Source organism: Manis javanica, chromosome 1 (genome assembly GCF_040802235.1).
Source record: "Manis javanica isolate MJ-LG chromosome 1, MJ_LKY, whole genome shotgun sequence".
Classification (NCBI taxonomy): domain Eukaryota; kingdom Metazoa; phylum Chordata; class Mammalia; order Pholidota; family Manidae; genus Manis; species Manis javanica.
The window spans coordinates 163,323,563-163,467,741 of NC_133156.1; the positions used below are offsets into that span (position 1 = coordinate 163,323,563).

General features: G+C 36.3%; 1 protein-coding gene across 1 annotated transcript; it reads left to right on the forward strand.

The window, feature by feature from the left end:
* Positions 1 to 25,665: 25,665 nt before the first annotated feature.
* Positions 25,666 to 117,710, forward strand: LOC108403646 (girdin-like). The gene is given in 28 exon segments (XM_073240052.1): positions 25,666 to 26,268; positions 28,168 to 28,247; positions 29,594 to 29,676; positions 32,921 to 33,011; positions 33,013 to 33,042; positions 33,140 to 33,231; positions 48,585 to 48,593; positions 55,627 to 55,735; positions 58,943 to 59,012; positions 60,483 to 60,541; positions 68,461 to 68,544; positions 69,783 to 69,923; positions 71,246 to 71,406; positions 90,723 to 90,801; positions 92,750 to 92,912; positions 96,569 to 96,711; positions 97,300 to 97,387; positions 97,390 to 97,443; positions 100,266 to 100,450; positions 104,077 to 104,811; positions 104,813 to 105,145; positions 108,301 to 108,446; positions 109,447 to 109,539; positions 109,654 to 109,868; positions 112,887 to 112,968; positions 114,704 to 114,775; positions 115,704 to 117,050; positions 117,586 to 117,710. Coding segments are annotated over 26 exon segments (3,411 nt in total). The 5' UTR covers positions 25,666 to 26,198; the 3' UTR covers positions 114,720 to 114,775; positions 115,704 to 117,050; positions 117,586 to 117,710.
* Positions 117,711 to 144,179: the final 26,469 nt, after the last annotated feature.

The following is a 144,179-nucleotide window of genomic DNA, read 5'->3' on the forward strand; positions in this document are numbered from 1 at the left end:
ACGGTTTGATTTCTACAGTGTACTTTGTGATTTCGTGTTTATCTTATGGGGGGGGTGTTCATTGAGCTTCTTCTTAGATCTGCGGGTTAGTATTTTTTCATCACTAATGTCAGATTTCAGTCCATTATGTCTTGAAGTGTTCCCCCTCTGCTTCAGTTCCTGTCGCCTTGTCGAGGGGAATCCAGCTGCATGTACTTCAGTGGCTTGATTGTCTCCCAGGTCACTGAGACTGTGGCACCTGCCCACTCCCCAGCTCTGCTTCTGTTTCAATAATTTCTTTCTATTGCTCTTTCTTTACGTTTATTGATCTTTTATTTTAAGCCTACCTAGTGAATTTTTCTCCCACTTTCTGTTATTTTGTTACAGAATTTCAATTTAGTTCTTTTTTAAGTCTGTAGTTCTCTACCGAGATTCTCTGTTTGCACACTCATTATGTCCATTTTTTCTTGTACATACTTAGGAATATTTTAATAGCTATTTACATTTCTATGTGAATATTTGCCAATACAACATTTACATTATTTCTTTGTTTATATTGACCGTTTTTTCTTATTTATGCTCATATTTTCTTTTGCATCAAGTAGTTTTTAAAAATTTTATACTGGTTTGTCATGAAGGTGGTGTTTTGTTATGGCAGTCAGATAATTGGCTGGGAAATTATCTTGACCTTTTCAAGTATTGATTTTAAAGTTAGGGTGGGTCTAGAGGTATCAGCTGACTTTTTCTTTAAATGAAGGAATATTTCTTCAAAGGTAGTAAATATTTTAGACAAAGGGAAAGGGACTGGGGACAATGGATGGGAAGGGAGGAATAAGGGTGGGGAAAAAGAAAGAGGGCATTACAATTAGCATGTATAGTGTGTGGGGGACACGGAAGGGCTGTGCAACACAGAGAAGACTAGTGATTTTACAGCATCTTACTACGCAGATGGACAGTGACTGTGAAGGGGTATGTGGGGGGACCTTGGTGAAGGGGGGAACCTAGTAAACATAATGTTCTTTCTGTAATTGTAGATTAATGATACCAAAATAAAAAAAATATTTTAGGGTCATATCAGTTCTGCCTTAACTCCTTATCTTTGCCCTTTTAAGAAAGAAGTAGCCATGGACAGTAGGTCACATGAATGGATGTGGCTATCTTCTAATACAATTTTGCTGACTCTTCTTCTGTTTTGGATGTACCTTTTCTGGGGTCTCATTTTTATACTTGAGTGTTCAGTGGGATCTCTACACTTGGCTGGTCAAAATTTTAGGTCAGGTCTTTCAGCACAGTCTGACTTATAAAATATTCTTTCAGCTCACAGCTCTATCATAGGTTTCTCTGCTGTGCCTGCTGTGCATTGGTAAGTCCTGTGCTGTATATGTGCAGCATAGTCTTCAGCCAAAGATTTAAAAGGAGCTCCTATCCAGATTCCTGGAGCTCCTTTTCAGTGTTCCTTTTCTGTGTACGTTATGCTGGCCCACAAATTCCAGACAACTCAGCCACTTCCTCAGCTTGAGCACAGTTGGGTGTTCTTGGGTCTTGTCTTCCCTGTGCTGTAGACAGAAAGCGCCTTCAGGCAGAAAGCCAGGGCGCTCTTCTGATGTGCTTCCCTCATCTCGGGAATCCCACTCCTGTACTGTCTGTTGTTCAGGGTCTCAAGACAGTCACATTGTATATTTTGCCCAGTTTTACAGTTGCTTGTGTTGGAAAGATTAGACTGATATAATTACTCTCATAGCTAGAAGCTAAAGTTCATTTCTGATTTTAAAATCCACTTATTTTTCTTGTTTTATAAATTAGATATGATTTTACTGACCAGTTATACTTTTAGTTGATAAACAGGTTTTGAAATGAACATGTCAAGGAAAATACCGAGTATTAGAGTTTGTGAACATTGGTGAGATTATAATAGCACAATTTTTTAAATTAACCAATAATAAAAATACATGCCACTTTCACTTTTTAAAAAAGTGATTGACTTAAAAAAATTCTTCAGTGAACATTAATTTTGAAACTGATCTTTCTGTAATGGAAATGGTTAGCATTCAAAGTATGTAGCTGAGAGGCAGTGGGTCTAAATTTGCACTCTCGGTTTGGCTTAGGTAAGGAAATGAATCTGGCATTAGGGCCAAGTGAAGAGGAATAGATAATTTGGAAAAAGGTGTTTTGTGAATAGTGCACATTTTTCATACTGTCATTTTAAGTAGTTTAGTGATTGTGTTCACTGAGGGTGATAGGAAATAAATGTGTATCTGATTATAGTGACAGTTAAATTATAATTTTCTAGCTTTGTCAGCTATGTGACTTTCAATAAATTACTTAATTCGCTGAGCTTAGGTAACTGGAAATGTGGTAGAAGATGAACAAAATAAGAGAAGGATGAATAGGTTTTAGAAAGAAAGTAGTAAGGCTGAATATCGTGAATTTGAGCTTTTCTGGATGTCAACATTCAGATATACAGGAGAGGGAAGTATGGGCTTAGTTAGGAAGAATTGTATTTGGTTAACAGATGACATGTGAGGAGCTACTGAAATTAGATGGTTAAGTTGGGACCATATGGTGCAGGGCCTTTCTTATCTGAAAGTTTTGGGTATAATTCAGTGGATAGCAGGGACTTTTTCAATATTTTGGGGCAAGAAAATATATAGAATGTCCTTTTGGAAGTAATTATTTGTTGGCAGTAGAGTGGAGACAGTAGGAAAGTTCTGGCTTCCTTTTTGCCTGTTACTTAGTGAAAACCTTTTTTTTTTAATATGCCTCTATGGTTTTACTTACTTATGGTTTTACTTTACATGTAATTATATAGGACTGCTTTTAAGTAAGACTGGGAGATGTCATTTAGTGCCCTCTGAGCCAGGAACTCACCTCCAATTCCTTGGCTAACCAGCACAAGTGTCAATGAAAGGCGCAGCAACAGGAAAAAGCTAGGCATCTCGCAGCAGTGGAAAGTAATTGCTGATTCAGGCCACCAGATGGCAGACCACAGGAGAAATAGAAAGGAGAAGAAATCTACCCCCGCTTCAAGACTGACCAGAGGTTTTAGGGAACTTGGTTTCCCGTTAGTATTGGGGATTAGACCGAAGAGTAGTCAAAGGCATCGATTGCTTTATACCACAGTAATGTATTTAATTCTCTGATAGTAATGTAGCTTATTATCTGATGTATTTTATTATCAGATAAAATATCTCTTATGTTTGCTTTTTCATTTTTTCCTATGAATTTTATTATCATTCTAAAGGTCCCTCAAAATAGTGCTTTAATTGGAATTGCATCAAACCTATAAGTTACTTTAACAGAAATCAATGTCCTGATATTTATTTTTCCTATGGAAAAATAATGTTCCCATGATGCTTTCCCCCATTAATTTAAGTCTCCATTTCTATCTCTCAATAAGGATTGCAGTTTTCCTTATAAAGATCATGCACATTGCTCATTAAGAATTTTACTTGGGAACAGGTTTATTGTACTTGTATTCTAACTGGATTTTGATGATTTTCAGTGATTTTTGCAGAGTTAATGTTTAATTTGCACTTTTTTTTAAGAAATAGCATTCATTTTAGTTTCTTGCTATGCAGTTATATCATCTGAAAAATACAAAATTTTTGTGTTTGACTTTCCACTGTTTACTTCTGTTATTTCTGTTTTATAGTTCATTACATTGGCTAAAAATGATATAAAAATAAAAAATATATAATAATAATCATAAATATGTGTCTTTACTACATATAATTGACTTTATTTGGAATACTCATGCTTATTTACTTTTATATAGTAATATGTTTTTATTAAGAATACAAATGGATGACCCATATGTTTATTGCAGCACTATTTACAATAGCCAAGATGTGGAAGCAACCTAAGTGTCCATCAGTAGATGAATGGATAAAGAAGATGTGGTACATATACACAATGGAATATTATTCAGCCATAAGAAGAAAACAAATCCTACCATCTGCAGCAACATGGGTGGAGCTAGAGGGTATTATGCTCAGTGAAACAAGCCAGGTGGAGAAAGACAAATAGCGAATGACTTCACTAATTTGTGGAGTATAAAAACAAAGCAAAACTGAAGGAACAAAACACTCATTCTGAGAATGGCACACTGCCACACTGAGAAGGGACTAGCAGTTACCAAAGACAAGGAGTTGGGGAGGGTGGGTGGGAAAGGAGAAAGGGATTAAGGGGCATTATAACTTGCAATCACAATATAGGAAGGTCACGGGAAAGGCAGTACAGCATGGAGAAGACAGTTAATGACTCTAAGATCTTACCATGCTGCTAGACAGTGACCGTAAGAGAGGGGGTGCAGACTTGATGATTTGGGTGAATATTGAAATCACTGTGTTGTTCATGTGAAACCATCATAAGATTGTATATCAATGACACTTTAATTAAAAAAAAGAGAGAATATAAATGGGTGAAGAATTTCATCTAGTGGTCTTTCAGCATCTACTGAGAGGGTCATAGGATTTTTCTTACTCAACTGATTTGATTGTTTTATTAATAAACTTAAATATAAACTTACATTGTCAGTTTCTCAGTCCGAGTTAAATTCTCCTTGCCCTAATGTGTTAAAGTTTTAATATTTTAGTATTTTAAACTAAATTTGCTAGCATTTTATTTGTTTTGTATTTAACATTCGTAAGTAAATTTGTAAATTTTTTTTGGTGTTTTTTGTTTGTTGGATTATAGTGTCAGAGCTATGTTTAGCTCATAAAACAATTGGATAATATCCAGTCATTTTCTGTTTTATGTTCCAAGATAAACATGTAATGATTTTTATCTATTTTATTATGTTCCTAAGGCAGTTCCAAAAAGAATGCTATTTTTAGAATTAAAAAGTGAAAATAAATCAATGCTTGTATTACAGTATACACATTTTATAATTCAAAACCTTAAAGAATTGAATAAATTTTATTTTTCCCACATCAGCATATTAAAGAAATGCCTGCCAAGCCCACTATAAAATATTTTCTTTGGGTGTGCATAGTTTATACTATTATATACAGCAGACAAAATCCTTTATTTTTCTTAGCTATTCTGCTCAATCATGAAGAGAATAAAATTATGCCTAGTGATTCAGCATTTGAAATGTTATACCAAATCAAAAGCTGCTGCCTACATTTTTCACAATAAGCTATGGCATTTTTTTAGGTGCTAGTAAATAATAATATTTCAAGGAAGTCTTTCTTGGGTGAAAAAAAAATGCTATAAAGAGTTTGACCCTAGTTTTATCTACTTGTATATCTTGACTCTAGAAATAACTCATGGCTTGGATAATAAAAAAGTAGTTGTGATAAATTTCTAGATGAATAATACTGTGAAAGCTTTATTATGACTGTTCTCATGATGGATCACAACATTGTTCAACAGAAATTTCTGCCTTGATGGAAATGTTCTATTTCTATGTGCCCAATGTGTCCCTGTGTCCACTATGGCTTTGAGGACTTGACATGTGGCTAGTGCAAATGAGGAACTGAATTTTTGTTTGTATTAAAATTTTAATTCTAATTTAGCCTCCTGTAGTTAGTGGCTACCATATTGGACAACGCAGCTTCAAAGTATGATATTTAAATTTAATCAGTGTGGATACATTAAAAGCCAGAATGTTTTCCCCACTAAAAATTTCCTTATTATAAATACATTTTACTTGCCATTACTTTGAAAGCTGAAAATCAGTTTCAGTCTCCACTTTCTTCTCCAAAATTGTTTATATGTGCGTTTTGAAAACTTGGTTTAACATTTATTTTCTGCCTGAGCCACCTTCTTTTGCCATTCTGAGAAGTACTTGTTTTTCCTGTCCTTGTTATTTTGCTATTGTTATTCCTCTGTTTACATGCTGTTAGCTCTGCCCTTATGTGTCTTTGTAATTTTGCATCCAAATTAACTGTTTTTGTTGAGTTCCTCAAAAAAAGTGTTTTGGTTTAAGTATTGGATATGAACATGGACATGCCATGTATAAGGATGGATAATTATATCAATGAAATGGTCATGGGTAAAAAATGATCAAGAAGAGTTTGAAAAAAATTTAAGAAGAACTTACAAGAATAGAATTGGCACCTTAGTATGGAAATTGCAGCTATATCATTGAAGTACTTTTCAAAAATGAAGCCATTTACTGAGTCAATTGCTGTAATTTCACTTTAATCTTGCTAAAAATATGCACTTCAGTATACACTGTAAGAATAGAAATAGGTTAGCATAAGCATAGCCATCTTAAAGGCCTAGAAGCCATTTTCTGAGTATGTGACTTAGAAAGAAAAACTGGAACTGGGTAAGGCCTTGAAAAACAAGTTAATCATGAACACCAGGTGGTGGACAGCTGGCCTTTAGTCAGCTAGCCTTGGTCAGCTAATCTTACATACCAAGCTTATCGTGCAGAACCTCCCTGACAATTGAGGAGTGGTCTTATCTTGCTCCTGCCTAACCCCAGGATGTATGTCTTGCAAGAATAATGTGCAGCTGTGGAAAATTACTATGAGTTAAGTGTTTTGAAAATGCTATATAAACCCTTGGCTTTGAGTGCTCGGGGTCCTTGTTGAAACCCACTGCGTCCGGCTGACACTTGGACCCCAGCTAGCTGGTTCCTGAATGAAGTCCTCTTGCTTGTTGCATCAAGAGACGTCTTCCGTGAGTGAATTGGGGTGGCGTTCTCATTTAGGCAGATCCAACAACACCAGTTTTACAAGTAGTCTCCACATCCAGTTCTATTATTACTGTAATTTTAAGATTTGGTATAAACATTGTTGTAACAATACTATATATGCTGCTGACTGTATTTCTGTAGGAGCAATTCGAATGTATTCTTGAAGTTTTATGGTTTCAGTGACCTAATGGTATCGAAGAATTATTTCGATTAATTGTGTTTTGATTAACAGATTGCAAAGTACTATTTTTAGAGAGGTTGAAATAACCACTCATTTGAAGCTAAAGCTTCATCATTTAATACATTAGTTCATCATTCAAGTCATAATCTTCAGTAGCTGAGGATAATGGTAGCTGCCTAAATACAAGAAACCAAAAGCTGATTTTAACTGAAATTGTATGTGACTAGAATCTAGATATTGAAATATTGGACTGTCTGGATACTTAAAAGAAGAGCTCAAGTTTCCTTAAAGATGCTGAGTCTGGTGGTAGAGGCCATTCTAATAGGGGTGAGAGAGGTTGACTCACAAACTCTTCAGGAAGGAGTAGTAACTGAGATTAGTCTAGCATCATGATAAAATACAATCTTATTACCTTGGTCCCCACCAACTTACAATTTATGACATAAAATTTAAGTTTGCATTGTTTCTTAAGAAAACATTTTGTTAACAAAGTAATAGTGTGAAGCAGGAAATAATATACAATATGAGACAATCCTTTTTTAAATCTATTTTTGTATGATAACCTCATTTTAAAAATTAATGTAAGATCATTTTTTTTGATGGCTAAGAATGTTAGCTATCCTATTCTTTCAGGCAAATTTCAGAATTATCAAGTTCTTGTAAAAGTATTTTTGGGATTTTCACAAATTGTTTTAAGTATATCAATTAATTGGTTGGAGAATGACATTACTAAAATATTAGTCTTTAAAATATGACAGCACTTGTCTTGTGCTTTATCTTTCAGGAAAATCTACTTTTCTTCATATTGATGATATATTTCTCATTAAAGATCATTAACATATATTCATATCTGCTGCTATTATAACAGGATTAATATTTAATTACATTTCAAACAGTATTGTTGGCATATATGAATGTTCTACTTAACTTACTTATTTACCTTATTTCTAAGCATTTTACTAAATTCTTTGAGGTAGTCTATATTCCTCTCCACAAAACTGAAGTGTCTTTTGTGGTCTACTTTCTTAATAAAAGTAATACCTATTTATTTCACACGTTATGTTCATAAACTCTGAGACTCACTGGGTTGAGAGCACTGGGCTACCATGTATAGATTAAGGCGCTTGCCAGCAGAGGTAGGATAACAAACAAGTCTCACTCTAGAATATCTGTAAATCAATTTAGAAATAGCAGTTTCTGCTTAAGCATTCAAGATGCATAGGGAAGATTTTGTTAGAGGAAAAGTCACCTTAAGAGTGTTGTCATAAATTTGTGAACTTTGAAGAGGTTATTGTTATGTTGGTGTGTTAGCAATAAAATACGCATTTAATGTTAATTGACTTAATGAATATATGTAGCACTTTGCTGTGTGACCTTAGGGTATAGTGATGAGCAAAAAAGAGACTGCAAGGGGAGACAGACATGAATAAAGATTCACCCAGATAAATGCATCAGGTAGTCCTGGAGTGGAGAATTTGAGGCACCCAGAGAATTTGAGGAATTCATGGCAGCCACAGGAACTCCTGCCAATGTGACCTTAGCACCCACAAGAAATCTCGCCCTAACTAATACCATTCCCTCTGGGGTTTCCCATCCCAGATCTCTGATCTGTGAATCAAAGTCTGGAAGTAGACTGAGAAGGTCCTACTGGGCACATTTGCCAAACAGATGAACTAGGTGGGACAGCACTTAAACCCCACTCCATCTTCAGTTAGGTGCCTAAACCTATTGCCTGACCAATTTTCTTCCCTACTTGTAAATTACTGAATATTCTCAAAGAATTTTCAAGGAATCACTAGAACCTGAGACTTCAGTCTGGGGTATCTCTGAACAATAGATAAACCCAGCATTTTGTATTGCCCATAGGCCAAGGACTTTGACTATTGCCCATAGCCATGTTCAGGGTATCCAGACAACACACTGGTATTCCATTTGTACCCCTGAAATAAACCTCACTCAAATTCTGTGCTTCATTGCATTTGGGGGGAGCCTCATGTGCTTAAGACTAAGAATTGCATAAAACTTGCCTGATAGTAGTTTGGGAGGAGTGTTTTCCAGAGAAGTGTTATCCTATTTTCACTTACAAACATCTCTGTTTATAACTACAGCCTTGGTAGTTTAGGGAAAAGCTTGGTCTTAAATCAGTACAGTAAGTCCAGACAGGAAAACAAAAACCACTGTATAGTACATAATTCAAATAGAAAGGGATTTAATCCTAGGAAATGTTTACAAAGATGTTGGAAGGGCTAGAAAAGAAAGGGGAAGAAAAGAAGGAATGGCCCTCAGAGATGAGAAAGCTGCTGCTACCATTCTCAGGCTAGTGCTCTCCTGCTTGCATTTGCTGCCAGACGTTTACTATGTGGCCAGTGCAGGAACTCTGCCTTCACAGAAGGGGCACCATGTGGCCACGGCAGAATATGCTATTGAGACATCTCTAGACTGTTACCAGACAAGAATGCTTTCTTCTTTTCTCCTACCAGTGACTCCCATTGGCCAAACCTGACCAGAAGCCAGTTGGTCCAGGATTCTGGGGAATGGAGTTATAGGCTTCCAGCCCCTGAAATTATAGAGTACAGAAAGGAGAGTATGGCATTGTTCCAACAGAAAAAAATACCTGACACAGTACTATTATCTATTAAGTAGGTGTTAATCATTTTTAATTACATTTGATAGAATAGTATTTCTGATTGGATTGGATAAGTGAATAGCACTAATCACTTTCTTTGCTATCATTTCTTAGGAAATCTTGCTTTTGAAACTTACTAAGATGGCAGTGGCAAGACTGAATTAGGGAGCCAAGGATGACTGAGAAAGGGGAGAATAGATAGGGCAGAACAGTTCCATTCCAGGGACAGACGCATGAATAATTAACATGGATTTTGAAAATGACTCCATCTTTCCAATTAGAAAATACTTTGTTTCTAAAATTGAGGGTGGAAATTGTGGAATAGTAAATAAAAACCTTTCCTTTTGTCTGAGGAGCAAGAGCTGATGAATTTCATTAAGAAGAAAAATAATGTAGCTGACTAATTATATGTAGTCTCCTTTATAATGAAAGAAAATTGAGTCACTAAAAATACAAAAGCTACATAAATTCACATACTTCAGTGTCTATAAACAACCAAGTGAAAGAGCAGTAAAAAAGTTATGTCATCCCCAAATTAGCTTTCTTTCATATTCCACCCAGCCATATCCACTAGCATTTGTAAAAGGCTCACATTACCATCAGTTGATACCTGATAGGGGCTTTTTTTTTTTTTTTTAGATAATTATTTTTTATTGAAGGGTAGTTGACACACAGTATTACATTAGTTTCAGGTATACAACACAGTGATTCAACATTTATATACATGATAATTCTAGGTACCAGCTATCACCATACCAAGTTGTTACAATATTTTGACTATATTCCTTATGCTATACATTATATCCCGGTTACTTATTTATTTTACAATTGGAAGTGTGTATATTTTTTTTTTGTGAGGGCAACTCTCATATTTATTGATCAAATGGTTGTTAACAACAATAAAATTCTGTATAGGGGGGTCAATGCTCAATGTACAATCATTAATCCACCCCAAGCCTAATTTTCGTCAGTTTCTATTCTTCTGAAGCATAACGAACAAGTTCTTACATGGAGAACAAATTCTTACATAGTGAATAAGTTACATGGTGAACAGTACAAGGGCAGTCATCACTGCTTTCGGTTTTGCTTATGCATTATGAACTATAAACAGTCAGTTCAAATATGAATACTCATTTGATTTTTATACTTGATTTATATGTGGATACCACATTTCTCTCTTTATTATTATTATTTTTAATAAAATGCTGAAGTGGTAGGTAGATACAAGATAAAGGTAGAAAACATAGTTTAGAGTTGTAAGAGAGAAAATGTAGATGATCAGGTGTGTGCCTGTAGACTAGTGTTAATCCAAGCTAGACAAGGGCAATAAAACATCCACGTATGCAGAAGATTTCTCTCAGAACGGGGGGCTGGGGGGTGGGGGAGGTTCTAAGCCTCACCTCTGTTGATCCTGATAGGGGCTTTTTTTAACTGCTTTATGTTTCTGCCACCCTTACTCTGATTCACAAAATGCTAGAGTTCACTGGGGTTTTGTGGCTTATGACTCAAAAATGAGTTAATTCCTACTTTGTTAGTTGGCATAAAAAATATTCACTGAGCAGTGCTGAGCAGGATGATTACTTTATGGGTAAACATGTATAGATAATTTCAAGATTGTTTTGAAAATTCTCTACAGAACATTACATTTAATTTTAATCTTATGAACTTAAAACAGGAGCTTTAAAAATGCACTTTGTCCAATCCTTGCCAGGGTGTGTATATATATACATATGTGTGTATAAACTTAAGTTTATGACTATGTTTTGTGGGTGTCAGTCTGAAATGCTCTTCTAGAGACTTCTCTCACAATTGTGGAATGTTTTAGAATTATGAAAGTTGGAATGGCTTTCTGGAACTTCATTTTTAAAGCTGCCACTTGCTGTCATCACAAAATGCATACTATATAACCAATGAAAATTAATATAAAAATAATAAAATAAATTCATATGCATCTAAAGTTTTGAAATGTGATAAAAGGAAGAGTATTCCTTTCAGTACTTTTCTTAAATTTGTGCACACTTTTCTCCCAGTTCTTCTGTGTTGCAGGTCAATAATCCATTTCATAGTTACTCCTTCTAGGAAAATACTGGAGAGGTGAAAGCAGTGGATTAAATTGAACTGGTTTGTGTAGCTTAAACTTCCCCCTTTCCTCCTGGAGGTAATAGGGTAAAAATTTAAGACAAATTCACAGAGTACTGCATAGAGATTCCAAAGGGGTTATTTCATAGACAAAGCTGTTTCTTTGCCTGCGTGCCCTTGACTTTCTGTGATCCTTTGCCCTGGCTGTTGACTGGTTCACTGGTAAGTGACAGAGAAGGCAAGCCAGGCTAAGTGAGGCCACCATCTTCACCAGCCCTCAGACCCAGAGGAGCACTTGTGTTCTGGCCTAGCTCAGCTTTGTACATGGAGAGAAAATTAGACATATACTTCTTCACAATATATAATAATGAATTCCAGACAGATTAACTATCTAAATGTGCAATTCAAAATTTTAAAACAACTGGAAGTAAGTATGCAATATTTTATCATTTTTGGGGAAGCTGATTTCTTTACAAAGACTAGAAATCACTAGAGATAATACTGATATATATTATCATAAAAATGTTAAATGCTTATATAATATGCTATCAACTAAGTTTAAAAACAAACCACACACACAGAGAACATATCTATAACAGAACAGATGAGGAATTTATATCCAGATACAAAATAATACATATGCTATGAATTAATAATAGTTAACAATTATACAATGCTTAGTATAATCTGGACACCGTTTTAAACACAAACAAAAGCACTTTACCCTAGTAATCACCCTATAGTTATAAATTAATCCTATTACATATTTTTCATTCCTAAGACAACAAAATTTAGAGACAAAATATTTAGATAACTTGCTCAATATTACACAGCTGGTAATGCCCTGAGCCAGGACTCAGGAAGGGATATGAGCAAGCAATTTAGAGGAGAAATGTAATGACCAGTAGATTAGCATTATAGAGGTAGAAATGAAAACAATTAAGTACTATTAAAACAATTAATTACACACATCAGACTGGCAAAAGTCAAAAAGTCTGACTATATTGTGTGTGGCAAAGAAGTGGTGGGTGAGTAAATTAGTACAACCCCTTTGCAATTAATTTGGGAATATCTAATAAAGCTGAGAAGGCATACCTCCTATGTGACCTCATACTACTTGCAGGTATGCACTCTAGAGAGATTCACATGTACACAAGATATGTGCAAGGATGTTCAATGAAGCTCTATTACAACAAAATGTTTGAAACAATATTAATGTCCATCATTAGGGGAATAGGTCAATAATGGAGGTTTGGCTATGCAATTGAATACTATACAGGACTTATTAGATAAATGAATTCACTGTAAATATATCATCATAAGTAGATCTAAAAACACAATGCTGAGTGAAATAGGAAGATATGCCTTCTTCCAGAGAGATGGAACAGAGGTATTTTTCCTACTTTTTGCACCATGTACAACAGCAAAAAGACACTGAACATAACACATAAAATATAAGAAGACTCTGAAAGGTAGCAAGGAAAAGGCAGAATTACCAGAGACTCAGGACCCAAAGAACAACATAGTAGTGAGTTCTCTGGGTTTTCCTTTTGCCTCAGATATCTCAGACTGGGTGCTGGAGAAGCCAGCAATCCAGAAACACCAATGAGCTCAGAACAAAAAAGCTCCCACAAAAGCCTGCTCTCTATACCCAGAGAACTTCAGAAGGGTCAGCCTAGAAAGACAGAAAATGTGTAGAAAATAATTACTCTACTGCAGCAAAACACTACTGGAAACATTACTGCCCCATTGCAAGCCCTGGAAGCCAAGGCTGAGTGGGAGCCTGCACTTTACCCTGGCCAGGCTGTAAGATGCCCAGCCCTACTGCTGTGGTGACGTCAGACACGACTAAGTAGGGAGCCAAGATTTTCATCTCCACTGGGTGGTAAAAAACACCCTCCTCTGGTGTCAGAGGAGACTGTGTGAGGAGCCTGGGCTTCCACTCCATCTGGCGGAAATGAGGCCCTCCTCCCATTCCTCACTTAGGGGGTGTCAGAGGAGGCCTAGGGGAGAGTTATCACCACCTCATTGTGTGGTGTCAGCGGAGGCCACATGAAGGGCAGTAACAAAGTGCTCCTGACTCACCAGCCGGGGCAGGACCAGCTGAAAGCCAGAACTCCTACCCTACCCAGCAGAAATGAAGAGCCACCCTTACTGGGATGTCAGTGGAGGCCAAGTAGTGAGCCTGGACTTCTCCCACCTAGTGGTAACTGTAATGCTACCACTTCTCCCACCAGAGTAAGGTCAGAGAAGCCAGCTAAAATGAAAGGTTTAAGAAGATCCAGAGATTTACAATGATTTTTTAAATGTTCAGGTTTCAACTGAAAGTCACTCAGTATGCCAAGAACTAGGAAGACCTCAGCTGAATGAAAGGAAAAGGCGAGCAGTAAATACAACACCAAGATGACAAAGGTGTTAGAATGATCATACAAGGATTTTAAAGCAGCTATCATAAAAAGGCTTTAACAAGCAGTTTCAAACACATCTGAAACAAATGAAAAAAAAAAAAAGAATCTCAAGAAAGAAATACAAAGTCTCAGAAAGGAAATTTTAGAACTTAATAATGTGATAACCAAAATTTAAAACTCAGTGGATCGGCTCAGCAGCAGAATGGAATGGAGAAAGGAAAGAATCAGCGAACTGAAAGGCAGAACAGCAGAAATGAGGCAATCAGAACAACAGGAAGAAAAGAGACTGAGAAAAAGGAACAGAGCCTTAGGGACCTGTGAGATGATAACAAAAGATCTAACCTGTACAAAAACTCTCAAAACTCAATAATAAAAAATCCAGTTAGAAAATGAGCAGGAGACATGAAAAGTCACTTCAATGAAGGGGATATGCAGATGCCAATTTAGCCCATGAAAAGCGTTTAACGCTATTATCCAGGAAGGAAGAACTGAACTATTTATTGAAAACTGGGTGGCAGGTATTGTATTAAGCATTTGTGAGGGATACTTGAATATTGAGACAAGCATCCTGCCCAGGGAATTTACAGTCTATTAGGGCAGAGAAAGTCTTAGATAAATATTACCTCAAGACAGAAAGTGGTAAGTGCCCTAAAGGAGAGAGAATAATGATCTATTTTGTATGACCTATAGTTGGTACCTTGGTATCTATTTAGTATGAAAAGCACATCCTTCGTAACTTTATTCCTGAGGAGCAAACTACATGGACCTTTTTAGGTGCCATTGTAAACTTTGAGAAGAGAGGTACCAAATAAATAGGGTGTAGTGGTTTATACTATATTAACTTAGTTAAGCTTATGGCTAGAATTTCCTTTCTTATGTGGGCACAGGACCCTTGTGTGGGGCTTGACATGCAGCAGCCATGTTTAGTTATACTCAGAAGTATACCTTGACTTTTGGTTGTACCTTTCTACTTGGCTTGTAGAGAGTCACATGTAGTTGTAGGTCATTAGCATTGCTGCAGATCTGCTACCCACCTTGGTGTGAGGCAGTAGCTGGACCCGTAACTCTTTCAGCTCCAGCTGGAGTTCTTGAGCTTCTGGGACTTCCACCTCCTGGCCCAGGTGGACATCAGCTCTGTGACAAGGGCAAGAGTATCTCCCGCATCACTGAAGTCAGAGGCCTGGAGGCAGTGGGACTGGTGGGGGTTTCAGTTCATACGTGTAGGGCCCTGCTTTCTGTTTCATGCACTTCACTTTTTCCTGACTCCTGCCCTATGGACGTCAGGCTCATCTCCAGATGCAGAAACAACCGAATATAAGCTGTTTAACTAGCTCCCACAATTGTGTATGGGCAGATCCCAATAATATTTCCTATATTCTCTATCACTCCTAGTGGTTGTGCTCTGCTGATTTAACTCTGACGAACACGGGGAAATATCCAGGTTTTGCCATCTTTCATAACTATAATCATGGTTAGCACTCTGTTGAATACCTTCTTATGATAGTCTATGCCTACAGAAAGAGTAATTGAAAGCCAATTAGTCACTTTAAAAAATGTATACACAGTAAATAGACTATAGATGAATATATAATTAAAAGGAATTTATAAAGAAATATTGTCACAGTTGTTTCTATAAATTTGTAATTGCTCACTCTATGTGTCTTGGGTAACATGGTGGTAAATTGTCTCAGACTCACTATAGCATATCTTTGTCAATGGTTGAAATGGCTGGCTATCTCCATTTCTACAAAGCTACGAGAAGATGTGATACAAACAAGAAATCTTTAGACATTCTCATAGGAAGTCTCATGTTCCTGGGTAATCTAATGTCTGAGTCATATAATTTTGAAAGTTCAGTTCTTTAAAAATCTCCCTCCAGTTAACACAAATGGGACCATGCTATGTCTACAATTTTATAATGTGAGTCTGTGTTTTACATACACAAGAGATTCATAATCTATTGTTTTCCGGACGCTGTTCAGTATCTTGCATTTTTAACAACAAAGCAGATTCACTGCATTATTTTTTAATGTTTCTTTCACAAGTAAAACATATAGAAAACCACATAAATCAAATGTAGACCTCAGTAAATTATTATAAGGCAAATACTACCCACATTGAGTGGTAGAATTTTGACAGCTACCCTGGAAGCTCTCTCTGTGTCCATCCCAATCACAACCTCCCCACCCCATATAACTTACTAGTATTCTGACTTAAAGGTAGTCACATCTTTGTTTCTTCATAGTTTTGTCACCCAAATGTGTATTCCTAGCTTAAGGTGACAATCAGGGTTTTTAATATAGAAGAAAGGGAATTCAGATGTAATAGGACAAGAATAAGTAAAAGTTCTAGCCTCAAATTAAAACTGGAAGTGTCTGTGTGAAATTATACATTGAAAATTTTTACATATTATAGGTATATATATTTTTTCCTTAGCTCTGCTGAAAAAGGCCAAAAGCAGTGGGCAGCCTCATAGCAAGGAGCATCCGTAGGTTCCCAAACAGTGGTTTCACATTGCTATTCATCACTAAGACCAGAGCTTCTTAGCAAAACGACTCTGGGACAGGAAATGCACAGGATAATCCTGGAATATCTTAACCACCAGATAGCAAGGGAGTGCTCAGACCCCTTGGGACCATGCCCAAGGATGCAGGCGCCAGCCTGCAGGGTGTCCAAGGCTCGCAGATGAGAATGCACAGGCGTCAGTACCAAGAACCGCAAAGCGCTAAACTAATAGGAATTTTCTTCTTTTTCACTTTCTATTTATCTTTCTGTTTATTGTTTATTTACTCTTGTGTTCATTCTAATGTATTCTTCATTTCTGAAATGACTTTTTTCTTTTATTTCTAATTCTTTCCTACATTCTGTCAGCTCAGTTCTGAGTTTTTCTAACTCTGATATTGTTCTTCCATCATATCTCATATCCTTTTCTCAATGCCTTTAGGCCATTCTGAAATAATGGCACGCACTTTTATTCTATTTTGGGGAACAGCTTTATAACATGCTTTCATTGTCTGTGGGGCTGTCACTCTGCTGCTGTTTTTTTTTCCTACAATGACTTTGTATGGGATTTGACCTTGATCCTATTTTGTGGCTCCTTATTAGGAGGAGTTAAGTTTTTCTGAATTTTAGAATGGCAGAAGGATTCAGGAAAGCCTTTCTAACTCCATAATTGGCCCTCTTTCTGTTTTTCTGTTTTTTTGTTTATGTATGTGTATGTTCTAAAACAGGGCAATTTAACTTGGTGCAGCCCTGTGGAAAACAGTATGACGGAGGTTCCTCAAAAAATTAAAAATAGAACTACCACATCAATCCAGCAGTTCCACTTCTGGATATTCCTCTTAAGAAAACAAAAGCACTAGCTTGAAAAGTTGTATGCATCCCCCTGTTTATTGCAGCATTATTCACAATAGCCAAGATATGGAAACAACCTAAGTCTATCAATGGCTGAATGGATAAAGAAGATGTTTTTTATATATATATATACACACACACATACATACAATGAAATAAAAGAAGGAAATCTTGCCATAAGCAATAACATGGATGGACCTTGAGGGCATTAAGCTAAGTGAAATAAGTGAGACAGAGGAAGACAAATACTGTATGACCTCATTTGTATGTGGAATCCTAAAAAAAAAACCCAAAACTGAGCTCATGGATACAGAGAAAAGATTGGTGGTTGCCAGAGGTGGGTGAAATGGGTGAAGAGAGTCAAAAGGTACAAACTTCCAGCTGTAAGATAAACAAGTCCTGGGGATGTAATGTAAGCATGGTGTCCACAGTTAATTATACTGTATTGTGTATTTGTAAGTCGCTAAGAGAGTAGATCTTAAAAGTTCTCATCACAAGAAAAACATCTTGGAACTACGTCTGGCGGTGGATGTTAACTAAACTTATTATAGTGATCATTTCTCAATATTTACAAATATAGAATCATTATGTTGCATACCTGAAACCAATATAATACTATATGTCAACTATATCTCCATAAAAACAAAAAAACACAGAGCAGCTGGCTTTCTGATGTTTCTTGGCTCTGTTCTCCTCCCCACTGGGGTTGGAGCTCCCTCTTTCTTGCATCCTCGTCATGCCTATCTGGTTCAATTTTGACTCCACAACCAACAATTTCTCTTAAGAGTGGGGCCCCATCCTAGAAGGGAACCCCAGCAAGTCAGTTTTGAAGGTTGTTGAGGGCTACTCCGTGCCATCCCTTTAATTCTTACTGTTTTTCACAGTGGCTGTGCCAATTTAAACTGCCCCGTTTTGGAACATACACAAAAACACCAGGAAATGGGTGAATTACAGAGTTAGAAAGATTTTCCTGAATCTTTTCATCATTCCCTAAGTCCAGAAAAAATAACTCTTCATAATAAGGAGCCACAGAAAAGGATCAAGGTCAAATCCCATACAAAGTTATTATAGGAGAAAAAAGAGAATAGGAGCAGAGCGACAGCCCTGCAGAGAATGAAAGGATGCATGTGACTGCTGCCCAAGCCTTGGTCATCCCCATTCAGGGAGGGTTTGGGGAAGCAAGATGTACATCCAGAAGATGCAGAGGAAAAACAAAAACCAAGCTACCTGATGTTAGATGTCTGGAAATTCTCATACCAAGGGTCTGTATTCATTCCTCGTGGTTGCTCTAAAGCAATAGCTTTATAATGCAATAGCTTCTATTTTCCAATATTACAAATATAAGGCATGGATATTTTGAGTAGTTATTTTAAACTGCAGATAGCCAAAAGAAAATAAAATCACCTATTATCTCCATTCCAAGAAATAACCACTGTTACATTTGGTATTTATTCCTTCTGGTATTTTATTAATGTACTCAATATATAATAATATACCATATGCCTTTTTTAAAAAATTAAAATTGAATTGTCATACATAATATTTCTAAACTTTATAGTATGAATGTTTTCTGTCATGAAGTATGCATCATCACCATCTCTTTATTTTTTGCTCTATCATATCCCAATATAATAAACTTATATTAACTAATTGAATACACTTAGGCTTTCTGCAGGTTTTACAGAATTCTAAGCAACATTATAATGGACATCTTTGTAGTTAAACCTTCACACATGCAGGTGGTTATTTCCTTAGAACAAACCTGTTGAGGTGGAGTTGCTGAATCAAGGGATCGCAAAATGTTAACGCTTCTGAAGCAAATGTTCAGGCTTCCAACAACCAAGAAAATGTCCTTCCCCTTCCTGAAAACCTGGTACTGCAATTAACAAGGCCAGATTTTATCCCATTGTGTGCCATATGTCAATGAGTGCATCAGGAGGTAAAATCATTTTTAAGGCATATTCCATACATGAGAAAATGATTCAGAATTGCAGAGGCAAAACCTTATCAGCCCCCACAGACCATTTGTTAGTAATTCTATTTGGCCCCGTTCTGGTAAGTTCTGAGTCTCTTGGACCTGCCCTTTCCTCTCAGTGCTGATTGAATTCCAGTTAGCCTTGAGGCTGCGCGCCCTTCTTAACAGTAGGTGAAAGACATCTCAGGAAGAAAGGATTTTGTTTTTCTCCATCCTCTGGGAGAACAGATTGTTTATCATAATAAAGCTGTTCTTGCAAATGTAACTGGACTTCAGAAATTGTTACTGTGAAAGTAAATTTTTGTATCTAAGTAGTCTATAATTCTAATTGGTTGTCTTAACAGTGTGTTGCCCCAGTTATAATATTTAGCATCTCCATTTTCTGGAAAGCTTAACACTTTGAGTTTTATTAGGACAAAAGAGCATCATCATCATAACATCCTTATTTGCCCCAATACAAGGAGGTTAAGAACAAGCAACACTTAATAGCTAATGCTTTTAAAAGAGTTTGAGATGCTATTTCTCATACATTTTATATAAGCAGGGAAAAACCAAAATAATGCTCTCCAGATCAGAACCCTTTCAAAAGACTCAATGCCAAAAGATGTCTCCTTAGATGTATTTTAAGTTAAATTGATCTGAGAAGTTATATGAATATTGCTCTGGATGGTCACAAAATTTGGCTGCTACAGTTCCCCAAAATGAAAAAGAAACACTGTGCATTGACAGAAAAAATCAAGTCAAAATAATGAGAATAAGCATTGAGTTATGACCTGGAATACTTACACATCACAATTTATGGGATTCAGCCAAAGAAGTACTTACAGGGAAATTTATAGCTTTAAATGTAAATATTAGAAAAGAAAGATTGAAAGTAAATGATCTAAGTTTCCATCTTAAAAAGAACAACACATAAATAAAAAGATGAGGAAGGAAATAATAAAGATAGGAGCAGAAATTAGTAAAAAAGAAAGCAGACCTGCAACAGAGAAAATCAATAAAATCAAAAGTTGTTTTTTGAAAAATATTAATAGATTAAGAACATTAGCAAGACTGGGCAAGAAAAAAGGAGGAAAAACACAAATGACCAATATAAAGAATGAAAAGGGAGACATTAATGCAGATTCCACAGATATGAAAAAAGAGATATTATGAACAACTTTATACATATTTGAAAACTTAAATGGAAAATCCCCTCCCAAAACACAACTAACCCAAACTTACATGAAAGAAAATTAAAATTCTTAATAGCCTTATCTGTTGAAAAAAATTGAATCCATAATTCAACACTATCTCACAAAGAAAACTAGCAACAGACTGCCCTAGTGAAGTCTTCAAAACACTTGAAGAGCTAATAACAACCTAACAAAATCTCTCCCTACCTCGTAAGATCGTCATGAAGATTAAATAAATTTATATATGTAATCCTTTGGATTTTCTATACATACAATCACTTCATTTGGGAATGAAGATAATTTTACTTCTTCTTCTCTTAACTCAGCCCCCCAGAACGATGTTGAATAGGAACAGTGCTAGTGTATGCCTTTGCCTTGTAACCCTAGTCAGGGTGGCACTGACTACAAGATTTTTGTGTATTTGCTTTTGGTCCTGTTTTTGTTTTTGTTTGCAGATTTCCTTAATCATATTATAGAAATTCTCTTCTATGTCTACTTTGCTGACAATTTTATAAAGAGTAGGTATTAAGTTTTATTATATGTCTTCTCTGTATCTATTGAGATGATGTCTTATTTTTTCCTTTATTCCATTAATATATTGAACTATTATTAGTTCCTTTTCAAATATTATATCCACTTGCATTTCCAGAATAAATTCCACTTTGTCAGAATGCATTATCTTTTTTATAGATTGCTGTACTCAATTTACTATTATTTTACTTAGGCTATTTCTGTGCTTGGGGGAAATACTGATCTATAATTTTACTTTCTTACAATATGTGTGAGATGCACTGGCTTGAGAAGAGTTAAAACTGTGAAAAATGCATATTAATACTTCTTATAATAATGTTCTAGATCAGTAGTTCTAAAACTATTTGGCCAAAACAATAGGAAATACATTTTATATTATGACCCAGTGCATATAGAGGTGTGAGTGTATCCATGTATGAAATAAAAGTTTTATGAAACAATTTTTATCCTTAGTAGGAGGGAAGCATGCTATTATTGCTATTATTTCAATTTTCTTCTAGTCTATAAAATGATGGCTGTGAAGTACTAAACTGATATCATGAGCCACTGAGTTTGCTATCTGCAGTTTGCAAAACATTGCTTGCATATAGTAGTTACTAGGTAAATGTTTGCTATTATTGCTTAATATATTATATTAATACATTAATTATATATAAATTACTATAATATATAGCTTATGCATGATATATAATATATAGCCTATATGATACATAAAATGTTTAATATATGACATTCAGAAATTATTTAATAATAGCTTAATATAAATTATTGCTGTTACTATTCATTTAAGGATCCTCAGCACTTATACAATACCTAGCATGCAGTAAGCACTTGGTAAATGTCTATGAATGAATGAATATGGCCTATCAGTGGCCTTTAAGAAAGTGGTTTCAAGATAGAGAGTTGGGAGTAGTACCCGCTCTTAAGACATTCTTTGTTTTTTTTTTTTTTGTTCAGATTCCTTTAGTTTTCATCTAATAATTTTTTTTTTTTTTTGAGAGGGCATCTCTCATATTTATTGATCAAATGGTTGTTAACAACAATAAAATTCAGTATAGGGGGGTCAACGCTCAATGTACAATCATTAATCCATCTCAAGCCTAATTCTCGTCAGTCTCCAATCTTCTGAAGCATAACGAACAAGTTCTTACATGGTGAATGAATTCTTACATAGTGAATAAATTCTTACATGGTGAACAGTACAAGGGCAGTCATCACAGAAACTTTCGGTTTTGATCATGCAATATGACCTATAAACAATCAGGTCAAATATGAATATTCGTTTGATTTTTGTACTTGATTTATATGTTGATCCCACATTTCTCCTATTATTATTATTATTTTTATTTTTAATAAAATGCTGAAGTGGTAGGTAGATGCAAGATAAAGGTAGAAAACATAGTTTGGTGCTGTAAGAGGGCAAATGTAGATGATCAGATGATCAGGTGTGTGCCTATGGACCAAGTTTTAATCCAGGCTAGACAAGGGCAGCAAGACATCCACGGATGCAGAAGATTTCTCTCAAAGCAGGGGGGGTGAGGTTCTGAGCCTCACCTCTGTTGATCCCCAAATTCTCACCTGATGGCCCCCCTGCGACTGTGCCTGTCTTAGGTTGTTCCTCCCTTGAGGAATCTTACCCGTCTCTGGCTAACCAGTCATCTTCCGGGGCCATACAGGGAAAAGGACATTCTTTGTTTTGACTCTGATTAGAACTAGAGTATCACCTAGACCCATGTTTGCCTCTTACAGTTGACAGCAAAGGCACCTTGCCAGCCACCAGAGGAAGACAGGCTGTTCTGTAGTTGTCACTGGCTGTGCATGTCCAAACTTGCTCCTGCAGGCAATGCATCTGTTAACTACCGTGCCACCTTAGTAAGGTAAATTACTTTGGTGGCCCCAAATATGACTGAATTTTAATTTTAATTTGGATTCTTAATTTTTGTCAACAAAGACAAGGTTTGCAACTATGACATAGCATTGAAACAGGGTCTTTGGGTATGTAAAGAAAGTCAGTTAATGACAGGAAGAGTTAGCAAACTTCTCACGTCGCAGAATTTCCAAAGCTAGGAGTTATTCTAACTAACAGATATTTTACAAGTCTATTTCGTTGCACTGAACTACTCTCTGCCAAAACCCCTGGCCAACTTTGAAGAAGAGCTTTTAGACATCCAGCCATAAGTGATTCAATTAAGGGAAGAAGGAGGAACAAAACAGATTTTGACCAAATGAAGATACAAATAAAACACTAATATTCTTTGATATGGTTTAGAATCACCCAGTCCCAGGAATTTGCAAGCAATTAACATCATGTGCACAAGTTAATAATGTCAGCTTGCTTCCACAATGCCAAGCAACATTGCCAGAGAATCTTTAGGCTCTAGAAACAAAAAGGATTTAGGCTAAAACTTTGAATGTGGTAACGAAAAAGAAAGAGTAAGTAATTGTATGGATACATGATTGCTATTTTCACTTAGTAGAAAGAGTATCAGCACAATTAATACAGTTTCTCTGCTCTGTCCCCACAAAACTGTTGTTCCTAAATTAACACAGTATCTTACAGTCAGTGGCATCTGAGTATACTAAAGATATTCAGTAATTCAAGACCTGATTAGACCAGTGATCCCCAACCTGGGTGCTCACTGGAATCATCTGGAGAGATTTTAAAAATTAGGGTCACCAGGCTTCACCAGAAACTCTAGGAGACAGACCCATGGATCCACATTTTCTTTACACATTCTCCTGATGATCAGCCAGGTTTGAGAATCAATAGTAGATTGCAACCAATTGGTTCCTTCCTGGTCTGAAGAATCAATGCACCACTCTTGCCACTAACATTACAAGGGAAAGATTTGGATGGTAAAGAAAATAGAAACCACGCATAGTCAATTTCCAACTTTCCACTTGATTTAGAGCTTTCTGATTACAATCCTAAACAATGTTTAGCAATAAGATAGGAGTTTGTTACTCGCTGACACTGTCTGTTCATGCCCTATTATTCATAGGTCTTATCTGAGAAGGATACATTTTTCCATGCTTTGTGAATTCAGTATTAGAAGAGATTTAAGAGCAATTTTCAAAGTGGCAACGTAGCATTACATTACCTTATCATAAGGAAAGGTCCCACTCCTGCCTTCTGAGCAGCATACCCTGTATGAAAAAAGGTAACAGTAACTGTAATTGGCATTCTCCTTATCACAAGAGACATAAAAACAAGTTCCATTCTTCCATGATTGCCTAGAAAATAGTAATTATATATTCAACCAATTGTTTGGGTAGTTAATTATCTTACTACATGCCATATACATGAGAAAAATCTACTTACTCATTTTTGTTTTACTTACTGCTCCTCCTTATTTTTTTCTTTTTAGATAAATTCTTGCAACTTCAGGGGGAAAATATGCTCCCAGCCCAGGACAAATAAACCTTTGAAGCCAAAATCAGTCAAAGGGAGAAATAAAGTGGGAGAAACCTGTGTATTGCTTACAATATTATTCTTTAGCACCAAACTCTGAGATGAGCACCATATAATATCCCCACCCCACCCCATCCCCATTTCATAGATAAGAAAACTAGGGTGCAGAGAGATAAAGGAATTTAACAGGGTCACAAGCTGTATGTGGTGAAAGAATGATTTGAACCCACCAGGTGTAATGCTTAGAGCCTAGATCTGTAGCCCTCCATGATATTTTAGATCTCATCTAAACTCCAACTATACTCTTTGTGCTTCTCCAAGGTATGAGTTTACATTCGAATCCTCAAGCAGAAAGCAAATGTCCCATGTCAACCATATCGCCCAAAGAAAGGGCTTAATAAATATCTGAGTGACCAACAGACCAAGTAAACACCTTGCTATTTTTAAGCCATGACAGTCAGTAATCAGGTTAAAAGTGAGATTCTGAAATAGTGAACCCCATCAATATTACATTGAACTCATTAAGAGCAAACCATCAGGGTAGAGAGGGAATAAAGCTGGCTCCTTGAAAACTTGACAAAAATTGTATGTGTGCATGTGTATGTGTGTGTTCACACATATTTATTGACACCCCGTTTGCTAAATAGATATAGATATAGGTAGGTGGTTAACAAACATGTAGGTTTGATCAAAACAAACTAGTTTACCTTTTCCAGGGCAATAAATCCCTCACACCTTTGGGGTTGACTTCTCTCCCAGGCTCTAAAATCCTAATGCTTTACCTGCTTCTGCAGGTTAAATGGTTACACCTCTATAGGGCTGTTAACCCTTCCCGCCTTTATCAGTTATTTATTGACCAAAAGTCACATCCTGCAGACTGTCAGCTGAGGAGCCGTGTAAACAATAGAAAGTCCTGCTGTTCCTAAGTAGAATGGGTAGAAAATAGGAGGAGGTATCCCAAACTGGAGAATTTTCCTGTTTCTAACTTAGGATTTTTTCGTTTTCAAACACTCAACCTGTTTTCGGGATGGAGACAGATCTGGCGGGCTTTGCTTTCGCCGCTCCTCTCCGCAATTTCCTGGGATGTAATTTGTTCTCGGCGGAGGAGGAGAGGCGCAAGGTCGGGCCTCGGCGCCGGGCGCGGCGGCAGAGCGAACCGGGACGACAGTCCGGGGGTCTCCCGGCGCGCCTCTTCGCCCCACCCCGCGGCCCCGGCGGCGCGCACGGGGGGGGCGGGGCGCGCACGGCCAGTCAGGCGGCGCGCGCGAGTGGGGGCGGGGCTCACGGCCGGTCGGCCGGGGGCGCGCAGGGCCGTGGCAGCTTCTCTCGGGAGGGGACTTCATGCGCGCGGCTTCCTTCTTCCGGCGCGCGGCCGCCCCATCCCAGGCCCGCAGGGGCGGCGCGCAGGCCTCCGGGCGGGGCGGGCCTCCCGCGGTCTTGGACGCCGGGACCCCATGCTCTTTGCCCACCCGCCCGCGAGGCCCTAGCCGAGCTTCGCCCTCGGAGCCGCGGCAGGGCCCGAAGACCCCGGCCAGCCCCGACTCCATGGAGGGTGAGCTCAGGGAAGGGCGGCGGGGTGGGGGGCTCACAAACCTCCGGGCCCGACCCCCACCCCATGCCGGGAAAATCTTGGTGAACTGCTTTCCCTGAGCGCAGCAGCCCTGGGTTTTGGCGACTTGAGGACCTCGGATTAATGGGAAGAACCTTCATCCCGTTAACCGTGCAGTGAGACGGTGTCCTTGCTGCGGGGTGCTGGATGGGTGGAATTACTAATAGTCGGTGATCTACAATTTACTTATTTCATCCTTGGCTAATAATTTGCATTTGTAATGGGGGTGCGGAAAGAGGAAGAAAATGTTTCCTCCGGTGCGAGGCGCACGCCGAGAGAGGGCAGAGAAGGTACGTTGCAGCCTTTCCTAAGCGCACAATTAAGGACGCCTTCGGCGGCAGAGCGAGGGAGGGATGGTTGGGATGCGCGTTTCCTGCCAGTCAGGCTCCTGAGTGCACTCAGCCCTGGTTTTGACCATCTAGAAGCCTGTCAGAAGTTGGAGGTTGGGGCCTAAATTTCTTCACTTCTGACTGGGAAGATGAACCAGGTTTTCCAAAAGCAGCGTTGTTACGTTCCAAGTCCGCTATGGCAGGAAACGGCCGGGCAGTGAGGAGAAAGCAGCAATGCCAGGTTGTGGTAACTGGACGGGCGGGCTGTCGTTAAGGGGTCTCTGTCTGGAACATCCAGAGTCTGGCTTTGAGCCTTAAAGGATGGGTATTGGTCAGTTTTAACTGGCAGAATGAGAATAGTATTAGACATTCTTAAAATGAGGCAGCCCAGTTTAGCCCTGGCTTGCTAATCTCCAACACCTATTTATTCACTTTTTTTCAGTAACTGGGTTGAAAAGACAGAATGAGAGAAATCTTCTCCCTTTCCCCCATTATAATTGGGGCAGCATCTCTCCATCTTTGCCTTAGACCCTGAAAAACAGAATCTCAAAGATAGACTTGAGAGGAAAATTCTTTCCTTCCCTGGAATGAAAACTGGAGTGCTTGCCATGCTTGCCAAACTGACAAAGAAAGGAAAGAATTAACAAATGTCTTAGGCAATTTGCAGTTTATTCAGTTCCTTGTTCAAATGCTTGAGCTTATACAATAAAAAGGTGGGAGAGAGCCCGAAATAGAAGCAGGGGAGAGAAGTAAATGCAAGATACAGAGATTGCAGAAACCAAGAGATGCAGGAGTCCAGCTCCAGCCTAGGGGTGGAATGCCCGAAGGTGCAGGTCGGAGTTGGCGCACGGAGAGACAGGACACGGAGTCAGATGGAGGTGGTCTCTCGACAAAGTGCCGATGACAGCTTTATTTATACTATTTTGCACAAGGATATGATTATTTTTTATTATTTTGATGATTAACTGGAATACACAGTTGGTTAATAAGTATAGGCAAGCTTTTTTCTTTCTTTTACTTTCTAATCTATTCATGGTTGGTCAAGCGTTAGACAGGTGATTGTTTTTCTGTTCTTTGACCAAAACTTTTCTCATTAACATGTACTCTATTGTGTTTTACGTTTCTATGCAACACAGTTTCTAAGAAGTGCGTGTGACCACAGGAGCGTGCAGTATGTAGCAGCGACTATGGAGTCTATCAGCTCAGGGTGTAATACAGGTCACCTAGTGCTACAGTTAGCTAGGATTCTTTCCCACAAAAATATTCTTAAAAGCTTTAATAAATTTATAAGCAATCTAAAATCATAAACTCACATTTTCACTTTATACTTCTTTATAGGGCACAGTAGGCAGCAAACTAAATTTCCCCTTCTTATCTACATTTTTCTTTCTTCTGTGTGGATACCAAAATCTCCTTGACATATGCTACACAGCTCTCCATGACTCCACTACTGCAGGGACTAAACAAGTTCTTACATGGTGAACAATGCAAGGGCATTCATATCATAGAAACTGTTTCTGTTTTAACTACAAACTTTAAACTATAAACAATCACGTCAAATATAATGTATGATTATTCATTTGATTTTTATATTTTATATGTGAATCTAATAAAATGTTAATGTAGTAGGTAAATGCAAGATATAGATAGAAAGCATGATTTAGAACTGTAAGAAGGCAGGTGAAGATGATCAGGTTTGTGCCAACAGACTAGGTCTTAATCCAAGCTGAACAAGGGCAACAGAACATCCACAGGTGTAGAAGATTTCTCTCAAAACTGTGGGGTGTGAGGTTCTAAGCCTCACCTCTGTTGGCCCCCTTTTTCTCACCTGATGGCCCCCTGTGACTGTGCCTGTCTTAGGTTGTTCCTCCCTTGAGGAATCTTACCCGTCTCTGGCTAACCAGTCATCTTACGGGGCCATACAGGGAGATGTAAAGCTGGTAAGTGAGAGAGAAGTAATATTCTTTGAAAAGGTTAGTTTTTCACTTCTTTGCAGATTTATGCTCTGTGACTTCTATGCCCAGCACTTGTTTTGAGGTATCTTTACTTCCTGGAAAATCATGGTGCTTGGTAATTTCACGTATGAGGCACAAATTCTAGTAAAGGGCTGTGATTAGGAAAGAAGAAAAACAAACTATAGAAGTAGTAGAGGGAAGAAAACATGAGATGATTAATTGTCAACAGGGTTATTCTATTCAATATTCTTTCATAACTTGATTTCTAGAAAACTTTCCATCACTAGTTTCACTAGCATAAACAAGGGGGGCGTTCTCAGTGGAAATGGGGTGGTCAATGTTTGACTAACAGCAGGTTTCAGTACTTTATGCCAAGATCGCCATTTGGCCCCTGCGTGTTCTATTCTTCAGGAGCACTGTCCTGAAAAGCTTTTGGAAAGTTTATGTTCTCATCTTTTCCGTGCTGCTTAGCAAAGGTTAGCTTAGTCTTTGGCAACAATGCAAGTAAAAACAAAGCCAACAGTATAATGGAAAATAACAAAATCAAGGTGGGTAATAGAGGTAGCCAACTGCGAAGACCCCTGATTTGTGGGGGTCTTCTTCCAGCCTGAGCTTTGCTACACAGCTTGAGTAGCATGGCTCCCAGCAAAGAGAGTCTGTTTTCTACTGATACAGGTATGGAAGAATCTAGATGTGAGTACAGAACGTGTAATCTTTTGATCTACATAACATGAAAATGCTTTTAATTTTAACACTGAATTCTTCAGAGTAGAGGGAAGCATAGCTAGCTAGGCTGGGCTACATGCATCCCAGTCAGTTTGGACAGTATTGTGTGTTCAGTGAGTTATATGTTTATTTTGCCAGCTAACTCTATTAATAATCTGTAATCTCTAAATCCATGAGTTTGGCTTGTTTCCAGTAATTCCTTCATGATAGGACATTTGGCTAGAATTTGTCAGGGTGTTAAAACTTGAAGAAATGCAAAACCCAGAGAACATTTTGCATTGGAAGATGTGATCATTTCATAACGGGAAATCTTCTACCAAATTGAAACCTATGAAACAGGCATAATAGGATTTGACTAATTTTCCTACAAAACACTTCATTTTTCACACTGAGTTACAAGGAAGAGTCATTTAAACAAGTAACTCTTTTGGTACCTTTAGAATATTTATTCATTTACCAAGAAATCCTAATATAACCCACCTAAGAGACCTGTTGTACAAAATATGCTTAAATAATCAAAGTGGTTAGCTATTTCCCAATTACAAACCAAGGTGTGTTAAATAAGTCCATCCTATAACTTTCAGAGGTATTTATTGTCTTTTCAGTTATCCTGCACAGTGACAGGAGGAACCAAGAACTTTAGGCAAAGCAGCTACTGCAAGGAAATGTGGACCCCAGGCCTCAGAAGGTATGTGAAGGAGGGTGTGAGCTCACTGGTTATTTGAGTTCCATGTCATTTTGTAGGCTTACTGCCTGCTTTCTTACCCGTATGAAGATTTTAGGAAACTTCGAAGTGTTAGAAATGTTTTCTTAAGTATAACAACAGGAGCACCCTCTCAGGCTGGGCCTTAGGTGAGTTTAATACCTGCTAAGAGCAGTGCCTGACATGCAGCAAGTCCCACACAGGTATTTACTGTTCATTATTTTTACTCATGAGAACCCTACTTAACTGCAAATATGTTCTTCAGCTGGACAGAGTTAGGAGTGGGTTTTCATTCTGGTGATTAAGGATGATCAATCATTCTGAGATAGTAAATTGTAAACATGAAAGTCAAGTAGGCAAAGAACATTTCTGAACTTGGATCGGGAAAAACCCTTACTATGAATTTAAAAATCACAGTGACTGTAATGGGACTTTATATGTATTAGGAATTCATATGCAATATTTTATTTTATAAAGTTGTACTTTAATAATTGTACTGATTAGGGAATGCATTTTAGTTCAAAATCAAAAGGTATAAAAGGGCTGATTGTGGAATGCCCCCTGCCCAGCTGTCTACCTTCCTGTTCCCTGTTAGTCTTCCCAGGTTAACCAGTTCTGGTGCATTATCAGATTTTTTTTCTTGATGTTTCTTTTGGTGTCTGGATAGGTTTTGAATGAGTGTTTTAAAAACAGAACCCTGAACATGTGATCCTTTTCCCCGGGTGCATGTGCAATGGGGGTGGGACGATTCCAAACCCACCAGGACCCTTCCAGACGATTCCATCTAAGTAAAGGGCTGGCCATTGACAAGATTCTTCATCTGGGCCACTTCCTTGCCCCCCTGCTCCCTTTGCATGAGGGAAACTGGCCTCCTTGCTGCTTTTGGGATTCTGCTATGCAAGTTCTTGGCCCAGGAAGCTGCATCATTTTGACTCCATTCTGCCTTTTCTCAACATCAATCACCCCCTGCCCAGGACCCTTCTTTGTTATTAGACCTGGGACTTGGTGCCTACCTCTTGTGATTGTGTGTGTTTCTGGCTCTATTTATTTATGGCCTGTCTGCCTCTATTAGAACCAAACACCCTGAGAGCAGGGAGTGTGTGTTCCCCTGTCCCCAAGGGCCCAAATCCCAGAATGACAACTGGCCCAGAGTGGGCACTTGGTAAATATTGCTGAGTGAATGAATGGTATTTGGAATAAAGCTGTTTTAAATAGAGTTAAATGGGCATATTTTCCACAGAGCTTTTCAGAACTTTGAATAAGCAAGTTGCATAGCATAAGTAGAACAAGGCAGGTGGAGTTAAGCTCCTCGGTACAAAGTCAAGAAAGACTTTGTGCTTTTCGATGACAATTCAAACAGAAAAAGCCACTGGTAGGAATGTTATTGGCAGCCGAACTAAATGGATTTACAAGCATCTTCTTGATAATCAGGGGAGGGAGAATTTACACCCAAAGGTATTGATAGTACCAAACCCATTGTGAGTAATTACAGATATGTAAAATGTGTGCTTGCTTTTAGTTGAGAGAGAGAGAGAGAAGCAGATTCAGATTTTCTGTATGGTCTCACTTCCCTGATCCTCTTTCCCCCGTAAGAGGGGAAACCACATTAGCCACCAGTTCTGACTGGGTTTTCAGAGTTCAACTCTCTGGCTTGGCCTCAGATTCTGCCATCATGAAGTGGAAATCCCATTTCCTCGCCAGACCCAAGAAGGCTCTGAAGGTGGATGCTGACTCTTGGGGGCTGGAGGGCTCTGCCCAGGCAGCACACCTGATACAGCAGGCCTAGAGTTCCCTCGGGTTTGCTATTAGCTGCAAGAGGCAACTGGGGAGTTGTCTTGGCTCCTTTAACAAAGGAGCATTAATTACAGAAAATGTCAGGCTTTTTAAAGGCTATTTGTTACCAGGCTGCAGGGACAGCAGTGACTCTTGGCAGGGCCGTGGAGAAAGGACTGTTGGTGTCAGGCCCCGTCTCTCTGCAGACAGAAATAGTGAGTCTTGAGGGTGTCATCCTTGGACAGGTGGCAAACCCCATGGGGAATTTTTATATTCAAGGAAACAGTGCAGACAGTGGGGCAGTCTTACCAGAGCTGGACTTAAAGGAATTTGGGATGCCTTTTTTTTTTATTAAAAAAAATTGGGGCAAGTAATTATGATTTGTCAATGTCAGGTCAAATACTAATTCTTTTTTCCAAAGGCCAAATAGTTAAACAATATCGAATCATGTTTGCTCCAGTAGGGAATAGCAACACATTGAAAGACAGCTTTGGTTATTTAAAACCCTTCTACATTCACTTGCAACTTGAGGAGCATTCATACTTTAGTGGACTAGATTGTAACACAGAGTAGGAAAAAGAAAAAAAAAACGAGTTTGGAGCTCAAGTCCCTCCTTTGCTATGTGCTGCAGTGAGTTTTCCAATTCCCGTTTTGCTGGGGAAAGCACGGTTAGATCAAATCAAACTGTCTGAAAAAGGCTGTCTGCATCTCTCATGTTTAAAAGAGAGGAGTTTTTTTCCCTTTCCTTCACACATCAAAGAGGGCATTCGGGGAGGAAGTAAATCATAATTAGGTAGGAGCGAGTAAGCAGACAGACCCCTTCCTCTGCCTTCCCCATCTCCGCCTCCTAAGCCCTGGCAATCATCCTGGGCACTAGCTAGGGGCCGGGCACCGCAGCAGCTGCAGCGAGCGCGCGCCCGCCGCCAAGATGTGGATGGCGGCGGAGCCGGCCCGGAGATGCACTCGCTCGGGAGCACGCTCATATAGCGGTTTTCTTACGTCACAATCCAGAGGCTTCGGCGCGGGAGGGGCGGAGAGTCGGAGGAGGGAGCAGCGCGCTCTCATTGACCGCGGTCTCCCGCTATTGGTTGGTCGGCGAGGAGCGGGGTGTCCTTCGGTTCTGCGGTTCTGAGAGCGTTTCTCCAGCCACTCCAGAGGGCGGAGGAGGAGGAGGCTAGAGTGCAGCGGTGATTTTTGTGCCAGGGCTTTACAGAGGCGCACTGAAAAGGCTGGCGGGGCTCAAGAAACTGAGGGGTTAGGAACACACGTTCAAGACCCCTCCCCTCGGGGAGGGGTCGAGCCCTGCCTGTCGTTGGTAAGGGGCTGCGGGCCGGGAAGGCTCCGCGGGTCGAAGCGGTGTCATGCCCACTGGTGGCTGGAACATTTTGAGCATGGGGGCCGCTTTGAATCCTTAGCGTGGTATCTAACGTATTTAATTGATTTCCTCCTACTTTAGCGTTGACCAATTCCCTAGGCGTATTTTTGTGATAGTTCCTTTCCCAAATATCCGTAAAATGGAGAACGAGAGTTTTACGCCCCTTGTGGAAGCAGTTCATGACCAGCCCCTTGGTCACTTGGGTAAGTGGGGTGTTATTTATTATATTATTTTGCTGCATTATTTGTGGCTATAGAGATGGAGGTGGGCGTTCATATCGTGATGATCGTTCTGTTCCAGGTTAAAACGTTTGGACCTCTGGCTGAAGGAAATGGGACCGACCTGGATGAATATGTGGCTTTGGTGGATGGGGTATTCTTAAACCAGGTCATGTTCCAAAATGTAAGTGTCTTTTTCTTTTCTAGATAACTTGTTTTATTGAAAAATTGCATACTGTAAACTTAGAATTTATGTTTTAAGCTCCTGATTTGGTTCTTTGGCCAGAAAAATTCAAGTGGCTCAAGAATTGGACCTTGAAAGGAGCAGTAGTCTTACATGCCCAGCCCATTTATCACACCCCAGTACTTAATACTTGTTAAAATTGTGAAGCTTAACTTTTTCATTCTGCAAAGCAAGTATTGTCATTTATTAAATTCAGTGCTGAAATCCAAACCACACTGTAACCACTTTGATTATTGGTAAAATGAGAGAAATGAGAATAGTTTCCTAAGGGGAAAAAAACCTTTACTGTGAAGTTTTGCATATTTGATGCAGAAATGTTTCTCATTAACCTCTGTGTCTAAAAGTAAATGGCTCAAATTTTGAAACTGGTGAAGTAATATAACACATTTTAGAAGAGAAAATTTCAAACAGTTCTGATTGATGAGGACTTTTGCTGCAGCAAATAATTTAAATGTGTAAAATGACCGAAGTCTGATTAGATGACCTATCATGTGATTTATTAGATTAATATTTGTGGGATTATTTTAAGGTACTCTTAGAGCTAATTTTGAAGTGCAGGTTACTGAAATCTTGATGACAACTAGATAATGATTTAGTAGGAAAATCTACTTTTATGCTTACGATATTGGGTTCATATTAAGTAGGAATGTGTTTTCGAGATGGTAATTGAATATCAAAATCATACTGGTAGCTGGACCAGTGAAATAAAACTCCATTTTATCATTTTAGGTAGTGTAGCATACATGCATTCTTAATACATCACTATAGGTTATCAAGGTGAATATTACAGTCATGTTCCAAATAACATGTATTTAGCTTTATTTCTTTTGAATAATACTGATAGCAAGAGTAGTGTAGAGCTTTCAATTTCAGGAGATTCTTATCTTTTATATATGTGGGAATTTAATGCATTGTTAATACTTAATTGTTACTAGAGAATAAGTCTAATAGACTACGACCCTAACAAAATATAAATTCTGTCTTTTATTGGAAATTCTTTTTTAAATTTCTTTATTTAAAAGTGGGTAGAAGTCAAATCCATAAATAATTATTTCAGAGGCAACTTCTCAGTCTGTGCTCAAAGAGATTTGTGTTATTTTTCATGTATGTGTCAATCCTACAAGGATGTCTTATACTACTATATGTTCTCCAAAAGTGTATAGGCAGCCAAAGAAATATATTCTTTGTCTAAATGTGTGTATATATTTTTTCTTAGAAAAAAGGAATGTGGACATTAATTATTTACGAGGATAGTGAATATTTTTTGGCACCTCTCCTACTGTAACTATTTTTTATCTTTGCAATATCCCGCTATTCCCTCAACAAAAATGATAGAATAATTTAATTGATTTCTGTTTTAGGTCATGCATTTCAGGAAGGGTAGCCATTACAGTAGATACTCAGATCTTGTTCCTCTATGTCTTTTATTTTTAGACAAAAAAGTTTTAATTTGTGTGCTGAACCCTAAAAAAGCAGATGTGTTTACAAAAACAGGAAAACAATTTTCCACTTTAATGTTTTTTATTTGAATGATTCTTTTTCCAAGAAATCTTTAGGTTTTTTTGAGTCCTGAATAGTTACGTAGGTGCTAAAAACTGACACTTTAGCTTGTTTCCACTTTGAGTACAGTTCTATTTTTTTTTTAAATGTATATGTATATTTTGAAAGTAATGGTGTTCCAAAATAGTAGTGGTCAAGTTGTTTTTTGAGAGGACTAGCTCTATTCCAAACCTCAAATCTGCTTCTATTTTCAGTTTCACCTCCCAGTTTCTTTAGAAGTTTTTTCGGTGTCCTAATTCTGTTCTCAATGACCTATATAAATTAAAGGAAAAAAGTAAGAAGTATGCTTTAGCTTTAAAAAAATTTTTTGCTAAAGTATGATCAACACAAATTTATTTTAACCAATTATTTATCTAGTGAAGCAGCAACTTATACTTTATTTTAAAAGCTGTATTTTGCTAGTTTTGAAGTCATTAAGATTTCGGTTAAATACTCTACTCAAATTAATGTTTGATTTAATGTACTCTGTTGAATGGTCAGTTGAAACTGCACCCAGTAACTTAATCTGAAAGTTAGCCTTAGTCTAAGTAATTTCTAGATTACATTTGGTTAGTTATTTTGTGAGTTTTCTTCATGTTTCTTGTGCTTGGATTGTTGAGCTTCTTGGGTCTGTGAATTTGTAGTTTATATCAAATTTTGGAAATTTTTTACCATTTATTTAAGTACATTAAGAATATGTGTAATGTATTAACATATATTTAATATATATTTATATAAGAATATATAAATGTGTGTGTATCTGTGTGTGTGTGTGTGTGTGTGTGTGTGTGTTGACCCCCTTCTCCCTTTTGGAAGTCCAGTTAACTGTATATCAGGCTGTTTGATGTTTATTGATGTTCTGTTCAAAGTTTTTTTTTTTCAGTCTTTTCTGCTCTGTGTCATTTTGGATAATCTTGTTATGTGTCTAAATTAATTTGTATTTTTCTCAGTAATGTTTAATCTGCTGTTAATCCCATCCACCATATTTTTCGTTTCAGACATTCTAGTTTCATCTCTAGAAATTCAGTCTTTTTTTTTGTATCTTCCAGTTCCATAGCTTTCATGCTCTGTCCTTTCCCTAGTTCTTGCACTTGTATAATACAGTTACAACTGTATTAGTGTTCATGTCCACAAATTCTGTCTGTGTCATTTCTGGGTTGGCTTTGATTTCTCTTCATTATGGATTAACTTTTCTTGCTTTTGCATACCTGGTATGTTTTGATTGGATGCCAGACATTTTTAATTTTACCTTGTTGGGTGCTAGATATTTTATATTTCATTAAATATTGAACTTTATTCTGGACAAACTCAAGTTCCTTGGAAAGAATTTAATCTTTTAAGTACTTGCTTCTAAATTGTGTTAGGCAGTACCATCTTGTCCCACTATAGTGGCAAAACCTTTCTGAGTACACTGGCTTATGGGAACAGGAACTGTACCTGGACCTGTGTGAGCTCTGGGTGGTCTTCCCTCTCATCCTGTTTGGTGGTGCTGTTCTGCCCTATATACTGGTAAGTATTCAGTTGAAGACTTGTTGGATACCTTCTGCAGGTCTCAGGATCTTCTGTGCGACTCTCTCCTCGAAGGCACTCTGCCTGATATATGACAGTCACCTTGCTGTCTCTAGAGTAGAGTCTCTAGCATCTTCTTAACTCACACCTCGCTTCTCTTCCTGGGTTCCCTATCCCTGTTTTGTGGCCTAGAAATTCTTCCAAGGCAATAAGCTGGGGCAACTGTAGGACTCATCTTGTGTGTTTCTGTCTTACTACAGATCTACTATTCTTTATTGCCTGATGTCCATTTAAAAAATGCTTCATATTTTTTTATTAAGGTATCACTGATATACAGTCTTGTGAAGGTTTCACAGGAGCAACATTGTGGTTACTAGATTCCCCCCATTATTGAGTCACCACCACATAACCCATTACAGTCACTGTCCATCAGCATAGTAAGATGTGATAGAGTCACTACTTGTCTTCTCTGTGCTGTACTGCCTTCCCTGTGCCCCCCTACATAATTTGTGTTAATCATAATGCTTTTTAATCCCCTTCTCCCTCCCTACCCTCCCCCTTCCCTTTGGTAACAGCTAGTCTCTTCTTGGAGTCTGTGAGTCTCCTGTTGTTTTGTTCCTTCAGTTTTGCTTCGTTGTTATACTCCACAAATGAGGGAAATCATTTGGTACTTGTCTCTCTACGCCTGGCTTGTTTCACTTAGCATAATACCCTGTAGCTCCATCCATGTTGTTGCAAATGGTAGGATTTGTTTTCTTCTGTGGCTGAATAATATTCCCCTATGTATATGTTACCCATCTTCTTTACCCATTCGTCTACCGATGGACACTTAGTTAGCTTCCACATCTTGGCTATGGTAAATAGTGCTGCGATAAACATAGGGGTGCATATGTATTTTTGAATCTTGGATCTTGTTTTCTTCTGGTAAATTCCTAGACATGGAATTCCTGGGTCAAATGGTATTTCTGCTGTTAGTTTTTTGAGGCAGCTCCATATTGCTTTGCACAATGGTTGGACTAATTTACAGTCCCACCAGCAGTGTAGGAAGGTTCCCCATTCTTTGCACCTTTACTAGCATTTGTTTTTCCTTGTCTTTTGGATGCTGGCCATCCTGACTGGTGTGAGGTGATATTTCATTGTGGTTTTAATTTGCATTTCCCTGATAATTGGTGATGAAAATGCTTCATGTATTTTGTCTTTTATTTTCCAGTTGTTTTAGACAGGGGGGTAAATCTGGCTCCTGTTATTCTATCTTGGCCAGAAGTGGAAATCTGTTTATGTACTTATAATTACATTTTTGCTCTGCCAGTCTTGTGTTCCTGCTTTCAGAAGTAACATAAAGTTTTATTAGAGGAGCCTTACAATAGGATTTTTTTCATTTAAATTGTTAAGAGTCAAGAGTATTTGTTAACTTAGTGACTCTGGATTTGCCTTTTTGGACACAGAATTTCAGAGTAAAGAGTTGATGTCTTCATACCAGTTTACTTTCTCTGCCTTATAATTTTAGAGTCTGTTCACAAGGTGGGACCTGGATTTCACTGAGTAGCTCCTTGAGTCAAAGAATCTCTGTAAGAGCTTGTGACATGACATTAGTCCTCTTTAACTAATGGGAAAGGGAAGCTATTTAGAGATCTGGAATGATGGGCCAGCTCTACTGCATGCTACAGGGCATTTTCCTTCTTCAGTGGAATGAAATCTTTTTTCAGTGCTAGTTATCAGACATAGGGCTTGGGGAGAGGGAAGTACAAGTAATCATCTTGTTTGAGACGTCATGCAGTTCTGTAATCAATTTTGAATACTACTTGCTGTGAGTTTTTTAAGGGACGTGACATTATAGTTAATTTTATAATCCTAGTTTAAAAAGGATGCTATTCATATTACCTAAGCACTGAAAATATGGATGTTAGGGTTTTAAGTACTTATTAAAATTGTTAATGGCATCAGATCAGTATTTGGAATTACTCTCTCTGGTTCAACCCCGTAAGATAGCTATAGAGATCTATACTTGAAATACTTGGTAATTGTGATACTTGTTACGGCTTTTTTTCTTTTAGAATCTTGAGTTTGAAGGGACCTTAGGAGTCACCTTCTATGAAAATAATTTTATTTTTCTATTTTTTTATTTTGGTATCATTAATCTACAATTACAAGAAGGACATTATGTTTACTAGGCTCCCCCCTACACCAAGTCCCCCCAACATCCCCATTCGCAGTCACTGTCCATCAACATAGTAAGATGGTGTAAAATCACTACTTTTCTTCTCTGTGTTACATAGCCCTCCCCATGCTGCCCCACACTATACATGTTAATCGTAATGCCCCCTTTCTTTTATTCCTGCCCTTATCCCTCCCTTCCCACGCATCCTCCCCAGTCCCTTTCCCTTTGGTAACTGTTAGTCCATTCTTGGGTTCTGTGCTTCTGCTGCTGTTTTGTTCCTTCAGTTTTCTTTTGTTCTTATACTCCACATATGAGTGAAATCATTTGGTACTTCTTTTTCTCTGCCTGGCTTATTTCACTGAGCATAATACCCTCTAGCTCCATCCATGTCGTTGCAAATGGTAGGATCTGTTTTTCTCTTATGGCTGAGTAATATTCCATTGTGTATATGTACCACATCTTCTTTATCCATTCATCTACTGATGGACATTTAGGTTGCTTCCATATCTTGGCTTTTGTAAATAGTGCAGCGATAAACATAGGGGTGCATCTGTCTTTTTCAAACTGGGCTGCTGCATTCTTAGGGTAAATTCCTAGAAGTGGAATTCCTGGGTCAAGTGGTATTTCTATTTTGAGCTTTTTGAGGAACCTCCATACTGCTTTCCACAATGGTTGAACTAATTTACATTCCCACCAGCAGTGTAGGAGGGTTCCCCTTTCTCCACAAACTTGCCAACATTTATTGTTGTTTGTCTTTTGGATGGTAGCAATCCTTACTGGTGTGAGATGATATCTCATTGTGGTTTTAATTTGCATTTCTCAGATGACAAGCGATGTGGAACATCTTTTCATGTGTCTGTTGGCCATCTGAATTTCTTCTTTAGAGAAATTTCTATTCAGCTCTGCCCATTTTTTAATTGGATTATTTGCTTTTTGTTTGTTGAGGTGTGTGAGCTCTTTATGTATTTTGGATGTCAGCCCTTTATCAGATCTGTCATTTACGAATATATTCTCCCATACTGTAGGATACCTTTTTGTTCTATTGATGGTGTCCTTTGCTGTACAGAAGCTTTTCAGCTTGATATAGTCCCATTTGTTCATTTTTGCTTTTGTTTCCCTTGCCTGGGGAGATATGTTCAGGGAGAGGTCACTCATGTTTATGTCTAAGAGATTTTTGCCTATGTTTTTTTCTAAGAGTTTTATGGTTTCATGACTTACATTCAAGTCCTTGATCCATTTTGAATTTACTTTTGTGTGTGGGGTTAGACCGTGATCCAGTTTCATTCTCTTACATGTAGCTGTCCAGTTTTGCCAGCACCATCTGTTGAAGAGACTGTCATTTCCCCATTGTATGTCCATGGCCCCTTTATCGAATATTAGTTGACCATATATGTTTAGGTTAATATTTGGAGTCTCTATTCTGTTCCATTGGTCTGTGGCTCTGTTCTTGTGCCAGTACCAAATTGTCTTGATTACTGTGGCTTTGTAGTGGAGCTTGAAGTTGGGGAGTGAGATCCCCCCCACTTTATTCTTCCTTCTCAGGATTGCTTTGGCTATTCAGGGTCTTTGACAGTTCCATATGAATTTTTGAACTATTTCTTCCAGTTCATTGAAGAATGCTGTTGGTAGTTTGATAGGAATTGCATTGAATCTGTATATTGCTTTGGGCAGGATGGCCATTTTGACGATATTAATTCTTCCTAGCCAGAAGCATGGGATGAGTTTCCATTTGTTAGTGACCTCTTTAATTTCTCTTAAGAGTGTCTTATAGTTTTCAGGGTATAGGTCTTTCACTTCCTTGGTTAGGTTTATTCCTAGGTATTTTATTCTTTTTGATGCTATTGTGAATAGAATTATCTTACCTCCAATACTATGTTGAATAACAGTGGGGAGAGTGGGCATCCCGGTCTTGTTCCCGATCACAGAGGAAAAGCTTTCAGCTTCTTGCTGTTCAGTATGATGTTGGCTGTGGGTTTATCATATATGGCCTTTACTATGTTGAGGTACTTGTCCTCTATACTCATTTTGTTGAGAGTTTTTATTATGAATGGATGTTGAATTTTGTCGAATGCTTTTTCAGCATCTATGGAGATGATCATGTGGTTTTTGTCTTTCTTTTTGTTGATGTGGTGGATGATGTTGATGGATTTTCTAATGTTATACCATCCTTGCATCCCTGGGATAAATCCCACTTGGTCATGGTGTATGATCCTTTTGATGTATTTTTGAATTCGGTTTGCTAATATTTTGTTAAGTATTTTTGCATCTACGTTCATCAGGGATATTGATCTGTAGTTTTCTTTTTTGATGGGGTCTTTGCCTGGTTTTGGTATTAGGTTGATGTGGCTTCATAGAATGAGTTTGGGAGTATTCCCTCCTCTTCTACTTTTTGGAAAACTTTAAAGAGAATGGATATTATGTCTTCTCTGTATGTCTGATAAAATTCCGAGGTAAATCCATCTGGCCTGGGGTTTTTGTTCTTGGGTAGTTTTTTGATTACCGATTCAATTTCGTTGCTGGTAATCGGTCTGTTTAGATTTTCTGTTTCTTTCTGGGTCCATCTTGGAAGATTGTATTTTTCTAGGAAGTTGTCCATTTCTCCTAGGTTTCCCAGCTTGTTAGCATATAGGTTTTCATAGTACTCTCTAATAATTCTTTGTATTTCTTTGGGGTCCATCGTGATTTTCCTTTCTCGTTTCTGATTCCGTTGATGTGTGTTGACTCTCTTTTCCTCTTAATAAGTCTGGCTAGAGGTTTATCTATTTTGTTTATTTTCTCAAAAAACCAGCTCTTGGCTTCATTGATTTTTGCTGTTGTTTTATTCTTCTCAATTTTATTTATTTCTTCTCTGATCTTTATTATGTCCCTCCTTCTGCTGACCTTAAGCCTCATTTGTTCTTCTTTTTCCAATTTCGATAATTGTTACAGTAGACCATTCATTTGGGATTGTTCTTCCTTCTTTAAATATGCCTGGATTGCTATATACTTTCCTCTTAAGGCTACTTTTGCTGTATCCCACAGTAGTTGGGGCTTTGTGTTGTTGTTGTCATTTCTTTCCATATATTGCTGGGTCTCCATTTTAATTTGGTCATTGATCCATTGGTTATTTAGGAGCATGTTGTTAAGCCTCCATGTGTTTGTGAGCCTTTTTGCTTTCTTTGTACAATTTATTTCTAGTTTTATGCCTTTGTGGTCTGAAAAGTTGGTTGGTAGGATTTCAATCTTTTGGAATTTACTGAGGCTCTTTTTGTGGTGTAGTATGTGGTCTATTCTGGAGAATGTTCATGTGCACTTGAGAAGAATGTGTACCCTGTTGCTTTTGGATGTAGAGTTCTGTAGATGTCTATTAGGTCCATCTGTTCTAGTGTGTTGTTCAGTGCCTCTGTGTCCTTACTTATTTTCTGTCTGGTGGATCTGTCCTTTGGAGTGAGTGGTGTGTTGAAGTCTCCCAAAATGAATGCATTGCATTCTATTTCCTCCTTTAATTCTGTTAGTGTTTGTTTCACATATGTTGCTGCTCCTGTATTGGGTGCATATATATTTATAATGGTTATATCCTCTTGTTGAACTTAGCCCTTTATCATTATGTAATGTCCTTCTTTATCTTTTGTTACTTTCTTTATTTTGAAGTCTATTTTGTCTGATACTAGTATTGCAGCACCTGCTTTTTTCTCTCTGTTGTTTGCATGAAATATCTTTTTCCATCCTTTGACTTTAAGTCCGTGCATGTCTTTGGGTTTGAGGTGAGTCTCTTGTAAGCAGCATATGGATGGGTCTTGCTTTTTTATCCATTCTATTACTCTGTGTCTTTTGATTGGTGCATTCAGTCCATTTACATTTAGGGAGATTATTGAAAGGTATGTACTCATTGCCATTGCAGGCTTTAAGTTTGTGGTTACCAAAGGTTCAAGGTTAGCTTCTTTACTATCTTACTGTCTAACATAACTCGCTTATTGAGCTATTATAAACACGGTCTGATGATTCTTTATTTCTCTCCCTTCTTATTATTCCTCCTCCCTTCTTCATCTGTTGGGTGTTTTGTTCTGTGCTCTTTTTAGGAGTGCTCCCATCTAGAGCAGTCCCTGTAAGATGCCCTGTAGAGGTGGTTTGTGGGAGGCAAATTCCCTCAACTTTTGCTTGTCTGGGAATTGTTTAATCCCTCCTTCTTATTTAAATGATAATCGTGCTGGATACAGTATTCTTGGATCAAGGCCCTTCTGTTTCATTGCATTAAGTATATCATGCCATTCTCTTCTGGCCTGTAGGGTTTCTGTTGAGAAGTCTGCTGATAGCCTGATGGGTTTTCCTTTGTAGATGACCTTTTTTTCTCTCTGGCTGCCTTTAATACTTTGTCCTTGTCTTTGATCTTTGCCATTTTAATCATTATGTGTCTTGGTATTGCCCCCTTGGAGCCCTTGTCTTGGTAGTTCTGTGTACCTCTGTGATCTGAGAGGCCATTTCCTCCCCTAGTTTGGGGAAGTTTTCAGCAGTTATTTCTTCAAAGACACTTTCTATCTCTTTTTCTCTCTCTTCTTCTTCTGGTAACCCTATAATGCGGATAGTGTTCCGTTTCGATCGGTCACACAGTTCTCTTAAAATTCTTTCATTCCTGGAGATTCTTTTATCTCTCTCTGCATCAGCTTCTGTGTGTTCCTGTTATCTGTTTTCTAGTCCATTAATGGTCTCTTGTATCTTGTCCATTCTGTTTTGAAGTCCTTCCAGAGATTGTTTTATTTCTGTATTCTTCCTCCTTAGTTCTTGCATATTTCTCTGCAAGTCCATCAGCATGGTTATGACTTTTGTTTTAAAGTCTTTTTCAAGAAGATTGGTTAAATCTATTTCCCCAGGTTCCTTCTCAGGGGAAGATGTAGATGTCGAAGCTGTCTGGGTTAGTCTTGTCTGGATCAAATTTTTTTGCCTTTTCATGTTGATAGGTGCAGTGGTGTGCTATTGACTCGTCTGTCAGCTGGGAGAGTCAAGACTTTCCACTTGTTCCTGGCCTTTCTTTACTGGGACAACTGCGACCCCTAGTGGCTTGTGTTGGACAATTGCGTGTAGATTGGGTCTCTGTATCTTGCCGGCCGGTATGGAGGAAGCTCCCTTGCTGTGGGCATGGCCGGCCTCAGGCAGCTACTCTGCTATGGCGGGGCCCCAGAGGGGTAATGGACAGGGGGCTGTTTGGCTGTTTACTTCCATGAGGGGTCTCAGAGCTGTTGCCCAGGGGGTTAGTGTGCCTGGAGTTCCCTGGAATTTCCAGGTGCAGGAGTGTGCCCCGGGATGCTTCCATCCAGCTGTGGGGTCCCTGTCCCTTTAAGACTTTCAAAAAGCACTCGCTTTTCTTTGTCCTAGGGGCGCCAGCTTCAGGACCCACTCACAGGTCTTACTGTCCTGCTTCCCTAGTTTCCAGCACCCCATGCACGGACTGTGTGTCCGCGCTCTGGTGTGGATGGCTAGGGCTGGGTGTTCAGCAGTCCTGGGCTCCTTCTCCCTCCCCGCTCCGACTCCTGTCCTCCCGCTGGGAGCTGGGGTGAGGGGCCTCGGGTCCCCCCAGGCTGCAGCTTGTATCTTACCTCTTTCACCAGGCGCTAGGTTCTCACAGGTGTGGATGTAGTCTGGCTGTTGACCTGTGTCTTCTGGTCTCTCTTTTAGGGATAATTGTATTTGTTGTATTTTCAAAAATATATATGTTTTTGGGAGGAGATTCCCACTGTCCTACTCATGCCGCCATCTTGGCGCCGCCCCTCTATTAAAATAATTTTTAATTAAGCCCTTAACACATGGTTATCCAACTTTTGCTTAAGTATTTCCTGAGAAGGAGCTTCAGAAAGAATACCTAAGGAAGTCATTTATCTAATAGAGGAAGTTGAGAAATGTTCCTTAGTTCTGAGAAATGTTCCTTAGTTCTGTCAGTGCTTAAGCTTAAAAAGTAGATTATGTTAACTTTATGATTGCAAGAACCGATATCTAGGTTATCTTACCAAGTATGGTATTAACTCTGAATGGTCACTCTCAGGTTTTCTCACTGGGCCTGATAGTTTTTGTTTAGTTCTGTTTTTGTTTGCTGCTTCTTTAAATACACACTCATGATGTTGTTATCTTATTACCATTTTTTGTGATTTACTTCCCATATATTTCTTGGATGTGCCCCTGACTCCCTGACTTTGGACTAATGTAGTGTCCCCTGATTGGTTTTCTTACCTTTAGGCTTGCCGCCTTTAAAGCTGTCTTCTCATCTGTGATTGTAAGAAACTTTCTAAAACATTGATTTTATAATGTCACTCCTGTCTTTCAAATGGTTCGATAGCTTTTTTCTGCCTTCAGAATAAAACACATTTAATCATCTAGACTCCTGAAATCTGGCTACTGCCCAAATCCATAGTTTCATCTTTGTGTAGTACCACTCCTCAGTGTATGGCCTAAAATTGAGCAAATTTATAGTTCTCAAATACCAGCTCTATTCTTACATCTCTGTGCTTTTCTACATACTGTTCCTTTCCCTAGAACACTGCTTTCTTTAACCGATTCCTACTTTATCATTGCTTTTCTGCCATTCCCTGTCTCATCCTAGGCTTAGAACTCCTTGTGCATCTATAGGATCTCTGAATACTTTGGTGATAGCATTTATCTCACTGGGTTGCACTTCTTCATATGCTTGACTCTTCTGACTAACTTATACATTTCTTGAACCCACTTTATCTTTCATCTCTCTATTCCTAGAGTAGTGTTTGACATACACTGGTAAGGTCTTGATACACTTCTGTTTTCCTGCATGCATGTCCAAGGTGCTAACTCTTATACTCCCTCTTCTAGATACTGCTCCTTGGCCCACGGGTCTACATGTGTGTAGCATAGTCCATCCTTAGAACAAGTGGCCCATTCAGGCCTTGAAATTGGGTTGGAGGTATTTGGGCAAGAAATTCCAGAGTTGTAAGTGACTGGAGTGTCATTTAGAAGGAGGAGTGTATGGGTACATTGTCTTATTTCCATGGACTTCTTACCCAGTGGTGAGGGGTGTGGCCTGAGGAGGGCCAGTCTGGAACTTAGGGGTGAGCCCTCTTTTGCCAGTATCTTAATATAGTACTTACCGAGAGAAGTGTGAAAGGATGGTTCATCAAAGATCAGTCTAGTCAGTGAATGGTTTCTCAGTGCTTACTGTGTGACTTATTCTATATGACAAACTATCTGCAAGGTGTCAGGCATATGATGCTAAATAAGTAAGGTATGATCCTTGCTCACTGGTAAGGGGAGACAAGCATGTAAACAAATTGTAGTGTGATGTATGTGCTGTATCCTGTAATTGAGTTCTTGATACAGTGTTGCCACAAAGTGATCTGATGAGTTATATGGAGGAAAGGCTTTTTGGAGGAAGGAGCATTTGAACTAGAACATAAAAGTTAAAAATAAGTAGGAGCAATTGGGTGAATAAGAGTTATAACCAGAAGTAGGAGGAAGGACATTTTAAGCAAAGAAAATAGCATGAAAAGTGGCATTAAGGATGTAGACAACAGTGGTGTAATTAAAGAACTCTAGGTTATTTGGTATGGCCAAAGCAGAGATTTATTTTTCTTGCTCATGGGAAATGAGTTTGAAGAGGTGGGGATTGGGAGATTGTCCTTAAATATCATGTTAAGAAGATTGGAATTTTTTTCTGTAGAGATGTGTATTAGTTCAGGTTCTCTCCAAAGAAGCAGAACAAACAAGGTGTGTGTGTGTGTGTGTGTGTGTGTGTGTGTGTGTGTGTGTGTGTGTGTGTGTGTGGAGAAATAGATGTATTTTAAGGAACTGGCTCATGAGATCATGGAAGTGTGTGTGTGTGTGTGTGTGTGTGTAAATAGATGTATTTTAAGGAACTGGCTCATGAGATCATGGAAGTGTGTGTGTGTGTGTGTGTGTGTGTGTGTGTGTGTAAATAGATGTATTTTAAGGAACTGGCTCATGAGATCATGGAAGTTTGACTAGTCCAAAATTTGATGGGGGTAAGCTGGCATGATAGAGTCAGTGAAGAATAGCATTGAATTCCAAGGCAGTTTGCTAGAAAGAGGTCAGTGTTTGTTCCACTAAGGTCTTCAAATGATTAGATGAGGTCCACTCACATTATGGAGGGTAGTTTGCTTTAAAAAGTCCATTGACTTAAATGTAAATCTTATCCCCAAAATGCCTTCACAGAACCTCCAGAAATTATTCAGTATCTGGGTGCTGTGGTCCAGCCAAACTGACACATAAAATTAACCATCACAGCTAGTGTTCCTTAAACTGGGTCCAGAGATATTCTTGGGAATCTGGGAGTATTTTAGGAATTTTAATTTCTGTGTTTTCATTTTAGTAATTTAAATTCTTTTTCAAGAAGTAGTAGTAACAAAATTCTTTCACATGGGTAATTTACAGTTGAAAAAAAATTTTTTTAATACACTAAGACTAGTTTTTTGAACCACTTTCTCACTAGGTCCATGGATCCTTAGAGGTTTCTATGATCAGATCTGCAGAATTCTTGATAATTTTTTTCTTAAAAGTGTTGTTACTGTACTCCAGCTTGAAAAAGCGTAATACAGGCTATAGAAATCATAAAAGGAATTGAAATATTTAAAAAGTTTCCTGAAAAACTGAGATATGCCACAGTATTAGATTTTCTAATATAGAATAACGCTAATATAAAAGTCACAATTACCAGTCTTCTTTCCCCACTACTACATTGTTAATTATAACCCTGTTAAAATTAGCTATTTATTTATATTAGTACATAATTATTCAGTTGGAGGGCTCTAAAACAGTTTATTTCCTTGGGCCATTTGTAGACCATGCTGCAAATTTTCTTAACTTCTCTCTTAATAATTATTTACCTCCCTTTGTGTCTGTGGGCCTTTCCTGTAACTTGGTTTTTAGTTCATCACATCTTTTTCAATACTACACTTGTTCATATATGTGGCTGTTTTTTTCTTTTCTACTTTACTTTTTATTATATTTCTTCTTTTATTTTTGCCCTTTGTAGTGCTTTTTTAATAGGCATCTATTATTTTGTCTTCAGTTGGTGGTCTTATAATGAAGTTAGCTTGTAATCCTTTGAAGTACTTTTTTAAAAATTTTTTGGTATCATTAATATACAATTACATGAGCAACATTATGATTACTAGACTCCCCCAATTATCACGTCCCCACCACATATCCCATTACAGGCACTGTCCATCAATGTAGTAAGATGTTATAGAATCACTACTTGTCTTCTTTGTGTTATACTGCCTTCCTTTGAAGTACTTTTATGATACACTGAAAAGGACAAATTAAACCAATATCATGGTGATATTATTCTGCTCTCAATAGAATTCACATTCTTAGAGTTATCCTATATGGAGACTTTTTGCTTTAATATTAGAAAAACTGATGATGAAAAAGGGTTTTCTTACTGAATTTTGGAACTTCCTACTTGAGGTAAGTTTCTCTGTACATTTCAGTTCATTAATTAAAAGTTATTGTATTTTGGAAAAATACTTAAGGTTTTTCCTCATCTTGGAGGGCCTTATTTCTTCTCAGAAATAACAATGATAGCTGTTACTGATAATTAATCAAGTGAGCTATTTAAATTACTCTAGGAGGATTTATATACTTCAAATTAAGAGTTCTTACTCTATTGAATTGATAGTATGGGAGTGAAAGCCCTACTAGTTATGTCTGACATTGATCAAGGAAAGCACGTAACTACACATCAATCAGCTCAGTTTGAGATTTGTTGAGTCTCTAAGACTGACTAGATCTGGAGCAGATACTACCCCAGAATGCTCATTAAATTAAAACAAATCTGTGTGACCCTATCGTAAGGTTTAAGGACACTGGGTAAAGGTCCCATCACAGATAAGTGATGCCCATTGGTGCTGGAAACGTATTCATTTAAGTTACTGGCCATGTGGTTGGACCACCATATAAATGAAGATTTTGTTACTTTATGAAGTCACTGATTGCATAATATTAAGTCCTCAGGTCTCCATACCAAAACAGGAATTGATTTCCTTAATACAGTTCTCAAAGTGAGGTCAACAGACTTTGAACAAATAATGTATCAAAGCACATTGTAGAGGTAGCTTTAAGAATTCAGATGTCCTGTATTAAGACAAGCATTAAGGAGATGTACAAAGTTGTAAAAGAATGTCACTCCCCATTAAATTTTTTTGTTTTAGGAAAAAATATTTAACATAAAAGTGGTCTTTAGCTTAACATATGAGTTTGTTCTTAGTGGATTAATAAATTATTTTTTAATCCTTAATTTTAATTTATAATATAGTAAATATAGGTAGATACAACTCACATAAACAGAAGCTTTTTAGAGTCCTCAGTAATTTAAGAATGAGAAGGGTGCTCACACCAAAAAGTTAGAAAACTGCTAGTCTAATATTTGAAGGAGTCAAATACTGAAGACTGGCTCATTCTAATAAGTAAAGTGTAGATCTTCAGTCATTTTGTCCAGCTCAGATAAAACCAAAGTTAAGGGTATGTATTAGGTTTGATTTTTATTTTGTTTGTGTCCATTTGCAATTTTTAAATCAGAGCATTGTTTCTCTTGATTTAACACTTTTTTTAAACCACTTATTTCCCTGATTATACTCAAGACTGAGATGCCTTCTTACTTGGATAACCTTAAATGGTGATAATTATTTTTCATAAAGGACTCATCCTGGTATATGCACATTTGAAGTTAGATATGCAAGTTAATTATTTAAAATGTTTCATCATGACATGGAAATATTACAAAATATACCCCAAATTAAAAAGAAAACCCTGTATATACCTACTTGTCAGTTAGAGTGGCATGATCAAAAACGAGTACATGTTGTGAAGCACCAGCACCAAACAGATGGCCCAGGAAGGTACATAACAGGTGTGCAGTCTGGGCAGAAGAACATGAAGCCATTAAAGCTATCAGTTTTCTTTTTTCTGTAGATACTGATCTATGAATAAATAAAGACATAATCCTTGGTTATACAAGGACCAAATTTAGAATATTAGTGTTGCAGAACTGCTAACTATTCCTTTATTTCTTACCCTAATTTAAAAATTAGCTATACACAGTGGTAGATAACACTACTGTTTATTGTAATTAATGCATCTGGTCATAAGTAGATCATTTATAAATGTGAAATTTCTGGAGGCCCTCTTTTATTGTCATGTTATATTTAACTTCCAGCAGGACGGATTTGAGCTGTATTGCTGTAGGCTATTTGCCTCTAAATAAAGCATTTTTCTCTTTTCATCGTGTGAAAGGAAATGGTCAGTCTGAGATAATGTTGGCGTGGAAATAGCTATATAAGATTAGAAAGGTACTTGTTCACAAATCACATGTGTATAACTCCATAGGTTTTCTGTAATTTTAGAAAAACAGGTCTTTCCAAAGATAAGATTTTTTTTAAAGTATGCCATCTAAAAGAGTTTAATCAAAACTTCATTAACTATGATTCTGTCTATTCTGAATTAATCTTTGGTTAGCATTTTAATTATTAAATGTGAAGGAAAGAGAATATTGAGAATACTTGAGAGACTATAGTTTCCTTTTAGAGAATTTTAGACTCCTACTATACCCAGTTTGTTTAAATTACTATACTGTGACTTCTACTCTATAAAGAAACAAACCTTAAAATACATGCAGGAATAGAGTTTTTTCTGTTTTCACACAGTGCATACTTTCTACAAAGAAATTTTTTATACTGTTTTGTTTATGCATAGTCTCTCACACTTGTCTTATTGAATCTCTATCATTGAATCCTACAAATATATAGCCTCATTAAATGTGTTTCAGTTAAATAATAGTCAGATATAATTACTTAAATTTTTCCCTAGAAGTAAAAAAAATGGACAGGCTTCATGAAACATAATTTTTTTGTGGGTATTTTTTCTCCCTTTAGAAAATGTTTACATGGTTAAAAGGATTAGTTAATACCAAAAGGTTTGTAATGAAAAACAGCAGTCCCCTGCCCTAAGTTACTCACATCTCAGTTCTGTAAAGTAAAACCTTTGAATTTTTTTAACAATTTCTTCTATTATTTAGCCCATATATAGTGATAATATGTCTGCCCTAGTATATGTTGATTTATCCCTTTTAGACATTATCTGTTTTCTTTCTGGATAATAGTAAATGGGATGTTATCTTTTTTATGCCCTATCTTCTTCCCCTGTCCTTCTAATGTAGTTATTCCAAGTTTAGTTAAATCAATAATCACTGTATACAACACTGTATAGTTATATAGTATAACTATAATGTTCTCTGCAGTGCCAGATAGTGTACCATTATCACATTTTTCTTATTAAAAAAATACTCTTTTTCTGAAGTTACTTTTTTTCTTGATTTGCATAATTTTCAGTAAATCTATCTTTGAATATTCAACTATTTTTCATGGAAGTGGGGATAGTACTTTTTGGGCAGTTTCACCAAAGAGTGATCCTTCTCCCATAAGGAGATCACATTCTTGGAGTGAAAGGGCCTGTTTTCCATATTCCTAACATGTGTAAGTATGACCATAACTCAAAGTAGACATGAGTCAAGTGAGAAATCCAGCCCTTATAATTGAAAGTTTCTTGCTTATGCCCAGAGTGCTTAGTAGTTATCCTGGTCTCCAAGTCCAGAAAGTTTATAGATAAACTGTAATGTGATATCCTATAATTCTAAGGAAGTAGGAATTTTATATTTCTGTTTGCACACTCTAAATAGGTATAATGTAGAGTAGGAACTGAAACTGAGGCTGTGAGAACCTAGGTATCTGCCTGTTCTACCAAAGATTTCCACTATTACATTGGATTTCCTAATGAGTCAGCCAGTTTATAAAAATACCCTTAAATCCCATGTAATTATTGCAGAGATTTGTAAACACAAAGCACCAGTTTTATAAAAGGATGTAGAAAACTTTCATTCCCCTATCTTTAAGATCCCTGTTGAATATGAGGTCACTTTTAGTTGTTAAAATACTTTTCTGTGAATTTTTCAAAATACTTTCTCTAGCTTCTCTAAATTGCATTTTTTTCTTTTTCCTAGATTACTAAAATAATTTCATCTGATATCTTAATAATTAAAAACTAAACAGTTCCTTTTTTAATATTCAGAATTGTCTTCATTGTTTCAAGCAGTCCTCAAAAGAATGAAAATAAAAAAACATAAAATTTACAAGTATTTTTTTTACAAAAAAATCTTAAAAGATCAAGCAAACCACAGTTCTATTCTTAAGACTCACCAATTCTTAGAAAAACTTCATTCAAAGAAAGAGACTATGGGCCTTTCTGGTAACTGAATAAGTTTTGAAATATCACAAGGAGGAGTGTTAGACATAAATTTAACAAAAAGCTTTGGGAATTTATTTTTTAAAAATCTAAAGAGCATGGGAAACTTGGTAATAACCTGTCAGGGAGAAAGATTATATGTACATTAGTTGTTAAGGTGAGAGTTTTTTAAAGTGGGAATGAAATCACACATGTTTATTAGAATATTATACATCCATCCCAAAGTAAAAATCCAAATTGTTTATTGTCATTCAATAATGGCTTGCATGTAAATTTGTACAGTTTTTATAGTTTATACACATGTTCAGTAGTAACACTGAAATATTTCTTAAGTATTTGTTTTCAGAATTAAATACCTAGATTTATAATAAAAACTACTGTAATAAACAAGAGGTGGGGAGAAAGAAATGAATTTTCATTAGTTTGATTACTTATTGTGAAGACAGAATTAGGGATATGCTCCAAAAACATAGTGAAAACAATGATTTGTTGTGCACATGGATTTTATAGATAAAACACTGCTGAAACTTTTCTGCCTGTCTTTTCTTTGTTTTCCTGAATAATCCTATAAGGGAAAAGCTGAGAAAGAGAAAGGGAAAAAAGTGGTAAAAGCCTATACAAGTTACTACTTTGGACTTTAATTTTCTGATTTATAGTGAAACTAGATAATCTCTAAAGTATTTTTTAGGTTTAAATGTTACCAACATATGAATAGGAGACAGTTGTAGATGAGAGGTATATAAGGGGATTCAAATATAGAGCAAGGAAAATAGAAACAAAGAGATGGAAGAAGACTAGAGAGGAAAAGATTTACGGAGTGCCTAGGATGGATTGCAGATGAAATTTACATAACTATCTAATATTTTTGTTACTGGAGTTGTTCCTACTCTCTTCTCCCAAATACAGAAGTACTTTTCTCCACAATGATAGCTTGACTAAACTAAGCTTTCATACATTAATATAGCCACAGTAAGTACTCAATAAACATTTGTTTAATTTACTGATTTAAAGTATACCAGAGTTAATTATATAAAACAAGTTTCCCTTCAGCTCTCTTTTGAGTTTTTAACCATGACTTCGTGACCATGCTGCTGTTTGTCTGTCTGCCATCACACATGATCTGACATCTGTGATGTAGTTCCCTTGTCTTTGTGACTAATTCAGATTCATGCTTTTACCTAGTTGACCTACTTTTACAGTTATAATCTCTTTTGCCTTGGGCTATTCATTATTTCCCTTGCACTAGGCGTAAATCTGTCAGGGGTCAGATTGGCTTGCCATCTTCCTACTATTCTCCCTTATTTGGTAGATCTCAAATTGTATTTAGGACTCTGTTTTCAACTGATTTTGGAGACATACACATTGGTAGGAAGTATCTGTTCCAGGCTGCCAAGTGAGTTACTAGCTTGGAGAATGTCATCTCATAACTCTTACTAGAAAGCAACAATTTTTAAAATACTATGCTTAGTCTCATATCACTTTTTCTTATCTATTCATATAACATTTGTGTTAGATTATATGGTAATTTTACAGAGATCAAAATGTGAATATGATATGGTCTCTGCTCTCAAGAAGCTTAGTCTAGTGATAACATGACAGGCATAATGGCAGTTATTAGAAAACCTGTGGTAGAATTATATACCAAAAAAAGGGGGTAGTTGTTATACTGTGGGTTTGAGCTGATGGAGTAAATAGTCTAGGATTATGAAAATGATTCAGTACTAGAAGATGTAACATTAATTTACTACATTAACATGTCAAAGGAGAAGGATCAAGTGGGTACAGTTGTAGGAAAAATTGGATAAAATTCAGCACCTATACAGATAATTGAATAGGAATAGGAGGGAACTTAACTTGAAGGAGAGTATCCATTAGGAAATTATAGCATTAGTGGAGAAACATTAGTGGAGAAATATCCCATTAAATTTAAGAACAAGATAGGGTAGCTCCTATCTCCATTATTATTTGTTAATATAATAAGTAGAGAAATAGAAATGACATGTAAGATTGCAAAGGAGGAACTAAACTGATATTTGATGATGATAAGATTTTTTTACCTGGAAAACCTAGAAAAATGAACTAAGTAAACTAAAATTTGAAAGGTGGTTAATCAGAAGTGCAATACACAAAAACTACAGTTTTCCTGTGATACACTGGCAATGATAAAGTAGACAATGAAATAGAAATCATTCATTTCACAAAAACCCAAGTTAAAAAAATTTTTATTTAAATGTGCAACACTTGTGGGGGAAATTTTTACATTTTACTAATGCAAATGTCAGTCTTTATCAAATTAATACTAGTGAAATCCTATTAAATCTCAATGATGTTTTTCATAGAACCTTATAAATGTCTAAAATTCATAGAAAAGAGTGATGTATAGGACCAGTCAGGACAAGTTAGAAAACAAAAACATAAAAGAGGATCTTTCACTAAAAGAATTAAGATAATAATAAAGCTATGGTAATATTAAAAAGGTTTTAATGACACAGAAATAAACATATGGGTTAATGGGACAGAATAGACTACAAAAGTAGACCCACACTTACATAATGGGCATCTAGTATACCATAGAGATCAGTGGGAAATGATAAGCTCCTTAGTAATTGTTGGGATAATTGATGATCAGTATGGGAAGACTATAAATTATATTCAGGGAACCTCAAGGAATATGAAAGGACAACCTATTAAAGTTTAGCAAGATTTCTAAAGATAAGAGTGATGCACAAAAATTGATAGCATTCATATATGAATAATAGCCTATTAACATATAATTTGAAAATACTACATTCACTCTAACAGCAAATACTAGAAGGCATTTAAGCATCTAATAAAAGACCATCATAAAGAATATTATAAAGTGGCTTTGAAAAAAAGCCCAGTGATGGATATGGCCGCAAAAGCAAAATTCATCAAACGAGATTGCATCAAACTAAAAACTTCACCCCACCACAAAGGAAATAATCTACAAAATGAAAAGATAACCTATGGCAGTTATCAAAGTAATTATAGTAATAGACTATGATCAGTTGAGTACTATTTGTACCCATGAATACATACAGATATAAATAAATTAAAGATCAGATATTGACATACTTTCAAAGTTTGTTCCCACAAAATACTGAATACAAAAGAAAAAGAGTAACTCTCTTAGAGAAAACTGGCAGATACCAGTTTAATCAAGTGACAAGGGAATGTCAACAAAAATGGGAGAAATCAAAATCATGTACCACCTCTTAGCATGCATTAAGAACACAAGATCTCTTATCTGTTTTTCTTGTCAATGATGTATAACCTGAACTTGAGTCAGACACAGACTAATCTGACAAATTCAATGGGAGAATGTTCTGTGAAATAACTGGCTTGTAACCTTTTTTTTTGGAGGGGGGTATCATTAATGTAAAATTACATGAGCAACATTATGGTTACTAGACTCCCCCCATTATCAAGTCCCCACCAGGTACCCCATTACAGTCACTGTCCATCACCTTAGTAAGATGCTATAGAATCACCACTTGTCTTCTCTGTGTTGTACTGCTTTCCCCGTGCTTCCCCTCCCCCACATCATGTGTGCTGCATTATGTGGAGAGAAAATGAGAATGAAGGGTAGCATCTTACTGTTTCAGATTTGTTTTGTAGGTTTTAGAACTATCAGGTATATTTATATTACTTAGAAGCACAGAATACATGTCAAAGTAATCATTTGTCCTTTTTTGGATTCTCTGTTAATGCAGCTGAATGCAGAAATTTTAAAAAATGTATTATATGATCATTTTTTGTCATCTATAGGCTGATAGGTGTATGTCAATATAATTGTAGCTTAAAGCATTTAAAAATGTTTCTGAATTTCTTTAAATTCTTGTTTTAGTGATCCTAAATTGGAGAGTCAGAGAGTCAGTAAAAAAGTCAACAATGATGCCTCACTTACAATTCATAATCTATCCATTTTGGTGAGACAGATAAAATTTTATTACCAGGTACGTGGTCCCTTTTTTCAACTGTTAATTTCATAACTGCTTCATATTCATATTTTTGTGATATTTAGCATCAATCACCTAATATATATTAAATTCTTATTATGTACCAGATCTGGTCTTTTTGCTGGAGAGAGCAGGAATAATATAGTTTATTTCTTATGCAATATTAAAAATACAAGCAAGCACTTCATAGTTATCTAATTTCACAAATAATTGATAAATTTTCAAAACCAGTTCCCAGTTTCCTGAGAATTCACATAGTGTAACACTTTGTAGCTTACTTGAATTTGCCTTTGAAAAATGTACTTTCTGTCATCCTTTTTAAAACTTAAGTTAGTTGCATATTTCAGAGTTTAAATATGAGCATTTGTAAGGCTATCAATATGCCTCTTAGAATTGCTATAGCTGCATCACACATTTTGATGTTATATTTTTTGAAGTGTTTATGCATTTTCTAATGTTTGTTATGATTTCTTATTTTACTTACTGTTATTTGGAAATATGCTTTTAGATTCCAAAAATTTGGTATTTTTCAAGCAGTCTTTTTTGGTTTTCAGTTTTGTCAAAGAATATAGTTTGTATGGTACTGATTTTTTGACATTTGTGAATAATTATTTGCCCTGACCTAGTATTTCATCAGTTTTCATTATTGTTTGACATATGCTTGAGAAAGATGTGTACTCACCAATTGTTTGGGTGAGTCAGAGCAAGTTTGTTTGTTAAATATATTATTCAGTCTTTTGCAGCCTGACTAATTTTGTCCCTTGATCTATTACTTAGTGAGAAAGATGACTTGAAATCTCCCATTTTGATAAGTTTTGTCAAATTTTCATTTATACATTTTAAAGCTATGTTATTGGGTACATGAATTTAAAATTGTTTAATTAATCTGCACAATTATACATTTATCAGTTGTTCAGAGATAACTTAAAATGAATACTTGGAAGTAAATTAAAAGGTAGACCTTCCCCCCCACCAGTCTTCATCATAGTAACTTGCTACTTTTGTTTCACTTCCTACTCTTCCCAACAAAAGTCATACACATAATAAGTCATGGAGCTGATTTAAGCCTAGGCATTCTGGTTCTGCTTTACCAGAGTACTCTTTACTAATTCATTCAATTTCATTGCACTAGGGTACATTGTTAGATACAGAGAGGTAAGTTTGAATTTAGCAATTTGCAACAGCAATTTGCATCATCCAAATATAATCGAACTTCATAGTGTAAAGGTCAGCTGTATTAACACATGATGTCATTGCTGGTTCCCTGTGCGGTGAAAGGATACATGAGATTGCTTTCATCTTTGTGGGGAGACTGAGCTAGCATGAGAGTATGGGGTAACAGTAGGCAGGAAGTGGGGAGCCAGCTGAGGAAGAGGGTGGAGGAAAGAGAGTGGACCGTATTGAAGATTCCTAACCACTTTGGACAGTTTCCTCATGAAAGTGTAACAACATAGAAAAATACATAGTAAATCACTTGCAAAATTGCCTTGGAAATGTAAGCTGATATTTTCTAGCTGACTCATCAGTTTTGACTGTTAACCCCAAAATAAGTGGTGTGAATAAGAATTATCTTTTATCTTGGAAGTTGAGATAAAGCTTTTCTTCTGGTAATTCTGGATCTGTTAAAAGTTAAAGCCTCTATGAGAATGAATTTGACTGTTCTTTGTTCAGGCTGAGACTATCTCCACTAAATGGGATATAGACAAAGCACTGATTACTTTTTTATACGTATCTCTTCTTTATGATTTCTTTTAAATATCTACAGTGATAGTCCTGATAATTTTGCTTCCAGGCAATGAAGGTAAAAATTAGAATGAATTAGAAATATATTCCTGTAAGTCCATTTAGCTGCTGCAGACTTAGCTATAGCACATTCCCTCTTGACATAAATTGCTTTTAACTGGAAAATTCATTTATTAAATAGCAAATTCACTATAAATCTTTAGAGTAAGTGATTTTAGCAATTTTTAATACTCTTAATATTCCTAATTATACTTACCTAAATGATGCACGTTCTGAGTATATTTTTCTTTAAATGTATGTATATTTTTGGTGATAGTTTTTTTAAAGAGCTAGTATATATAATGCTGGAGAAAATTTTTTGAAACTTTCTAATACTTATCTATGAATAATTATAGATTAAAGATTAATTCTAATTAGCCACTGGTGTCTTGCCACACACTGGCTATAGGAAAATGCTTTAGTGGATCTAGAATTACACATCTTTCAAAAAACAACACAAATTAACTTTTCATGGTTATTATGCTTCCTCATCATAGTATTAAGAACGATTTGGAAAGAATTGAATACTTTCAAAAACTCATTCCTCAGTAACTAGTTATGTCTGATGATGTATTAGAAGCTAGATTGTAAAGACACTTACAGTTATTTCTGTAATCTTGCAAAGAATCAGTGTCATCTGTAGCCTAATTCATCCCAGATCCTTTGTAGCAAATCATTGTAATGGTTGTAATGACAGACACCATGTGTTCCTTTATTTCCTCAAAGGAAAGGTAGCATAAACAGAAGGTACATACTTGATGTATTTCCTAAAATGAGTAATTTGAAATTATTCAGTTCATTCTGAATCATCCTGTACCATCAAATTGTGCATATATTCTTGTCTAAAAATTTGACAGAAGTCAAAAAAAGTAAAACTTCTCTTGTAGATAGAAAAAAATGATTCACTGAGGAAGAGCACACTTGCAGGAAATGATCATAAGATAGTTTCAGATAAAGTAGCTTTCTTAATTTTATCTATTTATTTATTTATTTTACCTTTCTTAATTTTAATATCAGTTGACATTTTTAGTTCCCTCAGAGAGAAGTAACAAAAAAAAAAGAGAGTACACATGATTGAACTTTTATTGAAGAATGTTATTTAATTATATAACACTTAAAACTTAGATTTCCAAATTATAAATATTAGACCACTTCTACTTGGACACTTTTGTTTTGTGGGCAATTGATATATAATTACTGTAGTCTATCTGATATTATAATTTTAGTTATTTAATTCATTAACTTAAAGGTACAGAAGACTTAAGACCTTGGATATCTTTTTTCACATTTATTTTTTTTAAGCTTCTAAATTGCAGTATAGCATACCTACAGAGAAGTGCACAAAAGTTAAGTCATGGCTTACTGAGTCATTACCTAATCAGTATTACCCATATAACAACCTTTGGGTATCTTTTTTTACAGGAGACTTTGCAGCAGTTGATCATGATGTCATTGCCAAATGTCTTAGTCATTGGCAGAAATCCCTTTTCTGGTAAGTAATAGAATTGGTATAATGTGATAATAGAGCCTTCTCTTTATGCAATACTGTAATGCTTACCAAGATCTTGCTTATTTACATTAGCACACTAGGTCTTTTATGACTTTATAGGGAAAGTTGGAGGTGATAATCTGTTTTATAGAGAGAAAATAAACCCAAAATATTTGTAAGTTGTATATGGGATCAGATACACATTATACATTAAGTCCAGAGTTTTTTTTACTACCAAATTGATACTTTTTTGTGATGATTTTTAGTGTCTCATTATAAACAAAAAATAGAAGATAATGTAGTTACAACCTTAGAAAAGTGATTTTGAAGTAATTTCTAGGTTGCTATGTGTATATATACTATCTACCATTGCCAAATTTGTCTGAATCTAATGTTTTACTGACTGACAGGTTGTAATTTATATTAAACTACTTCTGCATGGAAAGCTAAGAAGCAGTTTCTTGGATCATTTAATTTACTTTTCTGAAACTTTTCTGCTCTTTACCAGATTTTAAATGTTACATGTTCAGAGTTTTAATTTTGAACAGTTGGGGAAATTAGCAGCAACCACAGAGTTTCAACAAAGGACTTACTCTTCCTACGAGCTACATGTAACCCAAATCAAGTATATTTTCCCCAAACCCCACCCCCAACCTCAGTCAAACAAACAAAACTAAACCAGAAGAAATTTTTAAAAATGAAAAAAATATTTATTTGGGGAAGGGTAATTAGTATGTTCAGTGTGGCTAAGAAGGTAGGTTGTTTCATTTAAAAAGATTTTGACTTTATCTTGATCTTTTATAGAGGAATGTTGTTTAATTATTGACCTGTGGTAAAATTTTGGGCCAAAGAAGTTACTTATTTTGTCAGCTGAATGTTCTAAGAAAAATCTGATATGAATGCTGTTGGACAGTGAATGAACTCTCTAGTTCTATTACAGATCATTAACTTTTTCCAGCATTATTTATTTTACCAGTGTCATTGTAACTCACTGCATTTGAGGTTTTGGTCCTCATGAATCTGCACAGTGGAAAGCCATGTAAATTTTATAGATAGATAACTCTGTATATAAGATGTGTTTTAGAAAGAAAACACTAGTAGGCCTAAAAGAAGCCAAACCTGTTAGGAACCATTTTGGCTTTGTGATGTGTCCCTATATAAGCAGCTCTTCATTTGGTATGCTCGTGTGGTATAATTTATGGAGAAGTAGTAGATTTATAGTGACCATACTTTTTTGCACAGAGCCTGGCATTCTATTTTATCTGTACTGCAGCCCTTTAAAAAACTGAGATCCTTGCCCATGTCTTCTGCTATTACTTCATTGTGCACATTCAGAGCCTCTATTTAAAATTCTTCACTATACTTTCAGACCTAATCCTTTGGTCAAATTATGACTCTTACTTCTAGAAGTGATTCTGCCAATACTAAGAAAGAGTGTTGAAGTAAAGTACTTAGTAATTGTTTTTATTTCAGAACAAGGCACAGAAGAAGTTAAAAAGTTGCTTTTACTTTTACTGGGTTGTACAGTTCAGGTAAGTTAAAATATTTCTTCGTATTTTCATTTTAATAACTTCCTTATATGTTTTTTCAGGCTCTGGTTTCTAAAAGACTTACAGATAGGCTATTGATTTCCAGTCTGTTAGAAAGTTTTAAATAGCTGTATAACCTCCCAAGGAGAATTTGGAGAAAAACATTTGTTTTGTTATCTAATTTCAAACTTTATATTATCAGATAGTCATAGTGTTTAAAATCTTTGTTTTTTTTAATCCTGAGGCTTCTAATGGCCCCAAGGTTTTCAAATTTCCGTAGAAGTACCCTTAAAAACCTCCCCCAAAACATAATCTTTATGATTTAAACAGATGCATTTGTATTATAGAAAGAAAGCAGAATTAACAATTAAAAAGAGTCAGAATTATGAAAACTAATTTAGGAGTCTGAGTTGTAATTATATTGCCCTTTGGTCAATGATTATAATAATAGAAACTGTGATTTATTGAATACCTACTTTGTGTCAGATATACCTTACATAGGTTTTCTCATATTTTTCAGATAAGGAGACTGATATTTAGATAGGGTGATATTTAAGTTATCAAAATTAAGTCACTTGTGAGAGTCAAGAAGTGTTCTCTCAGCAGTTACAGTGGAACTGCACGTGCATGTGTCACTCGGGCTGTCCCAGACAAACCAAGGAGCCGCTTTAGGTTTAAATTCTGTTGCTGGCAGGCCGAAGAGTTGAGATTCACTTCTGGTCTGACTTCAAAACCTGTTATACCATGTTGATTTTCCTTTAATTTGCCATTATTTGGATGAGTGATTACAGTGTTACTTTAAACTATCTTAGTTCTTTGTGGAATAAAGTTATTTGTAAACAAATAAATAATGTGGCCACTAATGATTTTTTATTACATATGCCAGAAGTTATATATTCAGGAATATTGACTTTTAGAGCTGAGTGCAGAATTACGCATTTTTATGTTATTAATGCTTAATGATATGTAATGTATAGGTGTTTACTTTATAATTGATTAAATATGAAGTTGAATATAGTATTGATACTCATTGCTCTTCTAATTTGACCACCAACTGTTGAGTTATAAACACCGCGTTAATTATTTACATCCTTTCTGTACTCTATTTGCTTTAAAAATACTCTTGTTGATGAATGTTATGTAAATTTAGGTAACACAGTGACAGCATAAATTTGGTTGTTATTTCTGGTTACTATGTGGTTGTTATTGCTGGTTAGTAAAATGAACAGTGAATAAAGAAGAACCAAGGACTTTTTTATGAATGAACATTTTAGGGAATGCTTCAATATTAAGGGAACCAATGTTATTACCATCTCTAAGAGTAACAAAGAAAGATTATGATATCTTAACTGCTTCCCCCTTCCCTACCATTTTCTATAACTCACATAATAGTGTCCCAGATGCTGGAAAATGAAAAGGATGGCATGAAAATAACATTCTTTTTCTAATAAGCTAAAGCTTTAGGTAAGTTAACCTATGTAAACCAGAAGTGTCTTCTCGTTTCTTCTAGACTTAAGAAAATATTCCTTCTGTGTTCCAATATATTGTATACCAATATATCGGTGATTTCCTAAGGAAATTTACAAATAATTTTTGACATTTGAATGACTATTGATACATAAGTTTTAAAACAACTTCCTTCATTTTACTTTACTATTGAAATAAAGCACCTCTATGTAATGGGCAAATTTTTCTTAAAACTACTTAATAGCCATTCTAGAAATCATCAATTATAATGTCAGATATATACATTCCTTTTTATTAATGCACAGAACTACATGTGCATAGACTTACTCTTGTAAGGAGCCCACTTTCTAAAATAGTTTACATTAGTGTCAGCATGTAATTAAAACAAGAAGATTTTCTAGTGATGTTAAAGTATTCTTATTTTTTTCTATTCATTTGTTAGCTGGTTATGATTACCTGTACTTTATACTCACTTAGCTGGGAACGGCTTCTTAGGTAGTTGTTATTTCAATTGGTCATTGGAGAAAGGAAGAAGAATATTTGGGTATATTAAGGTTTAAGAGAAGGCACAGAGTGGGAAAATTGTGTAAAAGAATAAATATATAAATATGCATTGGTGTGATGTAAATAAAGTAACCAAGAAAATAAAGGCAATTTTAAGATGTTTCGAGAGAGCAGGGCAGTGTGAAGGTAGGTTTTAAGGTTGACAGAAGGAGTTCATTAGGTTTATAATTTTTTTCCTAAACTTGAGAATAGTTTAAAGAGCCACTAAATGAAATGTATCTGCCACGTGAAAGTGTGACTCTTGGAAAGTATGAGTGGAGTCAGTGAAGAGTAATTTGTAGCACTATGTTTGGAAGATGTCTAGGACCCGAAGTAGCAAACGCATTTGAAAATAAAGAAAGAATAAATACAGGGAAGTTCATTTTTCATAGTAAAGATAGATTTTACCAGTTGTAAAAAACAAAGCAAAGACTCAAGGACACCATCATTCTAATCTTAACCTGTGTCAGCATCATTCAGAGTTTTTATAGAAATGAGGAGGTGGCAGGGTTGTCAGACCTTCGTCTTTGATGTGAAATGATGTAAACCAGTCATAGTATATATCTTATGTATTTGTAGTCATGTCAGAAATTTTTTTTTCACTTGAAAGCCCTTGAGCCCCATCTGTTGTGCCAAAAAGTCAGATCTACCAAGAAGGAAGGAAGGATCCAGTTTTGAAAAAAATACTGTATTTTTATCATTCTGTATTTTTTAAACTGTTAATGATTTGGTTCTGTTTTTCCCAAATGTACACTATGTACCAGATGCTGTAGTTAAGAACAGGGACAGGGATTTTTTTTTTAATACAAATCTCAGGGAGTTTAAATTTTAGAGACAGACCAAACAATAAACAGTACATGGTAATAATTACCATAATGCAAGATATATTGGTACACAGAGGGAATATTTTCTTAAGTCTGCTTGTAGTGTAAGGGAATGGCTCTCTCAGGAGGTAATATTTGAAGTGAGAGCAAAGATATTGAGATAAACAACTTGTTAGGGATCATCAAGTATGGTTGGAATGAAACATGCATTGGGGAGAATGGCAAGAGATTAGAGGGGTGACAGGGGTTGGGTCACAAAGGACTGGATTTGCCATATTAAAATAGAGTTTGTATTTCATCCTATAGATATTTGGGAGCTACTAATGCTAAGGACATTAAATGTGTGACAACAAAATATATTGCTAGCCTTCAGCTCTAACTATATGAACAATTAAAATAAATCTTTGTTGATACTGAAAACCAAAATGTATTTTAGGACCAGAAACTATTTAGAAAACCAATCAGTTGACAAGTATTAATTACTTGTGTTCTAGACTTAAGTAATGTTTCTAGAACATAATCTCTATTATGGAAAATCAGTTCATCTAATAGTTGAATAGGTTAAAGTTCTAATATTTAGTATAATGTATAAATGGCATAAATGTTTTTTCACATTAAGATCTGCTTTATCTATTATACTTGTGATTTGTAAGTAGAAATAGTAAGTTTAAAGTTTGCTGATTTGATACTATAGTCCAAGAATTCAGTGGGCTCTGGGTTTTTCTTTTGAAGAAAAAATGATGAAATTCTTAAGGGGAAGCAGCATTCAAAAACAGTAACATTAGCCACTATCCAAATATCTTAACTCACAGAATAAATTATAATTAAGACTTTTATATATAAATACATATATATGTAAGCTATAGGAATAACTTTGAATATGAAGTAAACTGTTCAAGACCAGTGCTTGGGTATTTTCATTATTGGTGGGCTAAACCAGTCAATTCCCTCCAGAACCTTTTTTAGTGGGTAACACAAGTTTCCTGAACCACTTCTGAGCATCAGCTAGAATTTTCAGAGATGTATGGCCCTGCATCCCCACTATGTGGTAGTTGAGAGATTCCCACACAAATTCATCCCACACAAAAGGAAGAATTTTGCAGTGTATGTTGTTTGGAGATTTCTCTTCTGAGACCAAGTCTCGGAATTCACCCCTTTTCAACAGAACTTAGGTTTTATATCAGCAAATAACCTCTGGCTATTCAGTATCCAAAAATATTTATTTTGGACTTTGGCCAGGTTCCATTAGTGCTTGAAAGTAAGTGAGTGTCAAATGTGGTTGAAATTAAAATTTTGGCCTTAATGTGTGCCCTCACAAGCAATTCTAACATTAGTATTTGATTCCAAAAACCAGTTTCGAACTTGGTCAGCTTGAGGGCTACAGTCTATTGTTTTCCTATCAGTTTTCTGTAAAGCATGTTAAAAATTAGCATTTTGAAACATTAAGTATTGTATACATTTTGGGGAGATAAAACAATCTGTAACTTCTAGCTGAGGCATTTCTTTTTCAAAAATATGTGAAAATAACAAATGTAGCTTAATTTAAAGAGGTAATTTATTTGCTGATATTTTTTAAATTTTTATTATTTTTTTAGTCATGGAAAAATATACATAACAAAATTACCATTTTAACCAATATTTACAGTTCACTAGCACTATGTACATTCACAGTGTCATGCAACCATCATCACTATCCATCAACAGAACTTTCTCTTCTTCCAAAACTGAAATTCTATGCCTACTGAATAGTAACTCCCCATCTCTTTTGCTCCCAGCCTTTAACAGCCACCATTCCACTTTCTGTCTCTGAATTTGACTGCTCTAGGACCTCACATAAGTGGGGTCCTTTTGTAAATGGACACTTAGTATAATCTCTTTAAGATTCACTCAATTTGTGAAATATGTCATAATTTCCTTTTCAAGAGTAAATAGTATTCCATTGTGCATATATACCACATTTTGTTTCTCTGTTCATCCATTGATGGACACTGGGTTGCTTCTATTTTTTGGCTACTGTGAATAACGCTGCTATGAACACGGGTGCACAAATAGCACAAGCTCCTGCTTTCTGTTCTTTTGCTATGTATTCAGAAGGGGAACTGCTATATCATATGGTAGTTCTGTTTGTAATTTTTTTTAGCAACTGCTACTGTTTTCCATAGTATCTGTACCATTTCACATTCGAACCAATACACAAGGGTTCCAACTTCTCCACATCCTCTCCAACATTTATTATTTTCTGGATTTTTTTTTTGTAATAGCCATCTTTTAAGGAGAGAATTTTAGTTTCTGTATATTTCTTTTATTGTGGCTTATTTTTGGTGTTACTTAGGTAGAACTATGATCTGTTTAGTGATTGGTGGTTTTATTATTGAAAGCACTATAATGTATTCCTTGCTTTATAATTTTCAGTATCTTGTTTTGGGTATTCCTTCCTCTATTTTAGTGTAATTTTTCCACATAGGCCTGTCTTCTTCCTTTAAGAAATGAAAGCAGCATTCAAAAACAGTAACACTAGCCACTATCCAAATATCTTACCTCACAGAATAAATTATAATTAAGACTTTTATATTTAAATACATATATATGTAAGCTGTAGGAATAACTTTGAATATGAAGAAAACTGTTCAAGACCAGTGCTTGGGTATTTTCATTATTGGTGGGCTAAACCAGTCAATTCCCTCCAGAACCTTTTTTAGTGGGTAACACAAGTTTCCTGAACCACTTCTGAGCATCAGCTAGAATTTTCAGAGATGTATGGCCCTGCATCTCTGAAAGTACCAAGTGAATATGAGGAATCTGAGGAATAATGTATTAAGAACTTAAACTTTCTGCTGGAAGAAAGTCAATTTTAGGATTAATGCAATTCTCCTTCCCGCACCTTGCCACCCAAATAACTTTTCTGTTCTTTTCCTGTATTCCAGTGTCCATATCATATTCTTGGAATATCATGGTATTTTGCAGGCTTAGGAATCCATTACTGTAATAGAGTTAGAAGTAACTTTAGTGCTCATAACCCTTGAAGAGCTTTATATACAGACAAAATAGAGCTTACTTTTAAGTGGAAAAGATTTGCTGATGATTATTCAGTCTTCACCAGAGTCTTTATAGCTGTAAGTGAAACTACTTTTATGTCTTTTTTTAACACCAGACTTTTTTATGCTCTTGAGCTAGGCTTGTTTGTACAATAGCCACTGAACATGTAGCTATTTAAATTAAAATTAACTACAGTCAAATAAAATTAAAATTCAGTTTCTCAGAAATGTAGTACTAGCTACATTTTAAAACTCAGTAGCCACATGTAGCTAGTAATTACAGTATGTGACAACACTGGTATAAAACGTGGTCTGATGATTTAACTTCAAAGTTTGAATCTTCTCTCATTCTCTTTTCCATCTTTTAATAGTCTTTCTTTTTTCTATCTTTCAAGATCCTATAAACTTCATTCTGTATTCTTTAAGAAAACCTATTTATAAAGCATTTTCAGAATTCTTAATGATTTGTGTTGGTACTGTGTTAGAGGTTGAGCTCCTAAAGATAGTTTAAGTAAAGAAACAATGGCTATGGGGCTTAGAAAAGGGAAGTTATATGTGTTCAGTTTAAACTGAACTCAAAGATATGACAATTGAATTGGAGGACCCTTCAATGATTCAGTCTTAACCATGCCATTTTATATGCTCATTGGCTCAGAAACTATGCATAGGTCAACATTTTTGGAAGCATTAAATTTAAAAATTGGGGTTATCATACCTAAAAAGTTAGTTTTTCTGTATGCTACAAATGTACTATCAGAAAGTCATTTCTTAATTATTTTCATTAGGCCTGTCAAATATTATTTACTGGACAAAAAAAATTCTTGTTTTAAAAATCCGTGATTTTCATCCCATTTCCCCCAAACTTCTGACTTTCTAGCCACAGCTGGGAAATGTACATTCCTAGTAACATAATTTTAAATATTATTATATCATCCTAATAATTGTGTTTCTACAACATAGATATAGAACTTTTTGCACTGATGGGAGGGAATGTGTTTGATTAAGCTGAATTGTATGGCAATAGAAACAGAATGTTACAATTTGATGTAATGTGTAGAGTATAAATCAGAACCTTGCTAAATATCTTGATCAGAGAGCCAGTTTTTCTTTTTTGAGTATATTGTCTTCACTAGTAGTTCAGAAATTGGCTCAGGAGATGCAGCTAAGCTAGACAAGGCAATGCTGTCTACTTTGTATGCACTTCTCATTTGGTAACTGCAAGAATACAGTTATACTAGCAGTTGGATTGCAGTGGAAGAGATGTGGACAGAAGGCAGAGATTAAGATGCATGTTAAATGTTTATTCAATACTGACTGGAAAAAAGGGATTACATTTGCATTGTAATATTTTTAATTGATTTAAAGCTCTCTAAAAGTTACACAATAAAGAATGCTGCCTTTATTCTGCATGATATATGTGGACTTATATATGCATTCTTAAATTTTGCCCCTGGTAACTTTATGTAATGGTAGAAACAAATTAAACATTTCTTGTATTACCTTATAAATGTTGAACTGGGCCTCAGAAGTAGGTCTTTTATTAAGATTGATAGGATGAAGATGTGAGAATGAATTGTAAGCTTAAAATAAAAATTGCTTAAATTTTTTTTCCAAGAAGAAAGCATGTGTTGTTTGATGATAGCCAAAGACTGAGCATTTTGGCTGTATTCCGAATTCTGCCAGTGACTCACTGTGTTTTTTGGCAGTAACCCACCCTCCCTGAAATAAGTTCTTGATTCTTTACTTCTGTTTGTAACGTTAGCATAATAATAATACTGTATTGACCTCAGATAGGTTGTGTAATGGTTTCCCACTTTAGTACTTTGCAGCATAAAAATAGTATGGATTTTTCAGTACCTTGCTTTTTAAATAAATATTTCTGAATTCTTTTTATTAGGTATGTATATTAAAGACCATTTAAATACAAAGTAAAACAAACCCCCATTGTACTGTTCAAACATAGCCAGGCTTTTTGACCTGATGAGTTTTAGTTAAAGCTTATTAAGGACTTCATCTGTTAAATGTGAATGATGGTTTTATTCATTTCTTTTAGTGTCAGAAAAAAGAAGAATTTACTGGAAGAATTCAAGGCTTAAATTTTGACACAAAAGCAGCAGTTGCTGCACATATTCAAGAGGTAATATAACCTGTGTACAATTTTTATGTACTTTTTATAAAGCCTGTGGTGTATTTGAATATGTCCCAAAATACTCAAAGAATAAACATGAACACATGAAGGTCAAATCCTGATGAACTCTGCTTTTAGGCATATTGTTTTCTTCTTGTCAGAAATAGTTTCTTAAATGAATTATCTTATATATGTCACAGTGCTTAACTACAGATGTACTGTGGTAGGGACATAGGCACAAAGTGTTAATTTGATGAAGTATATGTCTTTGTTAGCACAGAGCAAGTAGTGTAGTAAATGGAAGCAGCAGAAAGTGGATCACTTCCTGTAATTCAAAACTAAAGTGAGGTAAGGTAAGATAACCTTAGTATTATGTTCTTCCAGTGATTTTCTTTTGAATGAATATTCAGCATAATTTTTTTGAAGATATTACTAGAATAATAAATTCCTTAGTGATTTTACTATCCATATAAAACTTCAATCTAGGACATACTGTGCAATGTCAAATAATTAAAGTTAAGGTAATTCATTTGTTAAGATGGATTTTAAAAGCTGCCATTTCTGCCTCTATTGAGTGATAGGCTTTTAATCATGCATGCTTAACAAGACTTTAGAACTAGAGCATATGAGATTTTCCATGTTAAGTAGAAAAAGAACTGAAAAGGGAGGGGAGCAGATTTTTAAATGGTGAAAATAAATGGTAGTGTTTAAAAATATTATCTAAATGACTTTGTATTCCATCTATCATCTTTTCTCATAGTTAACATTCACAGAGCCCAGCTTTTTGTCTGTAATATTGTTGTCACCAGTAAGCATATTAGTACTCTATAAAATACAGTTTTATTGGTATTGGTTTATGTATGTGTGAATATATATATGCACATACATATATGTTTGTTTTTGCTAGCTTTGTGGTTTGTATTTTATTTTGAATAAATGCTAAATATTGCAAGTTATGAAATTTGCCACCATTCTTGAAAGTGTTCTTCTTTCTGTTTATTATAAAAGTTTAAGGAAAATATTAGAATCATGGTGAGAAATGAAAAATAAGAAATAATTATTTTACTTATATAGCTTCTCCATTCTTAAAAATCTTTTTCATATTTTAATATATAAGTATGAATTTTATACAAACATGAATACATAAATATGAATATTATGTGTCTCAACAAATACTGTACTAAAATGAAACCAGTTTTTAAGTATTAGCCATTTTTTAATTGTTTAATTGGTTTGCTTTCCTAAAGGTAATCAATAATCAAGAGAATGTGTTTGATCTTCGGTGGATGGAAGAGACTGATATGTCTCAGGAGGAACTAGAACCACTCTTGAAAAATATGGCATTGCATCTGAAAAGACTTATAGATGAAAGAGATGAACATTCAGAGGTTTGTGGGGTTCTTTCAGTATATTATAAAAGTTTGCTTTCCAAAAAAGGAAAAAAGTAGTTTCAGAGAGTGTTTAGAATTGATACTCTGTTGCTTAGGGACAGTAATAAAGTACTGTATATCTTTTTTTGTGCAACACAGGAACTAGAAAGGATGTATAAAATCCCCAAATTGCTAGTAAGCAGATTGAAGTTAGGTTTTCTTTTCTCCTTCCTTTTAAATTGTTATTCTGATTTTCGTCCTGTATGTTTTTTCAGTCATCTCCATAGCTCTGGCAGTAGTACAAAAATGTGAAACTGAAAATATTGTTGATGTAAGTGGAGAAATCATTGCCTTGAAGCATAAGAATCAACTTAAAGTTATCTTATTTTTATTGCCACATTTTGAGTTTAGAAAAATAAGTGTTAATTAAAGGAGAATAACAGGTGTTCTGAATAAAACGTCCCACAAAATATTTCAAATTTCTGTAGACAGTATAATGACGTGTGATTTTTAAAAAAAGAATTATTATACCCTCCTTTAAGAGAGTACTTTGCTTTTATTTTTCTTAGATGTATTTATTTGTTTGTTTGTTTTGGTATCATTAATCTACAATTACATGAGGAACATTATGTTTACTAGACTCCCCTCATCACCAAGTATCCCCCACAAACCCCATTACATTCACTGTCCATCAGCGTAGTAAGATGCTGTAGAATCACTACTTGTCTTCTTTTTGCTGTACAGCCCTGTCCATGCCCCCCTCCCACATTGTACATGCTAATCGTAATGCCACCTTTCTTTTTTCTCCCCTCTGATCCTTCCATTCCCACCCATCCTCCCCAGTCCCTTTCCATTTGGTAACTATTAGTCCATTCTTGGGTTCTGTGATTCTGCTACAGTTTGTTCCTTCAGTTTTTTCTTTGTTCTTATACTCCACATATGAGTGAAATCATTTGGTACTTGTCTTTCTCTGCCTGGCTTATTTCACTGAGCGTAATACCCTCTAGCTCCATCCATGTTGTTGCAAATGGTAGGATTTGTTTTCTCCTTATGGCTGAATAATATTCCATTGTGTATATGTACCACCTCTTCTTTATCCATTCATCTACTGAGGGACACTTAGGTTGCTTCCATTTCTTGGATATTATAAATAGCTTATCCATGAACTGTTGAATGAAACTTTTAAAAATGAGAGCTTCGTATCACAAAGTTAAGATACTTTTTGACCAATGAGTTGTTTTTCACATTGTAGTACAGTACTGCATGCAGTGAATCATGTTGATGTTCTCATAACCTAGAATACTAAAAGTGAATCTGTGTTTATTTCTGTATTTCCTTAGACTATCATAGAACTCTCTGAAGAGCAAGATGGTCTTTACTTTCTACCCCATGCCTCTTCATCTGTATAGTCACCCTGTGGTTCTCCAGGCATGAAGCAAACAGAAAGTTGACAACTGGCAGACGCTAAAGCCAAGATAAGAAGGCTAGGGAGGAATTGTAAGTTGCTGATTTTCAAGTTTCATTGAATTTATATGGTCACAGAGTTGACGTAAGTAATGTTTATAGACCTATGGCATATACAGCAATGGTTCCCATTGACTAGCCTGTGTCAGAGTTTTACTAGTATTTGTCAAAATGAGAAAAATAAGGAAACTGGCATAAGGATTTCCTAACGCTAAATCTTACCAGTCTAAAGTATGTCCTTTATTCTGGATTTTTGTCCTTCCTATGTTTGTCGTTTTAAAATACCCTGTCATTTATAAAATAATGTTCTTCATTGGTATTTTGGGGTCTTCTTAATTTTTTTTTATTTTAACATCCCATGAAATCCAAAATACTAGCATCCACCAAACCAGATCAACAAGTCTAGCTCTTAAAATTAATGCTATAAAAGACTGAATTGTTAGCATAAAGTATTACAAAAAAATGATATTGTGTATGTATTCTCTGTACTGAGTAACAGAAATGCTTGAGTCATGTACTTAGAAATGGTAAATACTCAGATTGGTTAGTGCTGATGAAATTATATTTATTTAATCTTCAAAGATCATTATAGAAAAGTCACTATAAATGTCACATAAGCATTCCTTGGTGAAGAAAATGTAGAGGCATACCTCATTCTGTTGCTCTTTAATTGCGTACTTGGCTTTACTGCGCTCACAGATACTGCTTTCTTTACAAATTGAAGGTTTGTGGGAATCCTGTTGTCAAATAAGTCTATCGGTGCCATTTTCCAAAAGCATTTGCTCACTTCATGTTTGTGTTACATTTTGGAAATTCTCACAATATTTCAACTTTTTCATTATTGTTAAGTTCGTTACGGTGATCTGTGATCGGTGATCTTTAAGGCTACTGTAATTGTTTTGGGGTATCACAAACACACCCCAAAGTTAATCCATAAGTGTTGTGTATGTTCTGATTGCTCTAACAACCGGCCATTCCCGTCTCTCTCCATGTTCTCGGGCCTCCCCATTCCCCGGGACACAACAATATTGAAATTAGGCCAGTTAATAACCCTACGATGGGCTCTAAAGTGTTCAAGTGAAAGGAAGAGTTGCACATCTCTTACTTTAAAATGAAAAGCTAGAAATGGTTAAGCTTAGCGAGGAAGGCACGTCAACAACCGAGGCAGGCTGAAAGCTAGGCCTCTGGCGCCAGTTAGCCAGGTTGTGAACGCAAAGGAAGAGTTCTTGAAGGATATTAAAAGCGCTACTCTGGTTAACCCATGGATGAAAAGAAAGTGGAACAGCCTTACTGCTGATCTGGAGAAAGGTTTAGTGGTCTGGATAGAAGACCAAACCAGCCACCACATTCATTAAAGCCAAAGCCTCATCCAGATCAAGGCCCTAACTATCTTCAGTTCCATAAAGGCTGAGAGAGGTAAGGAAGGGGCAGAAGAAAAGCTGGAAGCTAGCAGAGGTTGGTTCTTAAGGTTTTAGGAAGGAAGCTGTCTCCAAAACACATCTAAGTGCAGGTGAAGCAGCAAGTGCTGACGCAGAAGCTGCAACAAGTTATCCAGAAGATCTGGCTAAGGCAACTCTTGAAGGTGCTGCACTGAGCAGTGGATTTTCAATGTAAACAGAACAGCCTTGTATCAGAAGAACTTGTCACCTCAGACTTCCATACCTAGAAAGGAGAAGTCAAAGCCTGCCTTCAAAACTTCAAAGGACAGGCTGGCTCTCTTGTTAGGGGGGTAATGCAGCTGGTGACTTGAAGTTCAAGCCAGTGTTCATTGACCATCCTGAAAACTCTAGGGCCCTTAAGAATTATGCTAAGTCTACTCTACCTGTTCTCCATATATGGAACAACAAAGCCTGAATGACAGCCTATCTGTTTACAGTATGGTTTACTGCATATATCAGGCCCATTGTTGAGACTGACTGCTCAGAAAAAAGATTCCTTTCAAAACACTACTGCTCATTGGTAACACACCTGCTCACCCAACAGCTCTGGTGGAGATGTGCAACAAGAGTAATGTGTTTGCATGTCTGCTTACACAACAGCCATTCTGCAGCCCATGGATCAAGGAGTAATTCTGACTTGCAAGTCTTACTCTTTAAGAAATACATTTCATAAGGCTATAGCTGCCATAGATAGATTCCTTTGATGGATCTGGCCAAAGTAAACCGAAAACCTGGAGAGTAGTCACTATTCTAGATGCCATTAAGGACACTTGTGATTTGCGGAGGGAGCTCAAAATTGTCAATATTAACAGACTTTGGAAGAAGTTAACTCCAGCCTTCGTGGATGACTTTGAGGGGTTCAAGACTCTGAGGAGGAAGTAACTGCAGATGTCGCAAAAACAGAAAGAGAACTAGAATTACAAGTGGAGCCAGGAAATGTGACTGAATGGCTGCAACCTCATGGTAAAACTTGAATGGATGAGGATTTCTGTCTTGTGGATGAGCAAAGAAAGTGGTTTCTTGAGATGCTATCCATTCCTGCTGAAGATGCTGTGAAGATTGTTGAAATGACAACAAACGGTTTAGACTACTACATAAACTGAGTTGATAAAGCAGCAGCGGAGATTGAGAGGACTGACTCCAGCTTTGAAAGATGTTCCACGGTGGGTGAAACGCTATCAAACAGCATAACACGCTCCAGAGAAACCAGCCACGAAAGGAAGAGTCTGTCAGTGTGGACAACTTCATTGTTATTTTAAGAAGTTGCCCCAGCCAGCCCAGCCTTCAGCAAGCACCACCCTGAGCAGTCAGCAGCCAGCACCATGGAGGCAAGAGACTCCACCAGCAAAAAGATGATAACTTGCTGAGAACTCAGGTGATGGTTAGCATTTTTTAGCAATAAGTATTTTAAAGTTAACATATGTATATATTTTTAGACATAATGCTATTGTACACTATTAACTACAGTATAGTGTAAACCTGACTTTTATATGCATTGGGAAAGCAAGAAATTCATTTGACTTGCTTTTTTGTGATATTCACTTTATTATGATATTTGCTTCATTGGGGTGGTCTGGAATCAAACCTGCAGTATCTCTGAGCTATGCCTGTAAAGACATGACCAATCTCTAGTGGAGATTTTTTATTTTGCACTTCAAAAAGAACACAGGATTTTTGTGTTTGGAGTTTTTTTTCTTTTTACCTTTTTTCTTGATTTGTTCTCCTAGATTTGGTCTTCAGAGTATAGATTTAAATTTAAAGACACAATATAGCAATTAGGTTTATTTGCTGATTATTTAAAACATTTGGTTTAAAAATCTGACTGAATATACAAGGTATAAAAAATACGCAGTCTGTAGGAAAACTTGCAAACAAAAAAATACAGCTTTCATTGTGGATGTCTGCATTATTACGTACCTGTTGAAGTGAACACGCCCAGGATATTCTATTAACAGCTGCACCAGGGAAATTGGAGAAGAGACTGCTGTTCTTAGTTTGACTGACAGCTAATGGATAGCCTAAACAGTGAACACTAGTTGGTTCCATATAATTTAGCATAATCTTCTTCAGTATTTAATGTATGCAATTAGAATTGCAGTGATGGCTGTGAACTCATTTAACATTTTGCACTATATTAAAATTTGATTTTTAAGTAAAACTTACTTGGCCATGGAGTATTTTAAAATTCCAAGCAACTTAAAGTGATTGATAAAATTGAGTGTCTCATATGTTGGTGGAAAAATGTAAATGAGGATTTTAAATGAGTAAAGAAATGTGCCAGATATAACAGGTATTCCCAGTAACTAACATTTTTCAAATGCCATCTTTGATATTCTCTGAAAATGCGTTCCTTCCTGGATTTGTTCTATTAACATTAGTTTTACGTATTTTTGTTGGGACAGATCTTTACAAAAGTGATCAGGTGTGAGAATCATGGTAGGTAAAAATAGTTCAGGTTGCCTTATACCTAATGGAAGTAAATAATTGTAATGAGAACATGCAATGGGTAGCATAATTACTTATGGGTAGTACATTGTAATATAATTGCTTTTGATTTATTAATATACAGAGTAAAAGAATAATTTGTGAATTGGATGGAAGAATACTATTTCCTTATAAATTTCACTGTTTGCATTAGTTAACATCAAAAACTTCATTTTTTTCTTCTCTTTTTTATTGAAATATAGTTGACATACAGTATTATATTGTTTTCAAGTATACAACATAGTGATTCAACAGTTACTCACATTATTAAATCCTCACCCCAACTAATGCAGTTACTATCTGTCAACATAGAAAGATTTTACAGAATCATTGACTGTATTCTCCATGGTGCACTTCATCCCTGCAACCAACTTACATTATGATTTAGCTTTTGTGCCTCATTATCTCTTTTACCTACCTATCCTAACCCCGCCCCCATGGTAACCACCAGTCACTTCTCAGTTATCAGACTTTCTTTAATAATTTTCTCTGCTTCCTTGTATCTCATGTATTCAGAGTTTTTCTTTCACACAAATTGTGTATTTTTTTAAAATAGATTTCTTGAGATATAATTCACAAATCAGAAAATTCATGTTTCTAATGTCTACAATTCACTGATTTTTATATAATTCGTAGAGCTGGGCAACAATCACATACCATCTAATATCAAGTAATTTTTAACACCACACAAAGAAACTGCATACTCATTAGCAGCCATTCCCTGTCCCTTTTTACCCAAGGCTCTTGGGAACCATTAATCTACTTTCTAGTCCATGGATTTGCCTATTCTGGACATTTCATATAAATGAAATTATATACTATGTGGCCTTTTGTTACTGGCTTCTTTCACTTACCATAATGTTGTCAAAGTTCGTCCTATTTCTAGCATGTTTCAGTACTTCATTCCTTTTTATGGCTGAATAATATTCCATTACATGGATAATATCACATTTTAGTTATCCATTTATGAGTTGTATGTTTGGATTGTTTCTCCTTCTTGGCTTTATAAAACAATGTTCCTGTGATCATTCATATCCAAGTCTGTATGTGGGCATTTATCTTGGTGGTTGTATACCAAGAAGGAGAAATGCTGTGTTATATAGTAGCTCTATATTTAGCCTTTTGAGGAACTGTCAGACTGTCTGCACTATTTTACATTTGCACCAGCAATGTCTGAGGGCCTCAGTTTTTCCATAGCCTTACCAATACTTATTATTATATTCCTTTTTGGTTACAAATATGCTAGTAAGTGTGAAGTGATACCTCATTGTGGTTTTGAGTTGCATTTCCCTGATGACTAATGATGTGGAGCATCTTTTCCTGTGCCTTTTGGTCATATGTGCATCATCTTTGGAGAAATGTTTATTCAGTTCCTTCGCCCATTTTTAAATTGAATTTTGAGATAAACTTTTAATCAGTGAAGTTACATGAAACTGGTGTTATATAAGCAGTCCATATAGCCTGCAGTTGAAACCTAAAGGACTTTTAGTCATTTCTGACTTGGTAGCGAAAAGGGAGGGTGGAAAGAAGTTTTCATAGAGATAGTCACATTTCAGCTTTAGTAGACATTAACTATGCTGAAAAAACTTATTTAGGTGTTGTGAGCAGAAGGTGAAGTTGAAGAATTTCAATACGATTTAAGGAGGGCAATGGCAAGAAATGAAGTTGAAAATGATGGAGTGAATACCAATGGAATATTATTCAGCCATAAAAAGAAAAGAAATCCTACTATTCGCAACAACATGGATGGAGCTTGAGGGTATTATGCTCAGTGAAATAAGCCAGGCAGAGAAAGACAAGTATCAAATGATTTCACTCATTTGTGGAGTATAACAATAAAGCAAAACTGAAGGAACAAAACAGTAGCAGACTCACAGACTCCAAGAAGGGACTAGTGGTTACCAAAGGGAAGGGGTTGGGGTGGAGAGAGTGGGAGAAGGGGATTAAGGGGCATTATGATTAACACACATAATGTAGTGGGGGGCACGGGGAAGGCAGTATAGCACAGAGAAGACAAGTAATGACTCTATAGCATCTTACTATGCTGATAGACAGTGACTGCAATGGGGTCAGGGCAGGGGGACTTGATTATGGGTGACTGTTGAAACCACAATGTTGTTCATGTGAAACCTTCATAAGATTGTATATCAATGATACGTTAATTTAAAAAAGAGAGGGAGGAAGGAAAGGAAAGGAAGGAAATGATGGAGGAAATACATGGAGGGTCATATATGTAGTACTCAGAAGTTCAGACTTTAAACAGCAGGGACCAATTGAGGATTTTTTTGTGTAGGAGTGTAATATGATCCGATTTGTGTTTTACTAAAGACATACTAGTCTTAATAACTGACTCTTAGTGAATTTTTAGACTTAAAAAATCTGTTGACAATGTGAAGCTCGACTGAAGGGCAGTCCAGGCATATAGTGTGAGTCTGATGCAAAGTTGTAACAGTGAAGTTGTAGAGGAGGTTGGGGAGAAGGCAGGATCTTAGGTATAATTCCTGGTTTCTTACAATTGGTTTCTATTGGGACGGTGATGCCATTTACTCAGATAGGGAACATAAGAGGGAAGAAGAATAGTAAGGTAAAAGACAAATTTAGTTTTTGACATATTCAGTTTGAGGTACCTTTGATATATCTCCATGGAGATGATCCCTGGATGATTAGTTCAAATTCAGAATAGAGATCTGGAATTAGTAGGATATACCTGATACAGAATAATAGCAGCATTGTGCATAAGAGTTGAACCTTGGGAGTGGTATGACTGCCCAGGAAGAACATGAAGAATGAGAAGAATGTGATCTGAAGAACACAATATAAAGATGTTTAAGTGGTTAAGGGCAGACTTCACCATTTATTAGCCACATTACTGTTTCTTCACACATATTATTCAACCATATTATAGATGTATTCATACATATGCATTACTCTGTCTCTTCATAAAAATGAAACTTCTAATATGTACCCTGGAGAGAGGCTGCCTGTAGCTTATGATCAAGTGCATGAGCTTGAGAGGCATTCTGCCTGAGTGGGATTCCTGGCCCACCACTTAACTGAGTGACTACGGCCAAGTTACTTAATCTCTCTAAGATCAGTTTCCTAGCCTATTAAGTAGTAATAATTATTGTGCCTATTGTAAGGTTGTGTGAGTAAATTGTCAAGTGAACAGTGTCTAGTACATTAGTGCTCAATAAATGTAAGCTGCTATCACTGCTACTGTTTCTTTAGAGGGCGCTTGTGAGGATTAAGTGCTTGGCAAAGTGAAAAGTGCTTAACCAAAGTGCTTGGTACAGATAATTCGAGTTTGATAATTTTGGCCAAAAGATGGGCACAAAACAGGAAATCAGTGAAAGGGCTAGAGTTAATGTGTAGAGGAGTAGAGACACCTGAGTGTGGAGTCAGGAAGTCAAAGGACAGTGTTTTAAGGAAAAGAATGGAGTTGATTATATTAAATTCTGCTAAAAGATCCAAAAATAATCCATTGGATTTGGCAGTAAGGAAGTAATCAGCTCTTGAAAAACAGTGTCAGTGGGGAAGTGTGGATGAAAGCCTCGTTGCTATAGATAGTCAAATGAGTGCAGAAAGAAATGATTATTGAGGCTGGAAATCCTGGATAACTCTTGGAAAAATTATTTAAATTAATATTACACATAAATCAAATTGAATTTCAGATGGCTTAAAGAGATAAATGTAAAAATTAAATAATGATGAAAGAACCAAAAAGGAATATAGAAGTATATATATATATATATATATTTGTCCTCTAGGTAGGGGATATCTTTGCACAAAGCAAAGGAAGTGGTTGCTCTGTTTTTTTATTTTTTATTTTTATTTTTATTTTTATTTTTTTCATAGTACAACTTATCCTTTATTGTGGCACATTGAACTTGATTCCAGTTTTTTCACAATTATAAATAATGCTTCAGTGAACATTCCTTGATTAATCTTTTTTTTTTTTTTTTGAGAGGGCATCTCTCATATTTATTGATCAAATGGTTGTTAACAACAATAAAATTCAGTATAGGGGGGTCAATGCTCAATGTACAATCCTTAATCCATCTCAAGCCTAATTCTCGTCAGTCTCCAATCTTCTGAAGCATAACGAACAAGTTCTTACATGGTGAACGAATTCTTACATAGTGAATAAATTCTTACATGGTGAACAGTACAAGGGCATTCATCATAGAAACTTTCGATTTTGATCACGCATTATGACCTATAAACAATCAGGTCAAATATGAATATTCGTTTGATTTTTGTACTTGATTTATAGGTTGATCCCACATTTCTCCCTTTATTATTATTATTTTTTTTATTTTTAATAAAATGCTGAAGTGGTAGGTAGATGCAAGATAAAGGTAGAAAACATAGTTTAGTGCTGTAAGAGGGCAAATGTAGATGATCAGATGATCAGGTGTGTGCCTGTAGACTAAGTATTAATCCAAGCTAGACAAGGGCAGTAAAACATCCACGGGTGCAGAAGATTTCTCTCAAAGCAGGAGGGGTGAGGTTGTGAGCCTCACCTCTGTTGATCCCCAAATTCTCACCTGATGGCCTCCCTGCGACTGTGCCTGTCTTAGGTTGTTCCTCCCTTGAGGAATCTTACCCGTCTCTGGCTAACCAGTCATCTTCCAGGGCCAGACAGGGAGATGTAAAGTTGGTAAGTGAGAGAGAAGCCATATTGTTTGAAAAGGTTAGCTTTTTACCTCTTTGCAGATTTATGCCCTGTGGCTTCTATGACCAGCACTTGTCTCGAGGTATCTTTACCACCTGGAGGAATTATGATGCTCAGTAAATTCGATATGAGGCATGAATTCTATTTAAGGGTTGTAATTAGGAAGGAAGAAGAAAAGCTATAGATGTAGCATATGGAAGAAAACATGGGAGGATTGATTATTTCTTTGACATATCTTCTTGTAGAGTATCTTAAGTATGTATAGGTTTTAAAGTACTAACTAATTTGCACACACATATTAACATAATAGGAATACAGTGACATAAACAAAGCAAATCTATAATTACCATCCATCTCCAGTGAAGCCAAGAAAACCATTTAGGCACCCTAGGCATTTGTGAAAATTTGTCTATGATATGATGGATATTGTCCAGCTGTGCTTGAACAGTCTGAGAGAAATCAGACAAATTAAAGCAGCCCATTTCTGGGATCTGTTCACATCCCATATGTTCTTTTAACCATAGATAGTCTATAGTCATAAGATTTTGGAGCACTACAACTTGCACCCCTCCCAACTCCTGGTTGAGTTCCAACAGTACAGATCTGGTCAAATTCGTTGTCTCACTGTATGCACATGCCAGCCTAGACATCTTCCTCCTGATTCCTACGGCAAGTCCAGGAGACGGTGGGCTGGATGCAGCCACAACCGCAGCATCGTCCGGATCCCTGTGGAGGCTTTTTGATGATCATCCCCTGGCACAAGTCCTCCAGAGAGTGCTGATGCCGGAAGCTCCTCCTCATATCGTATCTTAGTTCATTTTCTGGGTAGCCAAGCTAGGCCTTGATCTTCTGCATAGAAACAAAAAGACCCTTTGCCCACACTTTGACATACCCTCTATACCACTGTGCAGAACTCATTGGAGGTCAGCACACAGTAACTGATGTTTTGTTTTTTTTTTAATTAAGAGAAAGGAATATTATCAGAAAAAAGTACCCCCATAGCTGATCATCTGACACCCTTTAAGTGATCAACATTAAGGATATTTAAAGCATGCGTTGATCTTTGATTTACCAATAGTTTTATCCTGTTAAGGAGTAATCCCCCTTTTCTTTCTTTCTTTTTTTTTTTTTTTTTTTTTTAATTTTTAATCTACACTTACATGAAGAATACTATGTTTACTATGCTCTCCCCTATATCAGGTCCCCCCTAAAAACCACATTACGGTTACTGTCCATCAGCTTAGCAAAATGTTGTAGAGTCACTACTTGTCCTCTCTGTGTTGTGCAGCCCACCCTCCCCTTTCTCCCTCCTCCCCATGCATGCTAATCTTAATACCCCCCTTCTTCTTCCCCCCTCTTATCCCTCCCTGCCCACCCATCCTCCCTAGTTCCTTTCCCTTTGGTACCTGTTAGTCCATTTTTGGGTTCTGTAATTCCACTGGTGTTTTGTTCCTTCAGTTTTTCCTTTGTTCCTATACTCCTCAGATGAGTGAAATCATTTGGTATTTCTCTTTCTCTGCTTGGCTTATTTCACTGAGCATAATACTCTCCAACTCCATCCATGTTGCTGCAAATGGTTGGATTTTTCCACTTCTTATGGCTGAGTAGTATTCCATTGTGTATATGTACCACATCTTCTTTATCCATTCATCTACCGATGGACATTTAGGTTGCTTCCAATTCTTGGCTATTGTAAATAGTGCTGCGATAAACATAGGAGTGCATCTGTCTTTCTAAAACTTGATTGCTGTGTTCTTAGGGTAAATTCCTAGGAGTGGAATTCCTGGGTCAAATGATAGGTCTGTTTTGAGCATTTTGATGCACCTCCATCAAAATGGGCAGGGAGGGATAAGAGGGGGGAAGAAGAAGGGGGGTATTAATACTGCTTTCCACAATGGTTGAACTAATTTACATTCCCACCAGCAGTGTAGCAGGGTTCCCCTTTCTCCACAGCCTCTCCAACATTTGTTGTTGTTTGTCTTTTGGATGGCAGCTATCCTTACTGGTGTGAGGTGATACCTCATTGTAGTTTTAATTTGCATTTCTCTAATAATTAGCGATGTGGAGTATCTTTTCATGTGTCTCTTGGCCATCTGTATTTCTTTTTTGGAGAACTGTCTGTTCAGTTCCTCTGCCCATTTTTTAATTGGGTTATTTGTTTTTTGTTTGTTGAGGTGTGTGAGCTCTTTATATATTCTGGACGTCAAGCCTTTATCAGATCTGTCATTTTCAAATATATTCTCCCATACTGTAGGGTTCCTTTTTGTTCTATTGATGGTGTCTTTCGCTGTACAGAAGCTTTTCAGCTTAATGTAGTCCCACTTGCTCATTTTTGCTGTTGTTTTCCTTGCCCGGGGAGATATGTTCAAGAAGAGATCACTCATGTTTATGTCTAAGAGGTTTTTGCCTATGTTTTTTTCCAAGAGTTTAATGGTTTCACGACTTACATTCAGGTCTTTGATCCATTTTGAGTTTACCTTTGTATATGGGGTTAGACAATGGTCCAGTTTCATTCTCCTACATGTAGCTGTCCAGTTTTGCCAGCACCATCTGTTGAAGAGACTGTCATTTTGCCATTGTATGTCCATGGCTCCTTTATCAAATATTAATTGACCATATATGTTTGGGTTAATTTCTGGGGTCTCTAATCTGTTCTACTGGTCTGTGGCTCTATTCTTGTGCCAGTACCAAATTGTCTTGATTACTATGGCTTTGTAGTAGAGCTTGAAGTTGGGGAGTGAGATCCCCCCTACTTTATTCTTCTTTTTCAGGATTGCTTTGGCTATTCGGGGTCTTTGGTGTTTCCATATGAATTTTTGAATTATTTGTTCCAATTCCTTGAAGAATGTTGCTGGTAATTTGAGAGGGATTGCATCAAATCTGTATATTGCTTTGGGCAGGATGGCCATTTTGACGATATTAATTCTTCCTAGCCATGAGCATGGGATGAGTTTCCATTTGTTAGTGTCCCCTTTAATTTCTCTTAAGAGTGACTTGTAGTTTTCAGAGTATAAGTCTTTCACTTCTTTGGTTAGGTTTATTCCTAGGTATTTTATTCTTTTTGATGCAATGGTGAATGGAATTGTTTTCCTGATTTCTCATTCTATTGATTCGTTGTTAGTGTATAGGAAAGCTACAGATTTCTGTGTGTTAATTTTGTATCCTGCAACTTTGCTGTATTCCGATATCAGTTCTAGTAGTTTTGGAGTGGAGTCTTTAGGGTTTTTTATGTACAGTATCATATCATCTGCAAATAGTGACAGTTTAACTTCTTCTTTACCAATCTGGATTCCTTGTATTTCTTTGTTTTGTCTGATTGCCGTGGCTAGGACCTCCAGTACTATGTTAAATAACAGTGGGGAGAGTGTTGAATTCTGTTTGCTGATATTTTATTGAGTATTTTTGCATCTACATTCATCAGGGATATTGGTCTGTAATTTTCTTTTTTGGTGGGGTCTTTGCCTGGTTTTGGTATTAGGGTGATGTTGGCCTCATAGAATGAGTTTGGGAGAATTCCCTCTTCTTCTATTTTTTGGAAAACATTAAGGAGAATGGGTATTATGTCTTCTCTGTGTGTCTGATAAAATTCCGAGGTAAATCCGTCCGGCCCCGGGGTTTTGTTCTAGGGTAGTTTTTTGATTACTGTTTCAATTTCTTTGCTTGTAATTGGTTTGTTTAACTTTTGTGTTTCTTCCTTGGTCAGTCTTGGGAGGTTGTATTTTTCTAGGAAGTTGTCCATTTCTTCTAGGTTTTCCAGCTTGTTGGCATATAGGTTTTCATAGTAGTCTTTAATAATTCTTTGTATTTCTGTGGAGTCTGTCGTGATTTTTCCATTCTCATTTCTGTTTATGTTGATTTGTGTTGACTCTCTTTTTCTCTTAATAAGTTGGGCTAGAGGCTTATCTATTTTGTTTATTTTCTCAAAGAACCAGCTCTTGGTTTCGTTGATTTTTGCTATTGTTTTATTCTTCTCAATTTTGTTTATTTCTTCTCTGATCTTTATTATGTCCCTCCTTCTGCTGACTTTAGGCCTCCTTTGTTCTTCTTTTTCCAGTTTTAATAATTGTGATGTTAGACTATTCATTTGGGATTGTTCTTCCTTCTTCAAGTGTGCCTGGATTGCTATATACTTTCCTCTTAAGACTGCTTTCGCTGCATCCCACAGAAGTTGGGGCTTAGTGTTGTTGTTGTCATTTGTTTCTATATGTTCCTTGATCTCTATTTTGATTTGTTCATTGATCCATTGATTATTTAGTAGCATGTTGTTCAGCCTCCATGTGTTTGTGAGCCTTTTTGTTTTCTTTGTAGAATTTATTTCTGCTTTCATACCTTTGTGGTCTGAAAAATTGGTTGGTAGAATTTCAATATTTTGAATTTACTGAGGCTCTTTTTGTGAGCTAGTATGTGGTCTATTCTGGAGAATGTTCCATGTGCACTTGAGAAGAATGTATATCCTGTTGCTTTTGGATGTAGAGTTCTATAGATGTCTATTAGGTCCATCTGTTCTAGTGTGTTGTTCAGTGCCTGTGTGTCCTTACTTATTTTCTGCCCGGTGGATCTATCCTTTGGGGTGAGTGGTGTGTTGAAGTCTCCTAAAATGAATGCATTGCAGTCTGTTTCCGTCTTTAGTTCTGTTAGTATTTGCTTCACATATGCTGGTGCTCCTGTATTGGGTGCATATATATTTAGAATGGTTATATCCTCTTGTTGGGCTGAGCCCTTTATCATTATGTAGTATCCTTCTTTATCTCTTGTTACTTTCTTTGTTTTGAAGTCTATTTTGTCTGATATTAGTACTGCAACCCCTGCTTTCTTCTCACTGTTGTTTGCCTGAAATATGTTTTTCCATCCCTTGACTTTTAGTCTATGCTTATCTTTGGGTTTAAGGTGAGTTTCTTGTATGCAGCATATAGGTGGGTCTTGCTTTTTTATCCATTCTATTACTCTATGTCTTTTGATTGGTGCATTAAGTCCATTTACATTTAGGGTGACTATTGAGAGATATGTACTTATTGCCATTGCAGGCTTTAGATTCGTGGTTACCAAAGGTTCAAGGTTAGCTTCTTTAGTATCTTACTGCCTAACTTAGCTCGCTTATTGAGCTGTTATATACACTGTCTGGAGATTCTTTTCTTCTCTCCCTTCTTATTCCTCCTCCTCCATTCTTCATATGTTGTGTGTTTTGTTCTGTGCTCTTTTTAGGGGTGCTCCCATCTAGAGCAGTCCCTGTAGGATGCCCTGTAGAGGTGGTTTGTGGGAAGCAAATTCCCTCAGCTTTTGCTTGTCTGGGAATTGTTTAATCCCGCCATCATATTTAAATGATAGTCGTGCTGGATACAGTATCCTTGGTTCAAGGCCCTTCTGTTTCATTGCATTAAGTATATCATGCCATTCTCTTCTGGCCTGTAGGGTTTCTGTCGAGAAGTCTGATGTTAGCCTGATGGGTTTTCCTTTATAGGTGACCTTTTTCTCTCTAGCTGCCTTTAAAACTCTTTCCTTGTCCTTGATCCTTGCCATTTTAATTACTATGTGTCTTGGTGTGTTGTCCTTGGATCCTTTCTGTTGGGAGTTCTGTGTAATTCCATGGTCTGTTCGATTATTTCCTCCCCCAGTTTGGGGAAGTTTTCAGCAATTATTTCTTCAAAGAGACTTTCTATCCCTTTTCCTCTTTCTTCCTCTTCTGGTATCCCTATAATACGAATATTATTCCTTTTGTATTGGTCACATATTTCTCTTAGTGTTGTTTCATTCCTGGAGATCCTTTTATCTCTCTCTATGTCAGCTTCTATACGTTCCTGTTCTCTGGCTTCTATTCCTTCAATGGCCTCTTGCATCTTATCCATTCTGCTTATAAGTCCTTCCAGGGATTGTTTCACTTCTGTGATCTCCTTCCTGACATCTGTGATCTCCTTCCGGACTTCATCCCACTGCTCTTGCATTTTTCTCTGCATCTCATCCCACTGCTCTTGCATTTTTCTCTGCATCTCATCCCATTGCTCTTGCATTTTTCTCTGCATCTCCGTCAGCATGTTCATGACTTTTATTTTGAATTCTTTTTCAGGAGGACTGGTTAGGTCTGTCTCCCTTTCAGGTGTTGTCTCTGTTATCTTTGTCTGCGTGTAGTTTTGCCTTTTCATGGTGATAGAGATAGTTTGCAGATCTGGTACAAGTGACCGCTGGAAGAGCTTCCCTTCTTGTTGGTTTGTGGCCTTCTCCTGGGAGAATAGCAACCTCTAGTGGCTTGTGCTGGGCAGCTGTGCGCAGACAGGGCTTCTGCTTCCTGCCCAGTTGCTTTGGGGTTTATCTCCGCTGTTGCTGTGGGCTTGGCCTGGCTGGGGCTGTTCCTCCAAAATGGTGGAGCCCCGTTTGAGGGGGAGCGGCCGGGAGGCTATTTATCTCCGTAAGGGGCCTCTGTGCTCCCTGCTGCCCAGGGGATTATAGTGCCCAGAGATCCCCAGATTCCCTGCCTCTTGTCTAAGTGACCTGTCCTGCCCCTTTAAGACTTCCAAAAAGCACTTTCCAAACCAAAACAACAACAGCAGCAATGAGAGAGGGAACAGAAAGGAAAAAAAAAAGGAAAAAACACGCGATTTTTTTTTTTTTTTTTTGTCCTCAGGTGTGGGTCCCAGGCACCCGCTCACTGGTCCTGCTGCACTGTCTCCCTAGCACCAGGGCCCCTGTCCTTTCAAGGCTTCCAAAAAGCACCTACCCACCGGTCCCGCAGGGAAGGAACGCTCGATATTCTTTGTCCTCAGGCGCTGGTCCCAGGTACCCGCTCACCAGTCCCGCCGCCCTGCCTCCCTAGCACCGGGGTCCCTGTCCCTTTAAGGCTTCCAAAAAGCACTCGCCAAAAAGAAAGAAAAAAAGGGGGAAAACGCGCGATTTCCTCCGTCCTCAGGTGCCGGTCTCAGGCACCCGCCCACCAGTCCCACAGGGAAAAATGCATGATATTCTTTGTTCTCAGGCGCCGGTCCCAGGCACCCGCTCACCAGTCCCGCCGCCCTGCCTCCCTAGCACCGGGGTCCCTGTCCCTTTTAGGCTTCCAAAAAGCACTTGCAAAAAAGGGGAAAAACGCGCGATTTCCTCTGTCCTCAAGTGCTGGTCTCAGGCACCCGCCCCCCGGTCCCACAGGGAAAAACGTGGCATATTCTTTGTCCTCAGGCGCCGGTCCCAGGCACCCGCTCACCAGTCCCGCCACCCTGTCTCCCTAGCACCGGGGTCCCTGTCCCTTTAAGGCTTCCAAAAAGCGCTCGCCAAAAAGAGAAAAAAAAAGGGGGAAAAACGCGCAATTTCCTCCGTCCTCAAGCGCCGGTCTCAGGCACCCGCCCGCCGGTCCCGCAGGGAGAAACACGGGATATTCTTTGTCCTCAGGCGCCGGTCCCAGGCACCTGCTCACCGGTCCCGCCACCCTGCCTCCCTAGCAACGGGGACCCGTCCCTTTAAGGCTTCCAAAAAGCACTTGCCAAAAAAAAACCGCACCGGTTTCTTTCCACCCGCCGGGAGCTGGGGGGCGGGGCGCTCGTGTCCCGCCGGGCCGGGGCTTGTATCTTACCCCCTTCGCAAGGCGCTGGGTTCTTGCAGGTGTGGATGTGGTCTGGATGTTGTCCTGTGTCCTGTAGTCTCTATTTTAGGAAGATTTTTCTTTGGTATATTTTCATAGCTCTATGTGTTTTTGGGAGGAGATTTCCACTGCTCTACTCACGCCGCCATCCTGGCTCCGCCCCTGGTTGCTCTATTTTTATAAAAAATATTAAATATATAGACATCCAGAAAGAAACTAGTAAAATTGAAACATTTGAATATTAATCATAAAGTTAAACAGAACTTTCATATGACCTAGATTCTGTGCCTAGGTGTATTCCCTCAGAATTGAAAACAGGAACAGGTATTTGTTATGCCTGTGTTCGTTGCTGCATTCCTCCCAATAGCCAAAAGGTGGAAACAAGCCAAGTGTCCATGTACAGATGGATTCATAAACAAAATGTGCTATAAGCATATGATAGAATATTATTCAGCCAAAAAAGGATGAAATTCTCTTATCTGCTACACCATGAATGAGCTCTGAAAACAATTTGCTAAGTCAGATAAGACAGATACAAAGCACAAATACTGTATGATTCCACTTAAATGAATTATCTTTAATAGGCAAATTTAGAGAAACAAAAAGTACTTTAGAGGTAAGGGGTTGGAAGAATGGGGGAGTTATTGCTTAATGGTTTCAAAATTGGGGTGATGATGAAGTTCTGGGAATAAGTAGTGGTGATAATTTAACAACATTGTAAATGTCATTAATACCCCTGAATTATTTATTTGAAATGGTTAAAATTACAATTTTATGTTATATATATATAACAATAAAAAATTGTTCTTAATTTTTAAAAAGCATTCAACAAACTATAAAGAAATATTTGTAAGAAATATAAATCACAAAAGTAATAGCTTTTTTTCAGTTAAAAGACTTAAAATAGTAGCTTTTTATCAGAAGAAATTTTAGTGGCATAAAAGAAAGCACAGTGATTCTTTGTATTCAAATAAATGCAATTTAGAACAATATCAGCACTTTTCGGTTGTTAAATTTTTTCACATATAGGCATTTTTATCCTCTGCTGGGTATATTATAAATTGGTAATGACCTTTCTGAAGATCATTTTGACAGTATATATCAAAAACTTTCAAACCTGTAATGTATTTTTAGAAATCTGGAATATGTAGGTTTTATGTATAACTTTATTTACCAGACCATTATTCATTACAGTGAAAAATGGAATCCACTTAAATAAATTATAGTTTCTCTATCAAAGGAAATATTTTTCCATTAAAAATTTTTGTTTTAAAAAAATGTATTGGTATAAGGGGATGTCAACAACAGATTGTTTTTTTACAATGAACATTTACCCTTTATAAAAATTGAAATACAGTTCATATACACGAACATTTTATTAAAGAACAAATGGTGGAAAGCCTCTCCCAGTTCCCCCAACCCTGGGAATTTCAGTTGCTGCTCTGGACTCCCACAGACCCCAGTGCCTCCCCTATCACAGCACCAGTCACATTGTGTCTCCAGACAAACTGTAGGTTCAGCAAGGGCAGAGCCTTTGCTTCACCCATGTGACTATCCAACCCGCAGCCCAGGGCCTGTTTCAGAGCAGGAACTTGGGAAATGCTTTCTCAAGGACCCAGATGCCTGGTTCCCTTACCTTCCTGCCTCTGCACTGTTGTCCCTGGATTGCCTTTTCTTTCTATCCCAGCCTATACAACTCTGTTTTTATTGTGCAAGTCCTAGCACAGATGCCAGCTTCCCTAGGGTGTCCTTCCTGACAAACTGATGCTGTGACTTGTCTCCCTATAAAGCTTCAAGCTCTCACTGCTTCTACCACCAACTTGCCACTTTCACATAAGCTCTCCAGCTTGGTACCTTTAGGTTTTTTGCTTGTTTTGTTGGATACTTCTTTTCTTTTCATGTTACATTCCCAATGAAATTTTGTTTTCTAGTGAGGCTGTTGACATTTGCCAACATTTATCATTAGGGAAAGCTAGTTCCTTTAGACAGGTATGCATAGCATGTGGGACATGGTATGTACATGTAGAATCATGCTATTTGTTTCCTGTCTACTTCAGAAATGGATTTTAAAATGAAATAAGGTCGTAAATTTAGTTAATGGTATTGTACCAATGCCAAATTCCTGCTTTTGATACTATACTGCCAATATATAAAATGTCACCATTGAGGAAAGCCGTATGAAGGGTACATGAGAACAGGTACTATTTTTGCAATTTCCCTTAAGTCTATAACTATTTCAAAATAAAAATTTCTATGAAAACGACTTGAGGCTGATTAAAAATATAAAACCCCATTAAGTATTAAAATAATATGTAGATTAGATGGGACATACAGATTTGGCTGTGCAAGCTTATTTATTAAGTTTTATAATATTAAAAGACTGGTAAAAACAACCTAAGTGTATGACTATTGGTGATTGTTTTTTGAGAACACCACCATATAGAAATGGATTGATGGTATTTATGTATTATGCTTTTTTTTGTATGTATTGTTTTGTGAAAGTTTTTCCAATATCCTGTTGAGTTAAAAATATCAAATGATAAAAGGAAAAAAAAAAGAACAGATGGTGGAAAAGTAGAGATAATGAGTGGAGACTTTATTTACAAGCGTGGCCTTCAAGGGGAGATAGAAAATGGGAGGTAGAAGTAAAGCAATTTAAAGAGAAAAAAAATAGTAGAAATTTGAAGATGTTTATAGACTACAGGGAAGAAACCAATAGAGATATAAAGACTATAGGAATCTGTGTGGCAGTGTATGATTTCCTTTAGGCCATTGACTATGTTGAAAATAGTTTGGAGAACCTTGTAAGTCTCAGACCCAGATAGTATTGCCTTGCATGAAAACTCTTCCAGCTTATTTGTTTTTAACTACGCAGAGAGGAAGAGAGCGAGAAGGGAAGTGAGAATGGAGGTTGGCAGGAAGGGTGAAGAGAGAGAAACTACCTTGTGAACTAGGAGGGCATTAATCCCTGAGGTTATTAGCGGAAAACTTTAAGGGATAGTTTGATTAATGACATCCGATCACAAATTCCCAATGCCCATTTCTTTCTCTTTCTCCCCTTGGTTGGGGTTATGGCTAACGCTGTGTTCAAATAGATATTTAGTAATAATAATACATTTGTATTAATGCAGATGCTGATCATAGTTTTCAAAAGCAGTAAGCTTATTATAAAATAAATATTTTTTGCATTTAAGGGACGAAAATACTGAAGAGTTATTGGACTGCAAAGAACTTGAGCAAATGGAAATAGAATTAAAAAGGCTGCAACAAGAGGTTTGTACCTGGAACTTTTATTATGTAGGACTGCTAAGCAATTGGGAATTAATTTTTCTCCTTATAATTTATAACTTTTACTTTAACAAATTATGAGGTTGCTGATGCTTTAAGAAATTTGATGACTTTTCAGTGTCTCTCTTCACAAATTCTAGAGCCAAGATTAGAAATCAAGGTCTTTGGACTTTTCTTTTTTCTACTTCAGTGTTACTCCAACCTCACTAAGATTCAGAGGAGCCTCTTAGGCAGAGGGCAGTTCCAAGTTTCTCTTTTATGTGCATTTGACTTCAGTGGGCTTGGAAGCTGGAGCACCTGTACTGTAACCTGTACTGGTTATATGTGTCTCCTTAGGTCTCTGCTCTTTGTTGGTGCTTTATGTTAACTTATATACGATAGAATGTTTTTTGCTTTTTCACTTTTTTCTTATTAAGATAAAAATTTTTTACTTTAAAAAAATTATTTTTAGTTTACTAAAGCTTTATGTTTCTTAATCTTGAACCAAGATTGTTTAAGAGTTCACTTCTTCTAATAACTATAAGGTTTCATTTCCATTTGAAGGTAGTGCTTGAGGTCTTCTTTAACCATAAACGGTAGGACTGTGGTAAGCTGGACAATTATTTCTTTTCCTTACCCTAACGTGCCATTTTAAATTGAGGGAATATTCTACTTGCAGGATCATAAACTGGAACCTTGCTAGATGAATGACACTGGGAATCATGATATTTATTTCTAAATATGCTGTGGTTGCTTTCTACTTTTGGTAGCAGAATTCTTTATATGTGTGTTCTGTCTAAAACTGATTCTCGATCTTTTTGATCTCAAGACTCTTTCCCACTCTTGAAAATTAATAAGGATGTTTAATGTGGATTGTATCTACTGGTATTTACTATACCTGAAATTAAAACTTTAAAAACTAAATATTAATTCATTTATAAAGAATATACAACCCATTCTATGCTAAAAATTATGTCAACCAAATAACCATTATTCCCCCCCCACCCCAAATTAAGAAGACTCGTACTTTTACATTTTTGCAAATTCTTTAATGCCTGGCTTAATTGAAGACTACCAGATTCTCATATCTGTTTTCTGCATTCAGTCTCTTGAGATTTCACATGCTATGTAGTCTCTGGAAAGCTCCACTGTACTCTTGTGAGAGAATGAGAGCAAAAGGGTAAATAATGTTTTAGTATTATTTTGAAAATGGTTTTCAGCTCATGAACTCCCTGAAAGGGTTTCAGGGACCCACAGATGTCCCTGGATCACAGTGTGGTAGCTGCTGTTCTAAAGTATTATGAGGACTTATAAAAGGTTGAATTTTAATTTGCCTGAAATGACATTAAGATATGTAACTAAGCATTCCCTTGGAAATATTAAAAAATACTGAGCAGAATTTTGTTACATTACCTGGATAGAAACATTATTTTTCGAAAGTACGTAATGATGAATTTTAGTAATACAGTTTGCCTCTTCTGTGTTCTTACCCAGTATTTTAAAGTTAACTTTTTCACCTTAAGTTAATTATAAATGATTATGTTAAATAGAAGTGCATTTACTTTAAAATATCCTGAATACTTTTTATATTCCTATATATAACATTACATAAAAATTTGTGTTAAGTAGAGGTTCACTTATTTTAAAATATCCTGAATATTTTTTATATTCCTAATACAGAATACTGCAGAAAAATTGTATGTAAGTGTAAGTTTGTATATTTATATGTAAAAAAAATATTTTAAAATACTTTTTATTCTTCGTTTTAAAAAAACTTTTATCTGTTCATTTAAAAAAAAACAACTTGAGATATATAATTTACATACCAGTAAATTCACACTTTAAAGTATACAATTTTTTTATTATTTAGCAAATTCATCAAGTTGTGCAACCAAAGGTTATCAATTTGAAAATAGAAAACAATATTAAGATATTAATATTTATTTATATTTAGAACATGAACTTGCTTTCGGATGCTCGTTCTGCAAGAATGTACCGAGATGAATTAGATGCACTTCAAGAGAAGGCAGTCAGAGTTGATCAGCTGGAAAGTGAAGTCAGCAGATATAAAGAAAGGCTGCATGATACTGAATTTTATAAGGCAAGAGTTGAGGTATGTTGCATAATTTAAGCCACTCACAATTTTTTTCTTTGAAATTGTTGCAATTTTTCAAAGTGCATTTCAAATGCACTTAATAAATGTAAGGAACTCTTGAAATGTTGACAAACTGTAAATACTTCCAGGTGTTTATTTTATGATGGGTGAGCATATCACTTAGACTTGTAAAAAGGGTTTGGGGACATAACTAATTTCATTGAATTCTTTGGGGTTCTTCTATCATTCCTTTATTTTGCATTATAGGTAGGGAAGACTTGAGTCCTCTCATAGTCAAAATAAAGTGTGTATCTCTAACTAATTCAAACATGTTCCTAGAAGTGAAAGCAAAACGTATTTCTCTTTGCTGCTCAATGCAGAATACTAAAGTGGGATCAGTGAAGGCTCTCTCAGCACATGCTCACGCTCCTTCCCTTTTTCTCCCTCTCCCTCCCCTCTGAATATTTTTCTTACTTAATGGTTATGCTTCAGTGTTATATGAAGTTGAGTTTGACAGCTAGAATTTGACAGTGCTTGCTTCTGCATTCTTTTTTCTTTTTTTAGTTTCTTCATTGTAAATGGGAGAATTTGGTTCACTTTCATTATGGGGATAAGGAAGCTGTATGCAAATTCAAGAAGTGAAAGTAGTTAGAAACTAGTTCATTCCTGGTGACATAGATTCAGAAGTCCATGACAAAATATAAGCATGCTGAATTAAAAAATAAAAAATCATTCATCATGACAAACTGTGGTTTATTCTAGAGATGCAAGGATGGTTCATTATCTTCAGTCAGTGTGATACACCACATTAACATAAAGAAGGATACAATCCATCAATAGATGCAGAAAATATATTTGACAAAATTCATTCATTCATTATAAAAACTCTCAACAAATTGAGTATAGAGGGAATGTACCTCAACATAATAAAGGCCATATATGACATACAGCTAGCATCAAAATAGTGAAAAGCTGAAAAAACCTTTCCTTCAAAGATCAGGAATGAGACAAGGATGCCCACACTCTTACCACTTTTTTCATGGTATTGGAAGTCCTAGCCACAGCAATCAGACAAGAAAATGAAAAAACAAAAGGCACCCAAATTAGTAATGAAGAGGTTAAACTGTCACTATTTGCAGATGATATGATAGTTTATATAGAAACCCAAAAGACTCTACCAAGAAACTATTAGAATTTCTATATACTAATAATGAAATTTGTTGCATTTCTATATACTATTAATGAACTAGCAGAAAGAGAATGAAGAAAACCCATTTACAGTTGTATCAAAAAGAATTAAATATCCAGGAATAAATTTAACCAAGGAGATGAAAGCTCTCTGAAAACTGTAAGACATTGATGAAAAAAATTGATGATGACAAATAATTGAACAGATAGACCATGCTTATGGATTGGAAAAATGAGTGTTTTTACTACATACTACCCAAAGCAATCTACAGATTCAGTATAATCCCTATCAAAGTAACAGTGGCATATTTTTGCTGAACTAGAACAAATAATCCTACACTTTGTGTGGAACCACAAAAGACCCTGAATGGCCAAAGCATTCTTGAAAAAAGAAGAATAAAGCAGGAGTTATCATGCTCCCTGAGTTCAAATTATATTACAAAGATATAGTACTTAAAATAGTATGGTATAAGCACAAAAATAGATACACAGATTAATGAAACAGAATAGAGAACCCAGAAATAAACCCATGCTTCTATGTTAATTTATATATATTGACAAAGGAGTCAAGAATATACAATGGGGAAAAGAGTCTTTTTAATGAAGGGTGTTAGGAATACTGGACAGCTACATGCACAAGAATGAAATTGGACTACTTTATTACCCCGTACACAAAAGTAAACTCAAAATGAAATAAAGCCTAAATGTAAGACCTAAAATCATAAAACTTCTAAAAGAAAACATAGGCAGTAAACTCTTGGACACTGGCCTAAAAACCCTCTGTACAGCAAAGGAAACTCAACGAAATGAAAAGATAGTCTATTGAATGGGAGAATGTATTTTCAAATTATATTTCCAATAAGGGGTTAATATCCAAAAGATATAAAGAACGTATACAACTCAATACCCAAAACACAAAGAGTCCAGTTAAGGAGTAGGCAGAGAAACTGAATAGACATTTTTCCAAAGAAGACATGCAGATGGCCAACAACACTAATCATCAGGGAAATGCAGTTCAGAACCACAATGAGATATCACCTCATGCTAGGCAGAGTGGCTAGTGTCAGAAAGATAAGGGTTGGTGAGGATGTGGAGAAAAGGGAACTGTCACCATGCACTGTTGGTAGAAATGTAAAATGGTGCAGCCACTATGGAAAACAGTATGGAGGTTCCTTAAGAAATTAAAAATGCCACACAACCAAGTAATTCCACTTTTGGGTATTTACCCAAAGAAAACAAAAATACTAATTTGAAAAGATATATGTGCCCCAATGTTTACCCTAGTATTATTTACAGTAACTAAGATATGGAAGCAACCTAAATGTCTATTTATACATGAATGGATAAAGAAGAAGTGGTATGTATACACACTGGAGTATAACTCAGTCTTAAAAAAGAATGAACTCTTGCCTTTGACAACAGCATGGATGGGTCTAGAGGATATGCTAAGTGAAATAAGTCGGAGAAAGACAAGTGCCATATGATTGCACTTGCATGTGGAATCTAACAAAACAAAACAAATAGACTATAAACAAGGAGAGCAAACTGGTGAGGCCATAGATGATGGGGGTGGAGGAGAATGGACGAAATAGGTGACGGATATACAGAGGTACAAACTTTCCAATTTTAAAATAATATGTCATGGACATGAAAAGAACAGCATAGGGAATGTAGTCAGTAATACTATAACAACTTTCTCTGGTGACAGTAATCACACTTACTGTGGTGAGCATTTCATAACGTATATAATTGTCAAATCATCATCATACACCAAAATTAATATAGTATTGTAATCAACTTACTTCAATAAAAAAATTTTTTGAAGTAGTTAGGACATTTTAGCCTGACATTTACCAGTAAGTAGATCTAGTGGACTTCAGAAATAGGGTGCATATTAATTCTTCAACAGTTATTGAAATGCATGTATGCATGGCACTGCTAAGGAATCTTTAGATACTTTACGATCTATAAATGCCACCATTTTAATATAGTTTCTCTTGACTTTAGTTTATATACTGCAGACATTATGTCTTATATTTTACTCAAAAACCCCAAACCATATACTTTCAAGGTATAGTTTAAGTAGAGAGAAGTCTTTAAATCTGTTTCAGTACGTAAATAAAGCCCTGGTTCTATTGGTATTGTGTCTTAAATATTTGAAAGACTACTTATATGTACTTCCTTATCCTTGTGATTAAAGAATTTAAATGTATACTGATAATTTCATGTGAAATTATAATAGCATTACTCATTCTAATGTAAGTACTGAGATTTTGTTCGCATAATAGCTTAAATTCTGGGGGGAAATATGAAACCAAGGAAACACCAGCTGTATTTATATTCCTCAGCGCTTTACTCTTGCACAGAATTGTTGGTGAAGACAGCTTAATGTCTTATTTTACAATAAAGAATTTTTATGTGTCAGAGTTAGAAAATTTAACAGATGTTAACCCATTTGTTGTAAATAAAACCTATTTGAAATGCTTTTAGGAATTAAAAGAAGACAAGTTTTATTTGAAACAAAAACCATGTTGGAGGACCAATTAGAAGGCACTCGAGCTCGTTCTGATAAATTGCGTGAATTAGAAAAAGAGAATTTACAACTAAAAGCTAAACTGCATGTTATGGAAATGGTAAGTATTTTAAGGTAACATGGCCTCTAAGAAAAAAAATACAGGCTTCTTCTAATTTCGTTGTAATGACAAGGATGGCTAGTGCCCTTGAGGCTTTAACAGAAAACTAGCTAAATAAATTATATATAAATAAATTACATATAAATTTTATATAAATACAGGAGTGGTAGAATTTTATGCTCTTGTTCAAAATTATTATTTATTAATTTTATCTTTTACTTTTCCAAAAACCCTAATAAGCTATTGTGTAAACATGCCTTTAAAAATACAGAAATAAAACTATTTGCTAAAATTTAGCATTGGGTAGGAAATTATTTATTATACTACCAAAATGGTATATTCATATGAAGAAATTTTCAGTGGCCCAGAGATTACTTTTTAAGGATGTCAGACACCTGCTCAGTGTAATGACCAGTAGTAATGATTGTAACTGACTATTACCTTCAAACTGTGAAAAATTTTAAGGAACTCAAAATTTATCCTCATATTGTTCAGTTTCTGATAAATAAGAGTAATAATAAAATATTAGCTTGAAATTGTACAGTTTCTTAGCTTCTTTTCTCTGTCTCCTCCCTGCTAATGAAAAAGGAACATGATATGGATAGAAAAAAGATAGAAGAATTAATGGAAGAAAATATGACTTTGGAAATGGCACAGAAACGGAGTATGGATGAATCATACATCTTGGCTGGCAGCTGGAACAAATATACAGAACTAGTTAACTTTCTGAAGGTATTCCCTATATCATTTTAATTAAAATGATGAGTGAGTAAATGAAGTCATATTTATGCTTACATTTCTGGATATTTTATTGCAGTTTTATATTCCCTGCCTGGAGATGTCTCTCTAGATATGATGTCTAGAGTAATTTTAATTACCACATTCCTGGATCTGGTCCTTATCTTTACATGTCTTACAACTCAACTTTATAAGTACAGTGACAGATCTGATCAGTTGTTTAGGCATTATTTCATGTTAATATCACAGGAAGCTGGAATACCAGTTAATTAATTTATTTTGAAAAATATAGCCATCTACTAGATAGTACAAAAAAGTCATACTTAGCTGGTCAACCTGTTCTTTGACTAGAGGCAAACCTAAGTATAAAGTCAAAATGCAGAGAAAAGATTCTTAGGAGAATATGTAGCCAGATTTCTAAAAGCAAGTTAAGGATCTTAATGGCTATTTTCATCAATATATGTAATCAGCAATTTAGGATTATACCTACCAACCAGTCCAGCCCAGTTATACCCTGGAGATGATAAAGGACCCTTAGATAAATTTTTAACTTTTTGACTCTTTTTTCATAGGCTCCATATTGACTTGTCCTCTTACTTAAAGCTGAGCATATACATATATTTATTTAGCTTTGAGAATGCTAGTACTGCTATGTTTATTGAAATTACATCTAGGTCACATTTATTTGAATTAGACTGGTTCCATAATTCCTCAGTTAATCAATATTAGATTATTTCACCTGCTTTCCTTCCTTTTGCAGATATTTAATAAGCATCTACCATGTGTAAAATATTATAGCAGGCTGAAGATACAGTGGTGACATAGATATAAGGTCTGAGAAAGCTTATAGTCTGGTGCTAACAGAGTAATTACTTTCACAGATGATTTGTCATATTTATTACCATTAGGCTTTTCCTAATTTTATACTTGAGAACCCAATTCCAAATTCTAGGAATTCCTTTTGTCGTAAGTGATGATATTCAGTCAGTGAACTTGCTGAGATGTGTTTCTTAAAATACCTGTGAAACATTTTTTATTGTATTCTTTATGAATTGTTACAAGGAAAGCAATTCAGACTTAAATGTTTTCTATACCAAAGTAGTTAAAATTACAGTTTTCTCATCTGTTAAGTGAGAACAATAACAGTAAATACCTTGTAGGGCTGTTGTGAAGATTGAATTTATTAATACTTATGAAGCCCCTAAAATAGTGCTTGTAAATCGTAAGCATTTGAATGTTTATAATTATTATGATCATTATATCATCATCATCATCCTTACTTGGGGTTATAGACCTGCAAATCCATTCTAATGGGTTATAGTTTGGATTTTTAAGTTATACAAGGGACTTTCCTTATAGAAAATTTGGAAAAAATATAAAATGCAGAAAAATATAAAGTGAGAAATTCAAGAAACTAATACTTTCTTAAGTCACTTTTACATTTCACAAAATTTGCTTCCAGAATTTTTTTACACGTCCATAGATACTTTAGACATTATCAGATCAGTGTGTATACAATTCAGGTTCTTTTTCACCTAGGATTATAACATGGGTAGATCCCCATGTTGTTCAAAATGTGTTGTAAGCATCCTTTTAATTCTTCAGTGTCTGACCTAAAACTTCTTTCAAGCACGGTTACTGTATTAAAAGTATTACTAAGGTATATTGTATTAATAGCTTAATCTTGTTTAATTGAAATGCATGACTACAAATCTTGTAGACAAGTTTTACTAAAGAAGACTTGGACAACTAATGGAATTTTAAAAGTGAGTGATTCCCTAGTACATCAACTTTTAAAAGATTAATAATATGCAGACTAGAATAAAAGCTAGATAGAAGAACCGAGGCTTTCTTTGCTTAAAATCTAAGGGATTAGTCTATCATACCTAATTTGGAAAGAATGTTTGCCTATGGGGATATTATTTTGTGTGTTCATATTTCTTTACTTTTTATGATGGAGAATTTCAATATACACAAAAGTAGACAGACCTAGAAATGCCCTCCTATACTTCTGTTGCCTTTCCTGAAATCTAGGGTTTTAAAATAAATTACAGGTGTCATATTTTATTTGTAAACCCTAATATTTTTATGTCATCAAAGTAAATATTTTTTATTAATTAACAGATTAAATGAGTCTGCTGCAGGGTTACTTAAAAATAACTATTTTAGCTTACCGAAGAGTATCATTTACAGAACTAGAAAATGAGTTTTCTTAATTTAAAAAATGTAATGCTCAAATCTGTTTAGTTTTTTTTCTTTGGCAAAGTGAAGTGCATATTGCTCTTTACACTTAGGTTTACTAGGGATTCTTCATTTAGAGAAAGACTTTTTCAAGGTGACCAGTGTATGCTGTCTTTCCTTTTTCAGAATCAGATTAGGATATTTTAACCCAAACTGTCCTTTAATTTTTGAAGGTGTGGGGATAGGATGTTTTATACTTCTTACCTGAATCAAACAATGACTCCAGGAGAGAGCACACAGGGCAATAACTATATTTTGCGCAAGTAACCTAAGACTCATTGAACTTAAAGTGGCTGGGACATTGTCAAGTAATTGATTTCTCATGGAATGAGAGCTGAAACTCTAGTCTCTTCAGTGTAAATTTTGTACATTTTTCCCCCACTAGAATGTCTGTGGATGCAATAAAAATTCAAGATTTACCTGTCTTTAATATGTTATTTTTTTATTGTGTATATCTTGTATCACTGTAGAAAATTTTATAAAGTTCAGGACCAGGTGATATAGTACATTTAGACTCAACAATTTAGTAAAGAGTAAACACAGATTTACCAAATATATATTTTTCAATATTTTAGTACCACAAAAATCTTTGGGCCATGAGGTGAATGAATTGACATCAAGTAGTTTATTGAAATTAGAAATGGAAAACCAGAGTTTGACAAAAACTGTAGAAGAACTTCGGAGTAGTATAGATTCTGCAGAAGGTAACACTTCCAAAATCCTGAAAGTTGAGAAAGAAAATCAAAGACTAAATAAAAAGGTAAATACAAATTAATTTTTCATGTAATGTCAAAAAAATATATGTAAAAGTATCAATTAAAGCACTGCCATAGAGTACTTATTTTCCAGTTTTTAATGTACTCTCATTTTTTTACCTTACTATGAAAATTTTCAGACACATAAATGTGGAGCAATAAACTCCTATATTTATTATTCAGTTTCAACAATTATTTCTTACTTCTACACTGTCTACTCTCCCTACAACCACTAGATGATGTTGAAATAAGTCTTAGACTTGGTATAATTTCACCAATAAATATCTCAGTATGTATTGCTAAAAAGTAAGAAATTTTTTCAGAAAACAAGAACAGTGACATCACACTTAAAAAATTAATGTGTTTTGGTCAGTATTTCAGTTTCTCCAAATCTGTTATGATTTTTTTAACATTTTGTTGGAATCGAAATCCAAGTAAGATGAATATGTTCAATCAAAAAAGACTCTGGTTTTAATATATTACAAAATAATAGACTCTTAAGTCTTTTTTTAGTGTATAGATTTATTCTTTTTTCATAGCAAGTTTCCTCTTGAAGAAACCAGGATTTTTGTCTAACTATACCCGACAATCTAGATTTTGCTGCTTGCATCCTTTTTGTGTCACTTAGCAAGTTCTTTTGTCTCCTGTATTTCTTGTTTTATCTGTAGGCATAATCAGGTTCAAACTGAGTTTTTAGTAAGAATATTGATAAGGAGTATATTTCAATCAAGAGGCACATTGATTGATTGGTTGTCTCTCTCTCTCTCTTTGTAATGTTAGTTGTCATGGAAATCATATGCTTGGATCCCTTAATCAAAGTTGCAAAATTTTGATATTGTTCTTAATTTGGTAGCTAGATTATTTCTATAAAGAAAAACTTTCTCTTAAAAATTATTGGTTTAAACAAAAATCAGTCGTTGGTTACTCTGAGGAATAGCTCTATGGAAAAAGCAGGATGAATGTTTGAGTCTTTCCCTTTATTTACAAGTTTCCAAGTAAGGAATTGGTTCTCTCATATCCTGAGATAATGAGTTTTTTTTTTGTTTTACTGTCATTATGAACTCATGGATTTAAAATATTTGAAGTGTTTCAGTCCACTGCATTTATGTTTGTTACTGTCATAACTCTTTAAAATGGTTCCTTAATCCTTAGGACATGACCTTAGCACTCCTTGTAAGCTACCTTGCTTTCTGCCGTGACAAAATGTTCTAGGCTCCTCTTGAATATTTCTGGCCTGAGACCTGTAAACAGTCATTTCTCCAGAAAGCCCTTGTTCCTTTCAGTGGTAAATGGTTTAGAGACCACAATTTAGGCATTACAAAACCTGAATTTTAATTAGGCCTGGTTGAATCAGAAGCATTCCAATTGTGTGATAGATCCAAGTAACTTATTTTTGCATATCTTTCTGCATACACTCATACACACACATTTTATATAAATAGAATCATGTCATAGGAACACATGTGATGCTTTTATCAGGATCACCTGTCATCACATTTTTTCCCCCATATATGCTTTCGCTTTTGTTTCCAGTTCTTGGTCACTGGGAACAGTATTGCAATAAATACTCTTACACATATGTCTTTATGAATTAGTTTTTATTTCTATATGTAGTCAACCATGTCTAGTTTTCCCTTTGATAGATTCTGGGTTTCTAGACTTGGTTATGGAAATCTCCCCACCCTTACAATAGTGGTTTTGAACTATAGATTCATCAGAATCATTGTAAAGACTTGTTCAAACAGATTGCTGAGCCCCCTGCCCAGAGTTTCTGATTTGGTAGGTCTGGGGTAAGGGCTAAGAGTTCTTATTAATAGGAAATTCTTAGGCGATGCTCATCTTGTTGTTTTGGAACCATGCTTTGAGGACCACTGCCTTAGGTAATGTGAAAAGACTCCTTGATTTTCTTAAAAAATTTTTACTCATTTAAAGCATTTTTTATATCTTTAATCCATTAACCAATTAATAAGCATTTGACAACCAATATAGTGTTAAAGTGTAGGAGTAGCCATTTAGTATTTGGAAGTTTTATTTTGGTTGTCATTATAGTTGGATCTGGAAATTATAATTTGATTTTGAAATTAGCTTTGCAGTCTAATTTGTAAATTCTTAGTGATTCTAGCAATTTCTGATAAAGTCATTGCTTGAAAGATGTCTTATAAACTGAATGTTTCACTTGAATTTCACTGATGTAAAATGAGAGTAATTGAATACCTGTTATCCATATATTTCAATCTTTAGTAAAGGTAGAACCATTAGTTATTAATAGCTAAAACCTTCCTGAACATGGAAATTAATGTTGACTTGAGTTCCTGGATAAGATTTGCAAGTTGATGCTTTTGAGATAATATGGGAAGACTTTTTTCCATGTGAGATTATCTTCCATTTTTGTTAAGGTTAAAGTAGAAAAATTAAACTTCCTTTACATAAAATGATCAAAATTCTTAGAATTCTTAACTATTTAAATAAATTTCATTTATTTTACATTTATTGAAGTTATTTTTAAAATGTATGCAAACAAAATGTCATAGAACATTAAAGGGAAATATTTTAGAATTTTTTAGATTTTCAAGTAACTATGGTTTTACATAATTCTCTCTCATATTTTAGGAAAGTTGAAGGGAAAGCTTAAAATTTTTTAAATTGCCATTATGCTTAATAATCTTCTGGTATAAAATTTTGCCATACCTGTGCTTTAAAGTATCTGTGGAAGAGGGCTACAGATTCTGAAGTCCCTGAGTAGAGGCGGAGGGAAACACCCCTGTACTGTACCCTCACTGAGGAGGGAGAAGTGGTGGCAGCAACATTTCTGGGTACTTTCACATTTGCTTTCAAGTGTTGATTGGTCATTGTCATTTTATGCTTGAGGAAACTGGATAGATTCAATGACTTCCTGTTTTTAAATTTCTATTTATTTTTTAGAAGTAAGATGATTTGTTTATATTATATATATATAGGTATAGTCCTCAGGCCACTAATAAAAATACAGATTTCCGTAGAGCTACAGAACAAAAATTCTATAGCCAACCATGAATCTGTACTTCTGTAAGTTCTTAAGTGATTGTTTAACACACTGAATTTTAAGAACCATTACATTAGGCCATGATATAAATTGGATGGATTAGTTCAGATGTTCCAGATTTTATCATTTTGATGTTTGCAAATTAAAATTCTCTTGGGAAATGAATACACACTTACATATATATATATACACCCATATATATATATATACATGTAAAATAGAGCAAAATATTTACTGAAGACCAATGTATATATACATTGCAAAATTAATTTAATTAAAAGCTTATCAAAGAAATTCAAGTAAATATGTGTGTGTATTTCACCAGTATTCATACTTGAAATTAAAAATGTAACTGTATATAACTAAAGGTCATTTTGAGTAATACTGAATACATTATGAACTCCTGAAAGACATGAGCTTTAATGATCTGGCCAACCTGGCCGTGTGTTTATACAATGGTGTCTCAGTAAATATTTGTCAGAATTAAAAGTAAGATAGACATGTTATACACATTCATGTTCTGATTTCTTCATTGGTTTTTGGAATGGAAAAATGTTTAGTTTATGCTAATTTAAGGTTTTAATTTTCTCCTTTCTTTTTAAAAATCAGATGAAAATATTAGAACAGGAAAATGAACATCTGAATAAAACTGTGTCTTCGTTAAGGCAGCGCTCCCAGATAAGTGCTGAAGCAAGGGTGAAAGACATTGATAAAGAAAATAAAATTCTCCATGAATCTATCAAAGAAACAAGTAGCAAGCTAAGCAAGATTGAATTTGAAAAAAGACAAATTAGAAAAGAATTGGAACATTATAAAGAAAAAGGAGAACGAGCAGAGGAACTTGAAAATGAGTTACATCGTCTTGAAAAAGAAAATGAATTGTTACAGAAAACGATAACCAATTTAAAAACTACTTGTGAAAAAATTGAGGCCTTGAAACAAGAAAATTCAGAGCTAGATAGAGAGAATAGGAAATTTTAAAAAGCACTGGATAGCTTTCAAAACCTTACTTTACAGTTACAATCCCTAGAAAAAGAGAATTCCCAACTTGATGAGGAAAACTTAGAACTGCGAAGCAATGTGGAATCTTTGAAGTGTGCAAGCATGAAAATGGCTCAGCTACAACTAGAAAATAAAGAACTGGAAAGTGAAAAAGAACAGCTTAAGAAGGGTTTAGAGCTCATGAAAGCAACTTTTGAGAAAACAGAATGCTTGGAAGTTAGCTACCAGGGTTTAGATACCGAAAATCAAAGGCTACAGAAAGATCTAGAAAACAGCAAGAAGAAAATTCAGCAATTCGAGAATGAACTTCAAGACTTAGAGATGGAAAATCAAACATTGCAAAAAAAACCTAGAAGAGTTAAAAGTATCTAGCAAAAACCCGGAACAGTTAGAAAAAGAAAAGTCATTAGAGCAAGAGACTTCTCAACTAGAAAAGGATAAGAAACAATTGGAGAAGGAAAATAAGAGACTCCGACAACAAGCAGCAATAAAAGATACTACGTTAGAAGAAAATAATGTGAAAATTGGAAATTTGGAAAAAGAAAATAAAACCCTCTTCAAAGAGATTGGTGTTTATAAAGAATCCTACATTCATCTGAAAGAATTAGTGAAAGAGAATAAGGAACTCATGAAAAGAGCATCTATTGAAATAAAAACTTTGGTTACATTACGAGAGGTAAATATAATTACTTAGATTTAAGACAAATATTTTATGTATTTTTAACTCAAGGCTTTAAAAATTTTTTTATTGGAACCATTAGTGATTTGCATCATCTGGTTCAAAGTTGAAATTTGAAATTAGTACTATAGTTTACAAGTTTCCTTCTTTTCTTAAACTAAGAAGTAAATGTGAATTGTTTTTTTTAATGAAGTTTTGGTAATAAGGCTTCCTTGTGATATCTGACTTACTACAATTATAATTTTATACTTCTGTTTCAAAATAATATTAAAATATTTGATCAAGACTAATACTGAATGCCAAGTAAAATAGGAAGCATGGTAGGTACTATTTATTGAATGTTAACTAAGTAGCAAGTACTGGGCTAAGGACTTCATTAGTTGTATTTCTGTATATTTATGTAATTTTTATGACCAGTTCTTTATAGTTATTCTCTTCATTAGATTAGAAAACTGAGGTTCAGGATCACAGCTAATAAATGGCAGAATCAGATTGCTGGATTCAAACCCAGACCTTAAAATTTCCAAAGTCTTATGAATTTTAACCACTAAGCTAGAGAATGCAAATCAGGTTGAACTTAAAAATCAACACTGAACAATTGGCAGTTACTTAAATCTATGTGTTGAAAAGAATTTTGAGATTTACAAGAGCAGATTGGTAATAGGTCCTATGAAAAATGGTTGGTGTGTATCGGAAGATAGCATGCTTGGCTCTTTTTTGCTTTCCCTATTCTATACTATATATATGATAATCCTTTAAGTTCCTTAAGCACTCTGGCAGAAAATCATATTGGGAAGTCTTCATTTCTGCTGAAGAGGCATTGAGAGGGACCACTATTAGCCTTTTGTTTTATTCTGTGTTCTACAGTCTAATAGACATAGACATCAGGTTCTTATGCCTGAACTTCTAAGAATGCCCCCTAGTTCTTCAGATGAATATCTTAAGCCTTTTCCACTGGGACAGAGGTTTTTGGGGTGGGAGTGGGTGTTGTACCCAACATACATTCATAAGAAGAAATATGCACTAAAGTTCTAGCTCATTATTAAAAAGTGAATGGATGTGTGTACTTTTCCCCTGAGTTCTCAAACCTAAGGTATGAATTCACAAGTAAAGAATGTCACCTTTTAGTTTGAACACTATAAAGTTAAAAAGAAGTACTAGCAAAAAAAAAACAGTGCTGTTTAAATTAGTTTATATTTGTCACTTAACTGCTTTTTAATGATAAAGGAAAAGTTCAACATTTCTGTCTGTCTTGGTTTGAATTATATTGTTCCGTTTGGATTGGTCAAAAGTTCGCTCACTATTCTTTCATTCTTACAGATCCTTTTTTCTCTCTGTGCCTCAGCTTCTTTGTATTCCTCTTCTCAAATTTCTATTTAATTTATCATCTCCTCCACTGTATCTAATCTGCTTTTAAAACCCTCCATTGTATTCTTTAATGATTGGATATCTGACCGAAATTTTTTCCTGAGTTCTTGGATATTTTTTTGTACCTCCATTTGCATGTTTATGATTTTTATATTGAAATCTCTTTTCTGGAAGATTGATGAGATCGGTTTCATTTGACTCTGGTGTTTGTATGATTTTGATTTGAACCAGGTTTCTTTGACATTTTATATTTGTATGTGGCGCCCTCTAGTGCTGAGAAGCTCTACTCTGGAGCTGCTCAGCCCCTGTATCAGTGTCAGGAGTTGCAAGGGAGCAGTATTGGTATCTGGGGGGAGGAAAGAGCTGTTTCCTGTTTCCCAGCTGCTATGCCTGTCTCCACTGCCAGAACCAGTGAACTGAGCACACAGGTGTATGCCTCTATGCTTTGCGAATGTAGTTGCTCTAGGCGGGGCTTCCCTCTGTCTTGCCTGACACCATGGCAGGGGCTGCCGGTTTGTGAGCCAGTGGCAGGCTGGCCAGGCAGAAGGCATAGCAGGCTGCATGTCACAGTGGGGGTCCTTGGAATGCATATCCAGCCAGGGGGATGAAGCACCTGAAGATCGTGAAAGCTCCCAACCTGCTGGGCAGAGTGTGTCTGGACAATTTTGTCTACCTGTCCTTTCTCCTAAGCAGTAAGCTTTGTGCCATCCTTGCCCCTTTAGCAGCCCTCTCACTGTTAGGAAGTGTCTCAGACTGCCCGCCTTTCTTTTGTCCCAGAGCAGCTGGATATGGATCAGTTTTCCATAAGCGGCTGGAATCAGTCTCTCCAGGTATTCCACCTCCACTAATCACAAGAACACCGTGAAATGTAGGTTTATGCTTCCAGAGCAGATCTACAGAGCTAGGTGTTCAGCAGTCCCAGGCCTCCAGTCCCTCCCTGCTCCATTTCTCTTCCTCCCACCAGTGAGCTGGGGTGAGGCAAGTACTTGGGTCCCGCCAGGTCACAGCTTTGGTACATTACCCTATTCCATGAGGTCTGTTCTTTTTTCCACATGTGTGCAATCTGGCACAGCCTCCTTTCCTGTTGCTTTCTCAGGATTAGTTGTATTAATTATATTTTCATATTATATGTGGTTTTAGGAGGAGCCCTCTGTGTCACCTCCCACTTCGCCATCTTTAATCCTTTCCCTAAACTTTTGAATTTACTGCACTGTGTCTGCCCTGGCCTTGATTCTTAAATGAGCATCATTCATTCATTCAGCAAATGCACAGCAACTTCTGTTCTGGGTGGGGTCCTGGGACCCTGACCAACTGTGGATAAAAGTGAAGGTTCCTGTGGCCAGGATTCTCACCTGACCCTGGTTGAGGTGGGAATTATTATCCTTATTTTATAGATGAAGTCATTGAAACTAAGAAAATAAAATAAGTTGTCCAGTTTTCATAGCTACTTAAATAGATGGCCATAGATTTGAATTGAATTTTCAGACTGTGAGTTAAACAGTTTTGAAGAAAGCTATGCTTTTGGAACTAGATAATTTATTATATGTTAAAACCCAGTGTTCATGAGAATTAAGGAAATGTATGGGTAGAACACAGAACCCAGCACTCTAGCTGTCATCTCTAAAATAAATCACTCACGTTATGGTCAATGTGTAACCATCTAATTGCTCAAATAGCAGAAGTTTCAAGTCTTTGTGAAGTACTCTGTATTTTTCAGATGTTTTGGGTGATTTATGTTAAATTTAAATGTTGGTATTTTAAAAATAAATGTTTGTTTTAAACAGTTGCTAAGCCAACTTAAAGGAAATGTAGAAGAAGAAAATCGACATCTGCTAGATCAAATTCAGACATTAATGCTACAGAACGGAAAACTATTGGAAGGAAATCTGGAAAGCAAGGATCTTTTTCATGTTGAACAAAAACAGTACATGTAGGTACCAAATAATTTTGCACTCTGAAATATTATGCATGATTTCATCATTGCCATCATACCCAGTGGCAGAGAAACTCAATGCTAATTTTTCTTGATTTTTGACATTATTATTTCAATATATACTTTTTTGAATGCTTATGCTTTACACATTATGTTAGGAACCAGAAGTACTAACGTTTATACATGTGGGTTCTGCTCTTAAAGAACTGGTAAAGAAAGGAAGCAATACAAATCATTGCTATAATGGAGGTATGTGTAGGAGGTCATAAAAATAGAGCAAACATAGTAAAAAGGAGTACCTTAGTCTGGGAGAGGCAAGGAGGACTTTACAGAGATGGTTGAGTGATCTGAGACTTAAAAGTTCAATATGAGCTCACCTGAGGAGGTATACCAGGCCAAGAGAGCAAAAAAATGTAAAAACACGAAGTATGTTATAGTATGGTGTAAGATCTAAAAAGTAATTGTTATTGCCTGGAGCAAAACTGAGGAAGGAGGATCACTGGAATAGCGGATAAATACTCAGGGGCCACTTCTCAAAGGTTTCTCTATGCCATACAAAGAAGTCATTGAAAAATTTGAACAGAATAATATGATGGAATTTGAATTTTTTTTAAACCACCTATAACATTTTTCTAGAGTATGAATTTGAGCTTTTGAGAATAGAGATTAGTAAATTTTAAGAAGGCTGTTGCAGTGATCTTTTGAAAAATAATCACAAGCAGTTGTAACTTGAGATCAAAGACAAAGATAGATATGAGAGACAGAACTGACAGGACTAAATTGGATCTCTACTGAGAATAGAGGAATCTGGTAAAATCAGGGATTTTAACCTGGGCATCTCAGTGAATTAATTGTCTTAGTATTAAACCATGATTCACCTTTACTAAATTTTTCTCTTCCCCTTGTTCCCGAAATGAGAAGCACCATAGTATAATAGAAATAGCATAGATTTTTTTGTTATGATATCCATCCTAACATGTAATTTTTGTTGTTATAGTGAGAAGTTAAATGAATTAAGAAGACAAAAGGAGAAATTAGAAGAAAAAATAATGAATCAATACAAATTTTCTGACCCATCTCCTCCTAGAAGGTACTATTAACCAAATTTATTCATTCATGATTTGACAAAAGAAGTTAAGATATCTAATTTTGTGAAGGATTTATATGTTGAATTTTAGGGTGATAAGATTTTTTAAACTATTAGGAGAGGCAACTGGATTACTCTGAAAATGAGGAAATTGATGACGTCTAAGAAAGATATTAATCAGGAACATCAGAAATCTCTAACATTAACACCTACCTGCTCAGACTCCAGTGAAGGATTTCTTCAACTCCCTCATCAAGATAGTCAAGTCAGTTCTTCAGCAGGTCCAAACTCTTTAGAAGATGGCCAAACTTTGGGGACCAAGAAAAGAAGCAGTGAGTGTTTAAATTCTTTAAATATTTGTGATTTCTAGTCTGATTTAGAATCGTTTCTAAAGATTCCTCCTAAATAACTTCAACAGTCCTTTGGGATAATAGTCTGATGAATCATTTCTTTTTAATGCCATGTAATTATAAAATGCATTGCACACTGCAATACTGCATAACCACATGATTTGTGATATTGTGTGTTTAGGGATATACTATACACAAAGATACCATCATTTGGCCAGGGAGGGAAAATAGTATAGAAAGAACATTGAAATGAGAGCCAGAATACTTCTGCCAGTTTCTAGTTCTGCTAATACAGGGCAAGCCTTTTTTACCTTTGTGTCACACTTCATAGGGTGATTATGAGGTGTGAAATATTTATAAGAGGTCATTTTTATAATTCTTTATAACTAAATAGATAATAAGGCATTTTATAATGAGGTTTTATTCTTATACATTGATGGTGTCAAATTGGAACAAAGTTACATTGGGGGGTAGCAAAGAGAAATAGATATAAATTTGAAGAGAATGTTAATGGTTTAGAATGAATTGAAGGTTATGAGAATTGAGTGGTTGGTAAATGATCAATTAAAATTAAATAGATGTGGTGATAGAAGTTTGTGTATAAACTTGTGATTTCATTTTTTTAATGACAAAAGCAGAAGTACACGTCATAATGTATCACATATAATTCATAGTCTTTATATTTCTTTCCTAGTGTGCTTAGCTAAACAGCAAGAGCAAAGGAAAGGCCTGAGGAAGCATATTTTAAGAGAGAAAAAAGTCTAGTGTTAGGCCTTTTGAAGATGTCCAAGAAGTTGACCACTAGCAATGGTCTTACAATATGTAAACAGGGTACTTTGCATCCATTCACACTAACCCCAGAGTCACTAAATTAAAAATATGTATTTATATCTATATAAATGTAGTATGTATGTTTATATAATCTATATACTTATAAACATATATATTATATAGAATAATAGTAAAATTATATACATATTATATATAGTAAGTATATGAAGTAAATAGGCAAAAACAGCTATAGCTAAAACTTGCCCCCAAGATAGACTCTCCTTATGGGCAGCTCTCAAAACACTCAAAATTAACTATAGCATTGGGGGAATTATCTCTGAGAAGAGTATTTTTTAGGGTAAAGGAGATTAGACATTCATTATAGGATATGTTTCAGAATGCACCTATATCACTCTAAAAATCCATATGTAAGGAACAAAAACCATCACACAATACATATGTACATGTCTACATATATGCATAATGTGTGTTATGCATACATATGTTTGTATTAGTCTCAAGAAAAAGATTTAATTCTATACCCCATGTGTGTGTGTGTGTGTGTGTGTGTTAGTCTCAAGCAAGAGGCTTAATTCTTTACCCCCACATAAGATTATTGTTACCTGGGTCTTCTGCTAGTCTTTTTAGCAAATCTACATGAAACCTGAATATTGTAGAGAGATCAAGTTTTCCTTAAAAAGATGCCAGGTAATTCAACCTTATCTGCCACCTTTTGAAATAAAATACCTAAAGTCTTATTAAATAAGAGATGGTAATGGAGGCAATTAATTTTTTTGATCAAAGGAAGATACTTGAATGCAGATATGAGAACATACACAAGAAAAGCACAATCATTTTTTAGGGCATCTTGTTTGTTTTAAATGTAAATTTGTCATTCCTTCATACTCTCTGCTGAAACATTTCCAGAATAAGAATCAGAAGGAAGTAATATTCTCCTTTCCTGCAGTTGTTCAATTTTAGAGGTTTTAAAAGGAACACAAAATCCAACCATGCTAACATTCCCTTAATTTCAGTATGGTTTGGGAAAAGAACATTGTATATCTACAAACTAACTGCCATAAGAGGGATCACATTCCACTACTGGCATACTTAAAACTTTTATCCAGTCCATTGGAAGAGTCTCTGTCTGTTTATGCAGGTTGTTTCCCTAGCTCCTAAATTGCAATTCCAAAAGATGTTATAGCTTTTTGTATTCAAATCTGATAAAATGTAGTTTATGAATGTTGTGAACGACTCTAGTGAACATTTTTATTTGTATGCTGTTGACACCTATGTATAACCCTAATTTTCATTCACAAAATTTTTTAGAAGTTACCTTTGATTTTTTTTTAATAAACTCATTCAGAAAGTTCTTCAGAATATCTGTTATAAACGCATATTTCTCTGTCATTTTTGCTTGCTTTAGGGTGCTTCCTTATCTATTAGCTTATATATTAAGTGCTAGCATTTATTACTACTGTCAGAATACTTTTCTCTTCCACCAGCCAACCTTTTGCAAAATGATATTAATATAATTACTAATGTCATATTTTGAAATATTTTGCTCAAACAAGTGTGTATTTCCATGGTGCTGCTAAAAATACACCAGAATTCAGTTTAAACCAAGAATCCCCTATTTTCTGCAGTAGAGTTTAATAATGAAAGTCCTTAATGAAAATATTAAAAGTTTCTTTAGATGTTTTAATCATCCCCAGGCACCCCAGTTATGGTTGATGTATTTTACTAAAATGCTCCTGTACAGAATTTGTATTTTCCTTAAATTATGTTTTTTCCAGAATTAAGCCTTATAATTTAAAAAGTAGAAAAACATAAAGGATTGAAAAGCCTTTAGATATTTTCATAACGTGTGCTTTGTGGGCCACCAATAGCCCTTATTTAAAGGTAAACCTTTACAACTTAACTAGAAAAACTTTTCCTTCCATAAGTGACTCTAATCAGTTACTGTATTGATAGAACTCTAGCCGATCCAAGCTTTCAAAATATATTGTTCCTTATCATTACCTTCAGTGTTATTCCAGGTATTTTAAAGTATCAAAGGACGTATTTCATATTTCATTATCACTCAGCAGCAAGAGAATAATAGCTTTAGTATAGCATACATAGCTGAAACTCAGACATTCATTTCTGTCCTTAATTTCAACATTTAACTCCCATCTGTTCTTCTCCCTTTTTTCTGTTTCTGTTTTTCCTCATGCTCTGACATTAAAGTGGTTGCACTGAGAAGACTGCCCTTTTTGAGGAAGAGACCGAAGGATAAAGACAAAATTGAAGACCTACCATCGTTCCATGTGTAAGACTTTATGACAGTTCAGCTTCTTTCAAATGACTACACTGGCTTCCATTACTAATATTTCACTAACCTTTCTCTGAACTGTGCCAATTGTCTTATTTTGCAAAGTGCAGTCTTCCTCTAATAAAAGGAACTGAAAGAATATTTTTTTAAACTGGCACTGAATTTGCATTATATGCATGCTCAGATATATATGCATGCATATATTTAGTCATACATGTAATATAAATTTCCAGTACTTTCTAAGAGTTGGCAGGAAAAAAAACCTTTATTATATGCCATAGAGATTTTTTTCCCAAATAAATTTGCTTAAAACAAAACCCTTAGCATTAGGAATTTATTTCCTTAATGAACAAAATTAAATATAATGAATAAATAAATAAAATGGCTTGTAACTCTTGAAAATGTTTGTCATTCTTTATATAGTAATCCTCTGGTTTTTCTAAGTTGAATTGGTAATTATATAATCACATTAAATGTCTGTCACTTTGGATATCATCTTTCAGGATTTTACTGAATGGTACACTTATTTGATTCATAGATGAATAATTTCTTCAGTAACGTGCTCTGACCAAGGACTCTTTATCATTTTCAATGATGATGCTGTATAAGAACTCTCCATCTTACCTTTATTCATTCCATTTTTGTCACCATAAAACCACACTATGAAGGATTCTAATTATATTGCACATTACTGCACAAAAGCATGACAGTTGTACAGAGTAAAATTCCTTTTGCTCTCTTTAAAGGGGGTGGAGGTGGGATAAAAATACTCATTGAAATTTATCAAGCTTTGGCCTACTCATTTCATTCAGCTAAATGTATGTCATAATTAGAATGACGGTGTGGTTTTAGTTTTTGGTGTTCATTTGCATTAAGCCATAGACAAAAACCAGCTCATTTATAATACAAAATAGAAATAAGAGTATATACATTAACCATGCTGATTCATTTGCTTTCATTTGCATCCCAGCCATGAATGACCTGGTGCAGTCCATGGTCCTAGCAGGAGGACAGTGGACAGGTAGTACTGAGCATTTGGAGGTTCCTGATGATATTTCAACAGTAAAAGGAGAAAAGAATTGGGAGCTATGGCATTCTCTACTATAGCCACCAACTTTTCAACTTTCAACTCTTCTACAGGCTTCAGATGCAAGCAGTTGTTTAATAATAAAGTATAGGCCATCTGCTATTTGCACTGTGGTGTAACTATTGGCAACAGGAATTTTAATTTGATTTGCCTGTGTATAATTTTGATAGCAACAACCTGAAATAATTATCAAAACAATCTGGATTTGATTTGAAATCATTTCAAAAATTTAAAACATCATACAAATAACTGAAATCTTTCCTAGGCTTTTCATAATAAACAGCTAATGAGCTAACAAGCAAAGGAAAAGGTAAACCTAGTAAAGAGTGAGAAAAGGAGAAATAGAAGCTTTAAAAAAAAGCCTAAAAACACTCCAACTTCTAGCACAGAGAACCATGTAGAACAACCCAGGCTCTAGCTTTGCTTTGCAGGGTCATGGGAGATTGTCTCATTGCTTCTTGTGTTTTCACTAAGTGAGTCAACTCTTACACCTAGTTCCAGTTTCTGGTTGAATCCATGAAATATGTTAAATCCAGATGTATTATCTATGACTGAAAAGAATTTCCATATTCTGCATAATTAATTTTATAATGGCTTTTTTTTCCCCTAAAAATATTTTTATATCCATTTTGCTATTTTATGTAGATACTACATCCTCTGAAGATGTAAGTCCACAAGATATTAGTGATGATTCTAGTACAGGATCAAGAGTTCATGGTAAGATACAAACTTTATGTAGAGAATAGTTATTATGTACAGAATGGGAATGCTAAGGCTTGCATTGTACTGGTGAATGTGGCACTGCCAGCAAGCATGTTTTCTCTAACTTATATCATATAGCTACCTCTGCCATTTCTTCAAGACTAATACTTTGTTTTGCCCCCTTTAAGGCTATTGCTTCATCTAAATATTCTCTATTTTAGTCAAGATCATTCACAAAGGTAATTTTGTGGCTATTTTGGTATAAGATTAAAGTTATGAGTGATACATTTTACCATTGGTTCAAAAAATACTTTGATAACGGATGAACTTTAAGAAACACATTTTCTGCAATGTTGAGTGTCTGTGATTTTTAAGTTTCTATTTGGAGAATATCTTGCCAAACTAAATTATTAACAATAAGTGGATAAGATGTTGAAGGAATTTCATATGTAAGCAGGACTTTTAGAAATAGGATAGAGCCATGTTAACTGCAGTTGTTTCCCTTGTGTGGATAGGAATACAGGTCATTAACAGTGCAGGTGCTCATGTTCCTCCTGTTCGTGGCATCTCTGCCATGTGCAGGGTACCTTGTGTGATCCCTTGTAAGTGACCTAATCACTGGCACTTTTCTGTGGGGGACATGTCATCCTGGTCAACTAAAACAGTCTTTGTGGTCATCTAGAAATCATTCCAAATCTAAATATGTACTTTATCTTCTTTTCTTTGAATCTTAACTTAAAATTGTTTCAGAAGTATCCTCTTCTCAAGTGTCTATCTGGAAATGCCTGTGCTCTCTAATCTCTAAGATTCAACTTTCTGTGGGCATGTTCAGCCTGTGAACATATGCATGATTGCTTCCTGACAGCATTCTGTGATCAGAATGTAGAGTTCAGTGGCATTAGCTGGAAGTTTTATCACACTGTCTCCTGACTTTTTCATTTAGCTTCAAGACCAGCCAGCTTTGACAGTAGCCGAACATCCACTAGCAATAGCAGTAATAATGCTTCACTCCATGAGGTCAAAGGTGCGCTGTAGGTGAATTTATTAATATGCTCCGTCCATTGCCAGATTTAAAAGTGGGAGACTGATGAAGTTTCTGGAGTAAAGTATGAAATCCAAATCATGTACTCATCACATTGTAATACAAATGTATTTCAATGTATACAAATGTAAAAACAGGAGCAGTTATTGTGGTTTCCATATTTCATCTTCACAGATAAAATTTTTTTATTATAATCTTTACTTCAAAAATATATGTAGGTCCTCATTTTACTTGTTTGTCTTTGTCATGAAAATGGTTGTCCTGATGCATGAACATTGAACACATTACACAAGTCTTTTAGAGATACTTAATAGCTTAATTTATCCACAAATAAGGGGAATTTTTTTAAACTTGAGAAGACATTTATGTGTAACAAGAGCTAAATGGATGCATATAGCTCATATAAAGAATTATTTCAAGATACTTTCCCTTAATTTTTTAACAAGCATTCCAACATAATATGTTTATATGTAAATGTCTGGAAGCCTTGACTAGTATCTTTTTCCTTAAAGGTATACTGCCTATTCAGATTATAGAATTGTTTAATGGATTATAAAGGTTGGTTGAAGTAGTTGTTCTCTGTAGTCCAGAATTGTCAAATTATAGTGAATGCATTTGTTCTATTGCTTTTTGTATCATAAAATGATTTTGTCTCAGTTGTAATTTTATCATTAATGCTATATGACTGTGTTGTAATGCTCTGAAAAATCTGATTTCAAGGAGGGAAAATGTTTTCATTTTTATAGTCATGTTCTTATATCCATTACAGAAATGTAGTCTGAAAATATAAAGAAGTATTTTTCTGATTTGAAAATTTAAGGAAGTCACATTTCTATAAAATGTTACATAACATACACCAAATCTTGCATGGCCCACTTTACTCTCTGTGACTAGGAAACCATGAAAAGGTGGATTTTTCTATCTCAATACTGTATATACATAGTTCACTATTGCTCAAAATGAATCACGATTCTTAAGGAATGGCATAAACTATAGGTGCTTTTTCCAGAATTCTCTACAGTTTCTCTAGTCTCTCTCTACTCTCTAAGAGAATGCTTTTTGCATTCTCTACAGTTGTGCAACCTTAACTGATCTTTTAAGGTTATGTAGCCACCATACCAACCGTGGAAAGCAGAAGAAATCAGATAATTGAGATATTAAGTAAAAATTAAGTACTACATATTTGGTTTTGTATTTTTACTGGAATTATCTAAGTGAATCATCATTTCTCCATTTGACTTTCCTTATGTAAGTACCATTTAAATTAAAAAATTTCTTTAAGGTTATTCATTTAGGGTAAACAAAGAAGCCCTCAAATAAAGAATAAAGACTTCATAGTGAGGCAGAGAATTAGCATTTTTCTTATTTAAAAGTTTTGATCTTAACATTTCTGAAATAATTTAAAATTCATATATAATCATGTTTTCAAAATTGTGAGGTGTTTTATAATTATTTGAACCTGAATTTTTAAAAAAGTATTATTTGTTTATTTATTCATTCATTCATTCATTAAACATACCAAGTGCTTGTTTTGTATGTTTAGGCTCTGGATAAGGTGATGAAAGCAAATCTTTGCCCTTATTAAGCTTATAATTTTTGTCAATTTGACAAAATAAGAAAGTGGGCTATGGTAGACTGAATGAAAGATTAACATGGCATTTCTAAACAAAGCTTGAAAGTCCATTTGGCTATTCATAAAAATCTAGTCAGTAAATGTTATTACTTACATAGTTTTTATCTCATTTCTATTATTAAACTCTAAATGCATCATTTTCTCCCAAAGCAAGTACAGATACTACTGAAAGCAGGCCACAAAGCCACAGCAGTGGAGAATTTAGCCTGCTTCATGACCGTGAGGCTTGGTCCAGCAGGGGTAGCAGTCCAATCCAGCACTTGAAAAGACAAGCCAGATCAAGTCCAGTGCTCCAGCACAAAATGCCTGAAACGTTAGAGAGTCGAGCACACCACAAGTTCAACACTGGTTCCCCTGGAAGTGAAGTTGTTACTCTGCAACAGTTTTTAGAAGAAAACAATAAGCTTACCTCCATACAGGTTAGTTTTATCTGTGATTACTTTAATTTAGAAGGACACTCCAGTTAAATTTCTGCGACCAAACTTTAGAGCTTTTCTTTTTAAAGGAGTGTTTAGAGATATTAATGATTTTATATCATACAATCTAATGTATCAGGAAAGTAAAAACATGGCCGTATTCACTAATCTGCTTTGATTTTTTTTAACAGATAAAGTCCTCAAGTCAAGAAAATCTTTTAGATGAAGTAACGAAAACTTTGTCTGTCTCTTCTGACTTTTTGGGAAAAACAAACCAGTTAGCTGTGGTCTGGCCAGGTCAGCAAGTGGGAGATCTCCAGGAGACTTCTGTGATAGACAACTAAGCCTGAACAATTTGTAAGACCTGGTCCTCAAAAGACTGAAGATACTTATTTCATTAGTTCTCCAGACAAACCTACACTAGGTACACAAGGAAAGATAAAATTAGTAAAAGAAACTTCTCTGTCACAACAATCAAAAGATAGTAATCCTTCTGCCACTTACCTCGCGCAAGCAGTGTGATCTCTACTGCCGAAGGGACTACTCGAAGGACAAGCATCCATGATTTTCTGACCAAAGACAGTAGACTGCCTATGTCAGTTAATTCACCACCAGCTACTGCTGATAGCAACATCACTGCAGCATCCAGTGAGTACCGTTTACATCAGGGGTCCTCTAGTGCACTTCACAGTCCAACATATGCTGTGGGTTCTTGTGCACAAAATTTTTAGCTACACATAAGCTAGTGTCTATATGCCCAGGCTGGAAACTCAAGAACAGAAAGGTCACATTTTTTAAACCAAACTTTTGCCACTATTAATATGACTAATTATGCATTTGGAGTATCAGCTAAAGATAGCACAGAGTCATTTACTGTGGCTCATCCATCTCAGCCATTTATATCCCTGAATACAGAATTAGTTAGCAACATAAGTGATCACCTCCTAGGCCAGTCCCCAGAGTAACTGATCAGGCTTCTGCCTCCTTGGATAAAGCTGCAGAAAAAGGTAATGAACAGTTGTCTGATAATCAGAACCCTAGTAACAGTAACCAACAGTCTTCTGTAGACAGAAGTAATCTTATCAATCCTGCATGCCTCTATCCTAGTGACATGGAAGCTACATTGTTGGTTTCTGAGGATAATCACACTGTCTGGTATGAATATGGTTGTGTATGATCAAAACCACACAATATAAAACTGATGTCATTTGATATATACTGTACTTCTCTAATCTGATTTGAAGAGCTGCTGTATAAAACTATCATTTGGCTAGGTTTATATTTTCAGTTTTAAATTGTGGCATAGTGCTCAGTTGTACATGATGGCATGTATACAAATATGAATGTGTAACCCCACCAAAGCCTGCATGAATAATTAATTGCATTGTGCACACTGTCTGCATGACCTTAAAAACCTTAACAATATATGCTCCTCTTTCACATTTTTTGTCACCTGATAAGAGAGTACTTTGATACCTAGAAGCATGTTTAAATACCTGCATGCTGTAATTACCAAGAAGGCATTTCCAAGTCACATTTACTTTGTTACTTCAAAAAAAATGCTCCTTTTTTCCCCCTCCCCTTCTTTAGCTTTCTTTCTCCCTCTCCCACCTTCTCTTCCGCTCATTCCTTTTTTTCCAGAATGTGCACTTCATATTGTACATGGATGGTATTAGCAAGGGGAAAAATAGGAAAAAGGTGACATTTTCTTTTGCCATTTAACTGTGCCTTCTACCCTGCTGTTTTATTTTCAAAGAAATAGTTAATAACTCAGTTAACACTTTGTGTAGCAAATATTTACTGCCCATATTTATAAAATTGTTGAGATTTAAAACATTGTTAATACTCATAAATTCAGTATAATTCTTTAAAAAACCATCAAATTCAAATGTGACCTATACAATGACTAGGAGCATTTGTATTAGTTTTATTTCTTCTCTGCACTTTTCTCCATCTGGTAATATAAGAGCTCAAATACTATCTTACCTTCTAGACAACTTTTTTATTTGGAATCAGTTAACACAATAGTTTTTCCATTACTTTTTTATGTAGAGTCAAAGAAATAAACCAAATCATACTGAATGTGTTGGAAATTTGCATTTTCACTTCTCTTCAAAAAGAGTAGCAAGTTAAAAAGTGATGAAGATTGTAACTTCTGTAATTCTATAATTAATTTATAATTAAATTACACATGTCCTTAAAACAGAATTTTCTAAAATGAGTACATTGTGCTAAAATAAAATGTAAGATTAGAATTTTTAACCATTTAAATGAAGTATGTTTTTGGTAGAACAAATTTTGGAACTGAGAATAAATACAAACTTTTAGTTAAACAAACAAACAAAAAAAACCCCATGTAAGATAGAAAAAATATTTACTAACTCTGACTCCATTGTCATAAGCTTTAGATTATCTTGCTGTGGTCATAGCATGTTTAAAGCAAAATCAGCTAAACTTGAATGTCTAACTCCCAGAGTAAAACAAAACACCTCCAAAACCCTATAACCTGATTCACTTACTTCTGGAGGAGTTTGTCTTAGAATGTTTTTGCCATTTTGATTCAGCCTAAATATTACTGGTAATAACTCAGGCTGGCATCTGGAAGGAATATATAACTTTCTAAATGGGAAGCAAATTATTATTTTATACATGTTAAATTATTACTGTTATTGAGCCAAAGCAAACAGAATCTAATAAATCTTTGCTTAATGAAATTTGTATCCTTTGCAAATTAAGCCATCCTCTTATACTTACAATAGATTAATTCAGGGGCTAGGCCCCTTCCGTTTGTATCTTTGACTACACTCCTTTTCCCATAACCAGCTCTTACTAAAAATGGTAGTGCAGGTGATCAAATAAAATTAGAAAATTTTCATGTTTCTGTTTTCTAGCACCACCTATTTTCTACTTGAGTGTTCTGTCTGTTTTATTGTCAGTTGTTTCACAGCCAATCTTAATCTTTCAAGTGTTTTTGGTATTCCTTTTCTTTTCTTACAACCTAATAATAAAGGTAAATGGTAAATGTAGGTGAGATTAGATGAGGACCATAAGGATAAAAATGTAATAATTAGCGTTATTTCTTTTCCACATAGATTATTTCACAACCATTTCAGCTTTTTTGACACTATAAATGTAACCATACATTAAACTTAAAATATTAAACTTATTTATGCAAAACACATTGAGAGATCATGTGCCATTATATTAAAAACTATGTGATTATTATAAGAGACTTATAGGAAAGGAGTTATTTCCAATCCAAATGGCTATAGTTATATATACAGCATGCTTTCAAAAATGTCTTACATTGCATGTAAGACAAGTATATACCATGTCCATGTGTCCTGAGGATTGTCTGAGAAAACAGGCTTGACTTCCTCCGGAAACTACCACCAGCTGTGGAGTCATAAAATTCCTCCAAAACACTAGGTTCTTACCTATGTTTCTTCATAACACTTCAAATAAAATTTTTAACAACGGTAAAAACCTTAGAAATAACTTAAAGCCAATGTTTCCTAAACTTTAAAAAAATCAACATAATACTCTCTATAAATGAGATCTTACAGAAATGCAGTTTTTTCTTCTTAAATGATAAAAGTGTAGCAATTCTAACTCAACTGAGCAGCTGCACTTTTTTCCTCTAAAACATCTCCATAAATACCCTACACCTTTACAAGGTATTATTTGAAGAACTATTTGGAGATTTAGTCCCCTAATTTGTATATTAAACTGATTAGCTTCATATACTTGGCCTACGTTTCTAGAAATTGTACCCTTATTATTTGTGTGACATTGTAAACTTATATTAGGCATTGGGTCCCTTTGGACCAAAGCAATTTCAGCTATACCCATTTAAGTGGGCATATTATTGGCCTATAAAATATGCTTTTAAGCCCTGTTTTTTTAGTAGATAATACAAATATTTCACTGTGGATGTTTCTGTTACTGCATGGATTATTTTTTACTTTAAAACCATATGAGACCATTTAGTAAATAAACATAGTATAAGTGAACTTATCTGACTCTAAAAGGGTATGTTATCTTAGCTTTTAATATATAAAAATCAGTCTTTAGGTAATGAGATGTCTTGTGGATTAACAAACTTCCCAAAGTTAGATACCTTTCTCCTTGCCCTAATCAGTGAGAGCTCTTTAGTTCTTATCTTCATAAATTATATTCTGTGTAACCTTTGATTAAATGACATGCAATGCTTTTCTCCTGCAGATGTGGGCAAAGTATAAGAAAGCAGAAATTCAAAAAGATTGTGCATTGAGTCCCCTATACAGAATTTTATTGTTGTTAACAACCATTTGATCAATAAATATGAGAGACGCACTCTCAAAAAAAAAAAAAAAAGCAGATCTAGGGAGCAACAAAGCTTCTAATTCTATTACCCACTACATGACATGTGGGCCAGGTGGTGAGTTTCTTGCTTAAAATGTAAATGAGATTAGTTCTCATTTATACAAACTGTGTTAAGAGCAAGTGCACATTGCATTAACAGATCTAAATATTGCTTAATCTGTGACTTTCAGCCCTCCTTACTAGTAAAATAAGATTAGTTAATTGCCATAAGTTTTTGCCTATCAATGTAGGAAACAAACCTTTAAAAAACCATTTTTTCCTCAATATAAATTTGATTTTTATGAGTAAATAATGTCTTAGGAATTTTTAGTTTGGAGTCTTTTTTTGTGGTAGGAATACAACTTCCCCACAATGTTGTTGATAATTGAGAATAAACTAAATGACTTTTCTAGGAAGAGCCAAAGAAAAATTATTTCTTACTGTCACTTTCATTCCTATGGAAATATCTAGTGCATGCTGTTCTTACAGTAGCTGCTCTGTATTTTATCTCTCATCTTCAAGCTTTTCTTATATTTTGTTTCTTCTTTCTACCTTCCAACTAAATGCAGAGAGAAAAGTGTCCTTCAGTTTTTCAATATGAAGCCTTTATTTCTGAAGTAACAAGACACACAACTATAGGAATCATTTTTTAAAATATTTAAGGAGACTTCAAACAATCCTTCGTGACTAGAGCAGGCAAGAACTAGAAACGCTCATTCCGTCCTTGAATCAAGGAGCACTACTGGAATCAACTGCCAAAAATGTTAGAAGGTTTCAGGACTTATTATACATTGTACGGTTAACATCTACTGAATAAAGGATGTTCTCTCACTAAGCACCAAGTGTTTTAAGGTTTCAAGAAGTTCTCCAGGAACAATCTACTTCTTTCATCATTTGTTTATCCATGTTTGCTCAGTGCTTCTGCTAAGTATTAGCCAAAATCTAGGCATTTATATTTAGCTGTGTAAATCTACATTAAATGCTGTAGTATATTGTAGAATGTACTATCTATCAAGATGCAGAGAACATTGTTTTGGCATGTCAGAGCCTTATTTGGTTAGCAGACTGCATGTGTTGGTAATTTTTAATCCAATTATTTTGATGCACTGCAAAAGAAATTCAGTTTATATGATAAATCTAAAAAACCCATAATGAGATAGGACTTATAAGAATTTACAGTAATAATAATCTTCTTGTATTCCCCACTAAGCATTCACACATGGATCGAAGGTAATTAGTGTTTCTCTGGAACTGTTTTACTTGTTTTGCAGCAAATGGTATTCCTGGGATAAAGCTGCTGTTTTATAGCTCATTTCCCATCTTTAGTATTAAGAGTGTGTGTGTTTTAACTTGAGAGCTGACTGTTGCTTAAGAAGTTTTCTTACGGCAAAAATAACGTTAATAATTTACTATGATCTGAATTTTGCCAGGAACTCATTTATTATTAAGGTTACCACTTATTAATAATAACTTTTCTGTTTTTGTCCTTTATTAAAGTTGATAACTATTATTAGTACTTGTGAAATATTTGTATGCTTTTGTTACCTTAAACATTTGAAGGAAGCACAAAAAAGTAGATTTAGTTAACCCAGGGAAACATCGATTTTTTTTTGTAGTTCCAATTTTGTATCAGTTTTATTTGTTCTTATGAAAGCAAAAAATGCATTGAAACTTACTAATGCAAACTCATTTAATGTAAATATCAGGATAATCTTAAACATCTGAAATGAGAAAAATATTGACATTTTTATTGTACCAATATACTTCTTAGGCTCTCATTATCAGCTCTTAAAAATCTTTTTGGAATGATTCCATATTCCAAAGTGAGTGGTTAATGAACTGTGTGTTTCATCACTAACCTAGTGGCCATGAGAAATATGTTTCTCCTACTCCCTTCTTTACTCTCTACCTCTCCCCCTTTCTCTCTCCCCCACCCCTCACCATTATATTGTGTTCAGTCCCTTTTTAGAAAGATCGTTAATGAAAAGAGCATGTACAGTTGACCACAGAGACTGAAGTGAAAGAGAACCTGGACTTAACTTAATGTCACCATTAACTTAGATTTTGCCACCAAAAAATGCTGTAAAGTTTAATTACTTTTAAACTCTTGGCTGAAAGGTACTATGTACATGTAAATATAAATAGTTCTTACTAAACTAGAAGTATTGCACAACAGACGTATTTAAAACTTGTTCCTTAGACTTTGAAACCTCTCCATCATGACTCCCTAGATTCAAATGTCAAACTGATAATGGGCATCATGGCAGTCTAGAGACACTTGCATGTAAAAAATATAAATTATTTTTAGGTGGACAAATCAAAAGTAGATACAGAAATCATGTTTTAGCTAAATACAGTAAGTGGGTAACTTAGATTTCTATTAACTGGCATCTAATTTGCGCAACTAGGACATATCCCAAGACAACCGAGTTGAAATTTAATGAGTAGGAGATGGCCCAGTGAGGGTGAATGGTATCACAGCTTGACCTCTCTGGGACACTAATATCCTAAAATAAAGACCCTGCTAAACTAAGCAGCACATTATTGCTTCAAGCAGAAAATGCCTACGGGCAGGACTAATAACCATATGAATATTTTATTTATTCTCCATAAGATGCCTTCAGGAGCAAGCTTAGTAGGAAGTCACTCTTTTCCCTTGGATGTACTACTCCTGTCAAACAAAATAGGATAGCCAACTAGAAACTAACTGGGGCTGCTTTCCTGACTGGGGACTGTCATGCTTTTAATTATCTGACTATTCTATATCACACCTAAACCCCCAAGGAAACTGAAGAATTTAATATACAGCGTAATAGCTTTGGCCCAGAGGACCAATAAAATGCTTCATACCTGGCCATGCGAAAGTGTTTTTTGGGCCAAGTTATTGAACTGGTAGTTACCAAAGAGTTCATAAAACAGGTTTGTACGTAGCACCTTCCATGCAAGGCATGCTAAGAGCCTACTTAAAAATCACTGTGCATATTATACAATTGCAGCCACTTCACAAAGGAAGTATTACAGCCTGCAGTGTCTTAACAATTTGTCAGGAAGTGAAAAAGATACTGTACCAAATCTGTACTTACCATGAGGAGTAATAACGTATGCTAAATGACTAATGTATTTTAGTTACATTTTTTGAGAAAACTGGTGAAGTTTTTGTTTTTTCTATGCTACAGTTAGTCCTGAGATGTACTTTTATCTTTAAGCCTTGAATTAATAATACAAAAGGAGCCCATTTTATATATAAACATTGATGTATACGTTGCGATATTTGGAAAAATGAAAATGCCTTAAAAGGAATGCTTACAGATCAAGTTGCACTTACAACACCCTTTAGCAAAACCTGATTTAAAATTTTTTTCTTTTCTACTAAGGGTTCTCTCTTTCCATGTTTGCCACCGTGCTTAGGTGTTATTAAACACCAAATTATGTAATTACAAAAGCTGTAACATTTCCTTTAAAAGTAATGCTACTGAGGGGATTTGGCATTGAATGGCAAAATGGTTATTATTTGGCAATACCTAGTAACAGCCCCAGAAATCCAATTCATAACAAGATACCATTATTTGGTTGATCTTTTTAAAGTTGTTTTCATCTTAGTCTGTATTACTCCTAAAAATAATTAAGTTGGTTTAACAATTTTTTATCAACTGATAAAGAAATAAAACAAAATGGTGATATTTATAGCAAGTGGTTAGTAGTCACTTAAAAATTATAATTTTAGCTAACTATTAATTATTGCCTTTTCCTTTGCCCTGGAAAACATATTTTCAGACATAATCCATAATCTTGTTTAGATGATTCTGTCCTAATCATTTCGGGATAAGTACTGGAGGTTTTGGAAGAGAGTCTGTCAGTACTGTCAAACTCAAAATAGGTTTAAATTCAATAATGGGTTGTACAAAACAATCTCATTTTGTTTATATACTTTGGAAGGCAGAATGTTAAGAGATAGCAGCCAGCCTTGTGTCAGTCTTTCTGGGCCTGTTATCACCATAAGGTGGGGAGGGCAGTTAGAACAGTTTGTCTTTAATTCTGTTCACTAAACCTTCATATTATTTGCAAAGCAAACTAAAATTTACTTTAAGTACAGAGTAGGTTAAAAACTAACATGGCACCTCAGAATAAGGTTATCATTTATGGAATATATTTCTAACTCCCCATCTCTTAAATCCATCCTGTATTTTATAAAAATTCTGCCATGGGTAGACTTGTAGTCTCTAATCATAAACATCAAGAAATGACAAGTTTTTACTTTAATTTTGCCTTTTAGTTACACAAATTGGTACAAATTAAGTACACTGTCTCTGCCAAACAGAAATTATATTTTTGTGATCAAATTTAGGAAAATATGGTTATCTAACAAATATCCTATGTGATCGTACTAGAGAAAAATGTGAACATTTTCCTGAAATATCCAGACTATTTTTGTTGGCTAGTATATGTCACATCCTCAGCTAATGAAGTGCTTTGTTTGAATTTAAGTAATAAGGTGAAAAAACATGTCCATTTTCCTTTATTTTTGAACCAGTTTCCACATGACAAGTGGCAGTGCATAATCCTGGGTCTTACACCATTTCAGATGGCATTTGAAAGGGGATAAGTAAAATTTAATATAGCTTAGCAGAAGAAACTTGTTCAAGCATGTTCCCATTTCTAACATAAAGACAAAACAAACCCTAATGGTCTACGTTTCCAATGTATATTCCTCTGTTGTTTAAAATGTAATTTCATCAGTGTAATGATTATCACATTTTCCATACTTTGAGTAATTTTTCTAGATAAACATTTTCTAAAAGTATACTTTATAAAGGTAGCTTATTTCGATGAAAAAAGAATCACTGATTTAAAAACAAATACCCAGTAATGGGAAGTATTTGCCCTTGCCCCCATGTTTGTTTTAATTATTTGATGGGGAGTTCTTTTACCTTCATTCTCATTCCCTGGAAATAACGACTGTCAACAATTTAATATATTGCTATAATCCTTTTGATTTTTTCCCTATATGTATAATTTTATGTATGCTGTTTTGCATCTTACTCTTTTCTTACTCTAAAGAAGATATAAGACACTTCATCTTTGTTAACAGTCTTTGCTTTTATGTTAATTTATTCTTAATTATTGAAGGCATTCCTTCAATGAGTAATTATCATGGGGGATAGGGCCCTGGAATCTTTGGTAAAACTACCTCAATATATCCTTTTAAATTTAGCTCCCTGAAAATGAAGAATTCCTAACATAACAGGTAGTCATCAAACTGAGGTGCTAAATACTTTATCATTTTTAATGCTTTTTATCAAATACAAAAACATCTTTCAGAAATAAAGGTGTTCTAAACATTAACCCAATTTGTTGTTTGTATCAAAATTTAGTATGATGGGATCATGTCCTGTCTTCTTCACAAATGTGAGAAAAATCTTCAGGGCTCAATCCCATGGTTGCAGCATTGGTCATTGGATGAAAGTATACCTTTTCATGTCCACCTTCCAAAAAAGCAGAATCCAGAACAAATCTCAAATCTCCATCATCACAGAAGAGTGTCAAGGGTGTGGCACAGCCTTGGCCAACTTTTAGTTTTTCTAGCATGGCTGTTTCATCAGCAAACCGCAGATTTCCACTCCCACTACCTAACTGCTTGGCACTGGGCCACCTTAAACACTCAAGGGTCAAGGGGTGAAAATTTGGGCTCCCCACTAAGATGCACCTCAATGGCTGGGAGGAACATGGCCCCCACTGATACCATCTGGGCTGGCCTTGTTTACGCTGGACAATAATGAACACCCTGACTTTACTAGACTTCCCTAACACTGCCTGGTCAAGAGGACTGAGGCACTTCTTCATACCTGATGAAGACTGATGTCTTAGCTCCCCACTCAGCCTTTGCTGGAATAGTGGGGAGTAGGGTCACAGGGTTTTTTTTGTTTGGTTGATTGGTTGGTTTTGGGTAGTATTTAGCTGGAGTAGAGCAGTTACTATACAAAAGTGTCCTGTCTTGTCCGCTGTCCTTTTCCCAGTGCTTTAGCTAGAAAGAGCAGGCTCTGTTGAGGATTTTTAAATTTTGTCACACCATTACCATTTCCAGGTTTCCAGCTTCTCCTCTAAGTCTGGAATGTATGAAGCAAAATATAAGATAAAGTACAATCCAAGGAGCTCACCACAATGTCATTCCAAGATCGTCTGCCTTCTCTCCATCTTTCAGAGTCTTCTTATATTTGTTCTGTATATAATGTCAGTGTTTTTCAGTTGTACTTGGTGGTTGGAGCAAGTAAAGTACACCTACTCTATCTTCCTAGAAGTCCCTGATACATGTGTAGATTTTTCTTGGAAGTTTATCTTTAGATGTAGACAAAGAGTGGAGACCAACCTTCCCCCAATGGAGTATGTTGCCTCAGCAGTGGTCTTGTCAAAGGTCATCTATTAGAGCAGCCCTGTCCCTGACTGGCTGACATTCAGTTCCCAGAAGCAGACCAGAGATGGGAACTTGGAGAAAAGGGATGTACAAGGAAGCAAGTAACCAGTAGGGGAATGAGGAAGTGGGATTGGGAAGTGAGGGAGGCCAAACAAGGGGGTGCTATAACAGAGGGTAACTTTGGCTCCCACCTGCAGGGAGCAGTGGAGACAGTGCAGGTATCCCCCCTGAAATGTCCTGATCAGAGACAAGGACAGGGTCAGTTTCATAGGCTGTCATACAGGGCTTCACACACAGAAGAGCCCCGGGCTTCGTTTAAGGCTCTGCTCTCACCATCTTGAAATTCAATGACTTTTTTTGACACAGGGCCCTACCTTCTCATTTTGCACTGGGCCCTACAAATTATGTAGCCAGGAAGTGAAATATTTATACCTCCCTCCTCACAAAGGAGTTGGAGGGATATAAATTCCTAGGCATTTGGGTTCTTTAGCTCACAGATACTGGGTTGGGCAGTGTCTCCCCAAAACTCATGTCCACTGGAACTTCAGAATGTGGCCTTATTTGGAAATAGGGTCTTTGCAAATAGAATCAGTGAATATGAAGTCATACCAGATTAGGATGAGTCCTAATACAATGACTGACGTCCTTTCAAGAAGAGAAAACAGATATACACACAGAGGGGAGCATGCCATATGAAGACAGGCAGAGTTTGGACTGAAGCATGTACAAGCCAAGGAACACCAAAAATTGCAAGCAACCCATTAGAAGCTAGGAGAGGCATGGAACAATTTCTTCTTCAAAGCCTCCCAAAGGAAGAAACCCTGCTGACACTTTGATTTTGGACTTCCAGCCTCCTTAACTATGAATAAATTCTTGTTGTTTGAAACCACCCACTTTATAACCGCCTTTAGGAAACTAATACCTAGGTTAGGTAGGTAAACACCAGGCCAGGCTGACTCCGGGTACTGACCGTTGGAGGGAAAGGCACACCTGGGCCAGCATGCAAAGAATTGGCAAAGGATCTGAAAGGCAAAGGTAGAGCCCTGTTGGGGCCAGGGCCCCTGCTCTTAGCCTTTCACTTAATCAAACCAACTTCTCATCTCTAAAATAAGAATGAATGACCCAGCCAAGAGGGCAGAGTTCAGACAATAGGGAGGGTGAGGCTTCCAGTGAACCAGGAAGGCTGACACCCGCTTAATTGCATCTGCATTCAAATGAAAAACCAAGAAATACCAACCAAACAAGACCTGTCAGAGGGTCAAATTCAATTTCTGGGCCTGGAAACTGTACTTCTGGCTCAGATGCTCTGCAGGTACTCAGCCAGCTCATGCTCACTGTCTTCTTACAGCTGTTCTCTGGGATGAAGGTTATTCTACCCTAAAGGCAGGCCAGCTGTATTCATAACTCTGTTATTCAGTGCCCTCAGCTATTCGTAAATATCTCCCCAGTTGGCCCTGAGGTTCTGAAAGTCCTAGCTGATCTACTTCTTGAGTTAAGATATCGAGATTATTTGCTCAAATGCAAATAACATCAATGTCTACAATCTGTTAAATCAGTGGAAATTTAACTTAAATGACATCATCACATTACCTCTCTGAAGACCTTGTGTAGTCTTAAGCAGATGGGACACTAAACAGGTATGTTCTGATGAGAATCAAGAGAATCTGAACCGTAGACCTCTGCCTAGGGAGTGCAGTCCAGGTAGAATGACACTGAATGAGATAGCAGGCTGTGGGCAGAAAGGAGTGTGCTATGACTTGGAGGAAAGGTGACACGGAAAAGGAAAAGGAGACCTGGAAGATAAATATCATTGAATCAAAATATTGCATATGCCTAGCACCACCCACAGAAATTGCTTAGGGAGCATGGGCTCTAAGAATTTTCTCCCAAATTTTGGTATTTTGCTTGACTCACAGACTCAAAAAAAAATAAAACCATAACTGTAAACATGTGTTTTCTTCTTATTTCATTTGGCCCTCACAACATCTCTGATTAGAAGCTATTTATGTGTTCATTATACATATAAAGATAGAGTTTCCAAAGAGCAAGTAGAAAAACCTCTATCTACCCAGCTTCCATCCAGAATCTCATTTTGTGGTTTGTCCCAGAGGCTCCTGGCACATTTGGATGCCAATCCTGCCAATGAGAAGGTGGGCAGAAATGATAAAGAATAAACAGCAATCAAGGCCATCTCCTTAGACCTACCAGTGTGTGTCGTACTCAGAAGGGGGGTCTGTGTAAGCACTGTGGGACTTAGTGCTATGTGGCTACCATCTTGAAATTTGTGATAATTTGATCATTGAATTTGTGTTTTGTAAGTGAAGTCCAAGGGCACAATGGAACACACTCCAGGGGCTTAGAGCTTGTGGGTAAAATTGTAATACTTCCAGAATACCTCGCCTGGCTTTAGTGCATCTGCATATCAACAGGCATTCCTCAGGGGTGGATACAGGTAGTTCATCTCCATATCTGGGTAATTACCTGGGCAACTGAGGGTTTATCTGAACCTAAGAGGTTAGGGGGAGGGCTGGTTTGCTTCTGCCAGAGCAGGAAAGAGAAAGCCCCAGACTGCAGTTTGTAAGCAATAAATGGGTTTTAAACTTTATTTCTCCCTTTGACTGATTTTGGTTTGAGATATATTGCCCCGAGATTTCCTTTTCCCGGAGTTACAGAGCCTCAGCTCACCATCCCACCTATGCTGCCTCCCAGCCACCCCAGGCCTAGATGTGTACTCTTGCACCCCTGCCCAGCAGCCCTGGCTGCTCTCTACTCCTGCTGAGGGCTGTTCATGGCTCAGGGAGAGTCAAGGTCAAGCCCACTTGATCTGTGCACCTAACTGTGGGTTGGGGTTGTAGGCATCTGTGAGGGTCTTCCTTTGCCCCTGAGACTCCCCATACCCTAAGGAGCTCCACATTAAATAGAAAATTTTAAAAAGCTTATCAGGTCAAGAGAGAGAAAGAGACCACAAAAGAAGGGAAAAAGTAATTTCCTCTTTTATAAACACAGGGACCCACAGTCACATCATGCACTGGGCCCTGCCAGTGCTGTCGCCAGCCTCGATAGCGAGGACCCAACACACAGAGTCTGTGTAAGTAACTTGCTGAGCCAAGGAGTTCCGTGCAACTTGTTGGCGCACTTAACACAGTGCCAACACTGACATTTTTAAAGACGTATCTGTAATGCTAAAAGTAGCACTCCAGGGGCCACCAGCCTGTCACTGCTCTCCAACGCACTCCAGTCCTATGGCTGCTCTGCAGCTGAGATGAATGCAGACCAGTGACAGACTCCCTTACAAAGAGCCTCGGCTCACCCTCTCCTGCAAAGGAGTTCTAACACATACTCTTAGATTTGTGTTAGTCTACATAAGAAGAAATTAGGTTTATTTTCTTACTAACTTCCATCAGTAGAATCCTGAGTAGCACAGAAAATGTAAACCGTGAGCTCTTCCCCTACCTTTGGCCTTCTGTGGAGAGGCCTAGGTTGCCCTCACCTCCCTGCCTACTTTTTGCCCTTGATTCCACGGGTTCAGGTTGCAGTGTTACTACACAGAGCTGGGTGTGGGTCAGCCCTCGCAGATTCAACGCAATCGTTGTCTGAAGTGGGGTTGATTTTTGCTCCAAGCCCACCATGATCCTTCCTGTTGTTTCCTTCCCTTAATCGTTTTGTCCTGGGGATATTCAGCCCTGCTCTTGTCACTTCTTCCAGCAACAGCCGACTGGCAGGACAGGCTCCTCTTGGGTCGGCTCCTGGGCAGCTGGCAGGAACAGAGGCTGTGCACTTGAGCCCCAGCTAGCAGCAGCCTGGGGCACAGAAGAGAAACAGGTGGGCCAGGCAGAGGCAGAGGTCAGGGAGCTCTGCTGTGGCAGAGCTTGGGGCTCAGACGGCAGCAGGGCATACCTGAGGGACAACCATAGGCTTCTGTATGCCCACCCATGGGGGTTCATGGAGGAACACAGAGAACATGCTTAGGACTGCATTCACCAAAAACCCTAAAGCACAAAGGAAGAGCATGCGTCCCTGCGGACCCCTCATCCCTGTGAGTGAGGCCACACTCAAAGCCAAGCCCACTGAGGTTGGAGTCTTCCAGGGGGTCCCTTAAGGTACTCAGCCCACTTCTCCAGAAGTCACAATAAAATATATACTCCATCGAGGACTAACTGGACATGGGTCTGAGGGCTTTTATCAGGGTGATGGAAATGTCCTAATTGTGGTGCAGGTTGCACAACTCTGTACATTTACTAAAAGTCATTTGTTCAATTTAACTCAAATTATTAATTTAAATATAATAAGTTATTACACTGAAAACACGTAAATTTTATGGTACATAAATTATATTTTGATAAAGTTCTTTAAGGAAAATACAGAAACAACAACAAAAGAAACATAGATGTATATATATATAAAGTTTTAGTTCTTTAGTGTTCCTATGCTATGTCCATTCAGATCCTAGCTCCAGATGCATGTCTGTTCTTGCTTTTAAATCAGTTTTACTGAGGTATAATTTACATATAAGTAAATGTATAGCTTAATAAGTTTTGACAAATGTATATATCTGTGTAACCTCTGTCACAGTCATGATCTAGAACATCCTTTTCCCCAGAAAGTCCCTTCCAGCCTCTGCAGCCACTTCTCCCCCACCCTGGCCCCAGGCCACCACTCATCTGCTTTTTGTCACTTTAGATTAGTTTTGAGTCTTCTAGAATTTCATATAAATGTACTCTTTTATGTCTGGCTTCTTTCTCGCAACATGTTTTTGAGGTTCATCCTATGCCCTTCTTTAGAAATAAAACAAGGCAAACTTGTGTTGGTGGCTTCTGCAAAGGGAGGCCATCTCTGGACAAGAATAAGTTTTCCAAACTAGGGAACAACTTTCCTTCATTAGTCTCAAGCTCCTGGCTGATAATATTTTTCTCAATAAAAAGTTCAGGAGAGGAAATTTCATTTCTAATTATATATTTTTATATGATCTCTTTTAATTTTTTTAAAGACAGGAAAAGTGTTCTGCTTTCTAAGCTATCCAGTGTAGGGCCCTTTGTCAGGGCAGCCATAGGAAACTAACATAGCAGGTAACTCTCATCTGCACTTAACTGTCGCCTCTTCCACAAAGCCAGTCAAGGTTAGGAGCCACTCCTCCAAAACCCTATATTATCCTCTGTTTAACAATCTAATGAAATAAGATTTCATAAACAATGAATGTGTTTTTTACTTCCCTGGTATTCCTCCCAAGCAAATGATGAGCTCCAACATGAGCGGGATATGATGGGGCAAGGGAGAAAAAAATACCAGTGGTACTTTTCCTGACCTTTGGTTTCCAAAGCCTGAGTCCAGGGAATGTGGAGGACCAAAGCATAGACATTATGTTTGGAAGAAGTGAGGTTTGAGAAATGGAACTCATTCCCATCCCTCCCAGGTTAGAAATATTTCCCCCTGGGGTGGAGGGAGAAAGACAGGGAGAAGAGATGACAGCAGAGGATTGGAGGATCTCATGGAGAGAAGCTGCAATTGGCTTTCTTGGAAGAGTCCTGGGTGATGTCAGGGGGGCGGCAGGGACCCTGTGACAGTTCAAAGCTCTTTATAAGCATTTAATCCTCACAAGTCCCTGTGAGGTAAGTACTATACGTTTATAAATGAAGGAACAGAGGCCTAGGCAGGTTAAGTGACTTGCAGAAAGACATACCCCGAAGGAGGTATGGAAAACAGGCTCCAGAGAGCCCTGCTTCCTGGTATGCAGGCTCTTCTGAAGTCCTAGCCTCCAAAATTGATCCAGGATTGGTCCAGGGGACCAAGAGAATGTGGCAGAAATGATGGTATATCACTTATAAAGCTAGTCATAAAAGATATGTATCTTCTGCCTTCTCTCTCTTGGATTGCTGCTCTTGGAGAAGTTAGCTGCCATGCATGTGGACACTCAAGCAGTCCAGGAAGAATCTCACCTGATAAGGAACTGAAGCCTCAAGGATGAAGCATCTTGTGAGCCCCAGTCAAGCCTTCAGATGATTACAGCCCCAAATGACATGTTGACTGCAACTACATGAGAGATTCTGAGCTGGAACCATCCAGCTAAGTCACTTCCAAATTCATGTCTCACTCAAAGTGTGGAATAAGAAATATTTGTTGCTTTAAGTCACTTTGGAGGAATTGTTTAGGTATCAATAACAGACACAGCAGAGTTCAAACAGAAGCTTGTCTTTGTGACCCCTGAGCAATACCATCAATCTCTTCACAGGTCCTTCTGTTTTCCATCCTTTCTCTAATCAATAATAAAAGGAGAACACATCAACAAGTAAAATTAAAAATGCAAATGCTCTTAAGGGCTCTGGCAGAAGTTTAAAGAATAGAGAGAGGAAAAATTCTGTCAGCCACAGAAGACAAGCGTGGCAGGAATGGGAGGCACAACTAGGGCACAAAAACATTCAACCCATGACTTTAATGAGTACGAACTCTGGGCTGGGCACGCACCCGGCCCTGATGAGACAAGAATGTAAGAAGGCCCAGTGCTTGGCCTCAGGATGCCTACAGACTAGCTTGGGGGAGTCTCTTTTTTCTGGTGTGATTGATGGTTAAGTACAAGTTGAGAGAGGCTGAGAGGACACTGGGGCATCCTAGAGGCACAGTCAGGGAGGTGTATCCAGAAAATGTGCATTCGGTGTTCCATTGGGAGACCTCTGGCCCTTTTCATTCTGAAAGTGAAAACTATGAGCCTTTCCAGAGGGGACCTGAGCCTGGACACAGGTGGGCAGCATCCCAGGGTGTGACCAGTGCTGGGACACAATGGGAGGTAACCATGTCACCTTAAAGTTCCATATTCAAACAGCACCAAGTATGTATCTCCTGAGCTCTTCTGTATGCAAGGCACTGTACTCGAACCTGCAGGATCCACCCTCAGGAGCCAAACGTTCAGAGGATTAATATCCAAGAAAATATTCAGCATCTGTGAGGTTAAAAACATAACCCAAAGGCTAAATCCTGGTCAGTGATGCTCAATGGGCATCTGGGGGGTTGTGGCCTGGGTATACTGATAGCCACTGGGGTGAAAGACACCAGAAACTGGGAGCTTGTTTATAGGTTTGTGAGTCCAGTAGTGTCAAGGAAATACATGCACCTTTTCATCCAGGAGCTAGGAAAACCAAGACACAGTTGGGGACAGAATCTGAAAGTTCCAGCTCAAAGTAAGGAATGTATAGGAAAAAAGTTGAGAGTCCAGCTGAGCGTGGAAATTCAGGTTAGAGGGAACCAGGAGAGCAGGAATGGGAAGGCTAATGTGGGAGGCATTTTCCCAAGAGCAGAGGGATGGGCTGAGGTGTGAGAGTCATAGTCCTTGTCTCCCTGGGGAGGGATGCCTGGTCTGAAAAGATGGTGAAAAACACAGTCGAAGAATTAGAGAACAAGTTCGTATCTGGTTGGGGAGCCAGGAAAGGCCCGTGGGGATGTGAAGGATCAGTAGGATTTTTATCAGCAGAGTTCGTCCTCAAGGAAGAGAAGGATTCCAAACAGAGGAATCAAAATGAGCCACTGCACAGATACGGGAAAGTCAGAGGCACGACTGATGGACAGCACACACCAGGCAGACACAGTAAGGGGAGAGAGGAGGGAATGCTGTTGAAACAGAATGGTAGGCATTTGTCTTCCTCCAATTTCGTTTTATTTTCATGGGGAAGGAGGGCTTTGAATGCCTGGTTGGAGCATTTCAGTGTTGTTCTGTGGAAAACAAGCCCACGGGTTTGTTGGAAAGTTGAGGGTCAGCTTCATTTCTAAGTTACAGAACTGGCTTCAAACCAGTTGAAAAAGAAGTGGTCACATGCTAAAGAGCTCTATTTTCCTTCCCAAATGAACTATTTGCTATTTCATTTCTAAACCCATTCTAAAATTTCAGCCTTTGCTAAAGCCGTTGCTGCTCCAAGCAAGGACTCTCACCTTCCTCACCTTCCTCCAGGACTCTGTGGGGGTCTCACCGTTCTTCAGGCCCAGTGAAATGCCATACACCATTTTCTCACATTTTTATATTTTTACTAGCTGCCGGGCAGAGGAGTAGACATGATAAGATTGTCATTGTGTGTACATACATGAGTTTAACCATGTGTGACAGTTTCTGATGATGTGACTGTCACTCCGATTGAGTTACTTGCATTGGTAGCATCAGGCAAGATCGAATTTAAATTTGAATTCAGTTCCCTAATCACCACTTAATATGACGCTTGAAAGATTACATGTGATACAGACTGAAACTAAAAATAATGTTGTATGCAAAAGACTCCCTGAGGGCGAGCCTTCTGGTTTTAAAATGCAGCATAGAAATGGCCGGTTCCTTCTTCTCTGAAAAATCAAGAAGCAAGAAGAAAAAGAAACAGGAACAACACTCTATCTTAAGAGAAATTAAGAAACATCTGTAACCCTGAACCAAAATAGATGAGGAAGGACCTGCACACGCAGTGAAGGTCAAGAAGCCATGTGGGAAGATAATGAGAGGATATCCACGATTGGAAACATCAGTCAAATCCAGGAAAGCCGAGTTCCGTAAAGTTGATGACACACCCCAGGAACAAAACTAACCATCCCTTCTGGGGACAATGGGAGCGGTGCACAGGTCTGTGGCTGGAGACTCTGTAGAGTGGTTAAATCCAAAGCCTTGACATGTAGGAAAGGCTGGAGTGAGTGAGGAAGGTCACAGACGAGTTGTGCCTGCGTCCCCGCGGTGGGGCACCACATGTGAGCGGTCCTGCCGTGCTTCTCCCACTTGAATGGAGAGAAATAATGGGTAAAATCCCCTTACACACACAACCATCTATAGCCTGGAAAATGGCAGGGGCTCCTATTCAATCTAAACCTCCAGGAAGAATTCATCTCTTTATGAAAGAGTACTAATTATTATTAAAGTCACCGAGTCTAGACAAAGATAGCACAATAAAGAAAAAGATGAAAGTAACAGGAGGGAAGTGGAGTGCATGAGGAACAATAACCAAAAAGTCTATTGCCACAGAACAGATGAAAAGTTGACTAAGCATAATACCGGACATTTTAGAAAGAAATGAATAAATGATTTGTTCACAAAAAGAAGAGCACAAAGCCACAGGTTCAAGAGCCCAGGAAAGATAAGGTAAGGTACAGAGAAAGGTGGAATATGAGTTAGCAGCACGTAGGAAAGCAGTGGAAATACAAAGCAAAACAATTACAGAAGCGAAGAATGGATAAATAGATGTAGCACATATGAGAAGAGACTTAGCTGAAAATACAATAAAAGGAAAAAGAATTGAGATGAGTAAGCAAATGGGATGAAAATGACCAATGAATTTTAAATGATTTAGAGATATCTCCAGCTATGACACACTGGTATGTTTCAGATCAAACTTCGCCCATGAGAAAAACAGCAAATTACACATGGAAGAGGGAATTAGAGAACTGGAAAAGAGGCCATTTGGAAATATCCTAATTGAAATCATGAAAAGAAAAACAAAAAAGAGCAAACACAAAAGAGAGTGAGAGACACTTGGGATGTGGTGGAAAAGTTCAACATCCATGGGATTCAAGTCCTAGAAAGAGTGAAGAGAGACAATGTGGCTCCTGAAACCCTGGCTTATAATTTTCCAAAAGTGGTGCTAGATATCAAGTCACAGGCTCCTGAAAGTACAAATACAAGGAAAATCACACCGAGGCATATCATCAAAAGACTGAAGACCAATGGTAAAGGGTGAGACTTAAAAGCATTTTTCAATTAGAAGAAGAGAATAAAAACACCTTACATTCAAAGATACAGTAACATTTCTAGATGACTTTCAACAGAACTTACAAAAGCCCAAAGAAATGCACTGTTATCTTTTCAGTACTGAAAGAATATAACTGCCAACCTGGAATTCTCTACCCAGGGAAAATACCATTCAAAAATGAAGGAAAAATAAAATCATGTTTAAAACAAAAACAAAAAAACAAAAAACCTGAGAGACTGACAATGAAAGAAATTCTTCCTTCTACTTTCTAAAAGTCAGACAGAAACTGATCTCAGCAAAAAGTATAGGAAGAAATGAAGTAAACCAGAAAAGGAAAAAATGCAGGTAAATATAAATACTGAGATTAGAGATTTTTTTGAGGAGTTTAAAATATATGCTCAATTAAAATACATGACCACGAAAGTATAAATGTCAGGAAGAAGGTAATGGAATGAAAGTGTCCAAAGGTCCTTGCACTGTCTGGGAAATGGTGGAAGTCTTAATTTAGGGAGACTCTAAAAAAGTCAAAGAAGCATGTTGAAATCTCTAAGATAAATGAATAGTAAAAAAAATACATAATCAATGATAAAAGGGGGAACATGGAATGACATAGCAATAACATACCCAAAAATCTGGTGATCTAAAAGAAGTCAAGACAGGAGAAATATAAAGAAACAAAGAAAATATAGGACAAATAGAAAAATGAGTATTAAGTTAGCTGATTTAAAACTAAATATATCTGTAATTATTAAATTATACGACTAAATAATTAAAAAGCAAAAAGACTCTCAGCCTTTATTAAAGTGAATCAAATTCTATACTTAAAAGAGACAGTTTAAATATAGGGACTTAGAAAGAGCAAAAGGATAGAAAAAACTTACAAACAATAAGGAAAACTTATACAAACAATAACCAAAAGTAAGCTGTAGTAGCTATACTAAATCAGAGGAAGAGTTTAAGACAAGAGTGATTGTTACATATAAAGAACATGTCATAATAATAGCAGGATCAATTTAACAGGAAAACGTGGTTTTTCTAAGTAACCTAGAGGTCAAAGTAGAAATGCAATGGAAAACACAAAATATTTAAAATGAAATGACAAGAAAAATAAACAGTATGATATTTGGCTAAAGCCATGCTTAGAAATGTATAGCCTTACGTGTATATATTACAAGAGGAAAAAGGCTGAAAATCGATCATTATAAGCATTCATTCTGTTAAATCAATTTTTAAAAGGAAGATGTAAGACTGAATTGGTTCTAATTTCTTAGAAGCCTGCCTGCCTACCTAAGCAAACCAAAACCTAACCCTATAAATGCCTCAAGGTTAAGAACTCAAAGCCTAAGAACAACCAGTCAGGAACAGCCAACCAGGCTTTCCAAATAAGGCAAATGCTTAAGCTATAGCCAATCAAATAACTTCCTGGCTTTGCTTCTGCATCTTTTCTATGAAAGTCTTTCCCCAGCTCCTGTCAATGGAGCACACCTAACCACGTCCGGTTTGGTGCACCCCAGTTCAAATAGATTTTTATTCAAATAAACTCTTAAAATCTTTTTAATATCCCAGTTCTTCTTTAAACAATTTCAAAAAAGCTGGAAAAAGATCATCAAAATAAACAGAAAGAAGAAATTAATCAATGTAAAAATAATATGCAGTACAGAAAAAATTTTAAAGCCTAAATTAGTTTTTAGACTAATAAAATTCATGGTCTCCTACCAATCAAAAACAAGGACCAATGAAAGCAAGATGTAAAAAAAGCATAAAAACACCAACATAGTCCTACAGATGTTAAAAAGATGATGAGAAGACACTAAAACTAATCTTACAATAAAGTTAACATTCAAATGAATGGGAAAATTTCCTTGAAAAACACCATTTTCAAAAATTATCTCAAGAAAGACTAGAAAATAGTAATCTTATATTTATTAAATAAAATTGAATATGTAATTAACACTCATTTCACAGAGAAAATTCCAAGCTCTGATGGCTTCAATGGGAAATTTCTCCAAACACTAATGTGATCGATATTACACAAACTTTTCCAGAGGAAACACAAAAAGTTAAGATCATAAACTTGATCACAACCTGACACTTTAATAAAACATTCACTTTTAAAAGAATGCACTAGAACAAAATTTATTAGAAAACGCACACAGAAGTCAGAAAATATAGTGAAAGATTTAAAACAGCATAACAAAATATGACACAATTGAGGCTGAAGATAACTAGTTATATTAATAAATACAGAGACTCTCTTATTAAAAAGGAAAACATCCAATTACAAAAAAAACCCTACTGCTCTAATATACAGAAATACACCTGCATATAGAAATACATCTAGAAAAAGTTGCTCAGAAAAGTTACCATTTTTTTTTCATGTGCAAAGGCCAACCAGCAAAGAGAAATAAAGAAAAAGCAGAGTCACAATCTTTACCAAAGACAAGTTGAAAAGAGAGAAAAAGTATTTGCAAGCTAAAGAAATTTATTTCATAGTAGCAAAATCAGGCAATTCACAAACCATTGTGAATATCTGTGCCTTAAATACTATAACATAGTGCTTCAAATGGATTGAGCTCAATTCATCAACCTCTAGCACAAAAAAAAAAACACAAAGCATGTGACACACTCTTTTAATCAGATGTATTGGTAGGAGCAATGGAACACAAAAGCAAACAGAATGACATGACATCATCAACCACGCACGGGGATTGGCATGAATTGAAAGCAGTAGAGGAAGCATTTGGTTCTGGGATGGCTACAGTACCAGGAGGTGCTACCATCTGGTCCCTGGCGTTTTATAGAACAAGTGTCGGAGGGCAGAGGCTGTGGGTAGGGGCAGTGGTATAACAGAACACGTCCTGTCAATCCTTTCCTTGCCCCATTTACTGTATTTCAGAAGCAGATAACTTGTTTCTAGTTTTCATAGGTTCACAGAGAGAGGGAAAATTTTCCCCTGGATGGCCCACCCCCAGTATCTCTCTCATAATTGGTTTAGGTGTTTTACAAGATAAGATTTGGGATTTTTTAATGCAATTTCAGGCTTAAAGTTGATCCCAGAATAGGTTTAAGAATTTGTGGGTATTACAATGGGGTGAATGTGTTTTGGGACATGACTTGTGGGACAAATTTGAATTTTATGTGCCAGATTTACCAGGTTGAATAGTGCCTCCCAAAATCCATGTTCATCTAGAATCTCAGAATGTGACATTATTTGGAAACATGTTTCCTCCCCAGAGCCTTCAGAGGGGGCATGGCTCTGCTGGAAACCTTGATTTCAGACTTCTAGCCTCCAAAACTGTGAAGGGATAAGTTTCTGTTGTTATAAACTACCAAGTTTGTGATAATTTGTTCTAGCAACTCTAAGAAACTATTACAGTGACCTACTGGTCTTTTTCTAGACATGCATACTCCTTTCACATATGTGCAAAATTAGGGTAGGGTGTGCACAACCATTTTTTAGATCTAAGCATCTTTTTATGTGATCAGGTAAACCTTATAGCAGGCTACTCAATGGCCCGGCCATGCAATAACTCTATTTCATGAATCCCACAATATTAATTTAACCTTTTCTCCGCAGGTGGACATTAGTGTGCTCCTTATTTTCCCCTTCAAACATTTCTTCCAAAGTTTCCCTGACCCTGTTTGAGAGGTAACATATAGTCATTCCTTGGAACTTGTGGGTTCAGTTCTAGAGCACCGTAAGAAAGCAAATATTACAGTAAAGCGAGTCAAATGAAGGTTTTAGTTTCCCAGTGCACATAAAAGTTATGTTTACATTATGCCATAGTCTATTAAAGATGCAATAGCAGTACATCTAAAAACAAAAAGTACATACCTTAACTTAAAAATGTTTTGTTGCTGAAAAATGCTGACCATCTCTGAGCTTTCAGCGAGTGGTAATTACTGATCACAGATTACCATAACAAATATACTAATAATGAAAAAGGTTGAAATATTGGGAGAATTACCAAAGTGTGACACAGAGCCACAAAATGAGTGAATGCTGTTGGAAAAGTGGTGCTGATAGGCTGGCTCAACACAGGGCTGCCACAAACCTTCAATTTGCACAAAAACACAGTATCTGCCGAGCACAATGCATGAAAACCCCGTAAAACAAGGTCTGCCTGGAGCAGTGCTTAGTCCTCAGCATCTGGAGCCGGGCAGGTTCAACTCTCAGCTGGACGTCATACTAACCAGCTACCCATGAGTGAGTTATACAGTCCTGTGTGCTGCTGTTTCTTCCATGTACATTGGGAATGATATGTGTGCCCTCCTCGTAGGGTTGTTTGGGGATTGCTGGGCTACCAAGAGAGCCCTTAGAACAAACAGCATTGGCAACGCGGGTCGTGCTCCATCAGTGCTCCTGTCCCTCTGCCGCCACAGTAAAGACTCCCCTTCCTTCCCACAAAGCCTTTACCTTGAGGAGGAGAAAGCCCCTTGGGACAAAGAGTGTTGTAGATCTTAAAGTTCTGAGGAGACTCCCTCTCCTACTTTCTCTGAGATGAGACCAATGTCCAAAGGAGGCGGAATGACACTGCTCGGTGGAAACATCTCATGGGAGAGACAGCAGGAAGGTGGCCACACTCTTCCCCAACTCCTCAGAGTCACATTCAAAGAATGCAACAGGCTGACTGTGCAGATCACAATCCTGCAAAAATTCATGGCAGGGCTACTATGTGCTAGGCCCTGAGCTGGGTGCTTTCACAGCTACGCTCTGGTTTCATCCTCACATAGCAAAAAAAAATAAAAGCCCTGCTAAGCTCTAGAGGCTAAGTGTTAAAGCCATAGCAGGTAAACCTGTGGCTCTCAAATTCAATTCATTAACAGAATCACCTGGAGAGTTTGTTAAAACTCAAGATTGTTGGTCAGAGTTTCTGATCAAGTAGGTCTGGGGGGGCCTGAATATTTACACATCCAAGAAGTTCCCAGGTGATATGGATGCTGCTGGCCCCAGGGAACAGACTTTGAGAACCACTGGAGGAAATAATGCAGGTCATCGGGGACCATTTAGAACACCGTTGCCACGCTAGGGATGTGGCGGATGTCTTAAAGGGCTTGTGGTTTAGATGCCTATACATCTGCTCGTGAGTCCTCTACTTCCTTCTTAGTCTAGCTCAGCAGGGTTTACACTTCAGGGCCTTTAAGAGTCTCGGTTTGGGGCCGTGTAACTTATACCGAGACTGCGTGCTCCGTGGCAGATTTAAGAGAATCTCGACGTCAGCTTTGGTTCTCCTTGATTTTTGCCTTCTGTGCTAATTATAGAACATAATCTGCTAATAGATTCTGATGCCACTACTTAATAATATATGGGATAGTATATGAGAAGGAAGGTTTTACACCCACACGCCCACACACACACTCTGAGGGGAGCACAAGGGAAGAAAGGCTTTATGCATGTGAGGGCTTATGTGCTACACCTGGAGAATGGATTGACAGCAGGACTTCTTGTAAGGCTGGACTACCAGACACAGGAACAGCATGCGCAGAAGCATAGAGATAGAAAGGTCCAGACTTACTTAGTGATGGGCGAGGAAATACGTTATGCCCCTGCTGTTCCTCTCTTTGGTAAGGGAGCATTTCCTCACGATGCTAACAGGGGGATATACTGCTTACATTTTGTCTTTTGTTCCCAGGGCTAAAAGTAGTTGACATAACTCTGATGGGCTTGGAGTGTAACGGACCAACACCAAGGGTTCCCCCAGTCGTCACCAGTCATGGCATCCTCTTAGACCAGCACTGTCCAGTTGAACTTTCTGTGATGATGGAAATGTTCTATTGTCCCATGTAGCACTTGCTAGCCATACGTGGCTTATTTAACACTTTGAAATGTGCCTACTGGGGCTGAGGAACTAGATTTTTAATTTTAGTTCATTT